General features: G+C 46.6%; 2 protein-coding genes across 2 annotated transcripts in view; both read left to right on the top strand.

Moving 5' to 3' along the window:
* LOC134944249 (uncharacterized) overlaps positions 1 to 10,010 on the top strand; it is a 10,312-nt gene extending 302 nt beyond the window's left edge. Inside the window, exons 2-6 of the mRNA XM_063932834.1 lie at positions 1 to 24; positions 1,776 to 1,943; positions 6,892 to 7,091; positions 8,056 to 8,159; positions 9,874 to 10,010. The exon at positions 1 to 24 is cut by the window's left edge and continues 92 nt beyond it. Coding sequence (XP_063788904.1) covers positions 1 to 24; positions 1,776 to 1,943; positions 6,892 to 7,091; positions 8,056 to 8,159; positions 9,874 to 10,010 — 633 coding nt within the window. The remainder of the gene's footprint in view (positions 25 to 1,775; positions 1,944 to 6,891; positions 7,092 to 8,055; positions 8,160 to 9,873) is intronic.
* A 32,898-nt stretch (positions 10,011 to 42,908) lies between these two features.
* LOC134943827 (uncharacterized) lies at positions 42,909 to 110,657 on the top strand. Its single transcript, XM_063932436.1, has 15 exons — positions 42,909 to 43,107; positions 45,480 to 45,583; positions 46,521 to 46,636; positions 48,655 to 48,822; positions 48,927 to 49,141; positions 49,805 to 49,908; positions 50,012 to 50,130; positions 52,548 to 52,706; positions 53,400 to 53,602; positions 53,705 to 53,799; positions 56,548 to 56,666; positions 59,474 to 59,638; positions 59,873 to 60,063; positions 70,036 to 70,139; positions 110,159 to 110,657. Exons 1-15 carry the CDS (start codon positions 42,965 to 42,967, stop codon positions 110,353 to 110,355), a joined length of 2,202 nt encoding a protein of 733 aa, XP_063788506.1. The 5' UTR covers positions 42,909 to 42,964; the 3' UTR covers positions 110,356 to 110,657.
* The last annotated feature ends 33,522 nt before the right edge of the window (positions 110,658 to 144,179 follow it).

The following is a 144,179-nucleotide window of genomic DNA, read 5'->3' as shown; positions in this document are numbered from 1 at the left end:
ATGTTTAACGCCAAATTCAATGCGGTACGTGTAATGTAACCATCAGCAACCTTATGTTAGTTGAATCAATTCTGGCTTGGATGAGCATCAGTGGCGGATTTTCCCTATCAGCTGCAGCCCCTCCCCCAGGACAAATTTGGCACCTCAGCTCCAGTGACTTCACTGCGACTGGCAGTGACTTCCTATTGGAAGTGCAGTGCTACTTGTCAATCAATCACACAATGGTGTTTGGAGATTTACTAATGGCAAAATCGATGTAAAATCTAATATAAAACCAAACCCCACTCAAAATCGAATATCTGCAAAACATAGGTAGTGGTACCTTCACATAAACGAACGTACGATCCCCTGATTTACAAACATTCAAACTGAAAATCGAACTCAAAATCAAGCTACAAATCCCCAAAATAATAACAGACAGGTGATTTTAGCTTCTAGATAACATTCTGGGCCTAATTCAGCATGGTTCATATGCTGTAGCCCTATGAAGTGTGTGCACGTGCAGCAGCCGCAGCGCGCGTGCGCACATAGTAAGATGCAACGGCATCTCACTTGTACAAAGGCCACTGCCTGATTGACAGGCAGAGGCATTTCTGGGGCCTGAGGGGGGCATTGACTCACCGTTTAGGGGGCGTCGCGGCAGCATTGGGGGGGTGCGGTCCGGACAACACAGGCATGTCCGGACTGTTTGTGGGGTGGACCGCGGCATCTGAATGACATCACACGCACCCGCTGCATCCCGAAACATGGCGGGTAGCCGCCTGCCTTGGCAGCTAGGCTGCGTAGGCATAGGGCTACCCTAAACATGCGAAAGCATTGCCGCCGTGCGATGCTTTCACATGTTTGTGTGTGTGTAGGGGGGGGGGTGGAGCCGGCAAGCGGGGCGGATTTGCCCTGTGTTGGGTGTCCCCTCTGCATGTCAGGGTAATGGATCGTAGATGTGCGATTTTTCGGGCATCTACGATCCATGCTGAATTAGACCCTCTATTCCCTACACCTTCATTATGATGCCTATAAAAGTAGAGATAATGGCACTATGCCAATGTTTTTGAATTTATGTGCATGCGCCAAAGTCTGCTACCGATGCATTCTCAGTACGTCGCATTAACTTAGTGTGTCAGCTCTGATACTAATGCCTGCAAATAATCATATCACTCACACTTACCAGCTCTCTCCTATTAGTCTAAATGGATTTGGTATGACATACTGCCGGTCGGAATGCCGGTGGTCACATGACTGACAGCGGCATTCCGACAGTGAAGATGCCGACATCGTAGGGAGTAAGTAATTTTACCGCCCCCTACCCTAAATGTCCAGGGGGTAGCGGCTAGGGCTGACCCTCGGGGCGTGTCAACTATGGCTAACCTCCCCCTTAATGCCTAACTCTACCCCGCCTCGTGCCTTAACCCGCCCACTTCCCCACCTGTCCCATTTAAATATGCATATGATAGATCCCTAAGTGCATTGCATTATAGAAGCTGATAGTATATACAGTACAGTAGTATATTTGATATCTGACATTTGCCAGAAATATTCTCAAAATCTGTATAAGCAGAATCAAGTATTTATCATCGTGAGTGTAATGTGACATTACATTATCGGAGCAATGCTTCATATCGGCACGGAGCATGCTGTCAATCTACTGTAGAATGCTTTTAGATATGAAAATAAATTTTATTTGCAAATTAGCTATTCATTAAGTAATTTCCTAATGATGACATTTTCTACATGATCCATTTCATTTATGTTATCTTTACAATTCTTGTATCTACCAGTATGACGCCTTGGGTTCTTTGTCTGGCAAACAAATGGGCAACTTATTCGCAAATGGGACAGCAGTCCAAGACACAACACTGGCAGTCCAGATCATGGCGGAAGTAGCAAAGTTTAACTACGCGGAGGTCGTATCATTTATGACAGAGTGTACCAGGGTGGCCCAAGTGGTGAGTTCCTCAGTCATACAGTTATGTCTCTATATACTGTTCTCTTCATGAGAGTTACAGTCTTACATCCATTATAACACAATACTGTGAAGAATTATTATTATTACTAGGTGCTTCATCGCGCCCTACGGGCGCTCTTCACACCGTCGCAAGGGGCAAAGCCCCCTTAACCCTTGCATGCCTTTCTGGGGTTCAATATTTGTATTATATAAAGTATTACCTGCATTCCTTTGTTAGTGGTTAAATATTGCACAATGAAAGGGCGTGCGATGGTGAAGGAGGCGCAGCCCCTTGCGACTGCATGAACAGCACCTGCAGGGCACGATGTACAGAATGTAGCGGGTGCGGGGGGGACTGCGGATGGTGTCTGTATATGCTGCAGGTGGAGGGGGGGCAAAAGTGGGGGTGGGGCCCGGATGGAGAAGAGTCGGGAGGTGCTGCGGGTGGGGGAGGGGCAGAGGAGTGGGGGATGCAGATTGGGGAGGGGTCCGGAGGCACTGCAGGTGGGGGAGGGGCAGGGGTGCCATGGGTGGGAGAGGGGCAGGTGTGGGGATGTTGTGGATGGGTGAAGGGTTCCGGAGGTGCTGTGGGATGGGAAGGGGCGGGAGTGCCGGGGGTGGGGTAGGGGTCCGCAGGCGCCATGGGTAGGGGAGGGGCAGGTACGGGTGGTGCGGCGCATAGGGAAAGAGGTCCGGAGGTGCTGCAGGTGGTGGAGGGGCAGGTGCAGGGGTGCCATGGGTGGGGGAGGGGTGGGTGAGGGGGGGACCGCGGATGGAGGAGGGTGTCTGCAGATGCTGCGGGTGGAGGGGGGCAGGTGTGGGGGGAGACATATAAAGGGGGTGGATGGTGGAGGGGGCCTGGAGGTGCTGTGGGTGGTGAAGGGGCGGAGGAGTGGGAGCCGCGGGTGGTGTAGGGGGTCTGGAGGCACAGCATGTGGGGGAGGGGTGGAGTGCCGCATGTGGTGGAGGGGAAGGTGCAGAGGTGTGGTGCATTGGGGAGAGGTCTGGAGGCGCTGCGGGTACTGTACCTGCCAAAAAGGTAGTTGGAGGGTATGCAGTAACAGGGCCAGGACAGGGGTGACAGGGTCAGAACAGGGTTGACGGGGCCAGGACAGGGGTGACAGGGTCAGAAAAGAGGTGACGGGGCCAGGACAGGGGCGACGGGGCCAGGACAGAAATGACAGGGACAGGATAAGGGTGACAGGCCAGGGTAGGGGTGGCAGGAACAGGACAGGGGTGACAGGGCCAGTATAGGGTTGACAGGGCAAGCACAGGGGTAACAGGGCCAGGATAGGGGTAACAGGGCCAGCATAAGGGTAACAGGGCCAGCATAAGGGTGAAAGGGCCAGGATAAGGGTGACAGGGCCAGGATAAGGGTGAAAGGGCCAGGATAAGGGTGGCAGGGCAAGGCCAGGGGTGACAGGGACATGACAGAACACAGGGCACGGGAGAGATTGGTATTAGGGACAAAACAGTGGTGACAGACAGATGTGTCTTACCGGAGTCACTGCTACTGGCTGCTGCTGTTCCACTCCAACCTGTTGGGATCTGCTGCTGGTGGAGACTTGGCATGGCTGACTCTCTTAGGCTGGAGTCCTGCTTCCTCTGCCCGTCCACATCCCTCCCCCCCTCCTCAGTCACACACCGCAGACCTCGCGCAGCTGCCGGGCACTGTGGTAAGGGGAGACTGGGAGTGACTGGTTAGCCCCCAGGAGATGCTGCGGCTAGAGGGAGGAGGGGGTCGGAGCCTGCAAGCAGCTCGGACTTCTGCAGCGTTACCTGCCGGCTAAAGTGTGTGAAGGAGCTGGGCGCACCTCACTGTGGGTGGCAGCGCTGCAGCTAGCGGTGGGGTTGCCGGGGCTGGAGATAACAGAGGCAGTACGGAACCTGCACAGCGGCAGGTGCCCCACAAAACTGCAGCTAAGAAGCGTGGAGTGTGCCAGAAAGTGACGCTCCTCCGCGCCAGAGAGGGGGGGGGGGTCAAGCACACAGTGAGCCGGTGCCCGTCTGTCTGTACGGCATACCCCCTCACACACCCCCATACCTCCCAAATGTCCCAATTTTCGCGGGACAGTCCCATTTTTTGGGGTCTGTCCCGCTGTCCCACCCGCGGGTCGCAGTGTCCCGCGGTAACGGGGGGGTCAGTTGGAAAGCTCCTGTACTCGCTGTTCTGCTTAGCAGAGCAGCGGTGAATAGTGGAGACAGAGGGAGAGGGGGCATCAGGGGGTATGGATTAAGGGGGGGTTCCAGCAGCAGAGCCGGATTAAGGGGGGGGGGGGCAGGGGGTACGTACCGTTGGCCCCACAGTTTTAGGGGGCCCCCCGGCTCGAGTAGCTCTGTCCCAGCTCAGAAGCCCCCCCCCCCGCCCCCCATCCTGCCAGCAACAACGGCAGCATTGTGCTACTGTCAGCACACGCTGCTGCGTATTGGCAGGTCTGTGGTGTTGCAGGGAGGCAGCAGTCTCCCTGCTTTCTTCTGCCTGTGCGGGTGTGTAGAGGGGAGCGACCACCCCCTCTGGATTTACCCCTAGCTGAGGGGCCAAAATTCCATGTAAAAAAAAAACAAAACAAAAAAACCGGAATTTGCGTAAGGGGGCGTGGCCTCGCGTCCCGCGATTAGGCCACGCCCCCAACCCACAGCAGGCACAGCAATGAGATAGGGCTCCCCTGTCTCAAGTGCCCTGGGCCCCCCGGACTCATAATCAGCCCCTGGGGGCATGCCAGCAGCTCACAGAGTGCTGGGCATGCCCCCTCATTGACGAAAACGGGGGCCCTCCCGTGAAGCCACGCCCCCTTTTCGCTGAGTGTGTGTCCCTCCTTCTGCCTGAAGAAAGCTCCTGCAGAAAGCTGGGAGGTGTGCACCCCTGCCTGTGCCATGCCCATACTATCTGCTTCTGCTCCTAGTCTCCTATAGATTTGGCCAGATCTGTGACTCATTTGACTAACTCCGCCCAGTGTTGTGACTCCGCCCAGCGTTAGCAAATGAATCACAAAGTCACAGATCTGGGCTATTATATAGGAGATTATTATTAATATTATTATAATTAATTATTATTCAGAAATGGTTACTTGTTTTAGTCATTTACTGTAATTTAGTTCTCATACTGTTTACATTGTTTCATTCCTTCCATACATTTTTTCTGCATACGCTGTAGTGCAATATATAAAAGCATCTTATTACAGCTGCGCAGGGTTAACTGGATCAGTCTCCTATTTGCAGAAAATTATATCACAGATAAATGAAATGACTAAGGCCCCCATTTATCAAGCCTTGGAGAGTAATAAATTGCTCTGTGATAAAGTACCAGCCAATCAGCTCCTATCTGCCTGTTACAGGCTATGTTTAAAAAATGGCAGTTGAGAGCTGATTGGCTGGTACTTTATCACCATGCAATTTATTACGCTCCAAGACTTGATAGATATGGGCCTAAGGATGAAACCTTTTTGGAAACTAATGGGCCCTATAAATGATATATAACCTGTAACATAACTCCCAATTGTCGTCATTCTCCCAAGGTCATGCCCCCTTTTTGGGAGGGTGTGACTTCACCGCACATAAAGGTCCCTCTTTCTGTATGCTAAATGTTGGGAGATATGCTGTAAGAATGTAACAGGCATTTTTATAATGGGTGAAGTGCACAGGCCCCTGGGTCCAGGGGACCCCACACTACACACCCTGCATCCATATTAAATCACTTACCTATCGACAGCCCCGTTTTGGTGTAGCTGATGCCGGAGAAATCACTTGGGAAAATGGTGGCCATTTTCCCAGTTATTCGCTCATGTGCAGTACAGATTTGTCTCCAGAGCAAGCCAACAGTCACAATTATAAACTACTGTAAACCAACACTAGCATGCTCAGTGTCCCGGCGGGGCGGTTGCACAGGGAGAAGGGGCAGATTTTTTTTCTCTGACACTCTCTTTCCATGGTGCGCCTGATTGGCCAGCATGGGAGAAGGGGGCGGAGACTATGGTCACCGCTGCTCTTCTCCACTCTGCAGCCTCCTTACGCCAACCTCAACTGGAGATCTTTTTTGTAAGAAGCGAAACAGAAAGCTGAGCATGCTAATGTATGGGGAAGCAAACCTGATACGGAGCAGTGGCACCGCTGGAGAAATCAGTGATTTCTCCATGGTACTAACCCCTTCTATGAATAGGAGATAGCAGTGAAAAGCCCTGCAATCACTGATAAAGGGCTTTTCATTGCTCCATGAATAGACCCCCAAATCTCTTACCATTTTATCACTCTCCAAGACGTAGCACATCTCTCATTGAAACTTCATTCTATGGGGGTTTTTTTTCATGAAGCAGTGAAAAGAGTGTAGAAACAGACCAGTGGAGAAGTTGCCCATGGCAACCAATTAGTATCTCCCTTACATTTTATAGAATGTACTTGCTTAAGACTTCCTTCAAAGCTGATTGGTTGCTATGGGCAACTTCTCTACTGGTCCTTTTCTCCACTGTTTTCACTGCTTTATCAATAGACCCCTATATACTATAGTACTGTATTTATATTTGGCACTAGTACTAATCTAATGTGGTGTACACACATGGCCAATGGATTGTCCAGGTGGACAATTACCTAAGCATGCAGCACATCATACACACTTACCAATTGGCCAATCAATACGCCTGGCCACAGAAAACAGTTGTGACGTAATTGTTGCTGATTCCTGCAGCCAACATATGGGTCAGTCGGTTGGTCACCCGTACACAGGGGCAGATGTGCACAAAATATCTTTCAGATGTTTTGTATCTGCCACGCTGTGTGACCAATGCAATATATCTGTGTGTGTACACACCAGCCATCACATGGCACATTATATTGTTCCCCAGCTGTACCATTAATATATTGTCTAGTGTGTACCCAGTGTGAACAGTCCTCATTCAAGATAGTACAAGATATATATGAATAACAATTTTCTATTTTTTCTTGTCTCCACTGTGTAGAATAATATGAAATACCTGCCAGATACCTCCATTCGTGCTTTGTTGTTTGAAACAATCTTCCAAATAATCATTGTAAATCTGCGAACTCTCCAGGACTACATATGGTTTACCGACAACTGTAAAATTGCGTTTATTTCCATTTCCACCAAGGAAATCGCACAATTACCGATAAACATGGACTGTGAAAGCCAAAGATATATGTAAGTCCATCTAGAGCTGAATCTAAGTCATATAGGGCAGAATGTGCACGCAGCAGAACTTTTGTTGGTGCAGTTATATAGACGATCATTGTCCTTCCTGTACTGGAAGGAAGTGTACATTGTGCAATAAGGGCATCAAAATATTTTGCGAGCACACAACAGATTTTGGGGTCTATTCATGAAGCAGTGAAAAGTGTGGATAAGTGAGCCAGTGGAGTTGTTGCCCATGGCAACCAATTTAAAAAAATGAATTAATGAACTTGCTTTTTGTTTATTGGACACGCAATGAAAACCTGCTAAAATGGCACCATTCGCTTATTTAATAAAAGGGTGGAAACGTATGAAAAATATTGTAGCTTCTAATGAAATAATGGAGATTAAAGTGAACCTGTTACCTCTTGTATAGAGAGTGGAGGCGCCCAATATTGTGGGCTGAGCTAATATTCACAGGGAATGGAGCCAATCAATTCACTAGGAACCAGGTCCTCAAAAATATAAACCAGTCAGCACCCCAGTGATGTCACTGGTTCTTACTGTAGTACAGGCATGTCCAAACTGCGGCCCTCCAGCTGTTGTGAAACTACACATCCCAGCATGCCCTGACACAGCTTTCGCATTCTCTGACAGCAAAACTGTGTCAGGGCATGCTGGGATATGTAGTTTCACAACAGGCTCTATGGTATTGTAGCCCCCAAAATGTCCGCTTACATTACTGTAGGTTTAGGTATTCAAGCAAGACACAAGCTCTATTAAAAAAAATGTTAGCTCTAAATTCTTAACCACCTCACATGAATAAATATTAAATATTCAGTTATATATTTACATTCTGAAAACATGTATAGCCTTATATATGAGATTACTTTTATAGTGTATGTTAAATGTACAGAAGCCTTTAAAAAAACAAGTTGAAGCAGTTGTGTCACTGTGGTTTCTTTCTTCATTTGTGCTTCTCTGTCCAATGCAGGGTAATGCTGTTCAGTGAGGTATATGGTGATCTGGATGATGATCAAAAAACAGCCGTGTATAACCAGATACATTCCTATAATTTAAACAGAATAGCATTAACAGGTAATGTGGAAAAGAGAACATGGCTGTGCTGTGTATCCTATTGGACTGGCATTATGCGTGCATATAAAAATGCCACTGCAAACTACAAGTGCTGTGTACTGTATGTGAGGCTCACATACCCCTGCCCCCCCCCCCCCCCCCCCCCCGCCTCTTGCTGGCTATATGCAATGTATGCCTATGTGGATACTGTACATCCCAATGCTTAATTACATCACTGGAGTTTCCGGCATGCAAATACCTAACTGAAAACCCATTACACCGCCAACGGAATACAGGCTATACTTGCCTACCTTATAATGTTCCTCTTCAGGAGAAGCTCGGAGAGGAGATGCAGGTGGGAGGCGATGGGGCGGACTCAGGCTAATCACTTCATTAGATGTGTTTCTATTGAGACTCGTCACTAAACCAACACCCCTCCCCAAGTCTCTATAATAATCTCCCCATTTTGCCCACTTGACTAGCAAGAGGGCAGGATGCGGAAGAGGTGCCCACTCTTCCAGGTCTGCGGGGGACTACCAGAAAAATCATCTGTCTCCATCCCCTTGCATGGCTCGTTTCGCTTGCCATGCTTCAGGTTACCGTTCCCAATTGCAGTTCACATGGACGGTAAAGTACTGGATGCCCTCTTCACCCTCATATATATAAACCCTCAGGGGTCTATGTACAAAGCCTTGGATATATATAAAGTGGACAGAGATAAAGTACCAGACATACAGCTCCTAACTGTCATGTTAAAAGCTGTGTTTGAAAAGTGACATTTAGGAACTGATTGGCTAGTACTTTATCTCTGCCCACTTTGTCTCTCTCCAAGACTTAGTACATCTGCCCCTATCTCTCCTCCTTCACCAAAATCTCCAGCCTCATCTCTGTCCACACTCCACCCTGCCCCCCTCAGCTCCTCCTCTGCTTCACCTCAATCTGGCCACTTCCCCTCACGCCGCTTCTAAGATTTCACCCACAGCACCACCCTCTCCAAATCAGACATTCTACCAGTCTAACACATTTTTATACTGGAAGCCTACTAGCCATCCTATTCACTCATATCCCACCTTTCCTCATGGTAATCTCCCCATGTTCACCCTCCATTTGGTCATCCCTCTTGAGAAGGGCCATCTACTGTATTCTCTTGCCATCTCCCCTCAGGGGCAGAAGGGGGAAGCTAGATGATCCAGGCCTGGGCCTCTGTTGGGACTAGAGAGTACATTGGAGGCACAGACACACCCTAATTAGGTCATGGCCATGCCCCACTGGTAAGAAGTGGCAGCACGCACCAGTGATATGTACTTATTGAGGGGATGTAGCTGCACCCCTTCCTGTGGCCACACCCCCAGCAGCCAAGCCCGCCGAAGTCTCGACTTCCCTTTGCACTATCTTTGCTACCAGTGGTGCTTATCTTTCTTCTTCATGTCCCCAAAAGTGTCTGTGATTCCGTTTGCTCATCCATACTATGGGTACAGGATCATGCAAAGCTGTTTAGCATCCCCCCTCTCCCCATGGGACTCACCACTGCCTTCCCCTACAAGCCACAGCGAGTTGCCCTACCCTTGCCACTGTACTCATCTCTCCCTGTCTGCAGTTTTATTGTAATAGCTTGTATTCATGCCATTGTGCATTGTACTTCCGCTGTACTACTTGTCTCTATGCCTACCCCATATATGGCAATACATACATTGTGCGTTGGCTGATAAAAGATAATAACTATTTGTTTTCCCAGGAGCTTCTTGCGGAACAGTTGCTGGAACCAGCGCTGCATGGATTTTGGAGTATTACGGCCCTTATATAGTGTATGCTACATATGATGAATTACTGGCAGCAAACCCCAACTTCAACCCGGTAAAGAACCCAACGTAAAAACTTATATGTAAATACAGCTGGAGATTAATCTCAAACTGTATATATCTGGCGCTAAATGCAATATATAATAATAATTTGCCGGATGGTAGTCAATACAAAAATCGCGACCTTGGGGCTGCTGAGCAAAACAGCTGGTTAGGCTGAACAACAAATTGAGACACAAATAAAGGAAAAATGCTCTGCGCTCCAGAAATCACTTAGAATTAATTAATTGATTAATTAAGTGCAGTCTAGCAAGGAGAATAATTTACTCAATGAGGCTTGACTTTTCTTGAAAAGAAAATATTTTATCAGACAATTAATACCACAAAAACACATAAGACAGACAATACATAAATATATAGCAGTTTAAAAATCAGAGGTTTCCACCTCTTGCATATGTGAACAGAAACACTGGGGTAAATTTACTAAGGTCCCGATTTTGACCGAGATGCCGTTTTTTTTTCAAAGTGTCATCTCGGTAATTTACTAAGCAATAATCACGGCAGTGATGAGGGCATTCGTAATTTTTTGGAAGTCCAACAAATAAATTACGAATGAATACACCATCGGTCAAAACGCGGCTGTTTAACTATGAATCTCGGTAATTTACTAAGAAGTGCAAAGCAAAAAACAAACAAACACTGCCGTGAAAAATTACAACTCGTAAAAAAGTGCTAAAAAAAAACAGACCTGCTTTTTTTTTCCGTGATTGGATAGGCATGCACGGATCCATGAGATCCGTGCATGTATATCAGTGGGAAGGGGTGGGAAAGTGGTTATTTTCCAAAAAAAAATTGCGTGGGGTCCCCCCTCCTAAGCATAACCAGCCTCGGGCTCTTTGAGCCGATCCTGGTTGCAGAAATATGGGGAAAAAATTGACAGGGGTTCCCCCATATTTAAGCAACCAGCATCGGGCTCTGCGCCTGGTCCTGGTTCCAAAAATACGGGGGACAAAAAGAGTAGGGGTCCCCCGTATTTTTAAAACCAGCACCGGGCTCCACTAGCTGGACAGATAATGCCACAGCCGGGGGTCACTTTGATATAGTGCCCTGCGGCCGTGGCATCAAAAATCCAACTAGTCACCCCTGGCCGGGGTACCCTGGGGGAGTGGGGACCCCTTCAATCAAGGGGTCCCCCCCCCCCAGCCACCCAAGGGCCAGGGGTGAAGCCCGAGGCTGTCCCCCCCCATCCAATGGGCTGCGGATGGGGAGGTTGATAGCCTTTTGTGATAATGAAAAGATATTGTTTTTAGTAGCAGTACTACAAGGCCCAGCAAGCCTCCCCGCATGCTGGTACTTGGAGAACCACAAGTACCAGCATGCGACGGAAAAACGGGCCCGCTGGTACCTGTAGTACTACTACTAAAAAAATACCCAAAAAAAGACAAGACACACACACCGTGAAAGTAAAGATTTATTACATACATGCACACAAACATACATACATACTTACCTTATGTTCACACGAGGGTCTGTCCTCTTCTCCAGTAGAATCCAAGGGGTACCTGTAGAATAAATTCTACTCACCAGATCCCGGGTCCCAGGGTCCTCGGGGCATCCATTTGTAATCCACGTACTTGCATAAAATAAGAAAACGGAAAGCCGAGCCACGAACTGAAAGGGGCCCCATGTTTTCACATGGGACTCCTTTCCCCGAATGCCAGAAACCCACTCTGACTTCTGTCTAAGTGGGTTTCTTCAGCCAATCAGGGAGCGCTACGTTGTAGCACCCTCCTGATCGGCTGTGTGCTCCTGTACTGTCTGACAGGCGGCACACGGCAGTGTTACAATGTAGCGCCTATGCGCTCCATTGTAACCAATGGTGGGAACTTTCTGCCCTGCGGTTGACCTAAAGTGACGTCACCGCTGAGCAGAAAGTTCCCACCATTGGTTACAATGGAGCGCATAGGCGCTACATTGTAACACTGCCGTGTGCCGCCTGTCAGACAGTACAGGAGCACACAGCCGATCAGGAGGGTGCTACAACGTAGCGCTCCCTGATTGGCTGAAGAAACCCACTTAGACAGAAGTCAGAGTGGGTTTCTGGCATTCGGGGAAAGGAGTCCCATGTGAAAACATGGGGCCCCTTTCAGTTCGTGGCTCGGCTTTCCGTTTTCTTATTTTTGCAAGTACGTGGATTACAAATGGATGCCCCGAGGACCCTGGGACCCGGGATCTGGTGAGTAGAATTTATTCTACAGGTACCCCTTGGATTCTACTGGAGAAGAGGACAGACCCTCGTGTGAACATAAGGTAAGTATGTATGTATGTTTGTGTGCATGTATGTAATAAATCTTTACTTTCACGGTGTGTGTGTCTTGTCTTTTTTTGGGTATTTTTTTAGTAGTAGTACTACAGGTACCAGCGGGCCCGTTTTTCCGTCGCATGCTGGTACTTGTGGTTCTCCAAGTACCAGCATGCGGGGGAGGCTTGCTGGGCCTTGTAGTACTGCTACTAAAAACAATATCTTTTCATTATCACAAAAGGCTATCAGCCTCCCCATCCGCAGCCCATTGGATGGGGGGGGGGCAGCCTCGGGCTTCACCCCTGGCCCTTGGGTGGCTGGGAGGGGGGGACCCCTTGATTGAAGGGGTCCCCACTCCCCCAGGGTACCCCGGCCAGGGGTGACTAGTTGGATTTTTGATGCCACGGCCGCAGGGCACTATATCAAAGTGACCCCCGGCTGTGGCATTATCTGTCCAGCTAGTGGAGCCCGGTGCTGGTTTTAAAAATACGGGGGACCCCTACTCTTTTTGTCCCCCGTATTTTTGGAACCAGGACCAGGCGCAGAGCCCGATGCTGGTTGCTTAAATATCGGGGAACCCCTGTCAATTTTTTCCCCATATTTCTGCAACCAGGATCGGCTCAAAGAGCCCGAGGCTGGTTATGCTTAGGAGGGGGGACCCCACGCAATTTTTTTTTGGAAAATAACCACTTTCCCACCCCTTCCCACTGATATACATGCACGGAACTCATGGATCCGTGCATGCCTATCCAATCACGGAAAAAAAAAGCAGGTCTGTTTTTTTTTAGCACTTTTTTACGAGTTGTAATTTTTCACGGCAGTGTTTGTTTGTTTTTTGCTTTGCACTTCTTAGTAAATTACCGAGATTCATAGTTAAACAGCCGCGTTTTGACCGATGGTGTATTCATTCGTAATTTATTTGTTGGACTTCCAAAAAATTACGAATGCCCTCATCACTGCCGTGATTATTGCTTAGTAAATTACCGAGATGACACTTTGAAGAAAAAACGGCATCTCGGTCAAAATCGGGACCTTAGTAAATTTACCCCATTGTATGCTGTTTTAAACAGCACGTTTACAAAGTTAGATACAGTGTTTCTGTTCACATATGCAAGAGGTGGAAACCTCTGATTTTTAAACTGCTATATATTTATGTATTGTCTGTCTTATGTGTTTTTTGTGGTATTAATTGTCTGATAAAATATTTTCTTTTCAAGAAAAGTCAAGCCTCATTGAGTCAATTATTCTCCTTGCTAGACTGCACTTAATTAATCAATGAATTAACTGTAAGTGATTTCTGGAGCGCAGAGCATTTTTCCGGTAAAGAACCCGCCTTTCCCTATTCTCTGTTTGCACTATAAGGAGAGCGAAATGACAGCATAGGAATGGAGAGAGTTAAACCTCCTGTGAGTGGTGGACCTAACTGTGATGAAAAGTACAGCCAATGGTAGAGAGGGGAGGGATCAGTATATATAGGGATGTATAGCCTAGCTTGGTCTCTCTTGCTGCTGGTTTTCCTTCTGGTGAGTGTGACAGATTTTGCACTTGCTCTAGTTTGTTTAGCTAGCTGGTTGGAAATTCAATTTCCACTTCTACTGTTCGTAGTGTTCCCTGTTATAACAGTACTGAGCCTTTCACCCTCCTCTCTCATAATAAATTTTTTTGGGGATTATGGCCGCCTCTCGCCCCCTTCGATCTCCCGGGACCCCAGCGCGCTACCGCTCTCCTGGCCGGAATGCTGGGTCTACGGATGGGCCGGCAGGCTCACCTGCCCGTTCCCCGTCCCCCGGCGCGGGTGCCCGCGCGGCGGTGGCTGGGCGGACCCGGCCTTCCCTGCCCCTGGCTTCTGGTCCGGTGTGTACCTCCGGCCGCGGGCGGCAGGGGGGGCCGGCGACACGGGGGAGCCGTCCGGAGGTGGCCGGGCATCGGCCTTCACCTTCGATTCTCGAGGGTGAGGCGCCGTTGCCGAGAACAGGCACCCACGGGCGCGCGCATGCACGCCAGAGCGGGTGGCTTCCGGGTGCTCCCATTACATCTTCCCACCCATCCCCCTTGCCACGGCCGCGGAGTGATGCCGGCCGCCAGTATCAGCGTCTCCCCTGCTGCCTCCCTTACAGCCGGAGTCCGGCGGGGAACGGCGGCGGGGGGGCGACGTAGGATAGAGAGCACCGGCATTGAGCCCCGCAGAGATGCCTTCCCGGCAGACGGGGGGAGCTCCAGCCTGCGGGGGGAGGGCGAGCGCAGGGGGGGCGGGTGCCAGGCGCAGCAGCAGTAGGGCGGGCCGGCAGGTGCCGGTTAGGCATGATGACTGGTGGGGGACCCCGCCAATGGTAATCAGGGGGGCCAGCGGCTCACCAGCGAGACGGGCGGGGCTTGAGTCGTGGGGCCCCTTGTCAGCGACTGCCGGCCGGCGGGTCAGGAGAGGTTCGCCGGCTTCGGTTGGGGCTCCCGCTGGGGCCGGCAATGAATTTTGGGGAAGTCAGGTGGCTTCCAGTGAACTGGTGTCAGCTCTGTCGACGGTGGTGGCGGCATTGGGCCCATTGGCTGCAGCAGCGTCCCCGGGGGCAGCAAGGCATTCCGGCGGGGGCGTCCGGTACGCAGCACGGGTCAGCGGCTCAGCGAATAGCGCGCGCTTGCCGTGACCTGGGGGCAGCCGCGGCGCAGTTGGGACACCGTCCGGTACGGACGGAGAGCGGTCGCGAGGTGGGGACGTCTTTGCCCCGGAGTGCTAGGCATGCCCCGGGAGTGGCTTCCGGGTCCCGTGCTTTGTTTTCTTTTTCAGGGGATCGCGGAGTGGCGGAGCTGGACTCCAGCGATGATGAGGATTTCAAAGTTTCCACACCGGCAGACGTCCTGTCCGAGCAGTCGTCAGCGTCAGGTGAGGTTGACCAGCCGGCATCGGGGTCCAGCACGCGCTCCAGTTCTCTCAGTTCCTCCTCTTCTTCATCCCTGTCGTCGCAAGCGTCCGACGTCAGTAACACGACTAGGGCAAAAAAGCGTGCGACGAAGTACGCCAAGAGGGCGGCAGGTCAGCAGGAGAGGCGGAAGAGACGCAAGCGGCTTAGCGAGGACGCTCGCAGGGCCAAGAAGCGCCGCAATTTGCCTGGGGTAGTCCACTGTGATTATACGGCAGTTTTGAGGGGGTTGCGGGATAGCTGCCGTAGGAAGATCTGCAGGGGCGACTATGTGGATATGTTCGTGCTGAATAAGGACGCGAAAAAGGAGTATAAGGCAGCGATGGCTAAGAAAGGCATCGGAGCTGAAGCTTTCCAAACTTTCGACAACTGGCTTGCCGGTTTTTGCGTCTTTGCGGCGTGTTATCTGGAAGATAGGCCTGACGAACATATGAACGTCATACGATACCTGCACTTGATACACGATATGCAGCGCACATCGGCAGGTCTCGAATGGCGAATGTATGATGAGAAGTTCCGAGAGAAGCAGGACTGCTTACAGATTATCGACTTCGGTTGCAAGGACGTGGAAGTCTGGCTCCAGGTCACCCGGGCTTCTCAAACCGCAAAGGAGCCCTGGAATACGGCGGCGGACGGGCTACGCGCGGGGTCGTCCGCCCAAGGGAGTAACGCGGAAGGGGGACAGGGGAAGAAAGGTAGGTTGGCCGTCCGCAGAAGTGGGCAGGCCGCCGCGAAGGGGAAGTGCTTCGCGTTTAATAACGCGACCTGTTCCTTCGGCAAGCAGTGTCGGTTTCGACATTCGTGCTTGCAGTGTGGCGGCTTCCACCCAGCCTCCAACTGTTTTAAGGGAAACCGGCAAGGCGCGAGGGGAAAGCAAAGCTACGCAAGACCCGGCGCGAACGGGATCGCTACGCAGGGCCCCAACGCCAATTAATTTGGACGCCATGTCCAAATGGTTGGACTGGTATCCGAATAGTACGGACGCCCAGTTTTTGTTTCAAGGTTTTAAGTTTGGCTTCCGCCTGCCTGTTGCGGGCGAAGTCTATGTTAAGGCTCTCCGGAATTTGCAGTCCGCCCGCGCCTTGCCGTCCATTTTGCGCGAGAAAGTGGATAAAGAGGTGCGCATGGGTAGGATGGAGGGCCCGTTTAGATCGCCCCCAGTGAATGACTTGGTCATATCCCCAGTGGGGGTAGTCCCCAAGAAGACTCCAGGTGCCTTTCGGCTCATTCAGCATCTTTCTTACCCGTCAGGGTCGTCGGTCAACGACGCGATACCACCGGCTCACTGCTCGGTGGTGTACCAGTCGTTTGATGAGGCGCTGGAGTTGGTTAGTAGTTACGGCCCTGGTGCCCTGATAGCTAAGATCGATGTGGAATCCGCTTTTCGGTTGCTCCCGTTGCATCCGGACTCATTCCGTTTTCTGGGTTTTCGAATCGGAGCAGAGTATTTCATTGACAAATGTTTGCCGATGGGATGTTCCGTTTCCTGTTCGTTTTCTGAGCGGTTTAGCACATTTTTACATTGGTGCGTGGAGTCTTCTTCAGGGGTCATGGAGTTGCGCATTACCTCTATGATTTCCTGTGTGTGGGACCGGCGAATTCGCCGCGCTGCAGCATCTTGCTGTTCAGCTTCCGAGCGCTGTTTTTTCACTTTGGCGTTCCTGTGGCCGAGGATAAAACGGAGGGGCCGGTTTCCTGTTTGTCGTTCTTGGGGATTGAAATTGACACGGTGGCGGGATCGTGTCGCCTTCTTCAGGCCAAGGTTGCGAAGCTCCGCGAGGTTATCTGCCAGTTCGTGCGGTCGCGCAAAGTCACGCTGAGGCAGGCGCAGTCCTTGCTGGGCCTTTTGAACTTTGCTTGTCGGGTGATCCCGATGGGCAGGGTTTTCTGCCGAAAGCTGGAAAGGGCGACGGCTGGGTGTGCCAGGCCGCATCATTTCATCCGCTTGTCCTCCGAGATTAAGAGGGATTTGGCCGTATGGGCCTCGTTCCTGGAGGATTTCAACGGAGTGCGTATCTGGCTGGCCCCGACAGTCGACAGCGATCGGTTACAGCTGTTTACCGATGCGGCGGGTTCCTCTGGGTTCGGTTGCTACCTAGAGAGGTCTTGGTGCGTGGCCTCGTGGCCTGAGGAATGGCAGCGTGAAGGTTTCACTAAGGACCTTTTGCTGCTGGAGCTTTTACCCATTATGGTGGCGCTAGAGGTTTGGGGCGATCATCTGGCTAATCGCAGCATTTTGTTTAGATGTGACAATCTGGGCGTGGTGCATGCGATCAATAACCAGAGGGCGAAGTCGCTGGTGGTTCTGAGGGTGCTTGGGCGATTGCTGCTGACATGCTTGCATAAGAATGTATGGTTTCGCGCGCAGCATGTGCCAGGACTTGAGAACGGAATTGCCGACGCGTTGTCCCGCGGTCAGTGGGAGAGATTTCGCTTGTTGGCACCCGAGGCCGATGAGCGGGGGTTTCAATGTCCCGGTTATGTCTGGCAGGTGATCGGACCGGACTGGAGGGTCTAGCGATGCGGTCAGTGGCTCCGAACACGCTCAAGGCTTACGGCCAAGCTTGGAGCGAGAGGAGGAGAGTTTGTCCGAGGACGTAGCCAAGAAGGTAAGAGCGGGCATCGGATGATGCTTTCTTTTATTTGGCAGCTTTTTGTCACGGGTAGGTCCAGAGCGGTGGTGTCCCGGTACTTGGCAGGGATTTCGTTTTTTAATAAAATCAAGGGTGTCCCTGACCTGACGAAGAGCGGGTTTCTGGTTAAGGTAATGAAAGGGTGGGCGCGCGTGGCGCCAACGCCGCCTGATAGGCGTCGGCCCATCGATGCGGCCTTACTACCGGCTGTCATCGAGGTGGTTGGCGGGATCGCATCGTCAATTTTTTAATCGCTTTTGTTCCGGTTGGCGTTCTCCATGGCTTACCACGGAGCCTTTCGGGTTTCGGAGCTGGTAGCGCCATCTAAGCGGGCAGACTTGCGCATGCTTCTGGTTGACATGGTGGTGGGTGAGAGGTCCTTGCTGTGCAGATTGCGTCGCTCTAAGATGGACCAGGTAGGTAGAGGGCGATGGGTCACCTTGGTCCCGTCGCTGGAGGAGAGCATTTGCCCGGTGAGGTTGGCATCGAAATATGCAGCGGTTCGGCCCGGTGGGCAGGGGTCGTGGTTGCTGCATTATGACGGTTTACCTTTGACGAAATATCAGTTTCGTTGGATGTTGAGTCGCTGTCTGGCGAGCTTGGGCCTTTCACCCGCTGCTTTCGGTACGCATTCTTTCCATATCGGGGTGGCGACGTCGGCTGCGTCGGCGGGGTTTTCCGTTGCGGAAATCCAGGCGGTGGGCGATGGAAGTCGTCAAGTTACAGACGATATATTCGCCCAGTTCCATAAGTTGTTTGTTTGACTAACAGTTCAGTTTTATTAGTCGTTGTATAAGTTCATGTTGTTAAGTTAAGTACGTCCTTGTGTAGTGTGTCTGTTTGTCTCCCCTGTTCATCCTACTCAGGGATTAGCTACTCGCCGCTGCTGGCAGCGGGGGTCTGGAGTTCTTTTGCGATTTTTTGCCTGACTTGACGGACTGAATTCTAATCTACAATTCGGCTGATCAGTTCAAATCAAAGTCCCTCAGCAGGTTTTTACGCTTTCACCTCCAGCTGAGTTCTTACATGTTTTTTCCCATTTTATACCCCCCCCCCCCACCGTTTTATTTTCCTTATATTATTTTTATTTTACCCGTTGTGTGTTTATGTTGCTTCGATTGGCTGGAAGCTTGTTTAGATCGGCTAGGCCGTGACTTCTGCAAGACACGAAAACCCCATTTTTTCTTTTGGCAGATCCTTCAGGTTAATGCGTTTAATACTCCTGTTAGGATACTTATTAACCAATTTTTACTCCTTTCCTTCTCTTCAGGTTGGGTAGAAGACGATTTGGCAATCTGGGTGGTTGGCCACTCTTATGTTTACTGGGCAGCCAGGTTTTTGACCTTGGAGGGGGTACAGATGTTTCCTAGGGCTCATGGCGTTCGTTGGCTTGGTTGGCGGGGGATGATGTGGAAAAATCTGAAGAATAGATTGGTCGGTCAGGTCAGCGAGCATGGAGTCCCTCGGGTGCTGGTTGTCCATTTAGGTGGCAACGATCTGGGGAAGAGGACATCTTTGGAGCTGCGGTGGGCCATGATGGAGGATCTGGCCAGTGTGGCCGCAGCGTGGACCAATTGTGTCTTGGTGTTCTCTATGATGGTGCCAAGGTTGCGTTGGCAAGGAGTGGCGGACGGTCGCCCGATTGATGAGGCCAGGCAAAAGGTGAATGCGGCGGTGGCGAAGTGGGTGTTGGCCCACGGAGGGAAAGTGGTTCGCCACCCTAGTATTCGGTTTCGTGACAGTCACCTTTTTCGGCCTGATGGTGTGCATCTGTCCAAGGAGGGGATGCTGTTTTTCCTGGAGGATCTATTTCTGGTGTTGCAGGAGTTAGGATGAGGGTATGGTGGCGGTGCGAAGACTCTGGGGAAGAGTCTTTCGCTGTTGGCGGAAAAGAACGGCAGGTTGTAATTTGACTGGTTAGTTGCAGTTGTTTACAGTTTTGGTGTGGTTTAGGTGCACTCACCTCCATTGACTTTTAAGGCCGCTAGATCACCCATCAGGGGGCAGCGTCATCACCCATCCGGGTGGGCAGTCAGCGTGGAGGTCTGAGTCGGGCACCTATTACCTATGTATGGTTTGTGGTAAATTAGGATCGTTTGGGTTTTAATGTTTTTTGAGGTTATCGTCAGTTGAATATAGCCGTTCTTTTTTCTGCCACCATATGCCAGGTGAATCGGCATGTTAACTTAAATTTTACTTTACAGGTTTTTCTAATGGTTAGGGTACAATAAATAGCTAACAATTTTCTGCCAAATTCAAGTCTCCGTGTCATTATTTCTTGGTATTAAAGGTATTGAATGCTTTACTTTTGAATAAGGGTCCATACACTATCATTAGGAGGTTTAGGAGAGCGAAATGACAGCATAGCAATGGAGAGAGTTAAACCTCCTGGGAGCGGTGGACCTAACTGTGATGAAAAGTACAGCCAATGGTAGAGAGGGGAGGGATCAGTATATATAGGGATGTATAGCCTAGCTTGGTCTCTCTTGCTGCTGGTTTTCCTTCCCGCCCTCCCACCCCATTTGGTAGAGGTTTTGGCACGGAGTGCCTTGGCTCTGAATTGTTAGCGTGTGTTATCGTTGGCTATTTGTCGGCAGAAAAGAACGGCAGGTTGTAGTTTGACTGGTTAGTTTCAGTTGTTTACAGTATTGGTGTGGTTTAGGTGCACTCACCTCCATTGACTTTTAAGGCCACTAGATCACCCATCAGGGGGCAGCGTCATCACCCATCCGGGTGGGCAGTCAGCGTGGAGGTCTGAGTCGGGCACCTATTACCTATGTATGGTTTGTGGTAAATTAGGATCGTTTGGGTTTTAATGTTTTTTGAGGTTATCGTCAGTTGAATATAGCCGTTCTTTTTTCTGCCACCATATGCCGGCTTGTTAACTTAAATTTTACTTTACAGGTTTTTCTAATGTATTTATATCTTTCTGGAGATATGGTCTCCAGAACTGGACACAGTATTCCAGATGAGGCCGCACCAATGACCTATACAGTGGCATTATTACTTCTCTTTTCCTGCTACTGATTCCTCTCCCTATGCAACCAAGCATCTGACTTGCCTTTCTCATTGCTTTGTTGCATTGCTTTCCTGCCTTTAAGTCACTTGAAATAGTGACTCCTAAATCCCTTTCCTCCTCAGTAGTTTCCATTATCGTACCCTTGATACTATATTTAGCCTTTGGGTTTTTGAGACCCAAGTGCATGATTTTTCATTTTTTAGCATTAAACTGTAGTTGCCATGTTCTTGACCATTTTTCAAGCCTAGCTAGGTCATCAATCATTTGGTTTACCCCTCCTGGTGTGTCTACCCTCTTGCATATCTTTGTATCATCTGCAAAAAGGCATACTTTCCCTTCAATGCCATTTGCAATGTCACCAACAAAGATATTAAAGAGAACTGGTCCGAGTAAAGATCCCTGGGGTACTCCACTGGTAACATTTCCCTCCATAGATTGCACTCCATTTACTACAACTGTCTGTTTCCTATCCTGCAACCAGGTTCTTATCCATTTAACTATTTTATAATCAACCCCCACATTTTCAAGTTTATTTAGCAGTCTGCGATGTGGGACAGTGTCAAATGCCTTACTAAAGTCTAGATATTCTACATCTACAGCTCCCCCTTGATCTATTATTTTCACTGACTCTTCTGTAGTTTTATGGTACAGTTATTGAACCTATTGCAAATGCCCCTTTACTTTTGGTACTCTCTGCTGAATCTCAGATTACAAATGGTTACTATTAATATTTTCCAGAAACGACAGAACATTGACCTGTTCTGACTACCACTTGACGGACAAAAGCTGCCATATATTAGAGACATGAAATACCCTGAAAATTGTATTTTTTTTTTTTTTTTAGAGTTATTTTTTCTATATTTTAGAGTTGTGATGTCAATCACAAGCGTGACATCTGCATCGAATACAGATATACTGTACACCAAACTGATCAAAACGACCAAGCAATAAAAACAGCGTTGCATTCTAATGTCACAAGGAGTTTATTCTAAAATCATCTGCTTCCGCTGATTAAAATGAAATGCAGCATTCCTATAGTCTGTGTGTGACTGCGACTGTATTTGCATACAAAATGTTATGCTGCATTTTTTTCCTGGAACACACTGTAACGTGGCATTTCGGATGCAGATAGAGCTGCAATTACACACAGAATATAGGCATGCTGCATATCATTTGAATCAGCAGAAGCTGCTTGTGCTTCTTATTACATTACTTTGCATCTAGGAAGCATTTTCACAAAAAAATTACGCAAAAAAAGATGCTAGGTGCTACTGAGTCCTGCCACGGCATGGCGCGGCTTCAAGGGCTGTTTAGCGCGACTGCAGGAAGGAAGTAAGAGGACACATCTGTAGCTGTAGCTCCATAAATTTCCAATACCTTTCCAACAATAGCAGTCCTGGGAGCAGGAATGTCACAGAATGGGCAACCTATACTACTACGTAACTGCAAGGCATTCAGTATCCCAGCAGTCGCAATACCGACAACGGAATCCAGACACTGCTTGGAATGCCAACGCTGGTATTCCAACATGGATCAAAATGCCTGTGTTGGGATCCCGAATGCCGGAACCCCCAAAATGAGGGGGTTAGGCTGAAGGGAGGGAGGATTAGGGTTAGGCACCACCTCGGAGGGTTAGGCTGTGGGGGAGGGTTAGGTTTAGGCTGCGGGGTGGAAGGATTAGGGTTAGGCACCACCGGGGAGGATTAGGGTTAGGCTGAGTGGTGGTGGTGGGGGGGATAGGGTCAGGCTGCAGGAAAGGAGGGTTAGGGTCATTACTCACCAAATAGGTGTCAAGATCATGCGCGCCAGGATGCTGCTGTCAGTATTCTGACTGTCGGCATTCCAAGCACCGGGATCCCAATACCATCCCCTGCTGAGTACCTTCCACCTCCGGAGTCAGGTGTGCAGGGTGGCCTCACCAATCCAGGTGTATCCTTACCTTATGGGCCGCATTTGCCACTGACTTGTGTGAGAAGAATATTTGTAAATGAGATTTCATTGTAGTTATAAACTAGCATGCAATACTAGCTACATGATGGATTATTTATTGAACATTTTCTTTCCACTAGGCTGAAGCCCTCTCAGAGATGTCCGGTACACAGAAGGCTGACTATTGTCTTGCTAATAATTGTCTGAATGATGTGAACATCTTAAATCTCACGTTAGCGAGCATAAACACCACAATGGAAGCACATGACTTCATTGCCCGCTGCAATGAAAAGTCTGCGGTAAGTTGTCTGCATCAGAGTATTTGGAATGACTCTCTGAGCTCTATTTTTTACTGCGGCTGTCTGCCCTTGTTCTTCCTCCTCTGCCTTCATGTGACACGCTGAAAACTAAGAAACTGTGTCTGGGCAGTAGTCTGTATCTGGCAGCCAGATAATGTGCTTTATGCCTGCATTATGCACTGTGACATCCTCCGCATCCTTCTCACCCCTCTGCCATCACATAATATGCTGAGATTTATGAACCTGTGGCATGCATTGTTTGTTTGCCATACAGATAGGTATTAAAAAGGAGATAATGATGTTTCTCAGCCTAGCTGATATATATGACTATCAGATGCCTCCTTGGAGGGTACTTCACTTGCTATTTAGAAGAAAAAAACATGTAGAATTGCTGCTTTAAATTGAGTTCATAAAGCTGTAGCTCTAGGAAATGATTCTCTATAATAATTTAGGGGTGGTATTCATGTGACCGGCGGTCAGCTGACCGACAGTCACATGACCTCCTCCACCATCCCGATGGCTCACTATCCCGATAGTCGGCATGCCGACCAACAGGGACTATTTCCACTCGTGGGTGTCCACGACACCCATAGAGTGGGTATAGAACCCGTGGCGACCGCAGGTCGCTACCGAGCCCGCAAGGGGCTTGCTGCACTCGCCCCTCCCCGCCGGGATCCCGGCGTCGGTATGCTGCCGGGATCCCGGCGTCGGTAAGCTGACCGCCGGTCAGCCGTACTACACCCTAATTTAGAATATGCCAGTTTTCCTAATAAAAACTCAAATGATGTCATTAGAAATTATGGATTATAGGGGGTTATTCAGAGTTGGCCGCAGTTTACTGCAACCACTAAAATCGCATGCTGGGAGCCGCCCAGCGCAGGGCAAGGCCGCCCAGTATATGTGGCACCACCCAGCGATGCAATCGCATCATGATCGCTTGCATACTGCGGGCGCTGTGTGCGCGCAGACATCTTAAAATCACCCAGCTGCGATTTTCGGATGTCTCCGTCCATCTCTGAATTTATACAGATAATGGCCCTCATTCCGAGTCGTTCGCTCGGTATTTTTCATCGCATCGCAATGAAAATCCGCTTAGTACGCATGCGCAATATTCGCACTGCGACTGCGCCAAGTAATTTAACAATGAAGATAGTATTTTTACTCACGGCTTTTTCATCGCTCCGGCGATCGTAATGTGATTGACAGGAAATGGGTGTTACTGGGCGGAAACACGGCGTTTTATGGGCGTGTGGATGAAAACGCTACCGTTTCCGGAAAAAACGCAGGAGTGGCTGGAGAAACGGGGGAGTGTCTGAGCGAACGCTGGGTGTGTTTGTGACGTCAAACCAGGAACGACAAGCACTGAACTGATCGCACAGGCAGAGTAAGGTTGAAGTTACTCAGAAACTGCAAAGTAGTTTGTAATCGCAATATTGCGAATACATCGGTCGCAATTTTAAGAAGCTAAGATACACTCCCAGTAGGCGTAGGCTTAGCGTGTGTAACTCTGCTAAATTCGCCTTGCGACCGATCAACTCGGAATGAGGGCCAATATTTACAAGAGTTTATATTTTAGATGAAAGCATCTTGTGCATTATACAGTGCATATATCAACTTCCCTTATGTAGACTTATTTCAGAGCCCATAGAATACCAAAGTAATATAATGAGCAGCGATTGGTAGATTTTCGCTAATCCTTGCCACAGGATTTAAAGCAGAGTTTTGTTTTGTTTTTTTAAGGTGAAACCAGGGAGGGTGGTGCCTTAAAAACAAAAACTAAATTTACATTTAATCCCAGAGTAAAAAATCTTGCAATTTTGAAAAAACCCTGCTCGTTACATTTGCCACTTCAGTGACTTAGGGATCTATGGCCTGATTCAGTAGTAGACGGATTTGCAAGGCCGCACACAAGCGGCTTTGCAGATGGCCAACTGAGTAAACCTCTGCTAGGGATGGCCATCAATAATTCTTAATCATTGATGGTTTATGTCCGATGCTGAATGCTTTTGCCATCGATGGGAGAGAACCAGATGGTTTCCGTCCATCGATGGCACAGCATAAACTCATATTTTTTTATTTATTTTTTGCTAGGTGCCAGGACACGGCACATAGCTCTGCCCCCTGCACCCTCTAAGCCCCGCCCTCATTTTTTTTTATTGTTCTGCGGACCAGCCAGCACCTTTCAGTGGTGGCCATCGAGTGCTGCAAGCCATAGATGGTTTATCTACCATCCATGATTATTGCTGATGGTGCCATTGATGGACAGCCCACCGATGGCCATCCCTAGCCTCTGCTTATTCAGTCTAGCTGTCACAGGGCACCCTGTGAGGCCAGGAAGTATGTATGTATCCAGAGAGGCAGACCCTGGCCTTGCCAGTCCCGGAAAATGGGAGCGGCACAGCCCCGTTTCTTGAAACACTGGATGTCCCCGCCCTTGCACCGCCCCTAAACTCTTCTGCCTGTCAGTCAGGTAGAGGCAGAAGGGGACCTGTGTGCGATCACTGAGTCAGCACCCGCTCTGCACACGTGCAGAACGGTGCCTGCGTGGGAAACTGCTAGGGCATTTAGTTCAGCGTATAATGCTTAATCAGGCCCTATGTACTGATACATTGCTGCAGTACATTCTGTGATCATTTCTAATTCAATTACAGTATATTACAGAATTTCTAAAATAAGTAATTCATTTATTCTAGGCCCAGCTGCAAGTGAGTGCCTTATCGGACATACTGCTAAACAAGCTCTTTGAAGTAATGTCCGCTAACTTTATGAGTTTCGGAGAAGATGACTGGAAAGCGATGATGCAAGTATTGGTGAACATTCTGTTTCATATAACGTCATCAGAGTTAAAGAAAATCCCTATTCCTATGACTTGTGACTCTTATGGAGAACTGTGAGTAGCCATACAGTGTCTTTCAAATGTCATTTTATTTTTTTAGCAACAAAAGTCTGCTGTAGTGATACTGTATTATTAAGAAATCCCATTCAGTTATTCACATCACTGTCAACAATAGGTCATTATGATATGTCATATATTGTACAGTATCAATGTTCATTGGCCCTCCAAGCAGTGGCGTCACAAGGGGGGTGCGGCCCGCAACCGGGTGTCACCCGCCGAGGGGTGACACCAAAATGCCTGCTCAGTGACAGGAGCAGAGTGCTGCACTGTTACATTATGTGCAGCACTCAGCTCCTGTCACTGAGCAGGAGCCGGCACTGCACATAAGGCACTCCACGAGAGGCAGCACGCACCAGGTGTACAAGGCGTTGGTGACGCCTCTGACTTCAAGTGTCAGTATGCCATAGTTCTGGGAACCCCAAGTATAAGTGTATCATTGTTCTGGGCTCCCAAGTGTCAGTGTGCCATTGCTCTGTAACCCCAAGTGTCAGTGTGTCATTGCTCTGTAACCCCAAGTGTCAGTGTATCATTGCTCTGTAACCCCAAGTGTCAGTGTATCATTGCTCTGTAACCCCAAGTGTTAGAGTGCCATTGCTCTGTAACCCCAAGTGTCAGTGTGTCATTGCTCTGTAACCCCAAGTGTCAGTGTGCCATTGCTCTGTAACCCCAAGTGTCAGTGTGTCATTGCTCTGTAACCCCAAGTGTCAGTGTATCATTGCTCTGTAACCCCAAGTGTCAGTGTATCATTGCTCTGTAACCCCAAGTGTCAGTGTGCCATTGCTCTGTAACCCCAAGTGTCAGTGTGCCATTGCTCTGTAACCCCAAGTGTCAGTGTGTCATTGCTCTGTAACCCCAAGTGTCAGTGTATCATTGCTCTGTAACCCCAAGTGTCAGTGTATCATTGCTCTGTAACCCCAAGTGTCAGTGTGTTATTGTTCTGTAACCCCAAGTGTCAGTGTATCATTGCTCTGTAACCCCAAGTGTCAGTGTGTCATTTTTCTGTAACCCCAAGTGTCAGTGGGCCATTGCTCTGTAACCCCAAGTGTCAGTGTGCCATTGCTCTGTAACCCCAAGTGTCAGTGTGTCATTGTTCTGTAACCCCAAGTGTCAGTGTGTCATTTTTCTGTAACCCCAAGTGTCAGTGTGCCATTGCTCTGTAACCCCAAGTGTCAGTGTGCCATTGCTCTGTAACCCCAAGTGTCAGTGTGCCATTGCTCTGTTACCCCAAGTGTCAGTGTGTCATTGTTCTGTAACCCCAAGTGTCAGTGTGTCATTTTTCTGTAACCCCAAGTGTCAGTGTGCCATTGCTCTGTAACCCCAAGTGTCAGTGTGCCATTATTCTGTACCCCCAAGTGTCAGTGTGTCATTGTTCTGTAACCCCAAGTGTCAGTGTGTCATTGTTCTGTAACCCCAAGTGTCAGTGTGCCATTGTTCTGTAACTCCAAGTGTCAGTGTGCCATTGTTCTGTAACTCCAAGTGTCAGTGTGCCATTGTTCTGTAACCCCAAGTGTCAGTGTGCCATTGTTCTGTAACCCCATGTGTCAGTGTATCATTGCTCTGTAACCCCAAGTGTCAGTGTGTCATTGTTCTGTAACCCCATGTGTCAGTGTGCCATTGCTCTGTAACCCCAAGTGTCAGTGTGCCATTGCTCTGTAACCCCATGTGTCAGTGTGCCATTGCTCTGTAACCCCAAGTGTCAGTGTGCCATTGCTCTGTAACCCCAAGTGTCAGTGCGCCATTGCTCTGTAACCCCAAGTGTCAGTGCGCCATTGTTCTGTAACACCAAGTGTCAGTGTGCCATTGCTCTGTAACCCCAAGTGTCAGTGTGCCATTGCTCTGTAACCCCAAGTGTCAGTGTGCCATTGCTCTGTAACCCCAAGTGTCAGTGTGTCATTTTTCTGTAACCCCAAGTGTCAGTGTGCCATTATTCTGTTACCCCAAGTGTCAGTGTGTCATTGTTCTGTAACCCCAAGTGTCAGTGTGCCATTGTTCTGTTACCCCAAGTGTCAGTGTGCCATTGTCCTGTAACCCCAAGTGTCAGTGTGCCATTGCTCTGTAACCCCAAGTGTCAGTGTGTCATTGTTCTGTAACCCAAGTGTCAGTGTGCCATTATTCTGTTACCCCAAGTGTCAGTGTGCCATTATTCTGTTACCCCAAGTGTCAGTGTGCCATTGTTCTGTAACCCCAAGTGTCAGTGTGCCATTATTCTGTTACCCCAAGTGTCAGTGTGTCATTGTTCTGTAACCCCAAGTGTCAGTGTGCCATTGTTCTGTTACCCCAAGTGTCAGTGTGCCATTGTCCTGTAACCCCAAGTGTCAGTGTGCCATTGCTCTGTAACCCCAAGTGTCAGTGTGTCATTGTTCTGTTACCCCAAGTGTCAGTGTGCCATTATTATGTAACCCCAAGTGTCAGTGTGCCATTATTATGTAACCCAAGTGTCAGTGTGCCATTATTCTGTTACCCCAAGTGTCAGTGTGCCATTATTCTGTTACCCCAAGTGTCAGTGTGCCATTGTCCTGTAACCCCAAGTGTCAGTGTGCCATTGCTCTGTAACCCCAAGTGTCAGTGTGTCATTGTTCTGTAACCCAAGTGTCAGTGTGCCATTATTCTGTTACCCCAAGTGTCAGTGTGCCATTATTCTGTTACCCCAAGTGTCAGTGTGCCATTGTTCTGTAACCCCAAGTGTCAGTGTGCCATTGCTCTGTAACCCCAAGTGTCAGTGTGTCATTGTTCTGTTACCCCAAGTGTCAGTGTGCCATTATTATGTAACCCCAAGTGTCAGTGTGCCATTATTCTGTTACCCCAAGTGTCATTGTGCCATTATTCTGTTACCCCAAGTGTCAGTGTGCCATTGTTCTGTAACCCCAAGTGTCAGTGTGCCATTGTTCTGTAACCCCAAGTGTCAGTGTGCCATTGCTCTGTAACCCCAAGTGTCAGTGTGTCATTGTTCTGTTACCCCAAGTGTCAGTGTGCCATTATTATGTAACCCAAGTGTCAGTGTGCCATTATTCTGTTACCCCAAGTGTCATTGTGCCATTATTCTGTTACCCCAAGTGTCAGTGTGCCATTGTTCTGTAACCCCAAGTGTCAGTGTGCCATTGCTCTGTAACCCCAAGTGTCAGTGTGTCATTGTTCTGTAACCCAAGTGTCAGTGTGCCATTGCTCTGTAACCCCAAGTGTCAGTGTGTCATTGTTCTGTAACCCCAAGTGTCAGTGTGCCATTATTCTGTTACCCCAAGTGTCAGTGTGTCATTGTTCTGTTACCCCAAGTGTCAGTGTGTCATTGTTCTGTTACCCCAAGTGTCAGTGTGTCATTGTTCTGTAACCCCAAGTGTCAGTGTGCCATTGTTCTGTAACCCCAAGTGTCAGTGTGCCATTGCTCTGTAACCCCAAGTGTCAGTGTGCCATTGTTCTGTTACCCCAAGTGTCAGTGTGTCATTTTTCTGTAACCCCAAGTGTCAGTGTGTCATTGTTCTGTAACCCCAAGTGTCAGTGTGCCATTGTTCTGTAACCCCAAGTGTCAGTGTGTCATTGTTCTGTAACCCCAAGTGTCAGTGTGTCATTGTTCTGTAACCCCAAGTGTCAGTGTGCCATTGTTCTGTTACCCCAAGTGTCAGTGTGTCATTGCTCTGTAACCCCAAGTGTCAGTGTGCCATAGTTCTGTTACCCCAAGTGTCAGTGTGTCATTGTTCTGTAACCCCAAGTGTCTGTGTGCCATTATTCTGTTACCCCAAGTGTCAGTGTGTCATTGTTCTGTAACCCCAAGTGTCAGTGTGCCATTGTTCTGTTACCCCAAGTGTCAGTGTGTCATTGTTCTGTTGCCCCAAGTGTCAGTGTGTCATTGTTCTGTAACCCCAAGTGTCAGTGTGCCATTGTTCTGTTACCCCAAGTGTCAGTGTGTCATTGTTCTGTAACCCCAAGTGTCAGTGTGCCATTGTTCTGTTACCCCAAGTGTCAGTGTGTCATTGTTCTGTAACCCCAAGTGTCAGTGTGCCATTGTTCTGTTACCCCAAGTGTCAGTGTGTCATTGTTCTGTAACCCCAAGTGTCAGTGTGTCATTGTTCTGTAACCCCAAGTGTCAGTGTGTCATTGTTCTGTAACCCCAAGTGTCAGTGTGCCATGGTTCTGTTGCCCCAAGTGTCAGTGTGCCATTGCTCTGTAACCCCAAGTGTCAGTGTGTCATTGTTCTGTAACCCCAAGTGTCAGTGTGTTATTGTTCTGTTGCCCCAAGTGTCAGTGTGCCATTGTTCTGTAACCTCAAGTGTCAGTGTGCCATTGTTCTGTAACCCAAGTGTCAGTGTGCCATTGTTCTGTAACCCAAGTGTCAGTGTGCCATTGCTCTGTAACCCCAAGTGTCAGTGTGCCATGGTTCTGTTGCCCCAAGTGTCAGTGTGTCATTGGTCTGTAACCCCAAGTGTCAGTGCACCATTGCTCTGTAACCCCAAGTGTCAGTGTGCCATTGTTCTGTAACCCAAGTGTCAGTGTGCCATTGCTCTGTAACCCCAAGTGTCAGTGTGTAATTTTTCTGTAACCCCAAGTGTCAGCGTACCATTGTCCTATAACCCACGTGTCGGTGCACCATTGTTCTGTAACCCCAAGTGTCAGTGCACCATTGCTCTCTAAACCTAAGTGTCAGTATGCCATTGTCCTGTAACCCCAACTGCCATTGTTCTATAACCTAGAGAGTCGGTGTACCATTGTTCTCTAACCGTAAGTGTGCCATTGTTCTGGTTTTTTTTTACTATCTTCGTATTTATATGAACCGGATACAGGCATGTCCCAGCAAGGAGAAAACTGGGCTGCTGTAACTTGTGTTGGGCGTCGTTAGCAATAGCGAAAGATGGCAACATAAGTCTGAACCTGGTGCATGCACAGCGCCGGTGCTGACGGAGAAAGCAGGTGATGTTGCTTTCCTGTTTCTCTCCGATTCTGGGGGACATGCAGTAGCGTCATCCAGTGATGGTGTTATATTTTGGAGCGAAGCATTGCTTCTCTCAGCTATATAAATAACGTTTGTGCACAGCCTCTAGTGAAACCTATGGGGTCTGCAGAAATAAATGAAAAGGATTTAAATTGGTGATTTTTCTGCGTTTTTCTATATACTATATATAGAAAAACAAAATGTCTCTATATTTTGGCCTTTCACTAGCTAAAATGCTGTTGGAAAAACCTTTTTTACATTTATTAAATAGACCCCTTACTTAGACACTGTAAGAAGACCACTGATCACCATATTAGAGATAGCCATCGATCATCGATTATTTTAAATTATTGATGGTCTATGACAGGCATGTCAAACTCATGGTCATCCAGTGGAAGGTATGCTGGCAAAGCATACTGGGACTTGTAGTTTCACAACAGCTGGGGGGCCACGAGTTTGACATGCCTGATCTATGACTAATGGTAACTGGTTTTACCATCGATTTGGGGAGATCCAGATGGTTTCCTGCCATCGATGCTACAGAGCTACCAAATTTATTTGATTTTTTTTCCTCCAAGGTATCGGGAAACTGAGCATAACTCCGCCCCCAACACCCACAAAGCCACATTCCCAGGTCCTGATTGTCCAGCAACTCACTAAACACTAAAGCAAGAATGACCATCAGTGTGTGAAAACATTGATGGGTTCCTTGCAAATTGTTTTGCACCATCGAGGTTAACCATCAATGGTTCCATCCATGGTAACCATCGATGGATAACCCACCGATGACCATCCCTACACCGTAGTGAAATAAATTGTAGTGAAAGTGAAACGAAAATAAATCAAATATAATAAATTAATGAAACCACCACTCTAGCATAGTGGAGATGTGAGGAGCGCTGTATTTCATTGGACACTTAAATAAAATGTATTTTACAGTAGGCTAGGTAATATTGGGTCTAATTCAGACCTGATCGCAGCAGCAAATTTGTTAGCAAATGGGCAAAACTGTGGCCCTCATTCCGAGTTGTTCGCTCGCAAGGCGATTTTAGCAGTATTGCACACGCTAAGCCGCCGCCTACTGGGAGTGAATCTTAGCTTCTTAAAATTGCGAACGATGTATTCGCAATATTGCGATTACACACCTCGTAGCAGTTTCAGAGTAGCTTCAGACTTACTCGGCATCTGCGATCAGTTCAGTGCTTGTCGTTCCTGGTTTGACGTCACAAACACACCCAGCGTTCGGCCAGACACTCCTCCGTTCCTCCGGCCACTCCTGCGTTTTTTCCGGAAACGGTAGCGTTTTTTCCCACACGCCCATAAAACGGCCTGTTTCCGCCCAGTAACACCCATTTCCTGTCAATCACACTACGATCGCCGGAGCGAAGAAAAAGCCGTGAGTAAAAATCCTATCTTCATAGCAAATTTACTTGGCGCAGTCGCAGTGCGGACATTGCGCATGCGCACTAAGTGGAAAATCGCTGCGATGCGATGAAATTTACCGAGCGAACAACTCGGAATGAGGGCCTGTGTGCATTGCGGGGGGGGGTGGGGGGGGGGCAGATATAACATGTGCAGAGAGATTTAGAATCGGGTGGGGTGTGTTCAAACTGAAATCTAAATTGCAGTGTAAAAATAAAGCAGCCAGTATTTACACTGCACAGAAACAAAATAACCCACCCAAATCTAACTCTCAGCACTTGTTATATCTGCCACACCTGCAGTGCACATGGGGGGTAATTCTGAGTTGATCGCAGCAGGAACTTTGTTAGCAGTTGGGCAAAACCATGTGCACTGCAGGGGGGGGCAGATATAACATGTGCAGAGAGAGTTAGATTTGAGCAGGTTATTTTGTTTCTGTGCATGGTAAATACTGGATGCTTTATTTTTACACTGCAATTTAGATTGCAGATTGAACACACCACACCCAAATCTAACTCTCTCTGCACATGTTATATCTGCCTCCCCTACAGGGCACATGGTTTTGCCCAACTGCTAACAAAGTTCCTGCTGCGATCAACTCAGAATTACCCCCATGGTTTTGCCCATTTACTAACAAATTTGCTGCTGCGATCAGCCCTGAATTAGGCCCATAGGGGGGAGGAGAATCAGACTATAAGTAAGGGTGTGTACACATGGTGAGATCCTTGCTATGCCCGATTTTCACTTGCGATTTCCCTTGAACTCCCCGGAGCCCAGATAGCACACTTTTTTGACTAACTTTTCTTGAGATATGGATCAGAGGCGTAACTAGGGTAGGGCGAGTGGGGCACGTGCCCTGGGCACCTTGGCAGGCCCAGGAGAGGGGGGCGCCGCCGGCGGACAGGGCATCATGCCCCACTCGCCCCCGTCACACCGAAATGTGAGGGGAGGAGAGCGCAGCGTCTCTCCCTCCCCTCACCGCCGCTGCCAGCAGCGCTGCGTGTGTCCGGTCTCCGGTGGCGTTAGCCAATTAGAGCTTGCGGACCGGCTCCTGATTGGCTGCCGGTCCGCGAGCTCTGATTGGCTAGCGAACCGGCGCCACATAGCCGCCGCCGGAGACCTGGAGTGGTGAGGGGCAGTAGATGCGCTGCGCTCTCCTCACATAGCACAGCCACAGGAAGAAGCGGTGAGCGGGGGGGGGGCATTGTGGGGCATGTATCTGGCACTGTGGGGCATATATCTGGCACTGTGGGGCATGTATCTGCCACACTGGGGCAATGTGACTGGCACTGTGGGGCATGTATCTGGCACTGTGGGGCATGTAACTGGCACTGGGGCAATGTAACTGGCACTGTGGGGCATGTATCTGGCACTGTGGGGCATGTATCTGGCACTGTGGGGCATGTATCTGGCACTGTGGGGCAATGTATCTGGCACTGTGGGGCAGTGTAACTGGCACTGTGGGGCATGTATCTGGCACTGTGGGGCATTGTAACTGGCACTGTGGGGCATTGTAACTGGCACTGTGGGACAATGTATCTGGCACTGTGGGGCATTGTATCTGGCACTGTGGGGCATGTAACTGGCACTGTGGGGCAATGTAACTGGCACTGTGGGGCATGTATCTGGCACTGTCGGGCATTGTATCTGGCACTGTGGGGCATGTAACTGGCACTGTGGGGCAATGTAACTGGCACTGTGGGGCATTTTCAGTGGCCACACCCCTTCTGGCCGCATGCGCAAATACTTCTTTTGGGTTTTTTTTGTTTATTTTTTTTTGGGGGGGGGATGGGGCGCCACTCTTCATCTTGCCCTGGGCTCCGAAAACCCTAGTTACGCCTCTGATATGGACTATGTGTGCTTACGATTTTGGCTTATGTGAGATTTTGGCTTATGTGAGATGTCATTGACATGTGAGATGAACTAGATAGTACACCGATCTAGCAAGGATTGACTTGCCTGCACAGTCTGTCTTTTCTTGCGATGCCGACCTGGTGGGACCGTGCATCGGGATCGAATCGGGATCGCAAGGTGACTTTCACCTTGCGATCTGCACTAACTTTTCTTGCGATTTTGACTATATAGTCAAAATTGAAAAAAAAAAAATATCTCACCGTGTGTACACACCCTAAGATTATTTTTTAGTGCCCACAATCCTGGCTATATGCCCCATGTTTGAAGTGTCCCCAAGAGGATGAGAAAAAAATATTTTTAGTTGCCATGGACCATTTAAAGCTATATTTTTTTTTCCTGAGAAATACTGTACACAGGGCAGTAGAGAGCCTGGCTGGTCCCAGGTACTTTTCAGGGGGTAAATCACAGGAGTTGTGGCAGTGGCACTTTAAGAGAGGAGGAGGGCGTGTTCAACCTCCTCCATTCGGGGCCCCCTCCTCTCTGCCCGGAGTGCTGTAGAGTGTGAGCTCTAGAGGGCTCAGACTCTACTGCGCATGCGCAGATTTCCGGGAAAATGGCGTGGTGCCCATTTTCCCTGAGATTTCTCTACTGTGCATGCGCAAAACTCTGTGAAAATGAGCCATTTTCACAGTGTTTTCACAGCGCTGAGGATGCCGGCACTGGACTCCGGAGGGGTGAGTATTTTAAAAATGGGTGCAGTGTGTGCGGTGGGGGCCCCTCTGGACTCAGGGGCCCGTGTGCCCCACACACACTGCACCCATTATAGAAACGCCAGTGAGTTGTGGCCATGCACCCTTAGAGAAAAAATGATTTTAAGCACCTCCCCGGCCATACTGCAGCTGCTGCTACCAGGTAGGGAAAGGGGACACAGTGGGGGGCTTCCATTCAGGGCTGGCAATAGAAATTGTGGGGCCCAGGACTGACAAGAGAGACAGAGTCCCCCCCACCCCAACAAAAAAAAAGATTCCGTGGTACCGCTCCACCCCTATACATTGTGATATTACATATACAGGTAGGTGGACCTACAGGTACGGTTCAGAGAGCTGATGCACAGGGAAGGCTTGTTTTAAGAAGTCCTCCCTGTGCATCAGCCTGCTGGGTTCTCACAGCCTGGTGCAGCTCTCCAGTATTGGTGGTAGGAGCCAGGGGTGGGCCCCTCTCTCTGTAAGGGCCCAGGACACCAGTCCCCCTATGATGGCTGACCTGCCTCCATTAGACCAGGCCCTGGGTAATTAGTACCCTCCCCCCTCTCAGCGCCACTGACTGTACATAAGCTCATCCTTCTAGATTCCTTAGGGCATTTACATTACAGCTAATCACAGTACTCTGCTATTTACTGTTTTACAGCGTAACAGGTTTCAGCGCTGTCTCCTCCATGATGAGCGCGGAAACAAAGATGAATGTATATTACTTTATGAAGAGTCAGATGGATTCTGTTGTCCCTCAAAATGGTAAGTGACATCAATAGCATATCCTATTGTGCCGTTTCAATGTAAATCACTTACATCACGTTTTACTGCTTGGCAAACACCGTGCATATAAATCAGTGGTGATCTTAGTGGGACACTAAGGGCAAAATTTACTAAGTGTCGGATTGTTAACCCTGACGGTTTTGTGGCGATATGTCAGTGGTTCTGTAATATGACTATTTCATTTGGCCGAAACCACAGAGAACGCACATTATAGAATCAAATGAAACAGAATTGAATAGCAAACCACCATCAATGGGGTATATTTACTAAGGTCCCGATTTTGACCGAGATGCCGTTTTTTCTTCAAAGTGTCATCTCGGTAATTTACTAAGCAAAAATCACGGCAGTGATGAGGGCATTCGCAATATTTTGGAAGTCCTAGGAAAAAAATCACAAATCAATACACCATCGGTCAAATACGCCTGCAATTTGGTAGAAATCGGGAATTTACTAAAAAATGCAAAACACAAACACTGCCGACAATAGCCAAACACTGCCGTGATGAAATACAAATCGTGAAAAAGTGCTAAAAAAAACCAGACCTGCTTTTTTATCCCGTGTTTGTATAGGCATGCACGGATCCATGAGATCCGTGCATGTTTTTCAGTGGGAAGGGGTGGGAAATGTTTTAATTTTTTTTTTTTAAATGCGTGGGGTCCCCCCTCCTAAACCAAACCAGCCTCGGGCTCTTTGAGCCGGCCCTGGTTGCAAAAATATGGGGGGAAAATTGACAGGGGTTCCCCCATATTTTAACAACCAGCACTGGGCTCTGCGCCTGGTCCTGGTTCCAAAAATACGGGGGACAAAAAGCGTAGGGGTCCCCCGTATTTTTGAAACCAGCACCGGGCTCCACTAGCTGGACAGATAATGCCACAGCCAGGGGTCACTTTTATACAGCGCCCTGCGGCCGTGGCATTAAATACCCAACTAGTCACCCCTGGCCGGGGTACCCTGGAGGAGTGGGAACCCCTTAAATCTAGGGGTCCCCCCCCCCTCCAGCCACCCAAGGGCCAGGGGTGAAGCCCGAGGCTGTCCCCCTCATCCAATGGGCTGCGGATGGGGGGCTGATAGCCTTTGTTGTAAGTTATGAATATTGTTTTTAGTAGTAGTACTACAAGTCCCAGCAAGCCTCCCCCGCAAGCTGGTACTTGGAGAACCACAAGTACCAGCATGCGGCAGAAAACCGGGCCCGCTGGTACCTGTAGTACTACTACTAAAAAAATACCCCAATAAAGACATAACACACACACCTTGAAAGTATAACTTTAATGCATACATACACACCACCATATACACATACTTACCTTATGTTCACACGAGGGTCGGTCCTCTTCTCAATGCAGAATCCATGGTGTACCTGTTGAAAAAATTCAACTCACCAAATCCAGTGTAGAGGGCTCCTCGGGTAATCCATTTGTAATCCACGTACTTGTAAAAATAAAAAAACGGACACCCGACCACGAACTGAAAGGGCCCCATGTTTTCACATGGGACCCCTTTCCCCGAATGCCAGAAACCCCCTCTGACTTATGTCTAAGAGGGTTTCTTCAGCCAATCAGGGAGCGCCACGTTGTGGCACCCTCCTGATCGGCTGTGTGCTCCTGTACTGTCTGACAGGCGGCACACGGCAGTGTTACAATGTAGCGCCTATGCGCTCCATTGTAACCAATGGTGGGAACTTTGTGGTCAGCGGTGAGGTTACTTTCGGTCACCCGCTGACCACAAAGTTCCCACCATTGGTTACAATGGAGCGCATAGGCGCTACATTGTAACACTGCTGTGTGCCGCCTGTCAGACAGTACAGGAGCACACAGCCGATCAGGAGGGTGCCACAACGTGGCGCTCCCTGATTGGCTGAAGAAACCCTCTTAGACATAAGTCAGAGGGGGTTTCTGGCATTCGGGGAAAGGGGTCCCATGTGAAAACATGGGGCCCCTTTCAGTTCGTGGTCGGGTGTCCGTTTTTTTATTTTTACAAGTACGTGGATTACAAATGGATTACCCGAGGAGCCCTCTACACTGGATTTGGTGAGTTGAATTTTTTCAACAGGTACACCATGGATTCTACATGGAGAAGAGGACCGACCCTCGTGTGAACATAAGGTAAGTATGTGTATATGGTGGTGTGTATGTATGCATTAAAGTTATACTTTCAAGGTGTGTGTGTTATGTCTTTATTGGGGTATTTTTTTAGTAGTAGTACTACAGGTACCAGCGGGCCCGGTTTTCCGCCGCATGCTGGTACTTGTGGTTCTCCAAGTACCAGCTTGCGGGGGAGGCTTGCTGGGACTTGTAGTACTGCTACTAAAAACAATATTCATAACTTACAACAAAGGCTATCAGCCCCCCATCCGCAGCCCATTGGATGGGGGGGACAGCCTCGGGCTTCACCCCTGGCCCTTGGGTGGCTGGAGGGGGGGACCCCTTGATTTAAGGGGTTCCCACTCCTCCAGGGTACCCCGGCCAGGGGTGACTAGTTGGGTATTTAATGCCACGGCCGCAGGGCGCTATATAAAAGTGACCCCGGCTGTGGCATTATCTGTCCAGCTAGTGGAGCCCGGTGCTGGTTACAAAAATACGGGGGACCCCTACGCTTTTTGTCCCCCATATTTTTGGAACCAGGACCAGGCGCAGAGCCCGGTGCTGGTTGTTTAAATATGGGGGAACCCCTGTCAATTTTTTTCCCATATTTTTGCAACCAGGACCGGCTCAAAGAGCCCGAGGCTGGTTTGGCTTAGGAGGGGGGACCCCACGCAATTTTTTTTTTAAGTTTAAACATTTTTATTTATTTTTACAAGGTGCACAATGAAGCCCATCACGGATCTCTCAGATCCGGCCAAGATTCATTGTATTAAAGTCGGCAGTGTTTTACAAGTCACTCACGTAAAACACTGCCTAAAAAAACGAATGACATCGACATCGGAAAAACCGAAAATGCAGAATACGGCAGCTTAGTAAATTAGTCGTAATAAATTCAAAAAGTTGCATATTTACACTTTCGATGTCATTCGTGATTGAACTCTGACCTCAAACGGAAAATTACGAATGTTAGTAAATTTACCCCAATGTTTCAGACCATAGATAGAACAGAATAGAAGAGAAACCCCAGATTTATGAAGCAGTGGTTTAAACCGTTAGAAAACCGCCAGCAAACCTTGCCAAGAAATCTGAAATTCTGACAGGCAAGAATTGACTCACAGCAATATCATCTAACTAGGCTATGGATGATTATGATATCTCTCACTAGACATAACAAAAGTATATAACACACACACACACACACACACACACACACACACACACACACACACACACACAGTTTTGGCTGGGGTATTCAATGAAGTGATGGTACTAATTCGACACAGGTTATTCAATTGCGTTTTCGCCCATGTTTTAATCCATTTTTGCCCATGCCGATTCCACAAAAAAAAAAAAAAAAAAAAATGTATTGGCAAAAATTGCCGAAAACACCCGCGAATTCACCAACACATGTGTATCAGCGCTGAATTTGCCGATACATGTGGTTTTCGCCAGTGCCGGATTTTTTGACCAGTTGAAAAAACGGCACGGGAACTGAGTAGGCCGAATATAAATTTGACCTAAAAACGGGCGAAAAGTGCAGTTTTTTTCAACTGGTCGGAAAAAACGGCACTAATTGAATATCCCCTTATGTGTCTGTATGTCAAATCTGACTGGCGGCTTTACTTAATGGTGTTAAAACGGCAATAGAAATAAGTATAGCATTCATTTATGTTGGTCGTTATGACCAACACCAAAACTTTTCGTTTTTAGAAGCTTAAGCTACCTCATAGGGGTATATTTACTAAGCTCCCGATTTTGACCGAGATGGTGTTTTTTCTTCAAAGTGTCATCTCTGGAATTTACTAAACTCAAATCACGGCAGTGATGAGGGCATTCGTATTTTTTTGGAAGTCCAAGAAAAAAAATACGAATGAATACACCATCGGTCAAATACACCTGCAAATTGGTAGAACTCGGTAATTTACTAAAAAGTGTAATTCACAAACACTGCCGGCAATAGCCAAACACTGCCGTGAAAAAATACAAATCGTAAGAAAGTGCTAAAATAAAACAGACCTGCTTTTTTTTACCGTGTTCTGATATGCATGCACGGATCCATGAGATCCGTGGATGTTTATCAGTGGGAAGGGGTGGGAAAGTGTTAATTTTTTTGAAAAAAAATACGTAGGGTCCCCCCTCCTAAGCAAAATCAGCCTCGGGCTCTTTGAGCCGGTCCTGGTTGAAAAAATATGGGAAAAAAAGTGACAGGGGTTCCCCCATATTTAATCAACCAGCACCGGGCTCTGCGACTGGTCCTGGTTCCAAAAATACGGGGGACAAAAAGCGTAGGGGTCCCCCGTATTTTTAAAACCAGCACCGGGCTCCACTAGCCAGGTACATAATTCCACAGCCGGGGGACAATTTTATATTGGTCCCTGTGGCCCTGGCATTACATACCCAACTAGTCACCCCTGGCCGGGGTACCCTGGAGGAGTGGGGACCCCTTCAATCAAGGGGTCCCCCCCTCCAGCCACCCAAGGGCCAGGGGTGAAGCCCGAGGCTGTCCCCCCCATCCAAGGGCGGCGGATGGGGGGCTGATAGCCTTTTTGTCAAAATTTGAATATTGTTTTTAGTAGCAGTACTACAAGTCCCAGCAAGCCTCCCCCGCAAGCTGGTACTTGGAGAACCACAAGTACCAGCATGCGGAGGAAAACCGGGCCCGCTGGTACCTGTAGTACTACTACTAGAAAAATACCCCAATAAAAACAGGACATACACACCTTGAAAGTAAAAGTTTATTACATACATCCACACCTCCAAACATACATACTTACCTATGTTCATACGAGGGTCGGTCCTCTTCTCCATGTAGAATCCATGGGGTACCTGTTGGAAAAATTATACTCACATAATCCAGTGTAGATCGGTCCTCTTCTATTCTCTTTGTAATCCACGTACTTTGCAAAATAAAAAACGAACACCCGACCACGCACTGAAAGGGGCCCTATGTTTTCACATGGGACCCCTTTCCCCGACTGCCAGGAACCCCCCCTGACTTCTGTCTAAGAGGCTTCCTTCAGCCAATCAGGGAGCGCCGCGTCGTGGCACCCTCCTGATTGGCTGTGTGCTCCTGTAGTGTCTGTCAGGCAGCACACGGCAGTGATACAATGTAGCGCCTATGCGCTCCATTGTAACCAATGGTGGGAACTTTGTGGTCAGCGGTTGACCGAAAGTAACCTCACCGCTGACCGCAAAATTCCCACCATTGGTTACAATGGAGTGCATAGGCGCTACATTGTATCACTGCCGTGTGCTGCCTGACAGACACTACAGGAGCACACAGCCAATCAGAAGGGTGCCACGACGTGGTGCTCCCTGATTGGCTGAAGGAACCCTCTTAGACAGAAGTCAGGGGGGGGTGGGTTCCTGGCAGTCGGAGAAATGGGTCCCATGTGAAAACATGGGGCCCCTTTCAGTGCGTGGTCGGGTGTTCGTTTTTTTATTTTGCAAAGTATGTGGATTACAAAGAGAACAGAAGAAGACCGATCTACACTGGATTATGTGAGTATAATTTTTCCAACAGGTACCCCATGGATTCTACATGGAGAAGAGGACCGACCCTCGTGTGAACATAGATAAGTATGTATGTTTGGAGGTGTGGATGTATGTAATAAACTTTAACTTTCAAGGTGTGTGTGTGTCCTGTTTTTATTGGGGTATTTTTTAGTAGTAGTACTACAGGTACCAGCGGGCCCGGTTTTCCTCCGCATGCTGGTACTTGTGGTTCTCCAAGTACCAGCTTGCGGGGGAGGCTTGCTGGGACTTGTAGTACTGCTACTAAAAACAATATTCAAATTTTGTCAAAAAGGCTATCAGCCCCCCATCCGCCGCCCTTGGATGGGGGGACAGCCTCTGGCTTCACCCCTGGCCCTTGGGTGGCTGGAGGGGGGGACCCCTTGATTGAAGGGGTCCCCACTCCTCCAGGGTACCCCGGCCAGGGGTGACTAGTTGGGTATGTAATGCCAGGGCCGCAGGGACCAATATAAAAGTGTCCCCCGGCTGTGGCATTATGTACCTGGCTAGTGGAGCCTGGTGCTGGTTTTAAAAATACGGGGGACCCCTACGCTTTTTGTCCCCCGTATTTTTGGAACCAGGACCAGGCGCAGAGCCCGGTGCTGGTTGATTAAATATGGGGGAACCCCTGTCAATTTTCCCCCCATATTTTTTCAACCAGGACCGGCTCAAAGAGCCCGAGGCTGGTTTTGCTTAGGAGGGGGGACCCCACGCATTTTTTTTTTATTTTAACAATGTTTTAATTTTTACGAAAGGTGCACAATGAAGCCCAGCACGGATCTCACAAATCCGGCCGAGATTCATTGTGTTAAAGTCGGCAGTGTTTTACAATTCACTCCCGTAAAACACTGCCAAAAAATACGAATGACATCTACATCGGTTAATACGAAAATGCAGAATACGACAGCTTAGTAAATTAGTCATAATAAATTCAAAAAGTTGCAAATTTACACTTTCGATGTCATTCGTGTTTGAACTTTAACCTCATTCGGAAAAATACAAATTTTAGTAAATATATCCCATAGTGTCTATTCTACTGACCAAATTATTTCATATTTCAAATAAGAAAATATCTGTGTTGTAGGGGTCTGTTGTGGGCTGACAACTGACACAGCTCAAACCTGGATGGAGAGGAACTTTGGCGCGTTTATTAGTTATCCGAATATAACTGATTGTATGCGATGGAAAGTGGACTACCAGTTTGTGAGTACCAATGAGTGTTTAAGCAGATCTTCCAATCCTTCATATTTACACTCCTTCATGTTCCATCATTTATAGGATGGAATAAATTGATTCCCTTTTCTTTCAGGAGTATGTCATCTACACTCTTGGCGCAACGCAGTTGGCACAAGGGGCTGTAATGTCTATTAACAATGAGGAAATAATTTGCCAAATTGCGGCCAGGTTGCAGAAGCTTGGCCTTGGTGCTTTATACACATTCCTTGACGTCTTGGCACAATTACTCAAAGAGGTACAGTGACCCTTGTAGAAATTGACTGTTACTTGGTAAATCCTATTAACTTTATTACTAAACATTCTTGTCAGATTTTTATTAATTTTTTTGCTGCAGAAAGTTTAATTCTCCCAGAAAATAGAGCAATACACATTGTGACCTAAAGCATTATGTTGTTTATGTTTTTATGTCTTGTAGATGAACGTAAAGTTTACGAATATCAATGCTTCCTATCGGCTGTTGTCTTTGACCGCTGACATGAGCATGTCATCACTGGCCAGCTATGACCAAAGCGACTATGAGCTGCTCATGGATCGTGTAAATGTTTTAATGCCCAGCATAACTCCGGAACTGTTTAATGCATTCATGACTGGTACTGATTGCGAAGACTACAGCTTACTGTAAGTACATCTGTTGGTAGAGAAACTAGGGGTCTAGGGGTCATTCCGAGTTGATCGCTAACTGCTTTCATTAGCTGCGCAGCGATCAGGCAAAAAAAACCTGGCACTTCTGCACATGTGTATGCGGCGCAATGCGCACGCGCGTCGTACTATTACAACGAACTATGTAGTTTCACACAAGGTCTAGAGAAGCTTTTCAGTCACACTGCTGGCCGCAGAGTGATTGACAGGAAGAGGGCGTTTCTGGGTGTCAACTGACCGTTTTCAGGGAGTGTTCGAAAAACGCAGGCGTGGCTGGACGAACGCAGGGCGTGTTCGTGACGTCAGAACAGGAACTGAACAGTCTGAAGTGATCGCAAGCGCTGAGTAGGTCTGAAGCTACTCTGAAACTTCACAAAATTATTTTGTAGCCGCTCTGCGATCCTTTCGTTCGCACTTCTGCTAAGCTAAAATACACTCCCAGTGGGAGGCGGCATAGCGTTTGCATGGCTGCTAAAAACTGCTAGCGAGCGAACAACTCGGAATGACCACCTTAGTTTGGCTATCGAGTGTCAGTCTTTCTGCATATTATTCATCACACAATAAGGACTGTAGCATAATGGCCAACGAATCCCAATCATTTAAAGTTTCATTGTTGCTCCAAATTTCTCTTGTTGACCCATTAAAAAAGTAATGTATGGAGATTCCTCAAAGTCATGATATTCAGAGAAGGGCGTTCGCCTTTCCCATTGCTGTGAAATTACTTCCATGCCACTGTGTGTGATTCAACCAAACAGTACAGAATATGTGGTTACCTAGGAGACTGTTAGCCAGTCATCCAGGCTTGGGCTGCTACTACGCAAAACCACCTTTTTCTGTCTGCTCATTCCAGAATGCTATAAAATTGAGACATGCCACTGCGAGAGTAATATACCTATCGGCTTGCACAGGACAAATAGCATAGTTGGGGGACGATTTATCATATACCACTTTTGTAAATGTGGATGGGATATGATAATATCGTCTACATTCGCAATGTGAAAATTTTAATTTTAGTTCAAATTTAATAACAATCTGCTGCCGGGACACAGGCTTCGGTTAGAGCCAATCCCAGCAAAGAGCTGGAATCAGAGTTATAGCTTATGCATTTACATTGCTTCCGAGTTCAGTGTCTGTGCATGCCTCATCGGGGGCAGATGTGGAGGGACCCAGACAATCTTTCTCCTAAAGAACATGTATTATACCCATAGGTGCTGTATGCTAAAACCTTGGGCCTAATTCAGACCTGATCGCAACAGCAAACTTTTTTCAAATGGGCAAAACCATGTGCAATGCAGGTGGGGCAGATATAACATGTGCAGAGAGAGTTAGATTTGGGTGGGGTGTGTTCAAACTGAAATCTAAATTTCAGTGTAAAAATAAAGCAGACAGTATTTACCCTGCACAGAAACAAAATAACCCACCCAAATCTAACTCTCTCTGCAAATGTTATATCTGCCCCCACTGCAGTGCACATGGTTTTGCCCATTAGAGAAAGATTTTGCTTTTACGACCAAGTCTGAATTAGGCCCCTTGGTAAACCCTATAGTATACCTCCCAACTGTCCCGATTTTTGGTGGACAGTCCCGTTTATTTGAGACTGTCCCGCTGTCCCACCCGCGGGGCCGCAGTGTCCCACGGTGGAGAGGGGCAGTTGAGAGACTCCTGTTACTTACTGCCCTGCTTAGCAGAGCTTAGCAGAGCAGCGGTGAATAGACACTGTGCGAATGCGCACAGCGTCTATTCAATGGAGACGGGGGAACAGGGAGCGCTGGTCATGCCCCCTTCAGTGACGTCAAACGGGGGGCGTGACTCGTGATCACGGCACTGCCATGAGTACGCGCTCCCTTTCAAATAGGCCACGCCCCTTTTCCGGGACTCCCGCTTCATAACGTTAAAATGTTGGGAGGTATGCTATAGCATTGCAGCCCCTTTAGAAAACTATGGGGCTGATTTGCTGTCGGAACTGGAGGGTCCGTAGCAGATATCTTCTTAAATCCTGCGGATGCTTAATACTGTATTTCCATGCACCCCTGGAAAACGGGTATTTTGGGGAGATAAACGTTAATATATGCCCCTTTAAGCCTTGGAGAAAGACAAGTACCAACCAATCAGCATCTGCCATTTTAAAGACTGTTCTTGAAAAATGACAGTTGGTACTTTATCCCTCTCAATGGCTTGATACCTCTCCCCCACATTATTTATTGTAGCTCAGTAATGCAGAAGGATTACTGTACTATCCAGTGGATTGAGTTTGTCTTTAAGTCTGTAACAGCTTTTGCAGTTTGTCTTTAAACCTACTCTGGTCAGTCCTCACCATGTTATAATATTGCTCTTGCTTTTGTGCTTCCCAGTGTACAGACTGTGAGCCAGCATATTGGTGACTACACGCCAGAAGAGTCTCAGAGTCTTTGTGGCGCTATAAAAGATAATGCTGAAACCCGTATGACAGCCGCAGGTAAGAGCTGTGTAAATACTGTAACCAGTGTCGGACTGTGGCATAAAGGGCCCACCGGGGAATGCAGTGATAGGGGCTCATTCTTAGGGGTGTGGCCAGCATACAGAGGGGGTGTGGCCAACCTCTGCAGAGGATTGGCTAACCATTAGCGTGTGCATGGCCTGGGACCCTTTATAAATATAGAATATATATAGTAAATACAAGGTCATGTGCAGTATAAGGTAACATGTATAATTTATACTTCAAGTGCACAGTCTGGATCCTAATACCTAGAGGAGGGGTTGGGCCCTCAGGCAGTGGGCCCACCGGGGGTTTCCCCTGTACCCTGTGGGCCAGTACAACCATGACTGTAACTGTACCAAAATGAAGTGAATCTCTATTTGATGGTGAAACAATGGCTGACCAAGTGAAAATGAATATAGTAAAAACTAATTATTTTTTCTCAATACTTTTTAAATTGTTTTTATTGCTTTATAGCGTAAACAGAATCAATTTCCATTATCATTGCAGAATTATATTACTATAATTTCGGGATATTAAATTCAGGGATAGCCAAGTAGCTCAAAAATCAAAAGCCCGTAGGAGATAGACAGTATTTACTATGGGGACTTAAATTATCTGATCTACAGCAGTATGCACAGTCCATTTCATTCAGGTGTGCAGTCATTTAGAGGGATACACTGTGTCCAGGGTCAAGTCTAGCACTAATTTCATTTCAGTCCCCCATCTCATTATTATTATTATTATTATTATTGTTGTTTAATTATGTGGCGCCACAAGGGTTCCGCAGCGCCTACCAAAGTAAATATATAAGGAAAACAAGAATACAATGGGTAGAAAAAAAGTCCACTCTCTATTGTGAGTGAATAATCAAACAGTAATGATGAATATAAATGCAAACTGTGCTGACCAACTTATCCATGTCTACTAAATACAGGTGTCTGCCCTGTGAGCGGTGAAAACAGCAGCGCTACAATAATGAGACTTTTCGGCAATTTCTCTGTGTATGCTAGTTACGCAGACCTTCTGAGCTTCATACCTAACTTGAATGGGGTAAGTTTACTTTCTCTGTACTTGTGTACTTTACAGACGCATTACCTTATAAGGCGCCCATAACTTTATTGTGATTACATAAACCTTTTTCTTAAGCTAGCTTATCACTAAAATAAACTACACCACACACTGAAATAAAGACACGGACACGGTAGCTGGAGTTAAAGGTCAGACGATATTTATTGATCGCTGACCAACTCTTTAAACTATAATTGTGATCGAATTAGAATTAATTTAGATTATAGATTTAAATTTAGCTTGGAGGATGGCAAAAGAAAGTCGCTACCAGACACCAGCTCCAGTCACCTAGATGGAAACCACCAAACCAAGGAGGGGAGTACCCAGACCCCGCCTCCTTCCCGCATAACCCGCATTGTGCTGGCCTCACCACTCTTTTCTCTGGCAAACGTTCGGTTCTTGCAGGGGAACGTCTAAATGTCCAACCGCAAGAGAAGGACACACCTGCCGTCCTTCTAAAGAGGGTGCCCCACAATGACCACTTATGCCTGTGTGACAGCTGGTTGGTAGCGACTTCCCGCCAATCTGGCTTTCAATAGCCAACTGCAGGAAACAAAAACAATTGATGCAATCCGGGAGGGCGGGCGGGCATACATGAATGGCAAGAGGAAGTCTGAGGCAAATGGCCCTGCCCTATATACTATCCTAAGACCAACCCATTAAGCTTGATGGACAACCCTCTAATCCAATATGAAAAACCACCGGAAAAAACTGATCTGCCTAACAACTGCTTAGTCATTAAACAACCAATCACCAAAAGTTGGGCTCTTATATGGCCTCAGGCTTCTGCAGCCTTCAGCTTATCTTATATAGAACTTTCGGCAGCCAAAAACTGGAAATATCTTCTAAAATCACTTTGCAAAGATCACGGTTATTTAGGCTAATCCTCCACATACATTTTTTGTGTGTAATCTTCTTTGGAAAGTGACCGGGAACCCCAATTAGTGCACCGTATCCCCTTGCATGGCTCGCTTCGCTCGCCATGCTTCGGGCAAGGTTCCTCGCTCAGTTACCGCTGTGCTCAGCACAGGTTACTTTTCCCAATCATAGCCCATGTGGACCCTAAAGTATGAAAAAGTTAAAAAATGAAAAAAAAATTGAAAATCTTATGTCTCTGCAATGAGTTCGGAAAGTACACAATTACCACTTTCTCTACAATTAGTAAATACAGACATTTTCATTCATGTCCACTAACACCTTTCATTCATGTCCATCATCACCCCTATACTTTGTATATTTTGGCAGTTTTGCACGCTTGACATACCGGGGTAAATATACTAAATGGGAAGTATGGTGATGGCTTCTAACCGCCGCACATCACTGGCGGCTCTGACCGCCAATCCACTGGATTTACTATTCCGTGGTTTGAACATTGATTGTTTAACTAAATGGCAAAATAAAGTTGCCAGAGGAAAAAAAAGCACCATATCTACCGGCAGATGAGGAAAATATTGATGTATTGACTACTTACCAGCCCGTCAAAATGTTGGAAAAACTTAACAGTAACATCAGTGCAGGCGGCTGTGCACGCCCCAACGGAGCAACACTTGAATTGCTCCGTCGGGCACTATCTAGTGGCCTCCGGTGCGTTAGACACTTGAATCCCCCCTGTAGATGTGAGGAGCAGCGTTAGCCCTTTTATTATATAGGATAAAGGAAGCAAATAACTTTAATGAAACTCTAATGGGGGGGGGGGGGGGGCGATATTATTTTATAATATTTTAGGGGACAATAAGAATGCTTATTCTTCTTAAGAGTCCAATATTATTCATGTTAATTTGGGATAATGAAAGTGCACTATTTTTCCAAATATATTACCGTAAAGATGGCACCTCCAGAAACAGCTATGCGGTGCCTGCTGCATAAAATATATAGGCGGAATGGGGGCGGATGGGTGCCTTGAACAAAGCCCCTTCAACTCTTAAAATTACTTTGTGTTGCACTTCTCTTAAAGACACATAAAAGCTATATCAATGATGTGTGGTATTCTCTATTTGCAGCTTTCTGCTATTGGTGTCCTGAGTCCAGAGCAAGTGGCAAATATGTCCCTCACCGGAGATACACTCAGTAACCCAGCTAATGCCCAAATCGTTATTCAGACTCTGTCTGAATATTCTTTCTCCCAGTTAGACAGCTTCCTGTCCACCTTAACGACCACTGCGGAGCAGGTAAGGGCCGCACCAGATTCTGCAACGTCAGCAAAGTGTTCACTGATCTATAAGATGCTCAGTTATTTATATTATTTATTTATTTGTTCTTTTTTTCCCTACAGAACAACCTAGCGTCCTTGCCAAATGCCAATATCCAAAATGATATGTTCGCTGTCATATTTGGCCAGATCTCACTTTACTTACCTACATTTACTGTTGCCCAGTTTAATGCCTATTTTGGTATTAATGGAAAATTTGATCTCTTTTTGACAAGCTTTTCTGCAAGTGATATCCTCCAGTTGCCAAATAAGACTAACTGCAACTCCTTCCAAATCATGTAAGAAAGAGAATCAGTATATCCCAGGGGCGGATTGGGAACAAAAAGCGGCCCTGGAAAAATTTGTACTAGTGGCCCCACATGGGCAGCACCAGAGGTGTAAGGTCTAGCCATGGGCCATGGCAGCAGCACCCTCCCCCCAAAACTTTCCAGATAGTGGGCATGTCCAGCATCAAGGGGGAAGTAAAAAAAGAAATAAAATTAAATATTATGAGCACATTATATGATACACCTTCAGAATTTAGGAAACTATGTAATTTTTTAGAAATATATATTGTCTTGCTTATTACACCAACCGTATTCCAATCACTAATCACTCAATCCTATATGTCAGCCAAGCAGGCAGACAGAGCATACACTAGATCATCTGCAATCACAGGCTAAGTGGCAAAGTCATTTTCATATATGCAAATTATTTTGCATCTTATTCATTATGTCTATAAAAAGGACCACATGTCCTCAAACAAAACAGGCCCCACGGGGGCGTCGGCCCACCGGGAATCTTCCCTGTAGACCCTATGGCCAATCCGCCTCTGGTATATCCATACTCATAAATAAAATAGCATATATTTTGTTTATAATGCACTGTATGCAATTTCTATACAGCAACTAAATGTCATTCGGATTAATTGCTAAACAATTACTTATTTTACGAATATGCAGGATGTCTGGATTAAGCCGTCATTTCGCGGAATATTCAGAAGTTGTCCAACAAGCAGCATTTAACTATGCCTATGGCTACCTAAGTGCTCAGCTCTCATCCACTGGTAAGAGAACATATCTGCATGTTCCACCTCCTTTGTGTCTCATGAATGGGTAGGTGTGCTGGGCCATTCGCTATAGCTTACTTTCCATGTATATTTCTTATAGGATCAGCATGCCTCCCAAGCACAGGAGACAGTGGCGTGTGGCTCAACACCAACTTGGGGGCATTTGGTAAATTAGCTACCAATGCGCAAATTAAAGCACTATACCCAAGCTTTCAATTTGTAAGTATACAGAGATAAAAGATGTTGTGTAGTATATCTGCTTGTTGTGTATTTATAGGAATAAGTAGATATGAGAAAGAAAGGTACAGTGGATACAGTATATAGATAGATGTGATATAGATAAATACTGTATAGAGAGATGGATAGATATGTGATAGAGATATGTGATAAATAGCTAGATAGATAATGAGATATAAAATAGATATGAGATAGAAATATATATATATATATTATACTATACTAGCTGGAGTACCCAGCGTTGCCCGGGATTTTAAGAATGTCTGTTTACAAAAATAAATTTAAATATTAACCACGCAGTATAAATAACATTGTGGATAGCTGAATACCCGTGCTTTGCTACGGGATGAGGATGGTAAATTAGAAAGATAGTTGTTCATTAATTTACATTGGTTGGAGATCTAGTATATAGGCATATCTTGCTTCCCTGACGCTCTATGTGTAGTGGCGGGACCCCTTTTTGGTCCCCCAAGGGACCCTGCTCTTCCCGCTATACAACTCTAAGGGGGAGATTCAAATGTTTGAAAAGTTGGTTGGGTGTCTGTTTTTTCCTGTCTGTTAGATAGGAAAAACAGACTCCCAACTGACTTTTCAAACATTTGAATCTCCCCCTATGTCTGTGGCTTCCTGCTGCCTCCATTCCCCTCCTCACATCATGTCAGTGCTCTTGTGAAATTATCGATTTGTTTAAAGTTTCTTATATAGCGCAGTACATTATGTATCTTCTGATATACTCTGTGCTGCTGGGGGACCGTGCTACATCCACTATATAGCTCTCTGTGTGTAGGTTTGTACTACCTGCATTCCCGTCCTCACATCATGTCATTGGCCCTGTCACATGCAGCCCTGTCATCACTGACGTATCATGCATGTCCTGATATAGTCTGCACTGCTGGCACAGCCCTAGGAGTGCTAGTGGTGTGTTACCCCCACAGTGTTTGTTCCCAGAGTGTAAGTCATATGTGTAGTAGCAAGTTTGGTGTTAATTGCTCCAGGCATTCCAGAGTTTTGATGTCTGCTGAAAAACTCTGTGCTGCTGCCTCACCCCTAGGGGTGCTAGGGGTGTCTTCCCCCACATTGTTTATTTCCAGTTTGTAAGGAAGATGTGTACCGATTTGAGTACATTGCTCAAGCAATTCCGAAACTATGCTGTCTCCTGATATACTCTGATCTGCTGTCTCCCCCTTAGGAGTGCAGGGATTTCTAATTGTTTTAGTTGCCTCCGCCGTGTTTTAATACGCTCGTATGTTAAATTTCACGATCTTCGCTTGTAAACTGTGGATTTGTATAGAAAGACTGAAGGACAGACTTTCGCTTTTATATAGTAGATACATCTTTAATATCTATATATATGTACTGTATATCTCATTATCTATCTATCTATCTATCTATCTATCTATCTATCTATCTATCTATCTCTATCATATATTTCTCTATCATGTATCTATGTATATGGCATCTATCTTTATATATATATATGTATATATATTTAATTAATATCTCTCTCATATATATATATATATATATATATATATATTGTTGTAATGCCCTGCACTCCTGGTCCTTCCTGGATCAATAGCCTGGGTGCCCTCCGTTATGTGGTCAGATCATAGCAAGGAAAAAAATGGCGTCACTCCAGGTCTTGTGCAAAATTTAATGTTTAAATCAGAAATCACAGTGTCATGTCCAACGTTTCGGGGCCCGTAGCCCCTTTGTCAAGGAGTGATCACTCAGCGGCACTCGGAGATTTGCACCTTGACAAAAGGACGTGTCAGTCCCGAAACGTTGGAAATTATGCTGTGATTTTTAATACACCGTTTATTATTGAAAAGTCTCGAGTGCAGCTGAATGCCTATTGCTTCTACGTTACCCAATCCTTATCAGAGGGCACCGGGGCAGCTACCTTTACCTGTGGTAGTGCCGGTCCATGCTATTTATATATATATATATATATATATATAAATATATTATACATAGATATGTGATAAAGAAATATATGATAGAGATAGATAGACAGATGGATAGATATGATATAGAGAGAGAGATAGATGGATATGAGATGGATGGATATGAGCTAGATAGATAGATATGAGATAGATTGATAGATAGATAGATAGATAGATAGATAGATAGATAGATAGATAGATAGAGATGAGAGAGAGAGAGAGAGAGAGAGAGAGAGAGAGAGAGAGATTTTAGATAGATTTGAGATAGACAGATAGACAGATAGATAGATAGATAGATAGATAGATAGATAGATAATAGATAGATAGATAGATAGATAGATAGATAGATAGATAGATAGATAGATAGATAGATATGAGATGGATGGATTGATTTTAGGTTGATTGAGCATTGTTGTGCTGATACTATTGTATGTCCCTTTCTGTGATTGGCAGGATGCTGCAGGCCAATACCTCACACCCGTGCAGCTGGCCACATACATGGCAGACAACGCCGTCTTGTCAAACACGGATAAAATTACTATGATCTTCATTTACATAAACAGCAAAGATGTTTTGAACTTTCTTGATGAATTTAATGAAGCCGCTAGCAAGGTATAGTCACACAGCAGTTTGTGTAACCATCTTTCAAGTTAAACCTGGAATGAAAGCATACACTTATGCTGGGTACACACTTAACGATGTGCATACCTGGCGATATTGGCATCGAGGGGACCTGTCGGAGTGCTGACATCGGCAAGTGCATGACGGCTGCGATGGAGCGGCGGCGGGGGGAGGAGCTGGGCCATGCTGCATTCGGGAGCATGGCATCGCCAGACAGTGGGGCAGATTTATTAAGCTCGGTGAAGTGATAAATTGGAAGGTGATAAAGGACCAGCCTGTCAGTTCCTAACTGTAATTTTTCAAACCCAGCCTGTGACATGGCAGTTAGGATCTGATTGGCTGGTGCATTTATCACCTTCCACTTTATCACTTCACCGAGCTTAATAAATCTGCCCCTGAGCTACAAGTACGGCCGACGGGCGGTACTGCAAGTGACGCGCGGGAGTGCGCATATTTCACAATATAGTGGGTACACACTGGGCGATTTGAACGATATGTCGTTCCGATCCGTCGGAATCGGCCATATTGTTCAAAAAGTCGTCCAACGTGTACCCAGCTTAAGATTACTTTAGCTACGTATAGTAGTTTCTCATTTACTGTGATTTGAAAATGTTATTTGAGTAGTAAAACTGTCATTGAGGAGACTGTACGTAATAATATGGAATCTTTGGTTTCTTATTGTAGAAGGGGATAACGCAAATTAATAGTCCAGCTGCAAAGTTGATATTGGGAGACGTCTTCTGCACCCTTAGACCAATGCTGCCATCATTCACTGCAGATAATTACACCAGCTTGATCTCAGTCAGATTGGAATTTTTTTTTTATATGGTCAATGCTCAGATTCTGGGCTACTTAGCAGATGTGGACTGTGCCTCTTTTGCTGCCATGTAAGATAAAAGTTTTCTTTCAGTAGTTTATAGTATATATCTATACATTGGGAGTTGTTCAGTGTAATGATTAACTCTTAACTTCTCTTCTGTGGTCAACAGAGTGGATTCTTCAGGCACGATTCCAAATCTCCAGAACATCAATGACGTAGTCAACTATATGGAAACCTATCTTCAGAATCAGAAAGCAAACACTGGTACAGTGGAAATCCTTAGTAACCACAATGCTTTTGCATTTCAGTACATAAAGCCATTTGATTACAGGCTAGTACAGGAGAACAGGGTCTTGCTTTGCAATTAAAGTCAACCGCTATAAAGTCCATTAAGAGCTCCATTGGTTTGTTCCTAAAACACTATTAAAGCCTTATACCCTATAACCCTAATTAACCTGAACGTAACCAACATTTAAGACAATGACCCCTAAAATCGTTTTACATCTTTTACCACAGGTACCTTAAGGAAAACTTAACACTAGAAATAACGACACGGACACATTAAAACGGTTTGGCTTAAAGGTCACAGCTATTCATACCCCTTTTCCACTAGCTCAAAAAACACAGGTAAATGAACGGGGGCGCGTATTTACCGGTGTTTTATGCTAGTGGAAAAGGTTCCCCCCGCAAAAACCCGGATCAAGTGACCTGTGAATCCTACACGGGTAACTACCTGGGTAGGACATGGGAATGATCCAGGTAGGGTTGTAGTGTAAACGGTAGCTCCCTTACATAATCCTAGCCATCCACCCCCTTTCAGCTCCAATAGGCGCACAAAAATTTGACTGACATTCAAACACCACACCACAAATTCTGCCCGGCAACCAGGCTGTCACACCTACTGTATCCAATCAGGAAAAAAAACAGGATTCTTATACATCCTCATTCCTATGCAGAATTTGGCTGCTTTAAGTGAAGGGTTCTGTTAAAGGGCCCCTTGCTTACTTATTTAACAAATGTTAATAAAAGGTATGTGTGGGGAGGAGGTGGTGGGGGTGGGGGGTTGCGATTGATGAAGGAGGTGGAAAGGGATGTGAGTAGAAGCATGTCTGTATGCATTATTTATACGGGTTGGGGATGTAATGCTGGCCGTCGGGATCCCGGTGGTCAGCCTACCGACCCTGGGATCTCGGCCGCCAGAATACTGGCAGGGTAGAAGGAATGGGGGGAGTGCAACGGAGCCCCTTGCGGGCTCGTGTCTCTAGGTGTCCTGGGATACTTAATATAAATACATACATCCACACATACAGTAAGTATGGTTAACATTGCAAATAGTTACTCCCTCATGAGCTATAATGACAGGTTTAAATGCTAACTCAATTTTTGACTTTTTTGAAAGCACATATATTTGCATCCAGTTATTCTTCTCTTCAGGCTTAAGTAATGCTAAAGTGCTTCCCTACTTATCATAGCACATAACCTATTGCAGTTCAGAACTCCACCTGGTCTTAAGCTAATGAGTGAAATGTGCGCGGTATTTAGTTAACGCCACTTTAATAGAACAAATGTTTTGTTTTGTTTTTAAATGTATGTATTGTTGTCATCTCAGTCAGCACATTCATTTACTGTATGGGGTCTCTTCAAGAAAAAAGTGAAAACAGAATTGTTACTTTACACTATATACTGTATCGCATCAGTTCGATGTGATATATAGCTACTGTAAGGTAAGTAACAATTCATGTACGCTTACCTTTCTGGCAATGCTACACGAATTAGAGGCCCTCTGCGATCTTGTCTTCAGCGGCTGTCCTTGGAGACGTTGCGGTGTGTTGGATCCTGGTTCTGTTGGTGCATGTGCTGGCAGCACATTAGCAAGTCCTTGGGCAGATCAGGGATGGGAGAGCAGAGTCAGCAGGACACAGCGCAGCGGGTAGACAGCAGAGCACACTGTAACAGCAGACCAGGGATGGGGGGAGTGCTGAGAGAGCCGAGGGCAGCGGAAAGTAACCACTCTGACATATAGGGTGACCCGAAATATGTTGGGTCACCTTATTACAGCATAGTAGGGGCAGAGTGAGGCTAAAGTACCTCTGACTTCAGGGGAAGAAGCTAGGCCGGCGGGATAGTTCTTTCACTATCCACGCCACCAACTACTAGCTTTAGTAACCTGGTGGCGAGCGAAGTGGAGCGAGCCACCGAGCCCGAAGCGAGCCCACAAGGGTGCATTTCTGGTACCATGTCCGGGCCTTACTCCTCATCAGAGGTCCTTTACCCAACTTGGTTTTAGCCATAACCGTAAGGAGAAGGTGACCTGGTATATGTCGTGTCACCTTATTATAGCGACAGCGGGGGTACAGGCAGTCAGGATGGATGTGACCCAACATATGCATGTGCCCTAGGATCCTCTAATTGGTTACTGTTGGTGAAGGGAGTGGAGAGAGCAAAGAGGAGGAGGGGAGACTGCAGTCTTCACTGCTCTTCTCCCCTCAGCAGGGGATACTGCATGGGTGATATATAACTAAATGGAGGCACCACTGGAGAAATTATATGAATAGGAGGAAGCAGTGAAAAGCCCTGTTATTACTAATAAGTGGCTTTTCACTGCTCCATGAACAGACCCTTACGTAGTTAATGATCATTTCTGAAGAGAATAGATAACGTCTATACAGCCTAAGAACGTATAGGAAAACCCTATAGGAATAAAGCAAGTTAAGTTCTCCCGTCCTAATTTAAGACATCATACTAGGCCATAGCATACAATATATGCAGATTAAAACTGTGGCAGGGCATGCTGGAATGTGTAGTTCCACAGCAGCCAAAGTGCCATATGTTGCCGACCCCTGATCTACCCTATGTGATGCACCAAAGGAAACATCACTTTTTCACAGCACCAGTAAAAAATCTTACCCAGCCAGGCCCCGCTATGATATCACTACTTGTATGGATTCAACATCATATACAGAATAGAGCTCTTAACAAGTTTGATGAGTAAAATGTAACATTTATGTCTAGGTTCTGCCTGCAACAGTGGCAGACTGGACTCTAGAGAATGGCTGATGACGAATTGTGGGAAGTTTGCCTCTTACATATCATGGAGTACCATTACCAGCCTTTATCCAGATATGGATTTGGTGAGTCTTGTTGAAATATTTTTTTCTCTCCATAATTAATAAATATGATTATCTCAAAAAATAAAAATAAGAGACAAATTTATCTTCTCCAGTGGCAGTTGCTGCGCAGTCCAAAATTCAAATAGGGGAGCCACACCCACTGCCAAACATCGCCGGCCGGGACTCACTGGCAGTGGCTGTGGCTCCCCTATTTGAAGTTTGGACTGTGCTGCAACTGCCACCGGAGAAGACATATTTATCTTTTTTCTTTTTTGAGATAATTATGTTTATTAAATATCCAAGTTACAACCTTGAGGATAAGGAAGTGACGAAAAACAAAACCAATCACTTTTTTAAAGGTATTTATTTTTATTTAAGAAGGTGAAAATTTAGTGCAGTACTTCTGATATACCCACCTTCATGCATAATAATATATATAGCTGTGAAATCTGGCTAATGAAGAGCACTTTTTTCATGAGATTTTCTGTGAAGAGCAGAGTGTTGGTGTTTTAATGTGCATGTTGCAGTAATATATAGTAGTTCTTTTTGTATACTGTAGTTATGTTGTTTTTTTGTATATACTGTAGAATATTTATCTCTAACAATGCTTTATTATAAAGAAAAGCACTTTTGTAGTTACATGTGTGGTTTGCAGGGCAGTGTAATGAAGTGTGCGTGTTTGCTATAGGAACTCCCGCTTTTGTTTAGCATAAGATAGCAATATAGATGAGCCTGGCGCATGCAAACTTTACATGCAAAGTCAGACATGCTAAGTAGAGATGGCCACCGATGGGTTAACCATTGATGGTCACCAATGATGGCACGGAACCACACAAATAAGGGCCCTCATTCCGAGTTGATCGGTCGCAAGGCGAATTTAGCAGAGTTACACACGCTAAGCCGCCGCCTACTGGGAGTGAATCTTAGCTTCTTAAAATTGCGACCGATGTATTCGCAATATTGCGATTACTAACTACTTAGCAGTTTCAGAGTAGCTCCAGACTTACTCTGCCTGTGCGATCAGTTCAGTGCTTGTCGTTCCTGGTTGACGTCACAAACACACCCAGCGTTCGCCCAGGCACTCCCACCGTTTCCCCGGCCACTCCTGCGTTTTTTCCGGAAACGGTAGCGTTTTCAGCCACACGCCCCTGAAACGCCGTGTTTCCGCCCAGTAACACCCATTTCCTGTCAATCACATTACGATCGCCGGAGCGAAGAAAAAGCCGTGAGTAAAAATACTTTCTTCATAGTAAAGTTACTTGGCGCAGTCGCAGTGCGAACATTGCGCATGCGTACTAAGCGGATTTTCACTGCGATGCGATGAAAAATACCGAGCGAACAACTCGGAATGAGGGCCAAGGTCCGATTCAGAGTTGGACATTAACTGAATGTGATGCCAATGTTGGTGCAGTTGAGAGTTTGTTTGCTACCACGCCTGTGCATATTTTTCTTGAAACCCCTTCGGTGCATGCATTCTCCTGTACACACACAGGTGCTAGCAGGCACAGGATCGCTGGTATCAGAAATGGAGTAGTCAGACAATGGATGTTCCTGAGCAGTGACCGGGAGGTGGCCTGAAGTATTCACAATATGTTTCCACTATGTGGGCATGTCAGTGGAAGCGGCCTGCATTCACAGACACATAGCACAGGCCATGTTCAGATGGAGACACTTCACCTACCGTAGGCTGGCGATGGTGCGAGTGCTGATGGTGGATGCCATGGTGCGCCAATGGCTGTCTAGAAGCACCGATGTTGCTACTGCGTGCAGGAGTGCAACAAATGGTCATCTCAGGACTTGCACTCCCTGGCGCACCCTAATGCACAAAGTAGAAAGCTGAAACTAGCATTTGCAACTCTACCAGTGGGTACTAGAGCGGATGCAGCCTCGTCCCTCTTTGAATCAGGCCCTTAGTGTCTGCTTGTATATTTTTTATATATGCAGTACATGATCATATGCAAACATTATAAGCAATACAGCAGGTGTATAGCAAACCCCTGCATCACTCTCCAGTGTACGCATGTTATGTAGCAGCCAGCAGCAGGATCCCGGTGATGAGTGATGGACGTTCGGGACTCAGGACAGACTAGAGCGTGTCACCCGGCCAACACTCTAGCCCCAGTAGCCCATAGGAACTACAGTACAGTACCTAGGAGGAGCTCTGCACTACGGCACTTCGCTGCGGAGGAGGCAGCTGCAGCGTCACTGACATAGCTAATCCGTCTCTCCGCCACCTCCCCCTTCCCCCCCCCCCCCCCCAAAACCGCTCACTTACGGCGATGCATCGGTGGTAGGGGGGGTTTCTGGGTGCTCGGAAACTCCCACTGCGTGCGCTAGTGCTTCTGTAGCGCCGAGCGTTTATTTCGCATTTTTTTTTCAGTAGAAATGAGTCTTAGATGCGAGGTAATGTTATAAGATGCACTAGCAGCTTTTGTATAGCATTCATATATTCTGTGTGTGATTGTGACTGAATTTGAATACAAAATGCTATACTACAGTGTTTTCCTGGAACACACTGTAATGTGGCATTTTGGATGCAGATAGAGCCACAATTACACAGAGAATATAATCATGATGCATATCACTTTAATCAACAGAAGCTGCTTGTGCGTCCTGTTACATCACTTTGCATCTGAAACACATTTTCATGGAAAACCACATAAAAAGATGCTCTGCGCTATGGAGTCAAGGGCTGTTTAGCGTGACTGCAGCAAGGAGAACACATCTGTATATTAAATCATTCAGGATTTGTGTAGACAATAATTCAGACAAATAGATGTAGCTTTTGGAATGATTAATACAATTTTCTTTCTATGTTTATTTTCTAGATTGCTGTACTAGACAAGGTGACCCCCGAACAGGCGGCATCTGCGTGTGCAAGTTCTAACATTATTTTTAATGTCACTGCAGTCAGTTATGTGCTGAACAGTTATACCGGGAACTACGACGCTTCTTCCACCTTTATGTACAGCCTAATACACCTCTCATCACAGGTCAGAATATTAACCGACAACAGGATTGCCTAAAAAAAAAAAAAATTAACACAAATATTTCCCAAACTTCTAGTTAGAAGAGAGTTTGATATATAGGTCTCTCACCACTACTTCATATAAAATACTTTTTCTTGACAACTCCTTGGAAATCCCTAGAAAGTTGATATATGCATAATTTTCTTCATCTTCAATTAATCTCGTTTTGACACTGTCGTTTTTTTTATGTTATCTCAGATCTTAACTCCAACAGTGAAAACCGTCATGCTAAATTTTGCTGCAGAAAATTTTTTCCCCCTACTGAATGCTCTTCCCACATCAGTGAGCCAGAATTTGGTAACAAATCTGACCGTGCTGTTTACAAGTATTAATTCCACCTTCTTGAGTTACGTACCACTGGACATTCCATGCACACTGTTTAAGACCATGTAAGTAATTCCACAACCAGAATGCTATACATCCTACATTCTCAGTTAGTGAATCTTGTACTTCCAGCATCAGATTACATTGTAATATTGTTCTGTTACCCAAAGTGTCAGACTGCCATTGTCCTGTAACCCCATGTGTCAGTGTACCATTGTTCCGTAACCCCATGTGTCAGTGTACCATTGTTCTCTAACCCCAAGTGTTAGTGTACCATTGTTCTGTAAACCCAAGTGTCAGTGTGCCATGGTTCTGTAACCCCAAGTGTCAGTGTACCATTGTTCTGTAAACCCAAGTGTCAGTGTACCATTGTTCTCTAACCCCAAGTGTCAGTGTGCCATTGTCCTGTAACACCAAGTGTCAGTGTGCCATTGTCCTGTAACACCAAGTGTCAGTGTGCCATTGTCCTGTAACCCAAAGTGTCAGTGTGCCATTGTTCTGAAATCCCAAGTGTCAGTGTGCCATTGTTCTCTAACCCCAAGTGTCAGTGTGCCATTGTCCTGTAACACCAAGTGTCAGTGTGCCATTGTCCTGTAACACCAAGTGTCAGTGTGCCATTGTCCTGTAACCCAAAGTGTCAGTGTGCCATTGTTCTGAAATCCCAAGTGTCAGTGTGCCATTGTCCTGTAACCCAAAGTGTCAGTGTGCCATTGTTTTGTTACCCCAAGTGTCAGTGTGCCATTGTTCTGTTACCCCAAGTGTCAGTGTGACATTGTTCTGTAACCCCAAGTGTGAGTGTGCCATTGTTCTGTTGCCCCAAGTGTCAGTGTGACATTGTTCTGTAACCCCAAGTGTGAGTGTGCCATTGTTCTGTTACCCCGAATGCCAGTGTGTCATTGTCCTGGAACTTCCAAGTGTAAGAATTTTGTGCATTAAACAAAGTTTGTGTACATTGAACCATCAGAACGTCATGGTGTCACTATTTCAGTAAATCACAAAAAAATTACAGATTTTGGATTGTTCTGTGTTTCAGAATTTTGGATATGGGAGACTCAACCTGTAATTGTTAGATATGTTAAAATAAGATTTTACTTACCGATAAATCTATTTCTCGTAGTCCGTAGTGGATGCTGGGGACTCCGTCAGGACCATGGGGATATAGCGGCTCCGCAGGAGACAGGGCACAATAATAAAAGCTTTAGGATCAGGTGGTGTGCACTGGCTCCTCCCCCTATGACCCTCCTCCAAGCCTCAGTTAGGATACTGTGCCCGGACGAGCGTGCATAATAAGGAAGGATATTGAATCCCGGGTAAGACTCATACCAGCCACACCAATCACACCGTACAACCTGTGATCTGAACCCAGTTAACAGTATGATAACAACGAAGGAGCCTCTGAAAAGATGGCTCACAACAAGAATAACCCGATTTTTGTAACAATAACTATGTACAAGTATTGCAGACAATTCGTACTTGGGATGGGCGCCCAGCATCCACTACGGACTACGAGAAATAGATTTATCGGTAAGTAAAATCTTATTTTCTCTGACGTCCTAGTGGATGCTGGGGACTCCGTCAGGACCATGGGGATTATACCAAAGCTCCCAAACGGGCGGGAGAGTGCGGATGACCCTGCAGCACCGAATGAGAGAACTCCATGTCCTCCTCAGCCAGGGTATCAAATTTGTAGAATTTAGCAAACGTGTTTTCCCCTGACCAAGTAACTACTCGGCAAAGTTGTAAAGCCGAGACCCCTCGGGCAGTCGCCCAAGATGAGCCCCCTTCCTTTTGGAATGGGCTTTTACCGATTTTGGCTGTGGCAGGCCTGCCACAGAATGTGTAAACTGAATTGTATTACAAATCCAGCGAGCAATCGTCTGCTTAGAAGCAGGAGCACCCATCTTGTTGGGTGCATACAGGCTAAACAGCGAGTCAGATTTTCTGACTCCAGCCTTCCTGGAAACATATTTTTCAGGGCCCTGACAACGTCAAGTAACTTGGAGTCCTCCAAGTCCCTAGTACCCGCAGGTACCACAATAGGTTGGTTCATGTGAAAAACAGAAAACACCTTAAGGAGAAATTGAGGACGAGTCCTCAATTCTGCCCTGTCAGAATGAAAAATTAAGTAAGGGCTTTATATATGATAAAGCCGCCAATTCTGACACACGCCTGGCTGAAGCCAGGGCTAATAGCATCGTCACCTTCCATGTGAGATATTTTAAGTCCACAGTGGTGAGTGGTTCAAACCAATGTGACTTTAGGAAACTCAAAACAACATTGAGATCCCAAGGTGCCACTGGGGCACAAAAGAAGGCTGTATATGCAGTACCCCTTTTACAAACATCTGAACGTCAGGCACTAAAGCCAGTTCTTTCTGGAAGAAATTCGACAGGGCCGAAATTTGAACCTTAATGGACCCTAATTTTAGGCCCATAGACAGTCCTGTTTTCAGGAAATGTAGGAAACGACCCAGTTGGAATTCCTCTGTAGGGGCCTTCTTGGCCCCACACCACGCAACATATCTTCGCCAAATGCGGTGAAAATGTTTTGCGGTTACATCCTTCCTGTCTTCGACCAGGGTAGGGATGACTTCATCTGGAATGCCCTTTCAGGATCCGGCGTTCAACTGCCATGCCGTCAAACGCGGCCGCGGTAAGTCTTGGAACAGACAAGGCCCCTGCTGGAGCAGGTCCTTTCTTAAAGGTAGAGGCCACGGGTCTTCCGTGAACATCTCTTGAAGTTTCGGGTACCAAGTCCTTCTTGGCTAATCCGGAACCACGAGTATCATTCTTACTCATCTCCCTCTTATGATTCTCAGTACTTTTTGTATGAGAGGCATAGGAGGGAACACATACTCTGACTGGTACATCCACAGTGTTACCAGAGCGTCCACCGCTATTGCCTGAGGGTCCCTTGACCTGGCGCAATATCTAGTTTTTTGTTCAGGCGGGACGCCATCATGTCCACCTTTTGTTTTTCACAACGGTTTACAATCATGTGGAAGACTTCTCGATGAAGTCCCCACTCTCCCGGGTGGAGGTCATGCCTGCTGAGGAAGTCTGCTTCCCAGTTTTCCACTCCCGGAATGAACACTGCTGAGAGTGTTATCACATGATTTTTCGCCCAGCGAAGAATCCTTGCAGTTTCTGCCATTTCCCTCCTGCTTCTTGTGCCGCCCTGTCTGTTTACGTGGGCGACTGCCGTGATGTTGTCCCACTGGATCAATACCGGCTGACCTTGAAGCAGAGGTCTTGCTAAGCTTAGAGCATTGTAAATTGCCCCTAGCTCCAGTATATTTATGTGGAGAGAAGTCTCCAGACTCGATCACACTCTCTGGAAATTTTTTCCTTGTGTGACTGCTCCCCAGCCACTCAGGCTGGCATCCGTGGTCACCAGGACCCAGTCCTGAATGCCGAATCTGCGGCCCTTTCATAGATGAGCACTCTGCAGCCACCGCAGAAGAAACACCCTTGTCCTTGGAGACAGGGTTATCCGCTGATGCATCTGAAGATGCGATCCGGACCATTTTTCCAGCAGATCCCACGTAAAGGTTCTTGCGTGAAATCTACCGAATGGGATCGCTTTGTAAGAAACCACCATTTTTCACAGGATCCTTGTGCAATGATGCACTGATACTTTTCCTGGTTTTAGGAGGTTCCTGACTAGCTCGGATAACTCCCTGGCTTTCTTCTCCGGGAGAAAACATCCTTTTCTGGACTGTGTCCAGAATCATCCCTAGGAACAGTAGACGTGTCGTCGGAAAAAACTGCGATTTTGGAATATTTAGAATCCACTCGTGCTGTCGTAGAACTACTTAAGATAGTGCTACTCCGACCTCCAACTGTTCTCTGGACCTTGCCCTTATCAGGAAAGCGTCCATATTTCTTTTAAGAAGAATCATCATTTCGGCCATTACCTTGGTAAAGACCCGGGGTGCCGTGGACAATCCAAACGGCAGCGTCTGAACTGATAGTGACAGTTCTGTACCACGAACCTGAGGTACCCTTGGTGAGAAGGGCAAATTTGGACATGTAGGTAAGCGTCCCTGATATCCAGTGACACCATATCGTCCCCTTCTTCCTGGTTCGCTATCACTGCTCTGAGTGACTCCATCTTGATTTGAACGCTTGTATGTAAGTGTTCAAATATTTCAGATCTCACCTAGCCGTCTGGCTTCAGTACCACAATATAGTGTGGAATAATACCCCTTCCCTTGTTGTAGAAGGGGTACTTTGATTATCACCTGCTGGGAATACAGCCTGTGAATTGTTCCCAATACTGCCTCCCTGTCGGAGGGAGACGTTGGTAAAGCAGACTTCAGGAACTTGTGAGGGGGAGACGTCTCGAATTTCCAATGTACACCTGGGATACTACGTGTAGGATCCAGGAGTCCACTTGTGAGTGAGCCCACTGCGTGCTGAAACTCTTGAGATGACCCCCTACCGCACCTGAGTCCGCTTGTACGGCCCCAGCGTCATGCTGCGGACTTGGCAGAAGCTGTGGAGGGCTTCTGTTCCTGGGAATGGGCTGCCTGCTGCAGTCTTCTTCCCTTTCCTCTACCCCTGGGCAGATATGACTGGCCCTTTTGCCCGCCTGCCCTTATGGGGACGAAAGGACTGAGACTGAAAAGACTGTGTCCTTTTCTGCTGAGATGTGACTTGGGGTAACAAAAGGTGGATTTTTCAGCTGTTGCCATGGCCACCAGGTCCGATGGACCGCCCCTTTATACGGCAATACTTCCATGTGCCGTCTGGAATCTGCATCACCTGACCACTGTCGTCTGGCAGATATGGACATCACATTTACTCTTGATGCCAGAATGCAAATATCCCTCTGCGCATCTCGCATATATAGAAATGCATCCTTAAAATGCTCTATAGTCAATAAAATCTTGTCCCTGTCAAGGGTATCAATATTTTCAGTCAGGAAATCCGACCAAGCCCCCTCAGCGCTGCACATCCAGGCTGAGGCGATTGCTGGTCGTAGTATAACACCAGTATATGTGTATATACTTTTAGGATATTTTTCAGCTTCCTATCAGCTGGCTCCTTGAGGGCTGCCGTATCTGGAGACGGTAACGCCACTTGTTTTTATAAGCGTGTGAGCGCCTTATTCACCCTAAGGTGTGTTTCCCAACTCGCCCTAACTTCTGGCGGGAAAGGGTATACCGCCAATAATTTTCTATCGGAGGAAACCCACGTATCATCACACACTTCATTTAATTTATCTGATTCAGGAAAAACTACAAGTAGTTTATTCACACCCTACATAATACCCTTATTTGTGGTACTTGTAGTATCAGAAATATGTAACACCTCCTTCATTGCCCTTAACATGAAACGTGTGGCCCTAAAGGAAAATACGTTTGTTTCTTCACCGTCGACACTGGAGTCAGTGTCCGTGTCTGTGTCTGTGTCGACCGACTGAGGTAAATGGGCGTTTTTACAAGCCCCTGACGGTGTCTGAGACGCCTGGACAGGTACTAATTTGTTTGCCGGCCGTCTCATGTCGTCAACCGACCTTGCAGCGTGTTGACATTATCACGTAATTCCTAAATAAGCGATCCATTCCAGTGTCGACTCCCTAGAGAGTGACATCACCAATACAGGCAATTTGCTCCGCCTCCTCACCAACATCGTCCTCCTACATGTCGACACACACGTACCGACACACAGCACACACACAGGGAATGCTCTGACAGAGGACAGGACCCCACTAGCCCTTTGGGGAGACAGAGGGAGAGTTTGCCAGCACACACCAAAAACGCTATAATTATACAGGGACAACCCCTTATACAAGTGTTTTCCCTTATAGCATTTTTATATATGTAATCATATCGCCAAATAAGTGCCCCCCCCCCTCTGTTTTAACCCTGTTTCTGTAGTGCAGTGCAGGGGAGAGCCTGGGAGCCTTCCTCACAGCAGAGCTGAGCAGGAAAATGGCGCCGTGTGCTGAGGAGAATAGGCCCCGCCCCCTTTTCGGCGGGCTCTTCTCCCGGAGTTTGTGAGATCTGGCAGGGGTTAAATACATCCATATAGCCTCAAGGGCTATATGTGATGTATTTTAGCCATAAAAAGGTATTATACATTGCTGCCCAGGGCGCCCCCCCCCCAGCGCCCTGCACCCTCAGTGACAGTTGGTGACTGTTGGTGAAGTGTGCTGACAACAATGGCGCACAGCTGCAGTGCTGTGCGCTACCTTATGAAGACTGAAAGTCTTCTGCCGCCTGTTTCTGGACCTCTGGACCTCTTCAACTTCGGCATCTGCAAGGGGGGTCGGCGGCACGGCTCCGGGACGAACCCCAGGGTGAGACCTGTGTTCCGACTCCCTCTGGAGCTAATGGTGTCCAGTAGCCTAAGAAGCAAATCCATCCTGCACGCAGGTGAGTTTTCTTCTCTCCCCTAAGTCCCTCGTAGCAGTGAGCCTGTTGCCAGCAGGACTCACTGAAAATAAAAAACCTAACTTAAACTTTTATTCTAAGCAGCTCAGGAGAGCCACCTAGATTGCACCCTTCTCGTCGGGCACAAAAATCTAACTGAGGCTTGGAGGAGGGTCATAGGGGGAGGAGCCAGTGCACACCACCTGATCCTAAAGCTTTTATTATTGTGCCCTGTCTCCTGCGGAGCCGCTATATCCCCATGGTCCTGACGGAGTCCCCAGCATCCACTAGGACGTCAGAGAAAAATTGTTTCAAAGTTGCTCTCAAAGTTGGTTCATTGAACCTGTTCTCAAGTTTGAACATTTGTAGCAAATTCTCAAACTCCAAATAATAATGAAATGTAAGCAAGCAATGTCCAAGCGTGCTGGAGTTTAATGGCTGCATTGTGTAGTACTGTATGTTTAACAGTTTTCCACCCAAACAGGCAACTTTTTAACATTCACTGTTCACGTAAAAGAAAGTCTTTTTAGAATATTATATAATGTCTTCTCTGCATAACAGGACAACAAGTGATAGTTTATTATTTAGTCTTTAAGAACCTCAAATGTGAACCACATATGTGAGCTTGAACTGCAAATACAATCTTTGAACTGCGTATATGAGCTTTAAACCACAAATAGGAACTCTTCACCTGCTAGTTTCAGTTTTGAGCAGCCAATGAAAATTTGAGGTTCGCCATTCCAGGAGCTGGGCGAGCCCAGGAACAGAACCATATTGAAGCAGCCGGGTAGCAGTTGATTTGCCGACGGACACAATACCAACGATCATAATCCCGACAGCCATTGACCGACAGTCAAAATATCAACACGGTCAAAATACCGACATTCATTATACCGACATGTTCAAAATGCCGACATGCATTTTTAAGGAATGTTTGCCCCAAAACAGACTTGTTCATACTTTACCATCTCAGTGGACCTAGAGGGGGAATATAATAGTGTGCAGTGAGCCATGCAAGGGGACATGGTACACTTACACAGTGTCCATGTCGACCTATGTCCACATTGACACAAAAAAACCAGAAAAACTTGTGTCAGTATTCTGACTATGTCGGTATTTTGAAGATGTCGGCATAATGAATGTTGGTATATTGACTGTTGGTCAATGGCTGTCGCGATTATGACTATCGGTATTGTGTCCGTCTGTAAATCATACTGAACCCAAGCAACCAGTTGTACTCTAAATAAGTTCAAGGCCCTAGAGCAGGGGTGGCCAACCAGTCAGAGGCAAAAGAGCCAGGAAAGATCTGTGGTCAAGGGTAAGAGCCACTATTATGCGCGTGCAAAAATGGGGGCGTGGCCTTGTTGGCACAAAGCCACTCCCCTTTTTTGCGCACACCTTTCGGTATGACGTTTGTAGGAGTATGACCTTGTGTCATAAGCCCGTTTTTAGTCATGTTGTACAGTGCCACATACATATAATGCCCCAGTACAGTGCCACATACATATAAAACCGCCGAAAACTGGGTGCCTCACAGCGCCAGATACATATATGCACCCACAGTGCAAGATACATATATACCCCCAGTGCCAGATATACATGCCCCCAGTGCCAGATACACATGGCCCCACAGTGCCAGATACATATATGCCCCACAATGCTAGGTACACATATGCCCCACAGTGCCAGATACACATATGCCCCACAGTGCCAGGTACATATTTGCCCCACAGTGCCAGGTACACATATGCCCCACAGTGCTAGGTACACATATGCCCCACAGTGCCAGATACATATATGCCCCACAGTGCCAGATACACATATGCCCCACGGTGCCAGGCTACATATATGCCCCACAGTGACAGGCTACATATATGCCCCACAGTGCCAGATGCACATGTCCCCACAGTGCCAGATACACATGCCCCATAGTGCCAGATACACATGCTCTCCACAGTGCTGGTGACGAATTTAAGACTGACACCTCCACCAGAGTCACGTGTGTGCCAGGCTGTGTCGGGCAGTGGTGGCCGGGAGCCGACCGAGACGCCTGCTGCCGATGAAAGAGCCGTGGGTTGGCCACCACTGCCCTAGAGTCAGACAAATTTGACTGAATTTTGTTGTCCCTGCATAGTTTGGGTCTAAACAGCCATAAACAATATTGAGAAGTCAAAAGCAACAGGCCAAAGATAGGCAAAGTGAAAACAACCAACAGTGGGTTTGATATGTCAAGCAATGAAAAGTGGAGAAGTCGCCCATAGCAACCAATCAGCTTGTATCTATAATTTTATAGAATATACTTGGTAAATGCTACCTCAAAGCTGATTGGTTGGTATGTTCAACGTTTCCATTGGCTCCACTCTTTTCACTGCTTGATGCATATCTCCTGGGGAGTATTAAGAGAAGAGGGGTCCGTGTGCAGCCTCCATCCGGGCCCCCTCCTCACTAGCAGGCAGTGAGAGTGACTATGAGCACCAGGTTGTGCGCAGGTCCCTGGGAAAATGGCATGGCGGACATTTTCTTGTCGATTTTCCCTACTGTACATGCGTAAAATGCCAGAAGAATGGTCGACACACCATTTTCCCTGGGACCTGCACACCAACTAGTGCTAAGAGTCAGTGTCACTGCCGCGGGACTCCGGAGAGATAAGTATTGGAAAAATAGGTGCAGTTTGGGCCCCTCTAGATCCAGGTTACAGTGTGCACCACACACTTTGCACCCATTATAGATATGCCACTGCATAAACCCCAATGTGTTGGACAGTCCTTTCAACAAATGCCTCTTAAATACGTTGGGCCTGATTCTCAGTGTGTGCATCTTTTGCCAGCATTGCTTCTTGGTTGCTATGGGCAACATCACCAGTTCTAAAAAAAATTCCCACCTTAGTAAATTTACCCCCCTGTCAGAATGGGCTTCAAATGTGAGCAATTAAGTGTCTGATTTCACAATCACTTCAGCGGCACGCTTGCGACATTCACATAATACACCCATAACCTGGACCATCTTCATGCATCCGCATAGTCTTACCTCCAAGGAACATCCAATACATTTCTGAGACCGTGCCTCTCAATCTCAAGAGTAATTTAGATGGATTCGCAGAAGAAGATAAAAAACACTCAACTCAAAAACAGGCCCTTTGTGATTTGTTACCTCAGGGGGGCCTGTTGCTCGGAAAGTCTGTTTGAATTACTGTACTTGATATTTTTATTCCTGAAAGCAGTCGTGGAGATGAACATTTCCATCAGACATGTTATTCTACAATCAATGGGGGTAATTCCAAGTTGATCGCAGCAGGAATTTGGTTAGCAGTTGGGCAAAACCATGTGCACTGCAGGGGAGGCAGATATAACATGTGCAGAGAGAGTTAGATTTGGGTGGGGTGTGTTCAATCTGCAATCTAAATTGCAGTGTAAAAATAAAGCAGCCAGTATTTACCCTGCACAGAAACAAAATAACCCACCCAAATCTAACTCTCTCTGCACATGTTATATCTGCCTTCCCTGCAGTGCACATGGTTTTGCCCAACTACTAAAAAATTTCCTGCTGCGATCAACTTGGAATTACCCCCTATGTTCCCTATGAACTTCTGTACCAAAATGGTGCCATCACTGTAGGACAATGTAACAAACACATTATAATGGAATCTCTTCTTTTGCAGTGTAACTGCATTTACTAGTGTTTTCCAAAGCCTGCCGGATTCGAGGCGAATGGCTGTGGCTGATTTTATGACAACATGCTTGCAGAATAAATATACAACAGAAGGTATGTGGGAAAAACAGTTCAACTATAAAGGCCTTTAGGCCCATGTATTCCCAGGGATCATATCTGTGTGGTGATTGCAGAATTTTATGTTGTCTAATTCTCTCCTATTACTATGCAAAGTTATAGCTATTTATAATACTGTACCAAGATTTACATGTGTAAAACTTTTGATAAGAGTGGAGAAGCGTACAATTGTACAGTATGCAAATTATAAATATTACTTCAAGGCTGATTGGTTGCCATGGGCAACTTCTCCACTGGCTCACTTCTCAACACTTTTCACTGCTTCATGAATAGACCCCATTCAGTGGCGCATGCAGGGGGGGTTTCCGAGCACCCAGAAACCCCCCCTCCACCAAAATATATATATATATATTTTTTTTGCTGCATGAGTATTATTAATGGCTGTCTAGCGTCCTCTGCAGCCTGCTGTCTTCCTGGTGGCACTTGTAAGTGCTTAATAAAAGTTTACTATTTTAATTATAGTACATATATATCCATGTGCATACATATATACACATATATAAACACACACACATATGATATATATACATGTACTGTATGTATGTGTGTGTGTGTGTGTGTATATATATATATATATATATATATATATATATATGTATGCATGTTTAATAGTTTAATATGTTATGTATATGTATGTATATGTATGTATGTATATATATATATATATATATATATGTGTGTATATACGGTATATATATATATTGTGACAAGAACACTGGGATAGTGTTTGAGGGCAGGTATATTTGTCCCAGGTTCTTGTCTTACATGTTTTAGAAAATGTTAACTTCTAGGAAAAATGCTTTTTGTTTTGTCTGAACCTTTTCAGTTTGCTGTAAAAGCTGGGAAAAGGCTCTGAGAGAGAGATAAGGCGAGTTCTAGACATTGGGCCCAGTTCGGGTCTTTGGCCTCACAGAGGGCTAATCAGGGTTTCAGCTGTGTAAGAGTGATATAGTGCTTCTAACCTGATTAGTATGGGCAGACTGCCTGGGAAGGCTGCAGGATCTGTGTGTGAGAGACATGCTTTCTGATGCAAGTAAGCTATACAGTATGTACTGAAGAACTCTGTGTTTTGTTTAGTGACAGTTAGGAACATCTTATGTTTAGTTAGTGCCGGACAGGCAAGGTATTTTTATTTTGGGGTTTGTTTTATTTTCTGTTTCAATAAAACTGGCCGGGGTCAGTTGTACCAGAAACTGGACTTGTGTTGTTCCTCAGCTGCTGCGGGCTGCCATATTCCCCAGGAAAAGGCACCCTGCACCCCTACAGTGTTACAACTTGGTGGAGAATGCGAGCAGGCCGTTCTGCGCATAAGTGAAAGCAGCAGCTTTGTGAGGCCTGCAGAAAACGGTGGTTTATGCAGATACAGCCCAGTGTGAAGTTACTGAGACTCACCCCTGAGGGTTTGATATATGTCCTGGGTGAAAGCAGCTGCAAAGCCGGCTGAAAAATCTGTTGACATGGAGGATCTGCTTAAAGCCTTGCTGCAAGCTACAGCGGCTCAGCAGGAGGCCAACCGACAGCAGCAGGTGGCAATGGAGGAAAATTGGAGACTACAGCAGGTGGCAATGGAGGAAAATAAGAGACAACAGCAGGCAGTTGTTGATGAACTTTACAGGCAACAGCGTCAGGATAGAGAGGCCTTAACAGAAGTGGTGCAGAGACTTGCAGCTCGGGTTGGAGATGTGGCCGTCAGTGCTCCAACCAGCTCTAGTTCTATACGAGCCAGTCACTTCCTGCAGAAAATGACAGAGGCTGATGATGTGGAGGCCTATCTGACCACGTTTGAAAGGACTGCCGAGCGTGAGAACTGGCCGAAAGCACAGTGGGCCAGTCTGCTGGCACCTTTCCTGTCAGGTGAGCCCCAAAAAGCTTACTTTGATTTAAGCCCTGCTGAGGCTCGGGACTATGATAAACTAAAGACTGAGATCCTGACCCGCCTGGGAGTCACGCTGTCAGTACGAGCACAACGGGTGCACCGTTGGCTGTACGCCATGGAGAAGCCTCCGCGCTCCCAGATGCACGACCTTATTCAGCTAACAAAAAAATGGCTGCAGCCAGAGACATTAACTGGTCCCCAGATGGTGGAAAGAGTCGTCATGGACCGCTACTTGAGATCTTTGCCCATGGTCCTGCGCAAGTGGGTGAGCCATGGAAACCCGGGTACTGCTGACCAATTAGTGGACATGGTAGAGAGGTATTTGGCAGCAGAGGAACTACTGATGACCACCCAGCAACCCATAGGTCCTCGACAGCGCCCTTCAGTAAAGACTGGTAAGACTGTTCCGTGGGAAAACGTTGCTGGGCGGTTAAGAGAACGCAAGGCTGGAGAGACTGTAAACACTGGCCCTGGAAACAGGCCAATGGGGCTAGAACGGTCTATGCTGCCCAAATGGGTTGATAATCGTGTGGTTAAATGTTTTAGGTGTGGTATGCCAGGTCATGTTATTGCCAATTGCCCAGTCACGCAAGAACCCATGCAATGTGATGCTGCCTTTGAATGTCGCAGAATGTCTTTCTTTGCTAGGTTAGCCTGTACTGTGGTACCTTCACCTGAGCTGGAAAAACAAATGTGTGATGTGTTCTTAGAAGGTAACCGGGTAGAGGCCTTGCTAGATTCAGGAAGTTTAGTTACCCTCGTGAAAGCTGGGTTAGTGAACCCCTTAAAGGTCCAGCAAATACCTATTGGGGTAACTTGCATACATGGGGATACCCAATATTATGCCACTGCTGAGGTGAATATAGAAACTTGTTGTGGGTCAGCAAGGGTTAAAGTGGGACTGGTCCCTACCTTGGTGCATGAGGCCATAATAGGGAGGGATTTTCCTCATTTTTGGAAACTGTGGGAATCACGGTTATCAACAGATGTGAGAAGTAAAAAAACAGTTGATAATACCGGTGATTTTATGGATGTACGTGGGTCTTCGGAACTTTCTGTCCCTTTGCCTTTTGCTAGTTTGGCTGGGGAAGTGACAGATGGGGAGTCCAGTGAGGACCCTCTTGCCGGGAACAGAGACATAGTAGTTAGAACTGAAAGCGTGCCTGACCTGGAGGTAAAGAAGGATCTGTTTGCGTCTGAACAGTTAAAGGATCCTACCTTAATAAAGGCTAGAGAGAATGTTAAGATTGTTAATGGGGAACCTGTGGTACCAGGTGACAGGGTTACGTATCCCCACATGGCCATCTGTAATGAGCTCTTGTACCACATTGTCAAAAGGGGTGAGGATGTGGTGGAACAGCTGGTAGTTCCCCAGCCTTATCGGAGAACGGTACTAGATTTAGCTCATAGTCACGTTACCGCAGGACATTTAGGGGCAGAAAAAACCACTGAAAGAGTTTTACAAAGGTTCTTTTGGCCAGGGGTTTATAAAGAAGTGTCTGAATATTGTTCTTCCTGTCCTGAATGCCAGTATCATGCCCCTAGACCCCATTTCAGGAGCCCACTAGTTCCCATGCCTATTATAGAGGTCCCGTTTGACAGAATAGCCATGGATCTCGTGGGGCCCTTGTTAAAGTCTGCTCGGGGCCATCAGTATATCCTGGTAATTATGGACTATGCCACTCGATATCCTGAGGCTGTCCCTTTACGCACTATCACAACCAAGGCAATAGCTAGGGAGCTGGTGCAGGTATTTAGTAGAGTGGGAATACCAAAAGAAATTTTGACTGACCAAGGTACTCCATTTATGTCAAGGATCATGAAAGAATTGTGCAAGTTATTTAAGGTCACTCACCTCAGGACGTCCATCTACCATCCCCAAACTGACGGGTTGGTGGAAAGGTTTAATAAAACATTAAAAAGTATGTTAAAAAAGGTTGTTGAGAGAGATGGGAAAAACTGGGATTGTTTGTTGCCCTACTTGTTAATGGCCATCAGAGAAGTCCCTCAGTCCTCTACGGGGTTTTCTCCATTTGATTTGTTGTATGGTAGACACCCCAGAGGGCTATTGGATATTGCCAAAGAGACGTGGGAAGGACAGCCCACTCCTTATAGAAGCGTTATTGAGCATGTAACACAAATGCAGGATAGGATTGCAGCCGTGGTACCTGTTGTCAGAGAGCACATGGAACAGGCCCAAAGTGCTCAACAGAGGGTCTATAACCGGAGTGCCAAGATACGGGAATTTGCTCCTGGAGATAGAGTTCTTGTTTTGGTACCCACTGTGGAAAGCAAATTCCTAGCTAAATGGCAGGGTCCATTTGAGATTAGGGAAAAAGTGAATGAGGTTAATTACAAAGTATACCAGCCGGGAAAGAGAAAACCCGAACAGATCTACCATGTTAACTTAATCAAACCCTGGAAAGATAGGTTGTCTCTGTCAGCGGAGCCTTGCCCTTCGGTGTCTTCACCCCGGTTGCTTCCCGCAGTGAAGGTGTCAGAGACATTATCAGCTGATCAGAACAATCAGGTTAAAGAATTTCTCATCCAAAATAGGGAGGTATTTTCAGAGCTGCCTGGCCGAATGACCATAATAAAACATGACATTGTCACAGAACCAGGGGTCAGGGTTCATTTAAAGCCATATAGGATTCCTGAAGCTCAGCGAGAAGCTATTTCTAAGGAAGTTAAAACCATGTTAGAACTTGGAGTCAGAGGAGTCTAACAGTGAGTGGTCCAGTCCCATAGTGCTCATCCCGAAGCCCGACGGTAGCATACGCTTCTGTAATGACTTTCGTAAGTTAAATGAGGTGTCCAAGTTTGACGCATACCCCATGCCCCGTGTGGATGAGCTTGTAGAAAGGCTGGGAACAGCCAGGTTTCTCACCACATTGGACCTGACCAAAGGTTACTGGCAAATACCTTTATCTGATAGCGCCAAAGAAAAAACAGCCTTTTCGGTTCCGGAGGGGCTGTACCAGTATAAGATGTTACCCTTTGGGTTGCATGGGGCTCCAGCAACCTTTCAACGGGCGATGGATAAAATTTTGAGGCCCCATAGAAAATATGCAGCTGCCTATTTGGATGATGTGGTAATTCACAGTACAGACTGGGGGTCCCATTTGGTTAAAGTACAAGCAGTACTGGACTCAATCAGAGAGGCAGGGTTAACTGCTAACCCAAAGAAGTGCTGCCTCGCAATGGAGGAGGTCAAATACTTGGGCTTCACCATAGGCAGAGGTCTGATTAGGCCCCAATTGAATAAAGTTGATGCTATTCAAAACTGGCCTCATCCAGTGAATAAAAAACAGGTAAGGGTTTTTTTGGGAATTACTGGGTACTATAGACGGTTTATTCCTAATTTTGCGACCACAGCGGTGCCGTTGTCAGACCTTACCAAAGGGAAGCAGTCAAATGTGGTGAAATGGAACCCTGATGCAGAAAAGGCGTTCCAAGCATTAAAAGTGGCTTTGTGTTCACAACCGGTGTTGATAACACCAGATTTTTCAAAAGAATTTGTGGTACAGACAGATGCCTCAGAGGTAGGGATAGGTGCTGTGCTGTCCCAAACCAGAGATGGGGACGAACACCCTATCATTTATTTGAGTAGGAAACTCAATGAGCATGAAAAAAGGTATGCCATTGTGGAAAAGGAGGCTTTGGCCATTAAGTGGGCACTAGATACCTTGAGATATTACCTCTTGGGTAGACAATTCAGACTAGTGACAGACCATGCCCCTTTAAAATGGATGTATGTAAATAGAGGCAAGAATGCTCGTGTAACTAGATGGTTTCTAGCGTTGCAGGACTTTAAGTTTACTGTCGAACATAGACCGGGAACACAATTGGCCAACGCAGATGCATTGTCTCGCATCTTCTGTTTGGGGGCTACAAGTGTTCCGGCCCCTAGGTCGAAACAGGGGAGGGGGATATGTGACAAGAACACTGGGATAGTGTTTGAGGGCAGGTATATTTGTCCAAGGTTCTTGTCTTACATGTTTTAGAAAATGTTAACTTCTAGGAAAAATGCTTTTTGTTTTGTCTGAACCTTTTCAGTTTGCTGTAAAAGCTGGGAAAAGGCTCTGAGAGAGAGATAAGGCGAGTTCTAGACATTGGGCCCAGTTCGGGTCTTTGGCCTCACAGAGGGCTAATCAGGGTTTCAGCTGTGTAAGAGTGATATAGTGCTTCTAACCTGATTAGTATGGGCAGACTGCCTGGGAAGGCTGCAGGATCTGTGTGTGAGAGACATGCTTTCTGATGCAAGTAAGCTATACAGTATGTACTGAAGAACTCTGTGTTTTGTTTAGTGACAGTTAGGAACATCTTATGTTTAGTTAGTGCCGGACAGGCAAGGTATTTTTATTTTGGGGTTTGTTTTATTTTCTGTTTCAATAAAACTGGCCGGGGTCAGTTGTACCAGAAACTGGACTTGTGTTGTTCCTCAGCTGCTGCGGGCTGCCATATTCCCCAGGAAAAGGCACCTTGCACCCCTACAGTGTTACAATATATATGTGTGTAGATATATACACACAGACACACTAGTATATGCTGGGTCCGTAAAACTAGTGTGTCTGTGTGTGTGTGTGTGTGTGTGTGTATATATATATATATATATATATATATATATATATATATACACAGGTTGAGTATCCCTTATCCAAAATGCTTGGGACCAGAGGTATTTTGGATATGGGATTTTTCCGTATTTTGGAATAATTGCATACCATAATGAGATATCATGGTGATGTGACCCAAGTCTAAGCACAGAATACATTTCTGTTTCATATACACATTATACACACAGCCTGAAGGTCATTTTAGACAATATTTTTAATAACTTTGTGCATTAAACAAAGTGTGTATACATTCACACAATTAATTTATGTTTCATATACACCTTATACACACAGGCTGAAGGTCATTTAATACAATATTTTTAATTACTTTGTGTATTAAACAAAGTTTGTGTACATTGAGCCATCAGAAAACAAAGGTTTCACTATCTCAGTCTCACTCAAAAAATTCCGTTTTTCGGAATATTCCGTATTTCGGAATATTTGGATATGGGATACTCAACCTGTATATACATACATACATACATATACACATATACATATACACACAGCATATTAAACATGCATATATATATATATATATATATATATATATACACAAACAGTACACGCATATATATATGCATGTATATATATCATGTGTGTGTGTGTGTGTGTGTGTGTGTGTGTGTGTGTGTGTGTGTGTGTGTGTGTGTGTTATATGTATGTATATATGTATGCACATGGATATATACTGTATGTACTATAATAAAAATAAAGTAAACTCTTATTAAGCACTTACAAGTGCCACCAGGAAGACAGCAGGCTGCAGAGGACGCTAGACAGCCATTAATAATACTCATGCAGCAACAAAAAAAAGATATATATATATTTCTGCTGCGGGGTACACTTGGCTCCACAAGTCTGGACAATGGGGTGTAGAGTAGGATCTTGATCCGAGGCACCAACAGGCTCAAAGCTTTGACTGTTCCCAGAATGCACAGCGCCGCCTCCTCTATAACCCCGCCTCCCAGCACAGGAGCTCAGTTTGTCAGTTGGTGCTGCAGTAAGCAGGCACTTAACAGAGGGGCTGCTCCAAGCAGCCCTGAGAAAAGCTTTTTATGAGGTAAAAAGTGAAGACTTCAAGGGCAGCAGCAGGGGTAAATGTCTTCTGACTTTCTCTGCTGCAGCTCCAGCTCTCCCCAGCGGCGCTGTACCCTCCCGAGCCCTGGTTGCCGGGTACCTACAGCGGAGGCTCCAGTTTACTTCACGTTAGGCACAAACGGCTGGGGCTCTCCAGGATAGCGTGGCCGCGCTTCGGGAGGTGGTAAGTGGGCCCCGCTCGCGGGACCCGGTTTTTATCGCGATCCGGCGCGGTCAGTGGGAGGCGGGCCGCGCGCGCTGGCGGTGGACACTGTGGATACAGGCGATCCCACTAGATCACCAGGGCATGGGCGCAGGTCAGGTTTTCTCTTAAAAACTATTTTAATATCGCCCACAGTACCCGGTGGTTTTGCCAGCAAGGGGGATAAGGCTTAGACCTGAAGCCCCTCCCCCAGCCCCAGGGCGCCATTTCTAGCAAGTGTTCCTGCCCTGGAGCTGCATCTCTGTCTTTCCTCCCTGTCAGTGTCTGTGGCGCCATTACTCCTCAGCTCACTGTTCCTGGGACTTCTTGGGCAAATCCTCCTATGTAAAGCCGCCTGGTTGTCAGCGCTGTGCCTTTACATGACACTTAAGTATTCTACCTGCCTTTTTAGTCAGTGTTAGTAAGAAAGAGTGCATTTAGTCAGGGGTTTATAGTACAATTACCCTGTGATATACATCCAGTTTCTTACTGTGTAGTGTTATATCTATTGACTATATAGCTGTGTAAGCTAGTCCAGTGCAGTATTATTGTCTGTAATAACCTCTGCGTTGTACAAACTGTGACTATTTGTGTGTGCATTGATAGCTGAGTGGTGTCCATCTCGTGTCTTTCACTCAACTTGCTATCCCTATATTCTATAACCTGAGGGGGCTTGGTGCATCAGGTGTAATTTAATATAGGATTTTCACAAAGATATACTGTATTACGTATTTTTCTCTGTGATTTAGTCACCATATCTCTCCTTTATCTCTGCTGGTGCTGACTACACTGCGCAGGGGTTTAGGTTTAGGGATATAGTGCTGCTAATAATTGTACTGTGTTACCTCATACTGCAAGTTATATCATGTCTGCTTCTGAGGGTAACGGTTCTGGGGCGGAACACACTGCTGGTGTTGCTGAAGCCACAGGCACATATGGGGAGAATATAGCAGCTGTGGGCTCTGGTTCTGGGGGCTCCTTGCCCCCTAGTGGGACTGTGGCAACGGAGGCACATACTGACCCTCCGTGGGCCGCTTTTTCCACGCTTCTGCATACGCTAGTTCATAAACTAACACCCCCTATGGGACCCCCAATGCCGGTACAACCGTATGTGGTCCCTGCAGCTAACCCGCCGTGGGCGGACGATTTATCTGCTCAATTAAAGAAGTTCAACCAGTCCCTGACTACTAAAAAGTCTGACCAAAGCTCGCCTAAGTCCAAGAGGTCCTCTAAGCGAGCGCTCGTCTCCTCACAATCCACTGCTGTCACTGACACCTCATCTGATGAAGACAGCACATACACTGACCCCACAGGTTCTGACTCAGATACGGCTGATGGGGAGGGTAGTTCACATGTGGATGTTCCTGATCTTTTGGAGGCTATTAAATTAATTCTGCTGATTACGGATGATCCTGAGCCATCCATTCCTCCTAAGAAACCAGATAGGTTCAAGTGTCAGAAGGTGATTAAACAAGTTTTACCTCACTCTGACCACCTAGTGGATATATGTCAGGAACCCTGGCAAAGCCCGGGTACGAAGTTTGTGCCTCAAAAGAAGATGCTGGCTCACTATCCCCTCGCGCCAGAGCTGTCTAAGAATTGGGAAACGCTTCCTCTAGTAGACTCACATGTGGCTAGGATGGTGGTTTCCTCAGCTCTACCTGTCACTACCATCACGTCTCTAAAAGAAATGGTTACCACCCTGATTCTCAGGCGCTTTCAAAAGAACCCAGTGGTGTTCAGTCTCTCAAAGTATTTGGAAAATATTCAACCTTTTAAAATAAAGAAAGCACCAACATAGCGTAATACTGTTGTGACAATTGATTTAGATGTTTATAGGGGGAGGTCCAGACTCCTACCCGAAATGGTGGTCTACCGTGGTAGACAAATGCGCATTATAAGGAGCGGATCACCATCCGTGCTTGCTATAGTTCTTATGGATATCCTCCTTATTACATCAACCGTGGTACATGTGGATAAAATGGATCTCAAATAGCGTTATACCATTAAAAATGTATTTCCACATGCAACATACAATAAAACCCTTTTGACAGATGGGTTCTCACCAGACAAGATGGTCTACCAATAATAGTAGACAACAGCATTTGTTAAATGAAATAACAACCAGGCGTCCCCAGGAGTCGTCATAAACAGCCAAGTGAGAGCTCCACGTGTCCCCTGCTTCCTCCACCAACGCGTTTCGATAACTGGACGTTATCTTTTTCAAGGTGTAGGTTGTAGCAAGAAGACTGGGGTATTTATCCCCATCTCAATTACCTTTCTCTAATTCCTAATGCCAGACATGGATTTCCTAATTACTATACATCCTATGTACATTCAATGCCACATCGTATGGGAAAAAATCCATTTCGTATATTCCCTTTTGGCCCTGGACAAGTCCGTTTCCCGCCTTAGCAATCATACCCCGCTCCCCGGAAGTGGCGTAACGGAAGTCGTCGGCGATAGTCCGTGCCGTAAACATTCCTCTCTCATCAGGGCGGAAATGTCATGTCCGATAACGTCAAAGCTTTGGATTCCTGTCCCATCTTGTAACAGGAAGTGACGACGGCTCTTGTCATTACTCTCGATCTCGCGATATGATGCTCTCGCGGCTCGAGAGGGAGATGGTTGTAATCAGTATCCATAGCAACCATTACTCATTTCACCTTTATAGCCGCCGTCATCGGGATTTGGAGAGCTCCAGAGACTCATCATATATGGCTACTGATTAGCATTCCATATTACATTCAGCGCCATTTTATTGTAGCCCACAAGATACATAAAAATAAATAAAAAACAAAGATTAGAATCAGTTTAAAATACTCAGTTAAAATGTGAAATAAACCTAAACAGTATAATTAATGAGCAAGTTAAAGAAACCATTTGGTTTCGAAATCTTTATTCAATCCCCCAGGTTCTAAGGTTTTGAATCTAAAAATGGTCTGCATTTCCATCCTTGCCAATTGCCTTTGCGGATCTCCTCCTCTAACATTTGGGTTAATGCGCTTCAGCGCATAAAAATTCTTAATTTCTTTAGGATTACAGTTGTGTATCTTTTTAAAGTGTGCAGACAGAGCATGGGTCTCCAGTCCTTTTTTAATATTTCGAAGATGTTCTCCTATTCTAACTTTTAGAGCCCTACTCGTGCGTCCTATATAGAATTTGTTGCAACTGCACTCCATGCAATAGATGACGTTCATGGAGTGACAGGTGACAAATTCTCTTATAGTGCACTTCCTCCCATTGATAGTTACCTCTGTCTTTTTATTTCCAAAAGTATCAGTTATACTTTTACATGCTACGCAGGATCCACATCTGTAAAAGCCCTCAGATGTTATTGTTGGTCCTATCGGATTCACATGGTGAAAACTATGGACCAATCTGGACTTTAGATTAGGAGCCTTCCTGTATATACACACAGGTTTCTCGGGTAAATCAGCTCCAATGATGGGGTCTTTTTTTATTATCGACCAATGTTTCTTTAGAATATTTTGAACCTTCCTGTACTGCGAAGAGTAATCAGAAATGAAGGCCCACTTATATCTATTGTCCGTATCATTACTTTTTTCTCTTTTAGGCATTATCAAATCAGTTCTATCCAATTCAGAGACATCCTTTAATGATTTTCTAATGAAATCTTCATCATATCCACAGTTGACAAAACATTCTTCAATTGAAGAGGCTTGTGCAATGAAAACTGACTGATCTGAACAGTTTTGCTTCAGTCTTTTAAACTGACCGACCGGAACACTATTCAGTCAGTTTTCATGATGGCAACTAACTAACAATAGGGAGGAAAAAAACAAACCAGATAAAATCAAAATCGGAGATGACCCAATAGAAAGTCCAAAAGTAAATAGGAGTGTAAGAGCAAAGAATAAGATCCCTCCACTTAGGAACCGCCCACTTAGGGACCGTCCCAATATGGAAGAGAACAGACGCCCAGTAAATAGACATCCAATTTACCACCCCAATCCTGATTATCAGGAAGATAACTACAGAACAGATTATGTTCCGAACAGGAGAAAATGGGATGCACCTGAGTGGCATAATACCATTCAAACAAGAAATAGATATCAGCCTCTAGAAGGAAGAGACAATCAGACCTCTTTTTTAGAGAGGGGGAGGGATTATATGAACCGCAGATAAAAAAACGTCCAAGAGGCTCAAGGGGCGGTGTTAGAAAGAAAGTCAAAAAGAAAAGAAAGAGAAAAGCTAACAAAACATGTGAGGAAGTTCAAAAAGAAAGGGTTAAAATCTTTAATCTAAGCTCACACATTCTCTTAGAAAATGAGAGATCACTTCTGGAAAAAGGGTTAAAATACGCCCCTTCCACTAAGGCTAACCAATTTAACATTTTTTTAGATATTAAAAAATTTACGAGGAAGTTAACCCTAAAGAAATTTTTTAAGATCGAGGAAGGAGAATCTATTACAACAGAAGTCTCCAATACATCGGCTTTTAAGCCTAGATCTATGTTTTATCCGTCCTATTTACAAGGATGCTGTGTAGAAACTTTTGTTAATTTGGTAAAGGAGGATTGTGAGAAGCTAGAATCAGCTAAAATCAGATATAATTTATCCTCAAAAGAGAGACAGGCTATAAAAACTCTTACTGCAGATAAAGAACTCATTATTAAGCCTGCCGATAAGGGGGGCGCCATTGCCCTCCTTAATAAGAATGACTATGAGGCAGAAATATATAGCCAATTGGCAGATACTGTTACTTATAGAAAGTTGCGGGGAGATCCAACTAAAAAAACACAAATACAATTAAAAGAGCTGATAGATAAATACAACAAAAAAGGAATTATATCAGAAATTGAAGGGAAATTCTTATTAGTTGAGTATCCAATTATCCCTACCTTTTATGTCTTACCCAAATTCCATAAAAGTCTTATCAATCCACCGGGAAGACCCATAATATCAGGGGTAGAATCATTAACTGCAAATCTGTATCAAATGATTGACTCACATCTTTAATCCTTTGTGACGCTCAATCGATCCCATTTGAAAGACACTGCTGATGTCTTGAGAATCCTTAAAGATATCATTTGGAAGGAAAACTATATTTTAGTAACCGCTGACGTTAATGCGTTATATACTATAATAGACCATCAGCAAGGCTTGAAAGCAGTAAAGGAAACCATGTTGAAGTCCACTTATCCAGTGAATTTTAAAGAATTCATTCTTGAGGGTATTAGTTTTATCTTATATAACAATTATTTTTTATTCAAGAATGAGTTTTTTCTACAGAAATGTGGCACTGCCATGGGCACTAGGTTCGCCCCTAGTTACGCAAATATTTTTATGGGTGCATGGGAAGACCGTTATATTTGGTCTGAAAATGGACATGGGGCGAACCTAGTGTCCTGGCACAGGTATATAGACGATATTTTGTTTATATGGGAGGGAGGCAGAGATTCTCTTGATCTATTCTGTTCTTATCTCAATGATAATGAAAACCACATAAAACTAACATTTGATGTGAGTCAGAGAGAGGTCAATTTTTTAGACCTGACAATTTATGTGGACGAGGGATCTATTAAAACTAAAACCTTCATCAAACCCACTGATTCCAGATCTTATATTAATAAACTTAGCTGCCAACATGAAAACTGGCTGAATAGTGTTCCGGTCGGTCAGTTTAAAAGACTGAAGCGGAACTGTTCAGATCAGTCAGTTTTCATTGCACAAGCCTCTTCAATGGAAGAATGTTTTGTCAACTGTGGATATGATGAAGATTTCATTAGAAAATCATTAAAGGATGTCTCTGAATTGGATAGAACTGATTTGATCATGCCTAAAAGAGAAAAAAGTAATGATACAGACAATAGATATAAGTGGGCCTTCATTTCTGATTACTCTTCGCAGTACAGGAAGGTTCAAAATATTCTAAAGAAACATTGGTCGATAATAAAAAAAGACCCCATCATTGGAGCTGATTTACCCGAGAAACCTGTGTGTATATACAGGAAGGCTCCTAATCTAAAGTCCAGATTGGTCCATAGTTTTCACCATGTGAATCCGATAGGACCAACAATAACATCTGGGGGCTTTTACAGATGTGGATCCTGCGTAGCATGTAAAAGTATAACTAATACTTTTGGAAATAAAAAGACAGAGGTAACTATCAATGGGAGGAAGTGCACCATAAGAGAATTTGTCACCTGTCACTCCATGAACGTCATCTATTGCATGGAGTGCAGTTGCAACAAATTCTATATAGGACGCACGAGTAGGGCTCTAAAAGTTAGAATAGGAGAACATCTCCGAAATATTAAAAAAGGACTGGAGACCCATGCTCTGTCTGCACACTTTAAAAAGATACACAGCTGTAATCCTAAAGAAATTAAGAATTTTTATGCGCTGAAGCGCATTAAACCAAATGTTAGAGGAGGAGATCCGCAAAGGCAATTGGCAAGGATGGAAATGCAGACCATTTTTAGATTCAAAACCTTAGAACCTGGGGGATTGAATAAAGATTTCGAAACCAAATGGTTTCTTTAAATTGCTCATTAATTATACTGTTTAGGTTTATTTCACATTTTAACTAAGTATTTTAAACTGATTCTAATCTTTGTTTTTTATTTATTTTTATGTATCTTGTCGGCTACAATAAAATGGCGCTGAATGTAATATGAAATGCTAATCAGTAGCCATATATGATGAGTCTCTGGAGCTCTCCAAATCCCGATGACGGCGGCTATAAAGGTGAAATGAGTAATGGTTGCTATGGATACTGATTACAACCATCTCCCTCTTGAGTCGCGGGAGCGTCATATCGCGAGATTGAGAGTAATAACAAGAGCTGTCGTCACTTCCTGTTACAAGATGGGACAGGAATCCAAAGCTTTGACGTTATCGGACATGACATTTCCGCCCTGATGAGAGAGGAATGTTTACGGCACGGACTATCGCCGACGACTTCCGTTACGTCACTTCCGAGGAGCGGGGTATGATTGCTAAGGCGGGAAATGGCCTTGTCCAGGGCCAAAAGGGAATATACGAAATGGATTTTTTTCCATACTATGTGGCATTGAATGTACATAGGATGTATAGTAATTAGGAAATCCATGTATGGCATTAGGAATTAGAGAAAGGTAATTGAGATGGAAATAAATACCCCAGTCTTCTTGCTACAACCTACACCTTGAAAAAGATAACGTCCAGTTATCGAAACGCATTGGTGGAGGTAGCAGGGGACACGTGGAGCTCTCACTTGGCTGTTTATGACTACTCCTGGGGACGCCTGGTTGTTATTTCATTTAACAAACGCTGTTGTCTACTATTATTGGTAGACCATCTTGTCTGGTGATTACCCATCTGTCAAAGGGGTTTTATTGTATGTTGTATGTGGAAATAAATTTTTAATGGTATAACGCTATTTGAGATCCATTTTATCCACATGTACCACGGTTGATGTAATAAGGAGGATATCCATAAGAACTATAGCAAGCACGGATGGTGATCCGCTCCTTATAATGCGCATTTGTCTACCACTGTAGACCACCATTTCGGGTACGAGTCTGGACCTCCCCCTATACACATCTAAATCAATTGTCACAACAGTATTACGCTATGTTGGTGCTTTCTTTATTTTAAAAGGTTGAATATTTTCCAAATACTTTGAGAGACTGAACACCACTGGGTTCTTTTGAAAGCGCCTGAGAATCAGGGTGGTAACCATTTCTATTTGTCCATTTTAAAGTGTGGGTGACACTTTTTCTACCACTTATTTTCTTGGGCTGCTTTGTTGTGGCGCACAGTTTGTGATCTATTTCCTTTTTAGACGTCTCTAAAAGAGCCTACGGATAAACGTGTCGAGGGTTGTCTAAAAGCGATTTGCACCCTCACGGGTGCTGCACAAAGGCCCACTATTGCAACTACATGGACGAAGCAGAGGCTATTGAAGCATGGGCCTTGGAGTTAGAGGCTGAAATCTCCTCTGACCATGCTAGACAATGCTTGTCATATATTGTCACAGCTTCTCGCTATATTAAAGAGGCGGCTTCTGATGCCGGTATCCTGGCAGCCAAGGCCTCTACTACGTCAGTCCTGGCTCGCAGGATATTGTGGCTGAGATCCTGGTCTGTGGATCTGGACTCTAGAAAAACCCTGGAGGTACTCCCTTTCAAGGGAGATATTCTGTTTGGGGAGGACTTAAAAAAGATAGTGGCTGACTTGGCTTCTGCCAAAACTGCCTGTCTGCCTAATACAGCTCCTTCTGTGTCGAAGGCCAAAGGCACGTCCTTTCGCCCCTTTCATCCTTCAGGTAAAGCAAAAGTTCAGGCGTACCATAAGCAGGCCCGCACCAAACCTGGTAAGCCAAAGCCCAAAAGAGCCTGGGCTGCCTGTCATCCAGCAGCCAAGACCGATAAGCCTGACGCATGACGGGGCGGGCCTCCCCCTGGGGGATCCCAGGGTGGGGGGCCGGCTTCTAGGGTATACCCAGGAATGGTTGAAGACCACTTCAGATGCCTGGGTACGGGAAGTCGTCACTCGAGGTTACGCCATAGCCTTCAAAAACCGACCCCCTCATCGATTTTGCCAGACAGACGTTCCGTCGGACCAGACAAAGGCAAACACTCTGCATTCGGTGGATACAGGAGTCGTAGTACAGGTGCCTCTTGCTCAGAGGGGCCGGGGGTACTATTCTCCGCTGTTTCTAGTCCCGAAACCGAATGGGTCCTCCCGGCCCATTCTCAACCTCAAGGCACTGAACAAATTTGTGAAGGTTTCCAAATTCCGTATGGAAACCCTTCGCTCTATAGTTCTGGACTTGGAATCTGGGGACTACATGGTCTCCCTGGACATATAGGATGCTTACCTGCATATTCCTATAGCAGTGTCACATCAACAATACCTGAGGTTCGCTATTGGCAACCTCCATTACCAGTTTCGGGCATTACCTTTTGGTTTAACAACGGCTCCGCGAGTCTTCACCAAAGTTATGGCGGTGATGACGGTGGTACTCCGCCGTCAAGGGGTCAGGATACTGCCGATCTAGACGACTTGTTAATCCTGGCAAATTCCCCAGATCTTCTCCTGCGTCATCTGGATATGACGGTCCGGTTTCTACAAGCCCACGGGTGGTTCATCAACTGGAAGAAATCCTCCATGGTCCCTGCTCACAGCATGGTGCATCTGGGAGCGCTGTTGGACACTCACAACCAGAGGTTGTTCTTGTCTCAGGAGAAAGTCCTGAAACTTCAGGACAGGATTCGTTGCTTCCTTTCTCGTCCGCAAGTGTCGATACATTCGGCAATGCAGGTGCTGGGCCTCATGGTGTCAGCAATCTACATGGTGGAGTATGCTCAATTCCATTCTCACCCCCTCCAGAAGCTGATTCTAGCCAAGTGGGACGCCCAGCCTCACCGGATCAGGTCTCACATGATCTCTTTGATTCCGGAGGTCCATCTGTCGCTGCTCTGGTAGCTCCTGGACCGACAATTGTGCAGAGGCCGTCCCTTCTGGATATCCAACTGGGTCCTGTTGACGACAGATGCCAGTCTAAGAGGTTGGGGCGCGGTGCTGGAGCAGCACTCCTTGCAGGGTCAGTGGACTAAGGAGGAATCTCTCCCCTCGGTCAACATTCTGGAATTGTGGGCGGTCTTCAATGCGTTGAACCTAGCCCAGCATTTGATTCAGAACCGTCCTGTTCAAGTACAGTCGGACAACGCCACCACAGTGGCTTACATAAATCATCAAGGCGGCACTCGAAGCCGTTTGGCAATGAAGGAAGCCTCACAGATTCTACGTTGGGCAGAACGCCATCTACCAGCAATATCGGCAATATTCATTCCGGGAGTCCTGAATTGGGAAGCGGACTTTCTCAGTCGTCAGGACGTGCATGCCAGCGAGTGGGGCCTCCATCCAGAAGTGTTTCAACTCCTCGTGGAAAGGTGGGGTCTTCCAGATGTGGATCTGATGGCGTCTCGACACAATCACAAGGTTCCAGTCTTCAGAGCAAGGACAAGGGATCCTCAAGCAGCATTCGTGGATGCGCTGGCAGTGCCGTGGAGGTTTCGGCTGCCGTACGTGTTCCCTCTGGTGTCACTCCTGCCCAGGGTAATTCGGAAGTTCAAGCAAGAAAAAGGAAATCTGCTTCTCATAGCTCCGGCGTGGCCCAGACCGCACTGGTTCTCAGACCTGCAAGACCAATCGTCAGAGCGTCCACTTCTTCTACCACAATGCCCAGACCTCCTCGTTCAGGGCCCCTTTGTCTACCAGGACCTAGCCCGGCTGTCTTTGACGGCGTGGCTCTTGAAGCTTCCGTCTTAAGAGCTAAGGGTTTTTCTGAAGAGGTCATTAAAACTATGTTGCGGGCCCGAAAACCGGCCTCTGCTCGGATTTACCATCGGGTCTGGCAATCCTACTTTGTTTGGTGCGCATCTAACCATTATGACGCTTCCAAGTTTAGTACTGACAATCCTAAATTCTTTTGTCGTATAAACAACCCTTAATGAAGTCTAAGAACACTGTACGCTGTTTACTTAAGAAGTACCGGAAGGGTACGCCAGTTGCGTAACGATCGCTCAGCCGTAGGCGAGACGCTCAAGCGTCACGTTCGCTCACGGCCCAGTGATCACAGGACAGCACGTTGTTGGCTATGACTAGAGAAATGATTCGCTATGGCGTAGCGGACGCTCGAGACCACGAGGAGATCACCAGCGGCGCAGACGCTCACAACGCTATACCTTTTATGTCTAAACCTTTTATCAATGAAATACACAGAATACCTTAATGTGAATACAGGGTGTATGTGCAACCTTGTGTAACCTAACTAACTACAAAGCTGCTTGAGCGTCACCGACGCTCAAGTGAACACTTAAAACTATAGAAAATACACAGATACTGGTTTAGGGTCCAAAGCCTATTAACTGTATTATATCTAATATACTTGTAAAAAGAATAACAGTACAAATGATACACTACAATATAACAGATTCCTCCTAACCAATATACAACACTATCTAATACAATTCAATACTAGTCTAGGGGAGATGTGAGAGAAAAGAGAAAGGAGAGAGAGAGAAAAATGGAAAGAGATGAGAGAAATTGGCTCACAGTAAGACAATGATTACGGAGAGAAAACTTACGCACAAGGGGAAACGATCGCATGCGCCTGGACATCCAGCACCCGATTTTCAGCAATGAGAACCGTTGAAGAGTGAGAGCTGGATGTGGTCGGCCTGCCTATTTATGCCCCACACACAATGCAATCCAATGGTCCCTACAATCTTGTCGTCCATTGGACACAGGAATTCGGCTTCGCATCATAACAAAAGGTCATAGGTTGATTCATACAGGTGGGCTGTGACGATTTCCAACAGCTCAGGTGGGTGGGAAACTGGGTTTCCCGCCGCATACCTGAGTATGAGTAAATAATAGAAATGTACATAAACTTCTTATGTCCATAACTATCCGCACGAGCGATTAATACGCTCCAAACCAACACCGGAATATTGTTAATTAAATACTCTTCCGATGGGTACCAAACACTGCTATATGATTCCTGTTAGACCCTTCGTACAATACAAAGAGGGATTCCTCCGTTCAGGGACGTTCTATATTAACCAAACTTTCAGGAACCATTAAAGGGATCATGATCTATAAACTACATTAATTATGAAAATGTGTAACGAATGAGTTGCACGCTACGACTACATAAACTCTACCGTAAATACGCATACCGTGCGCCCGCGGGTGCACGCTATTGCGGGTATGCGCCTTCACGGGAGAGCGTACGCATGCGCAGCGCGGACCAGTGTGCGGTGCAAATATGGCAACGTGTATAGAGATATTTTTCTGACTTTGACAGTCCACCCTTTGGCAGTCAATAATAACTGCCACCTTCTAAAACATTTCAAAAGGAGAAAAATATATGTCAGGGGTTAATTCATTTCCATGGTTGGGTAGGGGAGGAGAGAGGAGTAGGTGTGAAGAGGGTATGACCTAGTGAGATAGCAGAAGCATGTGTGTATGAGTCCATGTTTGGGGGGGTCATGTATCATCGTGCCGTACGTGTTGTAAATCAAGCTTCGAGGTATTGCGAAGTATACATTTGAATTCCTTCTTATCCTGTGGTACAGGTCTGTGGATGGGCTGTCAAACTTTACCGAGCTCTTTTCGGATTTTTGAACAAAATGGGGAGCACATTTTAGTTGATGATACATGAATGGGGGAATATGTGATTGTTGATATCTGTGCCTGTATTCCCTATACTATGTGTGTTATTACCTGAGGGTTGTAGAGATGAAGATGAAGAACACTTATGGAAAATGCAATGATATTCTATGTCAGGTAAATGTACATCTGTCGTCGAAGTTTTGTTCGGTATCAGTTGAAAGTCGTCTTCTTTGCGCTGTTTTGCTCCTTAGGCATGAGCAACAAGCTTTGTCAGTGCCATCAGATTTACAAAAAATGTTGGGCTAGCGTGAGTTTAAAAATACTAGGGAAACTGGGGATCCATGGCAAAGTTCATCAAGTGTCCATTTCTCAAGTGGTCAAAACTTCATCTTTGGTGCTTGTCCGTTGTCTGTATAGTGTCTCATCCTCGTCCAAAAGGGGGTCTTTGTATCTTGGAGAAAAGCAGAAAAACAGGTGAAAGAAACGGACCGTATAATCGCATTTTCATCACATCCTGGTTTCTATCATTGGGTCATAGATCAAATCCAGGTTAATTACGGTTTCCTCACTCCTCAAGCTCATCACTTTTGTACTTTGTTTGCACCTCATTAAAGCCTGCCCGCATCTAAATATCAATCCAATAGATATAACAACACCCAAGATACATAGTAGAAACTTTCCAACATCCATTATGACTCCTTGAGCCCAGTCTCCTAAACCGGAGAACCAATTTCGCGGGTTCAACCATGACACCCAACCAGTCAGCTCATTACCTACAGCAGCAAGGGTGAGATTGTGTTTTCGGCGAAATTCCCACTTCAATTGGAGAATGTCGTCCATCTTTTGGTCTATGACCTCTACCGGATCCTCGGTGCTATTTGTGATATACGTGCAACACTTTATGCCGTACTGTGTTGCCAATGTAACACAATATCCGCCTGTTACTGCTGTAAGATAATTAAGAACCATTCTATGCTGTACCAGTTCTGTTTTATAAGCTTGGAGTTCTCTTCCAGTGTATCTAAACGTGTCATCATACATTTCAGTGATATTATCTAACAAATTGGCGAGTGCGGAAATGTATCTATAATTCATCACTCCTCGAGCGGTGCGAGTGAAATCTAACGCTACCAGAACCTGAATCCCGGTGGATTCATGGATAAGATCAGAGGCCGGATGCTCTAACCTTTCTGACAGTTGTCTTTTAACTCGGTGCTCGTAATGGGTGTGAGTATAGGGAGCTTGGGCACCACGGTGTATGTCCTTCATTTTGTCATGTGTTACAGTCATCACTTCAGGCAATACTTTTCCAATATAACACAATCCTTCAGAGTTTGGGGCAAGCCACTTGTACGCCTTTCTCCCGCATATGAAATATGCATCATCGGGGAGAACATATGGGACGGAGAAGGACATTACCATGTTACACACCTTCCAGGTGAACTCTCCTGACCCTAATTCTTCCATCTGTTTAATGCACGTATCAGTTTGTACGATATGTGCACAGTATCCTGGTGATACCTCTCCAACTCTAGTAATCCTATTTCCTAAGGTATATCGATACCGGAAAGATTTTCCTCTACTGGCTATGTGGCGTACAAGCTCTGTATCTGTAGGCATTCTATCTGCTCTGTGTGAAAAGGTCATGGTAAGGTTGCTCCATGACACTTCCCAATTTCCCGGCTTACGGGGATTGGAGATATTAAAACATAAGAGGGACCTATCCACATGGTATTGGTGGAGCTTTAAACTGGGAGGGCTGGAGATGTTAAACCTCCGGTCCACCGGTCTCCCACCACTTAGCTCAAGTACCTCCCCTAACGTTAAAGGAAATGGTACTAGCCCTGATTTGCTATGACCCTGAGGTACTTGAGAGCATACCCAACAATCTGTTTGGTTTAATACGTTACCCACTAAGGAGTGATAGTCACTCAATGGATGCCGGTCCATATGGATATTAAAACTGGATTGGCATTTCTTTATGCATCCATCTTCAACCAAATTGTCACAGAGCCTACAGATACAGTTTTCTTCAGCTAACAATCCATCACAATTTCTTCTATCGGATCGTTTTCTGATACTCGCCTTTGCTTGTTGGTTTGGTTGATCTTGGAAAACTACGCCTCCATCATCATAATCGGAACCCATTCCAGAACCTCTCTCGACCTCTATGGTACTCTCGCCGGAACAGACTGCTCTGGTCAACATCATGGTTAACAGGAAAATTCGGATCACAGTTTCTTGGGGCAAGTCCATCTTTGAGGAGGAAATGGAGAAGTATGAGAAGGGGGAAAAAGAAATTTCAAGGGAGAGGGGATGGGAAGTGGAGAAAAACAATAAAGGGAGAAGGGAGTCGACAACTGCTTTTGGTCTTCAAGGCTCAGGTGCCGCCTCAGTCCTCCTGGAACAGACACTCCAGTGATACAACCTCTACCGTCTGTTCCTTATCACGGGACTTCTCTGGATCAGCAACCTTCTTGCAGTGGGATGAATGGACCCAAGTCTCTCTCTCAGCAACCTTCAATGCTGTGGTGCTAGTCAATAAGACCTGGTATGGTCCTTCCCATCTATCAATAAGACAACCTGAGCGTAGAAAATTTCGTATCATTACATAATCCCCAGGTTCAATGTCATGACAATTACTACCTGGTAAATCAGGAATCACCAACTTCAGATTATCATTTTGATTCCTCAACTGCTTACTCATGTTAATCAAGTATTTTACAGTTACTTCATTGTTACATTTCAAATCATCCTGAGGGTTAATCATGACATGCGGTTGTCGACCAAACAGAATTTCAAAAGGGGACAGGTTAAGAGGGGACCTGGGAGTGGTTCTGATGCTATACAAAACAATGGGTAAAGCTTCTGGCCACGTCAATCCTGTCTCTGCCATTACTTTACTCAATTTATTTTTAATAGTGCTGTTCACTCTTTCGACCTTCGCACTCGCCTGTGGACGGTACGGAGTGTGCAGCTTGCTATCAATTCCCATCAACTTACACATTCCTTGAAAGACATCACCGGTAAAATGGGTACCCCTATCACTTTCAATTATCCTAGGGATACCATATCTACACACAAATTCCTGTACAATTTTCTTAGCTGTAAACATAGCGGTATTTGTGGCTGCTGGAAAAGCTTCGACCCAATTCGAGAAAACATCTATACAAACAAGTACATATTTCAAATTTCGACATGGGGGTAATTGAATGAAGTCAATTTGTATTACCTGAAAAGGGCCGCCGGCAGGTGGGATATGGGATGGTTCTGTAGGTATTGCCTTTCCAATATTCTTTCTCAGACAGGTAAGGCATGACATTGCTCTTTTACTCGCATGAGAGGAGAATCCTGGGGCGCACCAGTATGCGCTTACCAATTTGCACATCCCCTCCTTGCCTAGATGAGTCAGCCCGTGAGCTGCTTCAGCCAGACATGGAAGATATGCTCTGGGGGCCACTGGTTTACCATGTCCATCCGTCCAGAGCCCTGAGGACTCCTGGCCATATCCCTTTGCCTTCCAGACTGCTCTTTCCTGTGTGGAACACAAATTCTGCATCTCACACAACTTCTGTGTGTTGATGGTATTAAATACCATCAGTTGTGTGGTGTCTGTCTGTATGGGGGTAGCAGCTGCAAGCTTAGCTGCTTCATCTGCTCGGCTGTTACCAAGTGACACTGGGTCTTGACTATATGTATGTGCTTTACATTTGATAACAGCCACTCTGTCGGGTTCCTGTATCGCTGTTAGAAGCCTTTTTATATAAGCTGCATGCGCTATCGGTGTACCAGCTGCCGTCATGAAATTTCTGAGGCGCCATAGGGCTCCGAAATCATGTACTACCCCGAAGGCGTATCTAGAATCGGTGTAGATATTGGCTGACTTACCCTTAGCCAATTCACATGCTCTGGTTAGGGCGACCAGTTCAGCAACCTGGGCTGAGTGAGGTGGACCTAGCGGTTCCGCTTCTATGGTGTCTTGGTCATCTATGACTGCGTATCCAGTACACAAGTCTCCCGAGTCTGACTGTCTATGACAACTACCGTCAGTGTAGAACGTGAGTTCTGCATCTTCCAGTGGATTGTCACTGATGTCAGGCCTTGCGGTAAAATTTTGGGTCAAATATTCCATACAATCATGTGTGTCTTCCTTTGTATTAAATCCTCCTTCCCCATCACTCTCACCTTCCACCCTTTGTGCCTGACCAGGCACACCTGGGAGATATGTTGCAGGATTTAATGCACTGCATCTCCTTATGGTGATGTTTACTGGGGCCATTAGTGCCAATTCCCATCTTGTAAACCTTGCTGATGAGACGTGTCTGGTTTGGGCAGAATTTAATAAGGCAGATACCGCATGTGGTGTATGGATTGTGAGGTTGTGGCCTAGCACGACATCTTCGCTTTTTGTCACTAGCAATGCTATCGCCGCAACGCTACGCAAGCATGTGGGGAGGGATCGCGCTACCGTGTCTAGCTGAGCGCTGTAGTATGCAACTGGCCTGCTGGCATCACCGTGTTTTTGGGTTAGTACACCTGCTGCGCACCCAGCCCTTTCTGTTCCGTATAGTTCAAAGGGTTTCCCATAGTCTGGCATACCTAGTGCTGGTGCCTGCGTTAGGCACTGTTTGAGTCTCTCAAATGCTGTTTCGGATTCGTCTGTATGCGAGATCCTATCAGGTTTGTTTGAGGAAACCATTTCCTGCAGAGGTAACGCCAATATGGAAAACCCTGGGATCCAATTACGGCAATACCCACACATTCCTAAAAACGTCCTGATCTGTTGCTGGGTTTGTGGCAGTGTCATGTCTCTAATGGCTTGGATTCTATCAGCGGTCAGGTGTCTCAGTCCTTGTGTTAGACAGTGTCCCAAATATTTTACCTTAGTTTGGCATAATTGTAACTTGTCTTTGGAAACCTTGTGACCTGTGTCTGAAAGATGAAACAGGAGCTGTTTCGTATCCTTCAGGGATGCTTCCAATGAATCAGAACACAGTAGTAAATCATCCACATACTGTATCAATACTGATCCACTCTCTGGTTGGAAAGACTGTAAACAATCATGCAAAGCCTGAGAAAATATACTTGGACTATCTATGAAACCTTGGGGTAACCGAGTCCATGTGTATTGGACTCCTCTGTATGTGAATGCAAACAAATATTGGCTGTCAGGATGCAGAGGTACCGAAAAGAAAGCGGAGCAGAGGTCAATAACAGTGAAAAATTTGGCAGTGGGAGGAATTTGCATTAGGATGACAGCTGGATTAGGCACTACGGGGAACTGACTCTCAACTATTTTGTTAATCCCCCTTAGATCCTGCACTAACCTGTAACCCCTCCCCCCACTCTTTTTAACAGGGAAGATGGGACTATTGGCAGTGCTGGATGTTCTTACCAGAATGCCCTGTTGCAGCAAGCGCTCTATTGCTGGGAAAACTCCTAACTCCACCTCTGGCTTCAGAGGATACTGTGGGATTTTTGGAGCTATCCTACCATCTTTTACTTGTACAACTACTGGAGCTACGTTTGCCATTAATCCAGTGTCCTGTCCATCTTTTGTCCAAAGTGACTCTGGTATCTGAGATGTCATCTCTTCTACTTGGGATGGATTCCTATTTGTCATAATGGAATGTGACATTAATTTTGATGGGGAGTCTAACATGTCTCGTACCTCCTGAGCGTGATTCTCAGGAATGTCCAAGAATACACCTTCAGGAGTACAATAAATGACGCAACCCATTTTACATAGTAAGTCTCTACCCAGGAGATTAGTTGGTGCAGATGCAGCCAGCAAAAAGGAATGCTTGGTGTGCAAAGGCCCTATTGTAATCTCGGCTGGTTTGCTAACAGGGTAGTGCTGGACTACTCCTGTTACTCCCATGGCTGGAATTGTCCTACCAGTGGTTCTCATGCCCACTGTCGAATTTATCACTGACTTGGCCGCCCCTGTGTCTACAAGAAAGTTTAAAGTTTTACCAGCTACATTGATTGCGATCTCTGGTTCACTTCCAAGACTGGCAATCAATTTTACTGGCTGCAGATTACAGGTATGGCCACACCCCTAGTGGGTATGCTGACCTCCCTGAATCCCGCTGGCAGCGACTACTTGTGAGGGGGTTAGCTGGGAACTACCAGAGGCATGCCAATCTCTGTTCGGGGGGTATCTTTTTGTTTCCCCTGTATGTGGCTCATAACTCCGCCTCTGTGGATCCTGATCCCAATGTCTTGTGTTGTGTCGTTGTCTAGGGGGTTGGTATGATTTTGGTACATTTCTTACTCTACATTCTCGTGCATAGTGTCCCGGTCTGTTACAGGAATAACAAGTTATTACAGTTGACTTACTTACAGGATTCGATGGTACATACGCAGGCTGCTTTGTGGTCAGCGCCTGTATACTTACTGACATTAACTTATCACTTTGAGATTCCCTGTGTCTGGTGATGTTTCTGTCGTGATCAATAGCAGCCTCTCTCAAGGTGGACACTGACAGACCTCGCCAACATGGTTGCGTAGTCTGTACCCTAGCCTTTAATGTTTCCTTTAAACCATCCATCAGTACAGATACTGCTACTTCTTGATGGTTTGGGTTGGTCCTAATGTCTTCTATACCAGTGTATTTTGCCATTTCTAATAGTGCCCGGTGAAAATATTCTGTTGCCGTTTCGGACTCCTTTTGCTTAATGGAAAATATTTTATTCCATTTAACAACGGCTGGGAAATACTCTTTTAGCTGCAAATTTATCCTTTTTACATTATCCTTGTCGTATACATCGGTAAGTGGTATATCTTTGTCTAGTCCACAATCAGCCAAGAATTGAACTGAGTCGACATTGGAAGGTAAGCAAGCTCTTAGCACTATCTGCCAATCCTTATTATTGGGCTCTAAAGTGTTTCCTAGATCCCTGATGTATTTTTGGCTTGCCACCAAATCTTTTCTGGGGTCTGGGAATTCAGACACGATAGTCCTCAATTCCATTCTAGTAAACGGGCAATACATGGCAATGTTCCTAACGGGTGTGGCTCCTGATGCATCCGTTTTCCCATTGGGAACTACTATCACCTTAACTGGATTAACTCTAACAACTTCATTCTGTGTAGATTCTACAGCTTGTGGTGAAATTGTTTCAGTGTAATGCATGGTGCCGTACTTACCCGTTGACACGACCTCACCTATCCCTCCGCTAGGGGCCTTCGCTAATCTCGTGGGTGTTGCTGTGCCTACTGTGGTCTCTGCTATAGTGGCTGCGAGAGAGAGAGCTGAAATTGTTGCCGAATCGTCTTCTTGATCACACTCCTGGGGAAAGTTCAAAACAGGGTACAACTTGCACGGGTTAATAATTGCATGAGTTACTTGGTTAACATCATTAACATTTACAGGGTTACTAAGTGTTTGTGTTTTACAACCCAGTGCGTTTCTCTCCGCAATTAACTTCTCTCCTGCTATATATGGTGGTGGCGGGGCTGTTGCAATCAATTTTCTGTTAGGACCAGCCCCCGCCGCCAGAGCCAAACCTCTCTGTATCTCACCTTCCTGGTGCCATAACTGTAAATAATCATGATGCTGAATTCGTCTCTTTGTTGATTTTATGAGACATATCCTCCTCCTTAAATTTTGTAACACTTCTGTGCTGAAGCTACCTATTCTTGGGAATTTGTCCCTGTCTTGTACAGTCATTCTCTCCCATTCATCACATAAAACCTCTGTGTGACTTCCGTATTTTTCACACATGATGTACCTTGCCGACCCTACTGGTCGGTTCTCTGAATCAACCCGAACCGAGGTTGATCGCCCCCTACCTGAACAATTGGCCCCCATAATCTGCAGGTGTTGCTTACTACTCCTGTGATCTTTATATCACGGTCTTCAGCGAACCCTTACAGCAAACCAAATTATTCACAATAGGCCGGCGGTGGCGGTTTACCGAGTACCCCACTCACTCGCCCACCTCGACCAATACGACCTGATCACACCGATATGGTGCTGGCGTACTCGATACAGGGCCCCTATGGAACCTTCGGTTTACTGGAACATATGAGGGTTACCCGCAGGACACTTACTCTTTCCAGTAAAGGTGGGGTTGTTAGATAGTTCCTGAGTGACCAGCGAACTTCCCTTCCAAAAATAAAAAATTACACAAATCACGTCAGAATGTACAAATAGCGTTTGTGACCACTTTACTCTAATGGTATTAGGTCAGATTACTAACTACTGCACACAATTACGTGCGGTACAATCGTTCAGTACATAAGCACTACTTGTCATGTACTGAAAGATCAATGGAATCGAAAATTTCGGCTGCGAATTCCTTCAGCATGAGCTTGTATGGCCTATATGGGTTCTGCACCAACACCCCAGGCGTTGTGCCTCTTGTACCTTTATAGCGGACCTCTTTGTCTATTTTACCTGTTACCTTATGACCTCCTGGTCTGTTACCTTATGACCTCCTGGTCTGTTACCTTATGACCTCCTGGTCTGTTACCTTATGACCTCCTGGTCTGTTACCTTATGGTCCGCTATACTCTAATGCTCAAATATTATTTAACCAGGGATGCCTCCCTAGCCACCGTATATGTCACTTACACGTATGTTCCTTGACGAGTACCCGACTTTCCTTTTGGTTCAACCTCTAAGTTATATAAACTTATGTGATAAAAACACACTCACTCAACACATGTACACTTTGTTTCTATATCTATTTCTGCGCAGAAATTTTCTTCAGCCCAGCTGTGTTACCAATTAGGAGCAGGATCTGTTAAACTAAATTTCAGATTTTTTTTTCAAAAATAGATTTGCGTTATTTACCGCGTCGCGTTATTTATCGCCTTTGCGTTAATTATCGCTTTGCGCTAAAATCCAACTTTTTCGTGACTTGAGCTACGTGGGCGTAACCGGACGCTACGTTGCGTAATGTACGCTGCGTGCGTCTGCCTTTGGATTGCGTACGCTAGTCTTTGTTAGAGACACGTGTACGCAAAACAAAGATCCACCGTAACACAATTTCTACTTTTATCAATGTAGATGATCCCTGATCATCTACCGCACACCACACTGGCTGCCTTATCTCCTAGACAAGCCGTGTGTTGGTCTATACTTTAACTATTACCTCTACTATGAAATAACAGCAAATCTCTTTTTGCACTTTCTATCAACTATAAAAATTGGCAAACAGGAATAGTGATATACGAAATTGAAAAAGAAATGCAGATATATATGTATGCGTGCGTGTATACGCAAGACAGAAGAAAAATAAACAGTTTTAAAAGACACAAGCGTTTTGTTCTTACTTCCGGTTCCCGGATTCCTTCAGCACTCTTTATCTAAGCGAAGCAGACGCTTATCCCGTCAGCACTGCGAGACAACCTCCCACCCTTTGCTGGAGGATAATGTCTGCTGATCTACCTAGTGCAGATATGAGAAGGACAGGACGAGTCCCCAATTGACAATGCTAAATTCTTTTGTCGTATAAACAACCCTTAATGAAGTCTAAGAACACTGTACGCTGTTTACTTAAGAAGTACCGGAAGGGTACGCCAGTTGCGTAACGATCGCTCAGCCGTAGGCGAGACGCTCAAGCGTCACGTTCGCTCACGGCCCAGTGATCACAGGACAGCACGTTGTTGGCTATGACTAGAGAAATGATTCGCTATGGCGTAGCGGACGCTCGAGACCACGAGGAGATCACCAGCGGCGCAGACGCTCACAACGCTATACCTTTATGTCTAAACCTTTTATCAATGAAATACACAGAATACCTTAATGTGAATACAGGGTGTATGTGCAACCTTGTGTAACCTAACTAACTACAAAGCTGCTTGAGCGTCACCGACGCTCAAGTGAACACTTAAAACTATAGAAAATACACAGATACTGGTTTAGGGTCCAAAGCCTATTAACTGTATTATATCTAATATACTTGTAAAAAGAATAACAGTACAAATGATACACTACAATATAACAGATTCCTCCTAACCAATATACAACACTATCTAATACAATTCAATACTAGTCTAGGGGAGATGTGAGAGAAAAGAGAAAGGAGAGAGAGAGAAAAATGGAAAGAGATGAGAGAAATTGGCTCACAGTAAGACAATGATTACGGAGAGAAAACTTACGCACAAGGGGAAACGATCGCATGCGCCTGGACATCCAGCACCCGATTTTCAGCAATGAGAACCGTTGAAGAGTGAGAGCTGGATGTGGTCGGCCTGCCTATTTATGCCCCACACACAATGCAATCCAATGGTCCCTACAATCTTGTCGTCCATTGGACACAGGAATTCGGCTTCGCATCATAACAAAAGGTCATAGGTTGATTCATACAGGTGGGCTGTGACGATTTCCAACAGCTCAGGTGGGTGGGAAACTGGGTTTCCCGCCGCATACCTGAGTATGAGTAAATAATAGAAATGGACATAAACTTCTTATGTCCATAACTATCCGCACGAGCGATTAATACGCTCCAAACCAACACCGGAATATTGTTAATTAAATACTCTTCCGATGGGTACCAAACACTGCTATATGATTCCTGTTAGACCCTTCGTACAATACAAAGAGGGATTCCTCCGTTCAGGGACGTTCTATATTAACCAAACTTTCAGGAACCATTAAAGGGATCATGATCTATAAACTACATTAATTATGAAAATGTGTAACGAATGAGTCGCACGCTACGACTACATAAACTCTACCGTAAATACGCATACCGTGCGCCCGTGGGTGCACGCTATTGCGGGTATGCGCCTTCACGGGAGAGCGTACGCATGCGCAGCGCGGACCAGTGTGCGGTGCAAATATGGCAACGTGTATAGAGATATTTTTCTGACTTTGACAGTACAGCCAAACTTTTGTTTTTTATACAGCAGGGCCTAGAGTTAGGCCTGCGTCTGGCCTCCCTCAAGGTTCATATTTCTGCCTTGTCGGTGTGGTTTCAGAGAAAAATTGCGACTTTACCTTATGTTCATACTTTCACTCAGGGTGTGTTGCGTATCCAACCTCCCTATGTCCCGCCTGTGGCTCCTTGGGACTTGTCGGTGGTTTTGGAGGCGTTGCAGGAGCCTCCATTTGAACCTCTTGGTTCAAGCTGACCTTAAGTGGCTTTCCCTTAAGGTGGTGTTCTTGCTGGCTATTGCCTCTGCTAGAAGAGTGTCGGATTTGGGTGCCTTGTCTTGTAGTTCCCCATATCTGATTTTTCACCGTGACCGGGCGGTTCACTCGTCCCGGATATTTACCTAAGGTGGTTTCTTCGTTCCACCTTAATCAGGAGATTGTGGTTCCAGCTTTTGTTTCTCCTGATTTGTCTCCCAAAGAGCGGTCTTTGGATGTGGTACGGGCTCTCCGTATCTATGTGAAGAGAACTGCTTCTATTCGAAAGTCTGATTCTCTCTTTGTTTTGTTTGGATTTCACAAACGTGGCTGGCCTGCTCACAAGCAGACCCTGGCCAGGTGGATTAGAATGGTGATTGCGCATGCTTATGTGAAGGCTGGCCTGTCAGCTCCTGTTCACATTACGGCCCATTCTACTCGGTCTGTTGGACCTTCTTGGGCGGCCCAACATGGTGCGACCCTTGACCAATTGTGCAAGGCGGCTACGTGGTCCTCCGGGAACATGTTCTTAAGGTTCTATGCCTTCGATACTGCCGCTTCCGAGGATGCTTCCTTTGGACGCCGGGTTCTTGTGCCCGCTACAGTGCGTCCCCTCCCATAAGGAACTGCTTTAGGACATCCCCATTGTCCAGACTTGTGGAGCCCAGTGTACCCCGCAGCAGAAAACGAGTTTTATGGTAAGAACTTACCCTTGTTAAAACTCTTTCTGCGAGGTACACTGGGCTCCACAAGGCGCCCACCCTGACACACTTAGCTTCTTTGGGTTGGTATGGCATTAGCCGCTGACACTTCTCTTGTCGTGAGAGTGTGGTGTATGTGGCTACTAACCGTTGTCGTCTCTTTTCCTGCTACTGCATTGGGCTGGTTAACTAAACTGAGCTCCTGTGCTGGGAGGCGGGGTTATAGAGGAGGCGGCGCTGTGCATTCTGGGAACAGTCAAAGCTTTGAGCCTGTTGGTGCCTCGGATCAAGATCCTACTCTACACCCCATTGTCCAGACTTGTGGAGCCCAGTGTACCTCGCAGAAAGAGTTTTAACAAGGGTAAGTTCTTACCATAAAACTCATTTTTTATTTTGGTGGAGGGGGGGTTTCTGGGTGCTCCGAAACCCCCCCTGCGTGCGCCACTGGATCTGGCAATACATAGGTGAACAAATTGTGTGCATAGGCATATTTATTGCTGACATTAGAGCAATGGTTCCCAAACTCAATCCACATAGTACCCTTAAGGGTAAATTTACTAAGGTGGGCATTCTATTTAAGATGGGATGTTGCTAGGGTTACCACCTCATCCCTTTAATTCTGGACACATATTAATTACACAGGTTCTGTGGCTGGCTGACTTCAAGACTCCATTTCACCTGATTTTAATCAGCCACAGAACCTGTGAAACTAATGTGTCAAGAATTAACGGGATGTTGCCCATAGCAAACAATCAGATTCCAGGTATTATCTTCTAGAAGGTGCTAGATAAATGAGAAGTGGAATCTGATTGGTTGCTATTGGCTATCTTAAATAGAACTCCCATCTTAGTAAATTTACCCCTAACAGTCCAGATTTCAGGGATATCCATGCTAAAGCCCAGATGATTTAATAAGTACCCCAGTCAGTTTGATTATACCATCTGTAATGCTTAAAACCTGGACTTTTAAGTAGAGATGAGCGGGTTCGGTTCCTCGGAATCCGAACCCCCCCGAACTTCAGCCTTTTTACACGGGTCCGAGGCAGACTCGGATCTTCCCACCTTGCTCGGCTAACCCGAGCGCGCCCGAACGTCATCATCCCGCTGTCGGATTCTCGCGAGGCTCGAATTCTATCGCGAGACTCGGATTCTATATAAGGAGCCGCGCGTCGCCGCCATTTTCACACGTGCATTGAGATTGATAGGGAGAGGACGTGGCTGGCGTCCTCTCCGTTTATAGTTACTGTTAGTAGTTAGTTGATCTGATTGCTGCTTAGCTTATTGTGGGGAGGATTGGGGAGAGCTGAGGAGTACAGTCAGTGCAGAGTTTTGCTAGTTTTTTTTAATCCGTTCTCTGCCTGAAAAAAACGCTCCATACCATATCTGTGCTCAGCCTCAGTGTGCTGCATGATATATCTATGTATATCTGACTGTGCTGAGTGCTCACTGCTCACACAGCTGAATTGTGATGGAGACTGGGGTGCAGTTATAGCAGGAGTACAGTGCACACTTTTGCTGCCAGTGTGACTGACCAGTGACCACCAGTATATCGTCTGCCTGAAAAAGTTAAACACTCCTGTGGTGTTTTATTTTTTTATTCTATAAACGCATTCTGCTGACAGTGTCCAGCAGGTCCGCCATTCATTATATTATATAAATATTTACCTGCAGTAGTGTTATATTTTTTTTGTTCATCTCTATCATCTTTATCATCTCTATATTAGCAGACGCAGTACGGTAGTCCACGGCTGTGGCTACCTCTGTGTCGTCAGTGCCCGTCCATAATTGTATACCTACCTGTGGTGGGGTTTTTTTTTCTATCTTCTTCATACTAGTAGTTTAGGAGTCTGCTGACAGTGTCCAGCAGGTCCGTCATTATATTATATATACCTGCAGTAGTGATATATATATATTTTTTATATCATTATCATCTCTATACTAGCAGACGCAGTACGGTAGTCCACGGCTGTAGCTACCTCTGTGTCGTCAGTGCTCGTCCATAATTGTATACCTACCTGTGGTGGGTTTTTTTTTTCTATCTTCTTCATACTAGTAGTTTAGGAGTCTGCTGACAGTGTCCAGCAGGTCCGTCATTATATTATATATACCTGCAGTAGTGATATATATATATTTTTTATATCATTATCATCTCTATACTAGCAGACGCAGTACGGTAGTCCACGGCTGTAGCTACCTCTGTGTCGTCAGTCACTCGTTATCCATCCATCTCCATTGTTTACCTGAGGTGCCTTTTAGTTGTGCCTATTAAAATATGGAGAACAAAAATGTTGAGGTTCCAAAAATAGGGAAAGATCAAGATCCACTTCCACCTCGTGCTGAAGCTGCTGCCACTAGTCATGGCCGAGACGATGAAATTCCATCAACGTCGTCTGCCAAGGCCGATGCCCAATGTCATAGTACAGAGCATGTAAAATCCAAAACACAAAATATCAGTAAAAAAAGGACTCAAAAATCTAAAATAAAATCGTCGGAGGAGAAGCGTAAACTTGCCAATATGCCATTTACCACACGGAGTGGCAAGGAACGGCTGAGGCCCTGGCCTATGTTCATGGCTAGTGGTTCAGCTTCACATGAGGATGGAAGCACTCAGCCTCTCGCTAGAAAAATGAAAAGACTTAAGCTGGCAAAAGCACAGCAAAGAACTGTGCATTCTTCGAACTCACAAATCCACAAGGAGAGTCCAATTGTGTCGGTTGCGATGCCTGACCTTCCCAACACTGGACGTGAAGAGCATGCGCCTTCCACCATTTGCACGCCCCCTGCAAGTGCTGGAAGGAGCACCCGCAGTCCAGTTCCTGATAGTCAGATTGAAGATGTCAGTGTTGAAGTACACCAGGATGAGGAGGATATGGGTGTTGCTGGCGCTGGGGAGGAAATTGACAAGGAGGATTCTGATGGTGAGGTGGTTTGTTTAAGTCAGGCACCGGGGGAGACACCTGTTGTCCGTGGGAGGAATATGGCCATTGACATGCCTGGTGAAAATACCAAAAAAAATCAGCTCTTCGGTGTGGAAGTATTTCAACAGAAATGCGGACAACAGGTGTCAAGCCGTGTGTTGCCTTTGTCAAGCTGTAATAAGTAGGGGTAAGGACGTTAACCACCTCGGAACATCCTCCCTTATACGTCACCTGCAGCGCATTCATAATAAGTCAGTGACAAGTTCAAAAACTTTGGGCGACAGCGGAAGCAGTCCACTGACCAGTAAATCCCTTCCTCTTGTAACCAAGCTCACGCAAACCACCCCACCAACTCCCTCAGTGTCAATTTCCTCCTTCCCCAGGAATGCCAATAGTCCTGCAGGCCATGTCACTGGCAATTCTGACGAGTCCTCTCCTGCCTGGGATTCCTCCGATGCATCCTTGAGTGTAACGCCTACTGTTGCTGGCGCTGCTGTTGTTGCTGCTGGGAGTCGATGGTCATCCCAGAGGGGAAGTCGTAAGACCACTTTTACTACTTCCACCAAGCAATTGACTGTCCAACAGTCCTTTGCGAGGAAGATGAAATATCACAGCAGTCATCCTGCTGCAAAGCGGATAACTGAGGCCTTGGCATCCTGGGCGGTGAGAAACGTGGTTCCGGTATCCATCATTACTGCAGAGCCAACTATAGACTTGATTGAGGTACTGTGTCCCCGGTACCAAATACCATCTAGGTTCCATTTCTCTAGGCAGGCGATACCGAAAATGTACACAGACCTCAGAAAAAGACTCACCAGTGTCCTAAAAAATGCAGTTGTACCCAATGTCCACTTAACCACGGACATGTGGACAAGTGGAGCAGGGCAGGGTCAGGACTATATGACTGTGACAGCCCACTGGGTAGATGTATTGACTCCCGCCGCAAGAACAGCAGCGGCGGCACCAGTAGCAGCATCTCGCAAACGCCAACTCTTTCCTAGGCAGGCTACGCTTTGTATCACCGCTTTCCAGAATACGCACACAGCTAAAAACCTCTTACGGCAACTGAGGAAGATCATCGCAGAATGGCTTACCCCAATTGGACTCTCCTGTGGATTTGTGGCATCGGACAACGCCAGCAATATTGTGTGTGCATTAAATATGGGCAAATTCCAGCACGTCCCATGTTTTGCACATACCTTGAATTTGGTGGTGCAGAATTATTTAAAAAACGAGAGGGGCGTGCAAGAGATGCTGTCGGTGGCCAGAAGAATTGCGGGACACTTTCGGCGTACAGGCACCACGTACAGAAGACTGGAGCAACACCAAAAACGCCTGAACCTGCCCTGCCATCATCTGAAGCAAGAAGTGGTAACGAGGTGGAATTCAACCCTCTATATGCTTCAGAGGTTGGAGGAGCAGCAAAAGGCCATTCAAGCCTATACAACTGACCACGATATAGGAGGTGGAATGCACCTGTCTCAAGCGCAGTGGAGAATGATTTCAACGTTGTGCAAGGTTCTGCAACCTTTTGAACTTGCCACACGTGAAGCCAGTTCAGACACTGCCAGCCTGAGTCATCAGGCTTTTGCAGAAGAAGCTGGAGACATTGAAGGAGGAGCTAACACTGAGCGATTCCGCTAGGCATGTGGGACTTGTGGATGGTGCCCTTAATTCGCTTAACAAGGATTCACGGGTGGTCAATCTGTTGAAATCAGAGCACTACATTTTGGCCACCGTGCTCGATCCTAGATTTAAAACCTACGTTGGATCTCTCTTTCCGGCAGACACAAGTCTGCAGGGGTTCAAAGAACTGCTGGTGAGAAAATTGTCAAGTCAAGCGGAACGCGACCTGTCAACATCTCCTCCTTCACATTCTCCCGCAACTGGGGGTGCGAGGAAAACGCTCAGAATTCCGAGCCCACCCGCTGGCGGTGATGCAGGGCAGTCTGGAGCGACTGCTGATGCTGACATCTGGTCCGGACTGAAGGACCTGACAACGATTACGGACATGTCGTCTACTGTCACTGCATATGATTCTCTCACCATTGCAAGAATGGTGGAGGATTATATGAGTGACCGCATCCAAGTAGGCACGTCAGACAGTCCGTACGTATACTGGCAGGAAAAAGAGGCAATTTGGAGGCCCTTGCACAAACTGGCTTTATGCTACCTAAGTTGCCCTCCCACAAGTGTGTACTCCGAAAGAGTGTTTAGTGCCGCCGCTCACCTTGTCAGCAATCGGCGTACGAGGTTACTTCCAGAAAATGTGGAGAAGATGATGTTCATTAAAATGAATTATAATCAATTCCTCCATGGAGACATTCACCAGCAGCAATTGCCTCCACAAAGTACACAGGGAGCTGTGATGGTGGATTCCAGTGGGGACGAATTGATAATCTGTGAGGAGGGGGGATGTACACGGTGATGAATCGGAGGATGATGATGAGGTGGACATCTTGCCTCTGTAGAGCCAGTTTGTGCAAGGAGAGATTAATTGCTTCTTTTTTGGTGGGGGTCCAAACCAACCCGTCATTTCAGTCACAGTCGTGTGGCAGACCCTGTCACTGAAATGATGGGTTGGTTAAAGTGTGCATGTCCTGTTTATACAACATAAGGGTGGGTGGGAGGGCCCAAGGACAATTCCATCTTGCACCTCTTTTTTCTTTCATTTTTCTTTGCGTCATGTGCTGTTTGGGGAGTGTTTTTTGGAAGGGCCATCCTGCGTGACACTGCAGTGCCACTCCTAGATGGGCCAGGTGTTTGTGTTGGCCACTAGGGTCACTTATCTTAGTCACACAGCTACCTCATTGCGCCTCTTTTTTTTCTTCTTTGCGTCATGTGCTGTTTGGGGAGTAATTTTTGGAAGGGCCTTCCGGCCTGACACTGCAGTGCCACTCCTAGATGGGCCAGGTGTTTGTGTCGGCCACTAGGGTCGCTTAGCTTACTCACACAGCTACCTCATTGCGCCTCTTTTTTTCTTTGCGTCATGTGCTGTTTGGGGAGTGTTTTTTGGAAGGGCCATCCTGCGTGACACTGCAGTGCCACTCCTAGATGGGCCAGGTGTTTGTGTCGGCCACTAGGGTCGCTGAGCTTAGTCACACAGCTACCTCATTGCGCCTCTTTTTTTCTTTGCGTCATGTGCTGTTTGGGGAGTGTTTTTTGGAAGGGCCATCCTGCGTGACACTGCAGTGCCACTCCTAGATGGGCCAGGTGTTTGTGTCGGGCCACTTGGGTCGCTGAGCTTAGTCATCCAGCGACCTCGGTGCAAATTTTAGGACTAAAAATAATATTGTGAGGTGTGAGGTGTTCAGAATAGACTGAAAATGAGTGGAAATTATGGTTATTGAGGTTAATAATACTTTGGGATCAAAATGACCCCCAAATTCTATGATTTAAGCTGTTTTTTAGGGTTTTTTGAAAAAAACACCCGAATCCAAAACACACCCGAATCCGACAAAAAAAAATTCGGTGAGGTTTTGCCAAAACGCGTTCGAACCCAAAACACGGCCACGGAACCGAACCCAAAACCAAAACACAAAACCCAAAAAATTTCCGGTGCACATCTCTACTTTTAAGTCGAGTACACACTAGACGATGTGTGTGCCCGGCGATATTGGCGGCGACGGGACCTGGTGTGGCAACTTCAAACACACTTGCCGATGTCGGCATTGGTGGGGTGGGGGGCGGGGCCATGCTGCATTGCTACATTCGTCAGCATGGCCCTGGCTGAAGATATCACCCACGGTGTCGCTGACTAGACACAGGAGTGCGCATGGTTAGCGACATAGGGGGTGATTCCGAGTTGTTCGCTCGCTAGCTGCTTTTAGCAGCATTGCACACGCAAAGCCGCCGCCCTCTGGGAGTGTATCTTAGCTTAGCAGAATTGCGAACGAAAGATTAGCAGAATTGCGAATAGAAATTTCTTAGCAGTTTCTGAGTAGCTTCAGACCTACTCACAAATAGCGATCAGTTCAGTCAGTTTCGTTCCTGGTTTGACATCACACACACGCCCAGCGTTCGCCCAGCCACTCCCCCGTTTCTCCAGACACTCCCGCGTTTTTCCCTGGCACGCCTGCGTTTTTCCGCACACTCCCAGAAAACGGCCAGTTTCCGCCCAGAAACACCCATTTCATGTCAATAACACTACGATCAGCAGAACGATGAAAAAACTTTGTTACGCCGTGAGTAAAATACCAAACTTTTGTGCTAATTTACTTAGCGCAGGCGCGCTGCGTACATTGCGCATGCGCAGTTTGAGACTAGTCGCTCTGTAGCGAAAAAAAATAACGAGCGAACAAATCGGAATGACCCCCAAAGTGCATACACACTAGACGATTGTGAACGATGTGATGGAATTAGGCACATTGGGGGTCATTCCGAGTTGTTCGCTCATTGCCGATTTTCGCAACGGAGCGATTAAGGCAAAAATGCGCATGCGCATGGTACGCAGCGCGCATGCGCAAAGTATTTTAGCACAAAACTTAGTAGATTTACTCACGGCCGAAGGAAGATTTTTCATCGTTGAAGTGATCGGAGTGTGATTGACAGGAAGTGGGTGTTTCTGGGCGGAAACTGACTGTTTTCTCGGAGTGTGCAGAAAAACGCAGGCGTGCCAGGATAAAACGCAGGAGTGTCTGGAGAAACGGGGGAGTGGCTGACCAAATGCAGGACGTGTTTGTGACGTCAAACCAGGAACGAAACGGGCTGAGCTGATCGCAATCTAGGAGTAGGTCTGGTGCTACTCAGAAACTGCTAAGAATTATTTAGTAGCAATTCTGCTAATCTTTCGTTCGCTATTCTGCTAAGCTAAGATACACTCCCAGAGGGCGGTGGCCTAGCGTGTGCAATGCTGCTAAAATCTGCTAGCGAGCGAACAACTCGGAATGACCCCCATTGTCCACTATATCGTCTAGTGTGTGTACACAGCATTAGAGGGCCTTGGTTAACTCTGATGGAAATTATAATTGAGGGTAAATGTGATGGTGATTGGGGTAAAGGAAATCATGAAGATGGGGAGACATCACATCGGGACTGAAAGAAAAGATTAATGCCCTTATTTGTCACAATTTTATCACTCAGCTTCCGAAAGTATATAGGACTCATCATAAACATACAACGTTCTGTATGTATACAAAAAAGAATTATGCATTAGATACCATGTAACCTCTTATTGAATAGAACAGCCTTAAGCTTAGCTATGTGCTTGAGCTCATCTGGGAAAACAACATATGCCTCGTGCCTCGTGTCTTATGCCTCGTTGCCTTCATGCCCCATTACTAGCCCTCCCCTGCTGCCATAAAGTTTTAGATCTTGATGGTGTTAAGTCTTACATCTGTGAAACGACCTTGTATTAATATTGTTTTATCTTTCTTTCTGTCACCAGGTGATGCATGCACAGGCAGTACAGATAACACAGGTTTTTATGCAGTGTCCGTCCTTGGACCTTATTCTTCCTACATCTCAGCAGCAAAATTAATGACGTTTTTCCCCAAAGCAAATATAACGCAATATTCACTCATATTCCCATTTGCCGTTAGTGGAGCTGTAATTACAGACATAGGTACTATAACTAATACATAAATCTCTAATAAATCTAATAAATTGTAATGTTTTAATCAGAAAAATCTACCCTTTAGTGGGCGTAGATCGTAGTACATGGAAAGACTGAATAAAAACTGATCGCGTTTGCTAAAATAAACTTTATTAACTATTCCAGGCCTTGCTGTTCAGTATACTATTATTTGGCCACGGCTAATTTGTTTATCAGAAGTGGAAATACTTTTTGTTTGATTTTACATTTATTACGTTAATAATTCTGTTCGTGCTTTGAAATGTTATTTGTCAATTATACTTTGCTGATCTCAATGTGCAGAAAATGAATATTCCCCCTAATAAAATATAAATGGTTCAAATTGATTTTCGTCTTGTGGTTAAGATTCATATACTTTGTCCTTTTCATAAATTGTAGGCAAATCAAACCTGTCTTCGCCATACCTTCCAACATTTTCAAAAGGGAATCTAAGATTCTTGTGCGCGATTTCAAAGCAAGCATCTGAAAACGGGGTGTGGCCTCAACAAAAAGGGGGTGTGGCTTTGTGGAATGCCACGACCGCAAGCCAGGCCTCCCATTTTCTGGCACTATAGGGGCATGCCCAGTGCCCCCACAACCCCCACCAGGAAGGAGACGGAACGTTGTGGGGGTGGTGCTGCGCGAATGGGGGGTGAAGGCGGGCAAATGGGGGCGTGTCAGGGCGTGATCACAACGGCTGCGATCGTGCACACGGCGGAGGGGCTCCTGCGGGCACAGCTAAACTGCGCCAGCAGGAGCCATCACTAATTTCTATGATGAAGCAGAATTTGTGAGGCGATCGCAATTTATGCTTCATCAAGGGGAGGGAGGCACCAGTCAGAATGCTGGGAAAAGGATAGCACGTTCTACAAATTAGCAGAATTTGCTATCTTTACTGAATTAGGCCCAATAGTCACAACATAAGGACATTTGATTTCATTAATGAGAGATCCGTGCCATTAGGTGTTACAAATATTTAGGCACTAGTGGGATTGTAGGCATTAGGGTTACGGATAGATAGGGAAGCAATACCGCAACACCGGAGGTTCACAGCTCTGATCTTAAAGGAGTGAACACAAGTCTACAATCATGCAGAATGAGACTAGCCTATAGGAAAGCAGCAAACATACTGTATAAAGGACATATAACCGCAAGGGTACAGGACACACAGCTAGACAGAATGGAACTTCTAGAGGTGAGAAAGCAACAGCAAAGAAGCCTGGCATACCCCAAACACAATTCATTTACCTGCTGTTCCCAACAACAGGACTCCTCCTGATCCACAAGTGAATCTCAATTGTTCCATGAGCTTCATCAAACAAAGAGCCCGTCAACTTGCCGCTATCAGTTGGTTCATGAGGTTGAAGCGCCTATGACTCAATAAGCCAACATATAAGTCATTCATATTAGAAGCGCACAATGCTTTATGGGCATCAGATACATGGATGTTAATGCTCAGCGTGTACTCGAAGGCAACTGATTTCACCATTTGCTGGATCTATGTAGATACAGTGTCAATACAGTGTCAGTAATGTAAGCAGGGTCGGACTGGCCCACAGGGGTACAGGGGAAACCACCGGTAGGCCCCACTGCCTGAGGGCCTCTCCTTCCTCTAGGGATCAGGTTCCATACTGTGCACTTATATTATACATAGTAGATATGTTGCATTACACTGCAAAAGACTATTGTGCATTTCAAGCCTCTGTGGAGGCTGGCCACACCCCCTTTGAAGACTGGCCACACCACTATGTATGGGCCCCTATCACTGCATTCCCCCGGTGGGCCCTTCATACCCCAGTCCGACAATGAATGTAAGGATTCTCCATAATAGCCATCCTTGGGACCTGATTCGCCGATGCACACAACGCCGAAGTTCACATACTTTGGTGATCTGTTGCAACGGTGCATCTGCGAAACGCCCTAAAGACTCGGTTGGTGCAATCGATTGAGTCGCGTGGTATCAGAGATGTCTTGGAAAAGTGGTGTGCATTCCTGGGCGGTGACTGTCAGACTCACGGAGATGCATGGGTGTGACATGGAAGAGTCGTGGGCGTGTCACTGAAGTGTTTGCTTAGTCGCTCACATTGGAGGGTGTACCCAGATGGCTAATCTGCACCTGCTAAAGGGCTTGTGCAAAGTTCAAGGTGGCACAGTCATGGCTCACAGGGCGTGTCATGACTCAGGGGGGCCTGGTCTGATGGCACGCCCCCATCTATCAACCAGACGCAGGGAGGGAGGGATGGAGGGCGGGCGGGCAAAAGCCCGAAGCTCTGTTTGGTCGGACCAGCCCATCCGGCCATCAGCAGTACTGGCATTGACCAGAAGTGGCAAATGGGCAGTCCGGCCTTGTGGACGTCTCAGTCCTTGCACATTCATACACATGGATGTATATAGCGCAGTTTGCATAAAGTCCCAGATGGGCAACAGTCAATAGACACAGCCGCATCCATGTTTGCTCCCCCCTCTGTATCAGGTCCTTTGTGTCCTTAAAAAGAATGGAAGGATTTTCCATAATATACATTCTTAATGCCACTAACATTCATAGAGCCAACGGGCAATCACATCTGAACTGCGCATGTGTATGCACCAAAATGCACATGAGCATCATACAACAGCAACAGGCATCGGCGCCTAGCGACGGGATGGTGTGAAAAATGCACGGCCGTTCGCAAGGTGATTGACAGGAAGAGGCCGTCTGAGGGTGGCAACTGACCATTATCCGGGAGTGGCAGGAAAAACGTAGGCGGGTTTAGGCATTTTCAGGGAGGGTGTCTGACATCAGCTCCAGCCCCGAGCAGCAGGAATCAATCACACGGGAAGAGTAAGTCCTGGGCTGCGCAGAGACTGCACAAAATCAGTTTGTGCTGCTCTGCTACACATGCGATAGCACACTTGCACGGCGAAAATACACTCCCCCTGTAGGCGGCGACTATCTGATCGCAGGACAGCAATCAGATTTGAATTAGGCCCACTGACCCTTTTATATTATACCGGTCAGGAGAGTCCAGAATACTTTTTCAAACAATAGTGCCGACTGCTCACATAACACAAACAGTAATACATATGCACACAGCTGGAAAGCAGACCCATTAGAATGTCCACTCTGTTCACTGGTGTCTGTTCTCCCTGGCGACCGCACACCCTTTTATACTGGGGGAGGGATATGCTCTGTTCTCCAGTCTGATGCGTCCAAAAGTCACACTGCAGTGATGTTTCATATAGAAAAGTCAGGGCCGAAACTAGGATTTTTGTCACCCGGGGCAAGGTAGTCATTTGACACCCCCCCCCCCCCCCCCCCCCCCGCAAAAAAAAAAATATATATATTTTACAATAAATAAATAAAAATAATAAAATAAAATAAAAAAAATAAATGAATAAAAATATTTTATATATATATATATATATATATATATATATATATATCTCTTTCAGAACTTTTTTACCTGAGAAACTGCCTTTTCTAACATACATTTCATATCCAGGAAAAAGTGTCCCCATTTTACACAGTACGACAGGCAAGTGTCCCCATTCCCCATTTTACACATTGCGGCAGACAGGTGTCCCCATTTTACACATTGCGGCAGGCACAGGTCCCCATTTTACACAGTACGCTGGCAAGTGTCCCCATTTTACACATTGCGGCAGGCACAGGTCCCCATTTTACACAGTACGCTGGCAAGTGTCCCCATTTTACACATAGCGGCAGGCACAGGTCCCCATTTTACACAGTACGCTGGCAAGTGTCCCCATTTTACACATTGCGGCAGGCACAGGTCCCCATTTTACACATTGCGGCAGGCACAGGTCCCCATTTTACACAGTACGCTGGCAAGTGTCCCCATTTTACACATTGCGGCAGGCACAGGTCCCCATTTTACACAGTACGCTGGCAAGTGTCCCCATTTTACACATTGCGGCAGGCACAGGTCCCCATTTTACACAGTACGCTGGCAAGTGTCCCCATTTTACACATTGCGGCAGGCACAGGTCCCCATTTTACACATTGCGGCAGGCACAGGTCCCCATTTTACACAGTACGCTGGCAAGTGTCCCCATTTTACACATAGCGGCAGGCACAGGTCCCCATTTTACACAGTATGCTGGCAAGTGTCCCCATTTTACACATTGCGGCAGGCACAGGTCCCCATTTTACACATTGCGGCAGGCACAGGTCCCCATTTTACACAGTACGCTGGCAAGTGTCCCCATTTTACACATAGCGGCAGGCACAGGTCCCCATTTTACACAGTACGCTGGCAAGTGTACCCATTTTACACATTGCGGCAGGCACAGGTCCCCATTTTACACAGTACGCTGGCAAGTGTCCCCATTTTACACATTGCGGCAGGCACAGGTCCCCATTTTACACATTGCGGCAGGCACAGGTCCCCATTTTACACAGTACGCTGGCAAGTGTCCCCATTTTACACATTGCGGCAGGCACAGGTCCCCATTTTACACAGTACGCTGGCAAGTGTCCCCATTTTACACATAGCGGCAGGCACAGGTCCCCATTTTACACAGTATGCTGGCAAGTGTCCCCATTTTACACATTGCGGCAGGCACAGGTCCCCATTTTACACATTGCGGCAGGCACAGGTCCCCATTTTACACAGTACGCTGGCAAGTGTCCCCATTTTACACATTGCGGCAGGCACAGGTCCCCATTTTACACAGTACGCAGGCAAGTGTCCCCATTTTACACATAGCGGCAGGCACAGGTCCCCATTTTACACATTGCGGCAGGAAAAAGTGTCCCCATTTTACACATTGCGGCAGGAAAAAGTGTCCCCATTTTACACATTGCGGCAGGCACAGGTCCCCATTTTACACAGTACGCTGGCAAGTGTCCCCATTTTACACATTGCGGCAGGCACAGGTCCCCATTTTACACATTGCGGCAGGCACAGGTCCCCATTTTACACAGTACGCTGGCAAGTGTCCCCATTTTACACATTGCGGCAGGCACAGGTCCCCATTTTACACATTGCGGCAGGCACAGGTCCCCATTTTACACATTGCGGCAGGCACAGGTCCCCATTTTACACAGTACGCTGGCAAGTGTCCCCATTTTACACATTGCGGCAGGCACAGGTCCCCATTTTACACAGTACGCTGGCAAGTGTCCCCATTTTACACATTGCGGCAGGCACAGGTCCCCATTTTACACATTGCGGCAGGCACAGGTCCCCATTTTACACATTGCGGCAGGCACAGGTCCCCATTTTACACAGTACGCTGGCAAGTGTCCCCATTTTACACATAGCGGCAGGCACAGGTCCCCATTTTACACAGTACGCTGGCAAGTGTCCCCATTTTACACATTGCGGCAGGCACAGGTCCCCATTTTACACAGTACGCTGGCAAGTGTCCCCATTTTACACATTGCGGCAGGCACAGGTCCCCATTTTACACAGTACGCTGGCAAGTGTCCCCATTTTACACATAGCGGCAGGCACAGGTCCCCATTTTACACAGTACGCTGGCAAGTGTCCCCATTTTACACATTGCGGCAGGCACAGGTCCCCATTTTACACATTGCGGCAGGCACAGGTCCCCATTTTACACAGTACGCTGGCAAGTGTCCCCATTTTACACATTGCGGCAGGCACAGGTCCCCATTTTACACATTGCGGCAGGCACAGGTCCCCATTTTACACAGTACGCTGGCAAGTGTCCCCATTTTACACATTGCGGCAGGCACAGGTCCCCATTTTACACAGTACGCTGGCAAGTGTCCCCATTTTACACATTGCGGCAGGCACAGGTCCCCATTTTACACATTGCGGCAGGCACAGGTCCCCATTTTACACATTGCGGCAGGCACAGGTCCCCATTTTACACAGTACGCTGGCAAGTGTCCCCATTTTACACATAGCGGCAGGCACAGGTCCCCATTTTACACAGTACGCTGGCAAGTGTCCCCATTTTACACATTGCGGCAGGCACAGGTCCCCATTTTACACAGTACGCTGGCAAGTGTCCCCATTTTACACATAGCGGCAGGCACAGGTCCCCATTTTACACAGTACGCTGGCTAGTGTCCCCATTTTACACATTGCGGCAGGCACAGGTCCCCATTTTACACATTGCGGCAGGCACAGGTCCCCATTTTACACAGTACGCTGGCAAGTGTCCCCATTTTACACATTGCGGCAGGCACAGGTCCCCATTTTACACAGTACGCTGGCAAGTGTCCCCATTTTACACATAGCGGCAGGCACAGGTCCCCATTTTACACAGTACGCTGGCAAGTGTCCCCATTTTACACATTGCGGCAGGCACAGGTCCCCATTTTACACAGTACGCTGGCAAGTGTCCCCATTTTACACATAGCGGCAGGCACAGATCCCCATTTTACACAGTACGCTGGCAAGTGTCCCCATTTTACACATAGCGGCAGGCACAGGTCCCCATTTTACACATAGCGGCAGGCACAGGTCCCCATTTTACACATTGCGGCAGGTGGTGGAGGGAGGGAGAGAGAGAGAGAGGAAGGGAGAGGGGCTGACTTACATTTGAAGCGGTTCTCGCCGCTCTTCAGCCGCCTCTCCCTCCTCGTCTGCGCGGCTCCGGGCTCCCCCTTCTCCCTCCTCCGGCGGGGTTTCGTGGAATGACGCGTTTGCGCCGTGACGTCACGACGCAATCGCGTCATTCCGCGAAACCCCGCCCCCCGAGCTGGGCACTCGGGAGAAGGGGGTTTAAAAGTATGTACCGCGGCGGGTGTTAGGGGGTCTCGGCGCCCCCTCCAATCTGGCGCCCAGGTCGCCTGCCCCCCTAGCCCCCCCCTAGTTTCGGCCCTGGAAAAGTGCAGCGCAACTTATTGGCCGCGTCACAGTGATGGGCAGCAGGGGAATTTTACCTGCAGACTAAGTGTGGGAAGAACACTGCCCATGCTATGCCCCTATGGACACCTGGAGTTTGCAGAGGTATAAGGGACACACACACACACAGGATGACAGCCCCCCTTAAATCCTCCACACTGCCCATTGCTCTTATAATAGTTACCATGCTATATGCTGCTGCTGACTCCCCTAGGGATGACCATCGGCCATCAATGATTCAAAATCATCGATGGTTTATGGTCGATGTAGAATAATATTGCCATCGATGGGGTAGAATCAGATGGTGTCCCTCCATTTACAAACAAAGGAAATGGAGACACTGCGCTAAAAATAGGTGTCCCTCCATTGATGGAAAGGTATAACCAAATATATATTTTTTTTTTCTTTCTTAATGTGGTGCCGGGATACAGAGAATAGCTCCACCCATGACACCCACTAAGCCCCACCCCCAGTTTTTCAATGGTCTGCAAACCAGCCAGCACCTTTCAGTGGTGGCCATCGAGTGGTGCAAACCTTCGATGGTTCACCATAGATGGTTTGTGTGCCTTCGATGGTTATTGTCGATGGTATCATCAATGGCAACCATCGATGAACACCCCACCGATGGCCATCCCTACTGCAGGGTCTCAGGAGTCACGCTGTGTTTAAGGGACAGTCTGTAAACTACTTCCCACTGTACAAGTGTAGTCAGCAGTGTTTGATTACACTTGTAAAGTGGCAACAAGTTTGCACTGCAGACTGTCCCTTCCTCCCTGTATGATATCTGAGCTCACCAGACTACTGAAGAGAGGACCCGGAGCTCAGTTACCACCTACTGCTGCACTCTGATAAAAAAAATATGCCAGAAATGACAGGGGGGCACGGGCCCATGTGCCCCCTACCTGAATCCGCCACTGTACACAATCCATACACAGTGACAAGTTGCCACATCTAGTGTTTTATCTGCATGTCCACGTTATTTGTGGGCATTAATTATGCAAACTAAACTGTGGACTAGAAAAGATAATTTCTCTCTGTACCTTGTTACACAGTATCTTTCACTGAGAGGAGGCACTGTGGCATTGCTTCAAGTGAAGCTATGTAAAATACTTTTGTCTTTCCTATGGAGGGTATAGTGTGTAGTGTGCAGCAACGCAGCAGTGTGTGCTGGGCTGGGGAAAGGGGCTGCTGTTGCCGGGTGGGAGTGGGGGCGGGGGTGACGGTGAACCAGAGCATCCAACAAGGCCAGGTAATTAGTACCCACTCCCTCACCCCTCTCTGTGGCCTGTTGTAGTGCCGGATTAACCATTAGCCTTTGGGTCTAGGACTTGAGGAGGTGGAGTTGCGTGCAGTTGTCAGTCTGGGAATAAACTGAAGCCGTAACTCACTCCGTGTGGCCACTCAGCTTAATTAAAGAAGCTTGCAAGTTATCCAGCCATCCCAAGGTGGTGTTAAGGGAAATGTTTTTAAAGTGACTACCACATGCCTGTGTGACCATTTACCTTACTGCGGCTATCTGTATGCTTTGTGCTACAGTACAATCTGGGTAAGCTGAAGAGCTGCATGATCTTTAGAGTTTTCTCTTTTTTTCCAAGAAGCCAAAGTCTCCTTCATACAGTACAAATATCATTAGATCATTAAATGCCAAGATCAAGCATGTCAGCCGTATAGCCCTTGTTACCTGCACATGTGCAGTGTGCATGGTGATTTCCCGGTGGGGGGTTGGCTACAAGTGTTTTAGGCTAGGGTGTCAGGAAACCTTAATCAGACCCTGGTAGTGTGACATGTGACTACAACCTGTTACCGTAGGATACAATACTCTTTCACAATGAACTTATCTCCATGTGTATAAAAGCAACTATGCTGTATGTTGGTTGCTGTTGAGAGGTGAGATTTGGTGCTGACTGAAAATTTGCAGCATGGTCAGGGAATCAGGATCCCAGCGGTCAGATCCAAGCACATCCCGGAGGTAAGTACCGGGTTAGGATTAGGCTGTGGGGGTGGGGGAGGTTAGTTAGGCTGCTAGGGGGGTGGTTAGGGTTAGGCTCTGGGGGTGGTTAGAGTAAGGCTGCTAGGGTTAGGGTTAGGCTGTGGGATGGGGAGGTTAGGGTTAAGCTTCGGAAGAGGTGGGTTAGGGGGGTAGGAGTATGGGCAGGGAGAAAATACTTTCCGGGATGTGTCAGGATTCTGGTTGTCGGTCTCCTGACTGTCAGGGTTTTGTACCCAACCCCATTTGCAATTAAATATGGCTCATTTAGCGTTCTTAGAGTTACCAGCTCTGACAGTTCCCAGCTCATTTATAAATGGGACAATGTCACAATGCCGGAGGCTACGGCACCGTGGAGAGGAGGTGGCCCACCCAGAGTCTGCACACCGTCCTCTCTTAAAACGCCCCTGGTTTGCTCTAATGGTCTAATGACGTCTATTGCTACCTAAAGTTGGTTTTGCCATGTGATTTCTCATTGGAATTTCCCTTAGTAAATCTCAGAATTGCAAAATTGACTGAAAATTGAAGAAAGATACAAAAATGTACAACCTATTAAGACACTAAGGGGCATATTTATCAAAAGCTTGGAGAGAGATCATAGAATGGTGGATTTTTAATTAGTATTTTCCTGTAATAGTCTAAGGAAGATATTCAATTAATTATCGCACCCAATCTCCCATCTAAGGTGACGGGAGATCGCGGGGGTGATATTCAAATGTATCTCTCCTTTGCAATGAACGCACCCTTAGAGGTCAGGTTTACGTAAAGCATGAAAACCCAACCAAAGTGCTTGGCGTGATCGCGATACATTGGACACCCAAACGGGTCACTTTTTGTGTATATCCACTCACCACTCCCGGAGGTTGGGAGCTGAAATGCAGACGCCAACAGCCAATCACGCCTGAACGGAGCTACAATTGAATAGCTCTGTTTGGGCGCCATCTACTGGTTGTTGTCAACCAAAGAATTGAATATCACCCCGAGAGGTCTATTTACTAAGCCTTGGGGAGAGATAAAGTACCAGGCAATCATGCTTCTAAGTGCCATTTTAAAGGCTGTGTTTGAAAAGTGACAGGAGCTAATTGGTTGGTACTTTATCTTTCTCCATTTTATCTCCCTCTAAGGGGCATAGTATAAAAAAATTGTGAAGTGAGAATTTTTAGTTTTCATTTCTCACCAATACCTTTCACAATTTTTTCAGAATTCATCATGCCCCTCCATAAAACGATCACTTCTGAAAAACTGTGTCTTTTGCGAAGACAGATTTTCGCAAAAGTGATGTGCCTGCTCCCCTTGCAGCCTTGCCACGGTCTGCCTGGTCCCCCTGCAGCCTTCCTCAACGTGCCCGCTCCCTTCACAGCCTTCCACGATGTACCTGCTCCCCCCGCAGCCTTCCACTATGTGCCCACTCCCTGCTACCCCCCCCCCCCCTTGCCGCAGATGAGTTTAAGCTGCCGCCGGGAATCTTCCACTCCCCCCCCCCACACACACACTCATGCAGAAGCTGGTGTCCCCCGCTGCAGGGATCTCTCCCTTGCCCCTAATCGCCAGAGGTCTGCTCGGGAGCCAGGGAGGCTGCTGGAGGTAAGCGGACACAGCAGAACCCTCTGCTGCATCGAGAAACTGCTCGCCAACATTTTCTGACAACCAGTTTCACGTTCATACTCCGGAAAAAATGCTTTTCCGGAGTTTAATGGAAGTGTAGAAATTGTGACATTTAAAGGATAATGAATATGCCCCCAAGCCTCTCATTTGATAGCACTAGCCAACATCCTGTGAGTCTGCCATCATCACCTGTAAGTATTATCTACAGCAGGAGTGGCCAACCAGTCAGAGGCAAAGAGCCCAAAAATAGTTGCAGTAAAGTTAAAGAGACGATATCGGGCCTAATTCTGAGTTGATCGTAGCAGCAAATTTGTTAGCAGTTGGGCAAAACCATGGGGGTCATTCCGAGTTGGTCGCTCGTTATTTTTTTGTCACAACGGAGCGAATAGTCGCTAATGCGCATGCGCAATGTCCGCAGTGCGACTGCGCCAAGTAAATTTGCTATGCAGTTAGGAATTTTACTCACGGCATTACGAGGTTTTTTCTTCGTTCTGGTGATTGTAATGTGATTGACAGGAAGTGGGTGTTTCTGGGTGGAAACTGGCCGTTTTATGGGTGTGTGCGAAAAAACGCTACCGTTTCTGGGAAAAACGCGGGAGTGGCTGGAGAAACGGAGGAGTGTCTGGGCGAACGCTGGGTGTGTTTGTGACGTCAAACCAGGAACGAAAAGCACTGAACTGATCGCAGATGCCGAGTAAGTCTGGAGCTACTCAGAAACTGCTAAGAAGTGTCTATTCGCAATTCTGCTAATCTTTTGTTCGCAATTTTAATATGCCAAGATTCACTCCCAGTAGGCGGCGGCTTAGCGTGTGCAAAGCTGCTAAAAGCAGTTTGCGAGCGAACAACTCGGAATGACCCCCCATGTGCAGTGCAGGGGGAGGGGGCAGATGTAACATGTGCAGAGAGAGTTAGATTTGGGTGGGGTGTATTCAAACTGAAATCTAAATTGCATTGTAAAAATAAAGCAGCCAGTATTTACCCTGCACAGAAACAAAATAACCCACCCAAATCTAACTCTCTCTGTACATGTTATATCTGCCCCCCCCCCCCCCCCCCCCGCAGTGTACATGGGGGGTAATTCCAAGTTGATTGCAGCAGGAAATTTTTTAGCAGTTGGGCAAAACCATGTGCACTGCAGGGGAGGCAGATATAACATGTGCAGAGAGAGTTAGATTTGGGTGGGTTACTTTGTTTCTGTGCAGGGTAAATACTGGCTGCTTTATTTTTACACTGCAATTTAGATTGCAGATTGAACACACCACACCCAAATCTAACTCTCTCTGCACATGTTATATCTGCCTCCCCTGCAGTGCACATGGTTTTGCCCAACTGCTAAAAAATTTCCTGCTGCGATCAACTTAGAATTACCCCCATGGTTTTGCCCAATTGCTAACAAATTTGCTGCTATGATCAACTCAGAATTTCCCCCATCATGCGAGCGCCGTAGGCTTCCAATAGGGAAGTATAATTATAAAACTTCAATAAACTGTTGCCTTTACCTTTTTTTCATTTCAATTTTATAATCCATCATCAGGATCATTGTTTTCTTTTTTTAGTATTATTATTTTACTTTATTGATTTCTTTTTCATTTTTCTTTTATTCATATAATCCTCAATATTCATCACAATTTATTGTGATCAGATAATCTTGTATTCACTGGCCCATATCATTCACAGTCCCTGGCTCACTGCTGATGAATTAAAGTAGTGAACCGAATTGGCCAGTTTAGTTCCCAACACCTCCAGGTATCTGATTGGTTGATGATAAACCACCAAAAAATTTCCAATTACAATTTTATTCTGCAAATCTATTTCTAATCTTCTGTTCTTCACATTAAGTGTCTTTGTTTGCGTTAGCTGACTGTTACTTTGAAGTTAGTGCAGAGCAAATAATTTCACTGACGTTAGTGGCCAGTAGTGTTATGCAGGTTGAGTGTCCCATATCCAAAATTCCAAAATACAGAATATTTATACTGTAGCTCGGATACGGGAGACTCAACTTGTATTTAAATACTTGTGTGACAGGATAATGACAACTTTCAGAATGAAATTTTTTATTCCAATTTTTTTCTATAAATAGATAAGTGCTCATATTGTAACATTTATTACAGCTAGATGGCATCAATGCTGCACATTTTGCTTGGCTGTCGTACATTCTACAGAAGGGAATCAAGAAGCAATTTAACAAGCCTTCAGGATAGAGAGGGTCAGGTCAAAATATAGGGCGAGGTCCCTTGACAGGTAAAAAAAAATATCAACCCATTTTAGAAATGTAAATTATGTGTTATAACAAACATTACTCATATACAATTTTTCTAACAATTAAAAATTATTAAAATAGTGTCAGTGGCAGTACTGTTTGAAAATGTAATGTATTTTAATTCTACAAGTGTCTTTAAAAACCCAGTCCAGAATTAAATCAGCTTTCCATTTATGACATTCTATTCATGCAATACCATCCTAAGAAAATAAAAGAGAATTACAGTACATCCCATAGTTCTCTGAGCCATGTAAGACGTCACCAAGATACTTCTAAAGTACCTGAATACAGAGAGAAAGAGTAGACTTTGAAAGCAGGCAGAAAAACTGTCCAACTGCATCCTTTGTGGTCTCATGTTGTGTATGATTTGCCCTATCCTTACCTTCCCCCCTGGCCCCCTAACCCTCCATTTCTATGGCCTAACTCCCCCCCACGCAGCCTAATCCTACCCCTCCCCGGTGGCGCCTAAACCTAACCTCGCCTTCCCACAGCCTAAACCTAACCCTCCCTTCCAGCAGCCTAACCCTAACCCTCTCTGGGGTATCCCTAAACTTAACCCCCCCTTCCTACAGCCTAAACCTAACCTCCCCCCGGGGGGCACAACCTAACCTCCCCTCCCTGCAGCTTTGACATAGCCTTTTCTCCCCCTGTGGCTTACCACTCTGGTGCGGCGGTATCTGCTCGTTCGGTATCCTGGCTGTTGGGACTCCGGCGCCAGGCTGGAGATCCTATTCGGGATGGCTGTGTCGGTATTCCAAATACTGTAGTAGTCTTTGCCTTACTGAAGTAATGGTGTTTTGTCTATGGAGCTTGTAATACACTTGACTTCTAATAGACTCAAGCTTTGATTCCCAACCTCAACCCTCAACTTTTCTCAACAGGTTATGGTTTGAGGATTTCTGTGTGTGGAAACAGGTGGGATAATTACTGACCCAGCAAAATAGAGTAACTGACCTGGGCATGATAATAGAAATCAACAAAACATGTTGGTGGTACTTTGGGACTGGCGTTAAGAACCACAGGAATGTCAAAAGCATAGTCAGCAGCAACCAAAACTGAACCGTGATCCTCCATTGTGTAAGGGCCCCCGAACCCAGCAAACTCACACCTAGTAGAACAGTAAAGGGGCTCATTCCTGGAAATAGTGTAGTTCAAGAGCTCTCACCCAACAGATCTAGAACGGTAACTCATACTTACCTACTCTCCCGGAAACTGCAGGAAACTCATGATTATTTGGGTAGTCCTTCGTACCACTGGAAGAGTGGGTGGTCTCCCACATTCCACCTACTTCCTAGTGAAGTGGGCTGGATGGGGAGATAATAATGGGAATTGCAAGCTCATGGTGAGCTTGCAATTCTGCACAGGCCCGCCATTTGCACAATTTTGATGCAATGATGGAAATTGCCCGGTATCTCCCCTGATGTGGTAAGCTGCATCTCCTCTTGTGGCTACTGTCCTGGACAGTAGACAAGTGTATAGTAACTTGGTTACACAGCCAGGAGAAGTTGGAACATAATCAGTTACCAAGACAGTCATCTATGGAGGCCAACTAGTTGGACAATTGTAATTCCTAATGGTAAGGGGTTTTACTTTCCAAAGAAGAGTTTGACTTTACCTAAAAAAAGGAATGGGACATTGGAGATTGATATGGGCATGGCTAATGTCTAATTATTCTAATAATATCAATTTAATTGCACAATTCTCATTTTCTGCTAGAAGTGATGGGGAGTTAAAGGTTTCATGGGTAAAACGTATTTGAAAGAGGGTTTCTCTTTCATGTGGGGTCAACAGCAATCTGTAACCCTACTTATGAAAATTATCTATTTTTTCCTTTGAAACAAGTGTCTTTTACTGTGAGTCACAGAGCAGATGACTCTCCTTTTGTTAAATATTTCTTCTTGCCGACCAATTTTTCGCTTGAAGCCATATTTGGGACAGGTTTGAGGCACCAGATTGACTTGTCAAGCATGCTTTGTTTGGCAGTGCATTTATTAGGGAACTTGCCGTTCAAGTCTGGCTGACAGGTAAAAATACTGTTTGAGAGTGGATTTGGTCTTGATGCTGCGACAAGAGTGAGTTGCAACAGCCAACATCCAAAAGCATTTCTACAAACAGTCAGATGCAAAGCTGATGGTTTGCATACAAATATGTTGTTTGGGGTGCAAGACCTGTTCTGCACATGAGCAGAACGGGTCATGGGATGTCGCAAGCAGTCACCTGGCTTTTGAAGGTGGCACCTGGCACCATTCTTCAAAATGCCCTCATTTTGAAGGTGTGATGGTCCCAGGGTCTGCTTAGTCGGTGGCAGACTTCCTGGGCACCAGTGTCCGGATCCTATGGCCAGCCTGAGTAAAGTTATGCTCACGCAAGCTGGCCGGTGTCTGTAAACATCAAGAATTGTGACAGATGATCATGATGGTAATCGGGGCTGCGTCCTCAGATGCGGCAAATAGATCTCACTAATGCTAACAGAAGGCATCTATCTCTTACAGAGGGACATAGGGGGTAATTCAGAGTTGATCGCAGCAGCAAATTTGTTAGCAGTTGGGTAAAACCATGGTGGTCATTCCGAGTTGATCGCTAGCTGCATTCGTTCGCTGTGCAGCGATGAGGCAAAAAAACCTGGCATTTCTGCACATTCGTATGCGGCGCAATGCGCATGCGCGTCGTACTATTACAACGAACGATGTCGTTTTATACAGGGTCTAGCGAAGCTTTTCAATTGCACTGCTGGCCGCAGAGTGATTGACATGAAGTGGGCGTTTCTGGGTGTCAACTGACCGTTTTCAGGGAGTGTTTGTAAAAACGCAGGCGTGCCAGGAAAAACGCAGGCATGGCTGGACGAACGCAGGGCGTGTTTGTGACATCAAAACAGGAACTAAACAGTCTGAAGTGATTGCAAACGCTGAGTAGGTTTTGAGCTACTCTAAAACTGCACAAAAAAACTTTGCCGCCGCTCTGCGATCCTTTCGTTCGCACTTCAGCTAAGCTAAAATACACTCCCAGTTGGAGGCGACATAGCGTTTGCACAGCTGCTAAAAGCTGCTAGCGAGCGAACAACTCAGAATGACCACCCATGTGCACTGCAGGTGTGGCAGGTATAATGTTTGCAGAGAGTTAGATTTGGGTGGGGTATATTGTTTCTGTGCAGCGTAAATACTGACCACTTTATTTTTACACTGCAATTTAGATTTCAGTTTGAACACACCCCACCCAAATCTAACTCTCTCTGCACATGTTATATCTTCTCCCCCTGCAGTGCACATGGGGGGTCATTCTGACCTGATCGCACGGTAGCTATTTTTTGCAGTGCTGTGATCAGGTCAAAACTCTGCAAAACTGCGCATGTGTATGCACTAGAGATGAGCGCCTGAAATTTTTCGGGTTTTGTGTTTTGGTTTTGGGTTCGGTTCCGCGGCCGTGTTTTGGGTTCGAACGCGTTTTGGCAAAACCTCACCGAATTTTTTTTGTCGGATTCGGGTGTGTTTTGGATTCGGGTGTTTTTTTCAAAAAACACTAAAAAACAGCTTAAATCATAGAATTTGGGGGTCATTTTGATCCCAAAGTATTATTAACCTCAAAAACCATAATTTACACTCATTTTCAGTCTATTCTGAATACCTCACACCTCACAATATTATTTTTAGTCCTAAAATTTGCACCGAGGTCGCTGTGTGAGTAAGATAAGCGACCCTAGTGGCCGACACAAACACCGGGCCCATCTAGGAGTGGCACTGCAGTGTCACGCAGGATGTCCCTTCCAAAAAACCCTCCCCAAACAGCACATGACGCAAAGAAAAAAAGAGGCGCAATGAGGTAGCTGTGTGAGTAAGATTAGCGACCCTAGTGGCCGACACAAACACCGGGCCCATCTAGGAGTGGCACTGCAGTGTCACGCAGGATGTCCCTTCCAAAAAACCCTCCCCAAACAGCACATGACGCAAAGAAAAAAAGAGGCGCAATGAGGTAGCTGTGTGAGTAAGATTAGCGACCCTAGTGGCCGACACAAACACCGGGCCCATCTAGGAGTGGCACTGCAGTGTCACGCAGGATGTCCCTTCCAAAAAACCCTCCCCAAACAGCACATGACGCAAAGAAAAAAAGAGGCGCAATGAGGTAGCTGACGGTGTGAGTAAGATTAGCGACCCTAGTGGCCGACACAAACACCGGGCCCATCTAGGAGTGGCACTGCAGTGTCACGCAGGATGTCCCTTCCAAAAAACCCTCCCCAATCAGCACATGATGCAAAGAAAAAGAAAAGAAAAAAGAGGTGCAAGATGGAATTGTCCTTGGGCCCTCCCACCCACCCTTATGTTGTATAAACAAAACAGGACATGCACACTTTAACCAACCCATCATTTCAGTGACAGGGTCTGCCACACGACTGTGACTGATATGACGGGTTGGTTTGGACCCCCCCCAAAAAAGAAGCAATTAATCTCTCCTTGCACAAACTGGCTCTACAGAGGCAAGATGTCCACCTCATCTTCACCCTCCGATATATCACCGTGTACATCCCCCTCCTCACAGATTATCAATTCGTCCCCACTGGAATCCACCATCTCAGCTCCCTGTGTACTTTGTGGAGGCAATTGCTGCTGGTCAATGTCTCCGCGGAGGAATTGATTATAATTCATTTTAATGAACATCATCTTCTCCACATTTTCTGGATGTAACCTCGTACGCCGATTGCTGACAAGGTGAGCGGCGGCACTAAACACTCTTTCGGAGTACACACTTGTGGGAGGGCAACTTAGGTAGAATAAAGCCAGTTTGTGCAAGGGCCTCCAAATTGCCTCTTTTTCCTGCCAGTATAAGTACGGACTGTGTGACGTGCCTACTTGGATGCGGTCACTCATATAATCCTCCACCATTCTATCAATGTTGAGAGAATCATATGCAGTGACAGTAGACGACATGTCAGTAATCGTTGTCAGGTCCTTCAGTCCGGACCAGATGTCAGCATCAGCAGTCGCTCCAGACTGCCCTGCATCACCGCCAGCGGGTGGGCTCGGAATTCTGAGCCTTTTCCTCGCACCCCCAGTTGCGGGAGAATGTGAAGGAGGAGATGTTGACAGGTCGCGTTCCGCTTGACTTGACAATTTTGTCACCAGCAGGTCTTTCAACCCCAGCAGACCTGTGTCTGCCGGAAAGAGAGATCCAAGGTAGGCTTTAAATCTAGGATCGAGCACGGTGGCCAAAATGTAGTGCTCTGATTTCAACAGATTGACCACCCGTGAATCCTTGTTAAGCGAATTAAGGGCTGCATCCACAAGTCCCACATGCCTAGCGGAATCGCTCCCTTTTAGCTCCTTCTTCAATGCCTCCAGTTTCTTCTGCAAAAGCCTGATGAGGGGAATGACCTGACTCAGGCTGGCAGTGTCTGAACTGACTTCACGTGTGGCAAGTTCAAAGGGCATCAGAACCTTGCACAACGTTGAAATCATTCTCCACTGCACTTGAGACAGGTGCATTCCACCTACTATATCGTGCTCAATTGTATAGGCTTGAATGGCCTTTTGCTGCTCCTCCAACCTCTGAAGCATATAGAGGGTTGAATTCCACCTCGTTACCACTTCTTGCTTCAGATGATGGCAGGGCAGGTTCAGTAGTTTTTGGTGGTGCTCCAGTCTTCTGTACGTGGTGCCTGTACGCCGAAAGTGTCCCGCAATTTTTCTGGCCACCGACAGCATCTCTTGCACGCCCCTGTCGTTTTTTAAAAAATTCTGCACCACCAAATTCAAGGTATGTGCAAAACATGGGACGTGCTGGAATTTGCCCATATTTAATGCACACACAATATTGCTGGCGTTGTCCGATGCCACAAATCCACAGGAGAGTCCAATTGGGGTAAGCCATTCCGCGATGATCTTCCTCAGTTGCCGTAAGAGGTTTTCAGCTGTGTGCGTATTCTGGAAAGCGGTGATACAAAGCGTAGCCTGCCTAGGAAAGAGTTGGCGTTTGCGAGATGCTGCTACTGGTGCCGCCGCTGCTGTTCTTGCGGCGGGAGTCCATACATCTACCCAGTGGGCTGTCACAGTCATATAGTCCTGACCCTGCCCTGCTCCACTTGTCCACATGTCCGTGGTTAAGTGGACATTGGGTACAACTGCATTTTTTAGGACACTGGTGAGTCTTTTTCTGACGTCCGTGTACATTCTCGGTATCGCCTGCCTAGAGAAGTGGAACCTAGATGGTATTTGGTAACGGGGGCACACTGCCTCAATAAATTGTCTAGTTCCCTGTGAACTAACGGCGGATACCGGACGCACGTCTAACACCAACATAGTTGTCAAGGACTCAGTTATCCGCTTTGCAGTAGGATGACTGCTGTGATATTTCATCTTCCTCGCAAAGGACTGTTGAACAGTCAATTGCTTACTGGAAGTAGTACAAGTGGGCTTACGACTTCCCCTCTGGGATGACCATCGGCTCCCAGCGGCAACAACAGCAGCGCCAGCAGCAGTAGGCGTTACACGCAAGGATGCATCGGAGGAATCCCAGGCAGGAGAGGACTCGTCAGAATTGCCAGTGACATGGCCTGCAGGACTATTGGCATTCCTGGGGAAGGAGGAAATTGACACTGAGGGAGTTGGTGGGGTGGTTTGCGTGAGCTTGGTTACAAGAGGAAGGGATTTACTGGTCAGTGGACTGCTTCCGCTGTCACCCAAAGTTTTTGAACTTGTCACTGACTTATTATGAATGCGCTGCAGGTGACGTATAAGGGAGGATGTTCCGAGGTGGTTAACGTCCTTACCCCTACTTATTACAGCTTGACAAAGGGAACACACGGCTTGACACCTGTTGTCCGCATTTCTGGTGAAATACCTCCACACCGAAGAGCTGATTTTTTTGGTATTTTCACCTGGCATGTCAACGGCCATATTCCTCCCACGGACAACAGGTGTCTCCCCGGGTGCCTGACTTAAACAAACCACCTCACCATCAGAATCCTCCTGGTCAATTTCCTCCCCAGCGCCAGCAACACCCATATCCTCCTCATCCTGGTGTACTTCAACACTGACATCTTCAATCTGACTATCAGGAACTGGACTGCGGGTGCTCCTTCCAGCACTTGCAGGGGGCGTGCAAATGGTGGAAGGCGCATGCTCTTCACGTCCAGTGTTGGGAAGGTCAGGCATCGCAACCGACACAATTGGACTCTCCTTGTGGATTTGGGATTTCAAAGAACGCACAGTTCTTTGCGGTGCTTTTGCCAGCTTGAGTCTTTTCAGTTTTCTAGCGAGAGGCTGAGTGCTTCCATCCTCATGTGAAGCTGAACCACTAGCCATGAACATAGGCCAGGGCCTCAGCCGTTCCTTGCCACTCCGTGTGGTAAATGGCATATTGGCAAGTTTACGCTTCTCCTCCGACAATTTTATTTTAGGTTTTGGAGTCCTTTTTTTACTGATATTTGGTGTTTTGGTTTTGACATGCTCTGTACTATGCCATTGGGCATCGGCCTTGGCAGACGACGTTGCTGGCATTTCATCGTCTCGGCCATGACTAGTGGCAGCAGCTTCAGCACGAGGTGGAAGTGGATCTTGATCTTTCCCTAATTTTGGAACCTCAACATTTTTGTTCTCCATATTTTAATAGGCACAACTAAAAGGCACCTCAGGTAAACAATGGAGATGGATGGATTGGATACTAGTATACAATTATGGACGGGCTGCCGAGTGCCGACACAGAGGTAGCCACAGCCGTGAACTACCGCACTGTACTGTGTCTGCTGCTAATATATAGACTGGTTGATAAAGAGATAGTATACTCGTAACTAGTATGTATGTATAAAGAAAGAAAAAAAAACCACGGTTAGGTGGTATATACAATTATGGACGGGCTGCCGAGTGCCGACACAGAGGTAGCCACAGCCGTGAACTACCGCACTGTACTGTGTCTGCTGCTAATATATAGACTGGTTGATAAAGAGATAGTATACTCGTAACTAGTATGTATGTATAAAGAAAGAAAAAAAAACCACGGTTAGGTGGTATATACAATTATGGACGGGCTGCCGAGTGCCGACACAGAGGTAGCCACAGCCGTGAACTACCGCACTGTACTGTGTCTGCTGCTAATATATAGACTGGTTGATAAAGAGATAGTATACTCGTAACTAGTATGTATGTATAAAGAAAGAAAAAAAAACCACGGTTAGGTGGTATATACAATTATGGACGGGCTGCCGAGTGCCGACACAGAGGTAGCCACAGCCGTGAACTACCGCACTGTACTGTGTCTGCTGCTAATATATAGACTGGTTGATAAAGAGATAGTATACTCGTAACTAGTATGTATGTATAAAGAAAGAAAAAAAAACCACGGTTAGGTGGTATATACAATTATGGACGGGCTGCCGAGTGCCGACACAGAGGTAGCCACAGCCGTGAACTACCGCACTGTACTGTGTCTGCTGCTAATATATAGACTGGTTGATAAAGAGATAGTATACTCGTAACTAGTATGTATGTATAAAGAAAGAAAAAAAAACCACGGTTAGGTGGTATATACAATTATGGACGGGCTGCCGAGTGCCGACACAGAGGTAGCCACAGCCGTGAACTACCGCACTGTACTGTGTCTGCTGCTAATATATAGACTGGTTGATAAAGAGATAGTATACTCGTAACTAGTATGTATGTATAAAGAAAGAAAAAAAAACCACGGTTAGGTGGTATATACAATTATGGACGGGCTGCCGAGTGCCGACACAGAGGTAGCCACAGCCGTGAACTACCGCACTGTACTGTGTCTGCTGCTAATATATAGACTGGTTGATAAAGAGATAGTATACTCGTAACTAGTATGTATGTATAAAGAAAGAAAAAAAAACCACGGTTAGGTGGTATATACAATTATGGACGGGCTGCCGAGTGCCGACACAGAGGTAGCCACAGCCGTGAACTACCGCACTGTACTGTGTCTGCTGCTAATATATAGACTGGTTGATAAAGAGATAGTATACTCGTAACTAGTATGTATGTATAAAGAAAGAAAAAAAAACCACGGTTAGGTGGTATATACAATTATGGACGGGCTGCCGAGTGCCGACACAGAGGTAGCCACAGCCGTGAACTACCGCTCTGTACTGTGTCTGCTGCTAATATAGACTGGTTGATAAAGAGATAGTATACTACTAATATTATATATACTGGTGGTCAGGTCACTGGTCACTAGTCACACTGGCAGTGGCACTCCTGCAGCAAAAGTGTGCACTGTTTTAATATAATATTATGTACTCCTGGCTCCTGCTATAACCTATAACTGGCACTGCAGTAGTGCTCCCCAGTCTCCCCCACAATTATAAGCTGTGTGAGCTGAGCAGTCAGACAGATATATAATATATATTATATAGATGATGCAGCACACTGGCCTGAGCCTGAGCAGTGCACACAGATATGGTATGTGACTGACTGAGTCACTGTGTGTATCGCTTTTTTCAGGCAGAGAACGGATATATTAAATAAACTGCACTGTGTGTCTGGTGGTCACTCACTATATAATATATTATGTACTCCTGGCTCCTGCTATAACCTATAACTGGCACTGCAGTAGTGCTCCCCAGTCTCCCCCACAATTATAAGCTGTGTGAGCTGAGCAGTCAGACAGATATATATAATATTATATATAGATAATAGATGATGCAGCACACTGGCCTGAGCCTGAGCAGTGCACATAGATATGGTATGTGACTGAGTCACTGTGTGCTGTGTATCGCTTTTTTCAGGCAGAGAACGGATTATAAATAAAACTGGTGGTCACTATCAGCAAAACTCTGCACTGTACTGAGTACTCCTAATGCTCCCCAAAATTAGTAAATCAAGTGTCTCTCTAATCTATTCTAAACGGAGAGGACGCCAGCCACGTCCTCTCCCTATCAATCTCAATGCACGTGTGAAAATGGCGGCGACGCGCGGCTCCTTATATAGAATCCGAGTCTCGCGATAGAATCCGAGCCTCGCGAGAATCCGACAGCGTCATGATGACGTTCGGGCGCGCTCGGGTTAACCGAGCAAGGCGGGAAGATCCGAGTCGCTCGGACCCGTGAAAAAAAACATGAAGTTCTGGCGGGTTCGGATTCAGAGAAACCGAACCCGCTCATCTCTAGTATGCACCGCAATGCGCAGGCTCGTCGTACGGGTACAAAGCGGGTCGGTGCTGGGCGATGGATTTAACAAAGAATCCATTCGCACAGCCGATCGCAAGAAGATTGACAGGAAGAAGGCGTTTATGGGTGTCAACTGACCATTTTCAGGGAGTGGTTGGAAAAATAAAGGCGTGTCCAAGCGTTTGCAGGGCGGGTATCTGTCGTCAATTCCGGGACCGGACAGGCTGAAGTGATCGCAGCGGCTGAGTAAGTTCAGACCTACTCAGAAACTGCACAAACTGTTTTTGTACCGCTCAGCTGCACAAGCGTTCGCACACTTGCAAAGCGAAAATACACTCCCCCATAGGCGGCGACTATCTGATCGCAGCGCTGCAAAAAAATAGCTAGCGAGTGATCAACTCGGAATGACCCCCATGGTTTTGACCAACTGCTAACAAATTTTCTGCTGCGATCAACTCTGAATTAGGCCCATAGGGGGTCATTCCGAGTTGATTGCTCGTTAGCAACTTTTAGCAGCCGAGCAAATGCATAGTCGCCGCCCAAGGGGGGAGGGGGTGTATTTTTGCTTTGCAAGTGTGCGAACACCTTTGCAGCCGAGCGCAGCAAAAACATTTTGTGCAGGTTCAGAGTAGCTCTGGACTTACTCAGCCCTTGCGATCACTTCAGTCTTTTTGACGTCAGACACCCGCCCTGCAAACGCCTGGACACGCCTGCGTTTTCCCAAACACTCCCAGAAAATGGTCAGTTGACACCCATAAACGCCCTCTTTCTCTCAACCTTGCATTCGGCTGTGCGAATATAATCTTCACTAAATCCATCGCCCAGCACCGATCCTCTTTGTACCCGTACGACACGCCTGTGCATTTCGGTGCATACGCATGCACAGTTTTGCCATTTTTTTACCTGATTGCTGTGCTGCAAAAATCGGCAGCGAGCGAACAACTCGGAATGACCCCCATAGTTATGTGACCAGCGGTCAGAAGACCACTGGTCACAATACCTCCCCCTACATCCCGCACCCTCACTATCCTTACAGTCGGCATGCCGACCAACAGGGACTATTCCCACTCGTGGGAACAGAACCTGTGGCGGGGCTTGTTACGCTCGCCCCCCCACCACCACCACCAGCACCACCACCAGCATTCCGCTGCCGGATACCGGCATCAGTATGCTGACCGGTCACGCATACCACACCCCCTACAGATGCCTCCTGTGACCAAGCACATTTGCAATTTTTTCCCCCTGAAACATTGTTATTGTATTTTCTGCTGTGGGGTACACTGGGCTCCACAAGAAATGGACAATGGGGTGTAGAGTAGGATCTTGATCCGAGGCACCAACAGGCTCAAAGCTTTGACTGTTCCCAGAATGCATAGCGCCGCCTCCTATATCACCCCGCCTCCCTGCACAGGATCTCAGTTTTGTAGTTGGTGCTGCAGTAGCAGGCACTTAACAGAGGAGCTACTCCAGGCAGCCCTAAGAAGAGCTTTTTTTCTGAGGAAAAAAGTGAAGACTTCAAGGGCAGCAGCAGTGTTACATGTCAGTGGACATTCACTGCTGCAGCTCCAGCTCTCCCCGGCAGCGCTGTACACTCCTGAGCCCTGGTTGCCGGGTAACTACAGCAGGAGGCTCCGGTTTTCTTCTTGTCAGGCACACACGACGGGGGCTCTCCGGGATCGCGTGGGTGCGCTTCGGGAGGTGGTAAGTGTCTTTATCGCGATTCGGCGCGGTCAGTGGGAGGCGGGCCGCGCGCGCTGGCGGTGGACACTGTGGCGATACAGGCGATCCCACTAGATCACCAGGGCATGAGACAGGTCAGGTTTTCTCTATAAACTGTTTTATTAGAGCCCGCAGTACCCGGTGGTTTTGCCAGCAGGGGGATTGAGCTTGGACCTGAAGCCCCTCCCCCAGCCCCAGGGCGCCATTTTCTGCAAATGTTCCCGCCCTGGAGCTGCATATCTGTCTCTCCCTCACTCCCTGGCAGTGTCTGTGGTGCCATTATCCCTCAGCTCACTGTTCCTGGGAATGCTTGGGCAAATCCTCCTATGTAAAGCCGCCTGGTTGTCAGTGCTGTGACTTTACAAGACACTTAAGTATTCTACCTGCCTTTTTTTATTCAGTGTTAGTTAAGAAAGAGGGCATTTAGTCAGGGTTTCCTAGTACAATTACCCTGTGATATACATCCAGTTCTTACTGTGTACTGTTATATCTATTGTTATATAGCTGTGTAAGCTAGTCTAGTGCAGTATTATTGTTAGTAATAACCTCTGCATTGTACAGACTGAGTATTTGTGTGTGCATTTGATAGCTGAGTGCTGTCCATTTTGTGTCTTTCATTCAACCTGCTATCCCTATATTCTATAACCTGAGGAGGCTTGGTGCGTCAGGTTTTATCTAATATAGGATTTTCACAAAGATATACTGTATTACATATTTTTCTCTGTGATTTAGTCACCATATCTCTCCTTTATCTCTGCTGGTGCTGACTACACTGCGCAGAGGTTTGGGCTAGAGGTATTGTGCTGCTGACAAATTGTACTGTGTTACCTGATACTGCAAGTTATATCATGTCTGCTTCTGAGGGTAACGGTTCTGGGGCTGAACACACTGCTGGTGTTGCTGAAGCCGCAGATACCTATGAGGAGAATATAGCATCTTTGGGCTCTGGTTCTGGGGGCTTCTTGCCCCCCAGTTGGACGGTGGCAACGGGGGCAAATAATGACCCGCCGTGGGCTGCTTTTTCCACGCTTCTGCATACGCTAGTTCATAAACGAACACCCCCTATGGGACCCCCAATGCTGGTGCAACCATATGTGGTCCCTGCAGCTAGCCCGCCATGGGCGGACGATTTATCTGCTCAAATAAAGAAGTTGAACCAGTCCCTGACTACTAAAAAGTCTGACCGTCGCTCGCCTAAGTCCAAGAGGTCCTCTAAGCGAGCGCTTGTCTCCTCACAATCCACTGCTGTCACTGACACCTCGTCGGATGAAGACGGCACTTACACTGACCCCACAGGTTCTGACTCAGATACGGCTGATGGGGAGGGTGGTTCACATGTGGATGTTCCTGATCTTTTGGAGGCTATTAAGTTAATTTTACAGATTACGGATGATCCCGAGCCATCCGTTCCTCCTAAGAAACCAGATAGGTTCAAGCGTCAGAAGGTGATTAAACGAGTTTTACCTCACTCTGTCCACCTAATTGATATACGTCAGGAACCCTGGGAAAACCCGGGTACGAAGTTTGTGCCTCAAAAGAAGATGCTGGCTCACTATCCCCTCGCGCCGGAGCTGTGTAAGGATTGGGAAACGCCTCCTCCAGTGGACTCACATGTGGCTAGGATGGTGGTTTCCTCAGCTCTACCGGTCACCACCGTCACGTCTCTAAAAGAGCCGACGGATAAACGTGTGGAGAGTTGTCTGAAAGTGATTTACACCCTCACGGGTGCTGTAAAAAGGCCCACTATTGCAGCTACTTCGGCTGCAGAGGCCATTGAAGCATGGGCCTTGGAGTTAGAGGCTGAAATCTCCTCTGACCATGCTAGACAATGCTTGTCATATATTGTCACCCCTTCTCGTTATATTAAAGAGGCGTCCTCTGATGCCGGTATCCTGGCAGCCAAGGCCTCTACTACGTCAGTCCTGGCTCGCCGGATATTGTGGCTGAGATCCTGGTCTGTGGATCTGGACTCTAGAAAAACCCTGGAGGTACTCCCTTTTAAGGGAGATATTCTGTTTGGGGAGGTTTTAAATAAGGTTGTGGCTGACTTGGCTACTGCCAAAACTGCCTGTCTGCCAAGTACTGCTCCTTCTATGTCGAAGGCTAAAGGTACTTCCTTTCACCCCTTTTGTCCTTCAGGTAAAGCAAAAGTGAGGCGTACAACAAGCAGGCCCGCACTTCCAAACCTGGTAAGCCTAAACCCAAAAGAGCCTGGGCGGCCCGTCAGCCAGCTTTCAAGACAGATAAGCCTGCCGCATGATGGGGCGGGCCTCCCTCTGGGGGATCCCAGGGTGAGGGGCCGGCTTCAAAAACCGACCCCCTCATCAATTTTGCCAGACAGATGTCCTGTTGGACAAGACAAAGGCAAACACTCTACATTCAGTGGTACAGACCCTCCTGGATACAGGAGTCGTAGTACAGGTGCCTCTTGTGCAGAGGGGCCGGGGGTACTATTCTCCGCTGTTTCTAGTCCCGAAACTGAATGGGTCCTCCCGGCCCATTCTCAACCTCAAGGCATTGAACAGGTTTGTGAAGGTTTCCAAGTTCCGGATGGAAACCCTTCGCTCTATAGTTCTGGCCTTGGAACCTGGGGACTTCATGGTCTCCCTGGATATACAGGATGCTTACCTGCATATTCCTATAGCAGTGTCTCATCAGCAATACCTGAGATTTGCGATTGGCAACTGCCATTACCAGTTTTGGGCATAACCTTTTGGTTTAACAACGGCTCCGTGAGTCTTTACAAAAGTCATGGCAGTGATGACGGTGGTACTCCGCCGTCAAGGGGTCAGGATACTGCCGTATTTGGACGACTTGTTAATCCTGGCAAATTCCCCAGAACGTCTCCTGCGTCATCTAGATGTGACGGTCCGGTTTCTGCAAGCCCACGGGTAGCTCATCAACTGGAAGAAGTCATCCCTGATCCCTGCTCAGAGCATGGTGCATCTGGGAGAATTATTGGACACTCACAACCAGCGGTTGTTCCTGTCTCAGGAGAAAGTCCTGAAACTTCAGGACAGGATTCGTTGCTTCCTATCTCGTCCGCAAGTGTCAATACATTCGTCGATGCAGGTGCTGGGCCTCATGGTGTCAGCATTCGACATGGTGGAGTACGCTCAATTTCACTCTCGCCCTCTCCAGAGGCTGATTCTAGCCAAATGGGACGGCCTGCCTCACCGAATCAGGTCTCAAATGATCTCATTGACTCCGGAGGTCCGTCTGTCGCTACTCTGGTGGCTCCAGGACCAACAACTGTGCAGGGTCTGTCCGTTCTGGATATCCGACTGGGTCCTGTTGATGCCAGTCTAAGAGGTTGGGGCGCGGTGCTGGAGCAACACTCCCTTCAGGGGCGGTGGACCAAGGAGGAGTCCCTCCTCTCGATCAATATTCTGGAGTTGCGGGCGGTCTTCAATGCCTTGAACCTAGCCCAGCATTTTATTCAGAACCGTCCTGTTCAAGTACAGTCGGACAACGCCACTACAGTGGCTTACATAAATCATCAAGGCGGCACTCGAAGCCGCCTAGCAATGAAGGAAGTCTCACGGATTCTACAGTGGGCAGAACACCATCTACCGGCCATATCGGCAGTCCGGGAGTCCTGAATTGGGAAGCGGACTTTCTCAGTCGTCAGGACGTGCATGCCGGCGAGTGAGACCTCCATCCAGAAGTGTTTCAACTCCTAGTGGAAATGTGGGGCCTTCCAGACGTAGATCTGATGGCGTCTCGACACAATCACAAGGTTCCGGTCTTCGGAGCAAGGACAAGGGATCCTCAAGCAGCATTCGTGGATGCGCTGGCGGTACCGTGGAGGTTTCGGCTGCCGTACGTGTTCCCTCCAGTGTCACTCCTGCCCAGGGTAATTCGGAAGTTCAAGCAAGAAAAAGGAATTCTGCTTCTCATAGCTCCAGCTTGGCCCAGACGGCACTGGTTCTCAGACCTGCATGGCCTATCATCAGAGCGTCCAATTCTACTTCCACAACGCCCAGACCTCCTCGTTCAGGGCCCCTGTGTCTACCAGGACCTAGCCCGGCTGACTTTGACGGCGTGGCTCTTAAAGCTTCCATCTTAAGGGCTAAAGGGTTTTCTGAGGCGGTCATTCAAACTATGTTGCGGGCCCGGAAACCGGCTTCGGATTTACTATAGGGTCTGGTATTCTTACTTTGGTGCGCATCTAACGATTATGACGCTTCCAAGTTTAGTATAGCCAAGTTGTTGGTGTTTCTTCAGCAGGGCATGGACTTAGGCCTGCGTCTGGCCTCCCTCAAGGTTCAAATATCTGCCTTGTCAGTGTGGTTTCAGAGAAAAATTGCGACCTTACCTGATGTGCATACCTTTACTCAGGGCGTGTTGCGTATCCAACCTCCCTATGCCCCGCCTGTGGCTCCTTGGGACTTGTCGGTGGTTTTAGAGGCGTTACAAGAGTCTCGGTTTGAACCTCTTGGTTCAGCTGACCTTAAGTGGCTTTCCCTTAAGGTGGTGTTTCTGCTGGCTATTGCTTCAGCTAGAAGAGTGTCGGATTTGGGTGCCTTGTCCTGTAGTTCCCCATATCTGATATTTCACCGTGACCGGGCGGTTCTTAGGACTCGTCCCGGCTATCTACCTAAGGTGGTTTCTTCGTTCTACCTTAATCAGGAGATTGTAGTTCCGGCACTCGTTTCTCCTGATCTGTCTCCCAAAGAACGGTCTTTGGATGTGGTACAGGCTCTCCGTATCTATGTGAAGAGAACTGCTCCTATTAGGAAATCTGATTCTCATTTTGTTGTGTTTGTGTATCACCACAAACGGGGCTGGCCTGCTCACAAGCAAACTCTGGCCTGCTCACAAGCAAACTCTGGCCAGATGGATTAGAATGGTGATTGCACATGCTTATGTGAAGGCTGGTCTCTCTGTTACTGATCACATTAAGGCCCATTCTACTCGGTCTGTTGGACCTTCTTGGGCGGCCCAACATGGTGCGCGCCTTGAACAATTGTGCAAGGCGGCTACGTGGTCCTCTGTGAACACGTTCATAAGGTTCTATGCCTTCGATACTGCTGCTTCCCAGGATGCTTCCTTTGGACGCCGGGTTCTTGTGCCCGCTACAGTGTGTCCCCTCCCATAAGGAACTGCTTTAGGACATCCCCATTGTCCATTCCTTGTGGAGCCCAGTGTACCCCGCAGCAGAAAACGAGTTTTATGGTAAGAACTTACCTTTGTTAAAACTCTTTCTGCGAGGTACACTGGGCTCCACAAGGCGCCCACCCTGACGCACTTAGCTTCTGTGGGTTGGTATGGCATTAGCCCCTGACACGTCTCCTGTCGTGATAATGCGGTGTTGTGGCTACTAACCGTTGTCGTCTCTTTTCCTGCTACTGCATTGGACTGGTTAACTAAAAACTGAGATCCTGTGCAGGGAGGCAGGGTGATATAGGAGGCGGCGCTATGCATTCTGGGAACAGTCAAAGCTTTGAGCCTGCTGGTGCCTCCGATCAAGATCCTACTCTACACCCCATTGTCCATTCCTTGTGGAGCCCAGTGTACCTCGCAGAAAGAGTTTTAACAAAGGTAAGTTCTTACCATAAAACTCGTTTTTTCTTAACATTTTTAAATATATAACTATTACACTATTACAAGTAATACTAACTAAAAATCCAGCATGCTATGATCATTTCCAAGCAATTAGTGCCCCCTACACATAACTTATTTCTAAAATTTCTTTTGATACCTAATAAACTAAGAAACGCCAAGATGACATAGACATGTTAGTAAGCTGAACGGGCGCATGACGGAAGAATGAGGATTACAGAGGGAAAGGAATCATCTTGATGACGTACATGAAAAAATGCAGCACCTAAATTTAATGCAAATCAGGGTCTTCGTGTATTTTCTAAGTATAATACAGATTTGGGCTATAGTCATAATTTGACAGTAGCTGAAAAACAGGTTAGGTCACATATGGAACACTACACATACAGATGGTTTGCCCTCAGTCTATTCAAATGTTATGCAATTGTGGCTGTTTTAAGACTCATCTAGTACACGCCGGTCACCAGCGGCTGTGCGTCGATCATATAGTGCAGGGGGGAAGTACTTAGCACATACAGTGTCGGACTGGGGCGTGAAGGGCCCACCGGGGGAATGCTGCTGTAGGGGCCCATGCTTAAAGGTGTAGCCAGGTTCCAGTGGGGGCGTGGCCAGCCACCACAGAGGTTTGGCTAACCATTACATGTTCTGTGTCCCTTGGTAAATATATTGTAACAGGAGTATTGCTAGAATGTGCTCTGCTACAAAAATTCCACCAGCAACCAACTCCAGGCTTGTGCAAAAACAACAAACACCTTTTATTCAGGTAGCTAAAATACAGAAAAACACATAAAACAAAGATCCTTGTCTTTAGTATAAACAACCAGGGAGGTTAGGCCCTGCCTCACTCCCTCTTCCTAAATATGGAACCCTTTCAGGTCCCGGCATCCTGACACTAGTGGCCCAGCCCTCCGGATCCCACTGTCCCTAGCAGGCCTATCACCTGGACACTAATTGCCTTCAGGAGCCCTTGCTGATGAAGCAGCTTCTTGGCTAAGAAGCCTATAAGACCTGGTCTGGGCCAAATGGATGGGAACCCGGTCCATCCACACTTCCCATCCACCCCCAGGACCCGGTGTGTAGCTTACAGGTGGCAAAGTACCTCTCCTGCCACATGCCCTTTCCCTCAGCTTTTCCTGGCTCAGAAAAGCGGCATGTGACATTGGCAAGGTTTCACATTTGCCAATTAATTTGGGCTGACAAATCTTTGGGACATACCTTGGGCCCACACACCTGGGTCCCAAGTTCCTCTCCCAAGTACACGTCCGAGGCCCTTTTAACTGGCCTTGGAATCTATTTCCATTAAAGGTTGGTGGCACCGACTCCACTGTGCCACCTTCCCTTTCCCTCCACTTTGGCATAGTGGCCAAAGTGGTCGTTTTAATGGACAACTTCCCGTTGCCCACTAAACTTCCCCTTCCCTTCACCTTTCCACCTTTAGGGATGTTTCCCTTATGGAGCTTGGATTTACTGGCTACTGAGGAAGTTGCTTCATTCTTGTCTGGGTGTTTGTGACACCTGACCTTAACCAACTCTGGACTGGGGAAGGTTTTTAAGTTCACTTTGGGCCTAGTAGTCACCCCAGCCCTCACTGGTCTTGGCCTATATGGACAATTCCACCTTTTATGGCCCAGCTCTTGGCACCGGTAACATGTAGTCTCTGCCCTGATTTTAATTGTTCCGAGGTCATTGTCCAACTTTGCCTCCACCCTTTCCCTCAGAGTGAGGCACTGGTCCCGAGTCTCAGAAAGTCCTTCCATTTGTTGAACTTTTAGTGCTTCCTTCAGTCTTTCCAGCTTTGGTAACATTTCTTTCATTAACGTGACTGCTTCGTCCTCCGATCTCCCATCTTTGACCCTAATCACTGTCTCCTGCCGTTCTGTGACTGGCACATAACCCATTTTGAGTCTCTTGTCCAGGTCTCTTATTTGATTCAGTAGTTCAGGAATCTCCTTCACTACTTCTTTTAGCTGGCTGTTACTTAGGGCCAGCTTTTGGAACTCTCCCCTCAAAGTTTCCAACTCTCGTGTCTCATATAGAGAACGCTCAGAAATGGGTAGAGCAACCTCAGAAATGGGACTCTGCACCGATTCCTCTGAGACAGGTTCTTGCTCCTTACTTAGTGTGTCCTTTATGAACTGTCCCTATTCAGCAATTGGATCTTGAGCCTCTTGTGGTGGATCATGCCGGGGTGCAACAACCTCAAGATCGAAATCTTCTATCGTCCACATACATGAGTGGAACTCCTTCAGAAGCAAGTTCCCGGATGACTTCGGAAGTAGACTCCTGTATTGCCACTAGCTTAGCCATGACTAGCTCACGTGGGCGAGACACCTCCAAAGGTACGGTGTTTGTCTATGATTCGTCTGAGAAAGTCTCACATGTGTATTGGATGTCCAGATCCTGGGTTTCCAAGACCTCATCAGAAGCAATCTCCAGCTTAGATAAGACTTCCTGCTCTAGGATGGGCTCTTGAGTAGTCATCAAATTGCCATCTGTCCAGGTAGATTTCTGGGGTTCATCATTATGCCACAGATCCAGCAGATTAGAGGATTCTTGTTTTGGAGGTGGATGATCACTTGACATCAAGTACACCTCTCCCAGCTCCATTACCGCTTCCTCCTCACTCCCTGTCAACTGAGGAGCAGCCGGGCATCCCACATCCTCATCTCATGTCTCCATAAACACATCTTCTGTGAGCCCCTGTGGCTGCCATGCTCCATCTTGAACAGGTTCTACTGAACTCAGGGCTTTGTTCGACTCTTCACCCAAGCTACTACGACATTCTTTTTCTGGAGAATGAGGTGGTGCTGCTTCGGAAGAACTGTTCACTGCTGTCCTAGGGGTTAACAACAAAACACTGCCATCTGATGTGGCTCTCTCTTGCTGCTCAAAAAATTCCCGTGGATTTTCTGTGCGCTGCGCAATAATGGCTGCAGCTTCCTCCATGCTCTGAAATGGCAATACCAACTGAATGGACATTAGTGCCTGTAAATGCTCTACCTCTGAGGAAGGGCCCTTATTTCCACTTTCCAGGCAGATGGCCTTACTAGTGGCATAGCAGGGAGCCTTCCGGGCTTTAGGCACTGGCAACTCTGGCTCAACTTCCCTGTTCCTTCTGGCTGGAACAGGGAATCCAGTATAGCCAGGTTCCAATACAGTATAGTACCATTCTTCCGCAACCTGCACCACCATTGGCAACATTTCCCCCGAAGATGGCATCTCCACTTTGGCTGATAATGTCTCTGTCTACATCGACAACGGCCGATGTAGTTTCATACAGGATCTAGCGAAGCTTTTCAGTCGCACTGCTGACTGAAGAGTGATTGACATGAAGTGGGTGTTTCTGTGTGTCAACTAACCGTTTTTAGGGAGTGATCGAAAAAACGCAGGCGTGCCAGGAAAAACGCAGGCGTGGCTGGGCGAACGCAGGGCGTGTTTGTGACATCAAAACAGGAACTGAACAGTCTGAAGTCATCGCAAGCGCTGAGTAGGTATTGAGCTACTCTAAAACTGCACAAAAAAACGTTGCCGTCGCTGTGCGATCCATTCGTTCGCACTTCAGCTAAGCTAAAATACACTCCCATTGGGAGGTGGCATAGCGTTTGCACGGCTGCTAAAAACTGCTAGCGAGCAAACAACTCGGAATGACCCCCATTGTCTTTAGTATAAACAACCAGGGAGGTTAGGCACTGCCTCACTCCCTCTTCCTAAATAAGGAACCCTTTCATGTCCCAGCATCCTGACACTAGTGGCCCAGCCCTCCG

The sequence above is a fragment of the Pseudophryne corroboree genome, chromosome 7, assembly GCF_028390025.1.
Source record: "Pseudophryne corroboree isolate aPseCor3 chromosome 7, aPseCor3.hap2, whole genome shotgun sequence".
Taxonomy (NCBI): domain Eukaryota; kingdom Metazoa; phylum Chordata; class Amphibia; order Anura; family Myobatrachidae; genus Pseudophryne; species Pseudophryne corroboree.
The sequence above is the reverse complement of the archived record's forward strand: the minus strand, read 5'-3'. Positions and strand labels throughout refer to the sequence as shown.

Excerpts from the sequence above, each read along its gene's own strand:
- LOC134943827 (XM_063932436.1), top strand. The coding sequence starts at position 42,965 with ATGAGCATGTCATCACTGGCCAGCTATGACCAAAGCGACTATGAGCTG. Across the intron at positions 43,108-45,479 it reads TGCGAAGACTACAGCTTACT|TGTACAGACTGTGAGCCAGC; the intron begins GTAAGTACATCT and ends TGTGCTTCCCAG. Across the intron at positions 53,800-56,547 it reads GAATCAGAAAGCAAACACTG|GTTCTGCCTGCAACAGTGGC; the intron begins GTACAGTGGAAA and ends ATTTATGTCTAG.